Below are 144,179 nucleotides of genomic sequence, written 5' to 3'. Positions count from 1 at the left end.
TCGGTAGTTGGAAAGATTGGTTCAGGACAGTGAAGGATGAGGTTGGGGTCCATTGTTGGTGCCCTGCCAGTCCTGCGCTCTTCTGTGCCACACTGGAGATCCGCAGTTGACATCGGCTCCAACGATGACTCTACAGCCCTGAAGGATATTTTAGGCTGCCTGTACGTATATTATGGCCAGACTTATGTCTTCTCTTGGTAGACTGCAGAGTGAAATAACAAAGATTTCTCCCACTGAACTGATGATGTGGGCACATGACCCCCAAGCTGTGGGATCTTAGTAACAGTATCTCCGGATTGCGAACTTCAGCCACTGCCCGGGCTCGCTGTGCATTTATTTGGTGTATGCTTAGTACTATGTGGTTGTAACCTTTAGGGCGTGTTCCCATAATCAGTTTTTAGTTGGTATGTGCTTCGTGCTTTTAAGTATATAGGGCATTTGGAATCCCTGATAGAATGCGTGTGGTCTATTTTTGCAGCCCTGAGTTGGCACATGCGAGTTCCTTAGTCTTGTTTGGGCATTTAGTGTAGTGATGCCCTCTCTCCAAGCAGTGACCACAGATTGTGCTCCAATTGGGCACATGTGTGAGAAGTGTGGCCGAATTTGCAGCACCTGTAACACTTTGGTACGACCACATGCTCGCGGGATCTGTGACTTCCCCATTCAATGAAGATCCGATTTTGTCCCTCGATCACCTGCCAGGCCTTGGAGGACAGTTCCACAATCCATTTCGTGTTTCCACTGTTTCTCCTTTGGTTGGAATATCTAGTATTTATTAGTTGGTCTTGGTCCGGTACAGTACTTTGCAGATTTCGTCTATATATCTCATCCTTCAGTTCTTTTGGCGGAAAGTCGTGGCTAAGGTCAAAAATGATCACTGTTGGCCCTTTTCTCCTTGGAGGCTCGGCGGTGAGGCCCAGTGTTGCAATTTTGGGATTTCTTATGATTTGTTGAGTTTCTTCGTTGGTCTCCGTCTCTATGACAAATCCGACGCTGTGCGTTTTCCGTATTCCTTTTATTCTGGTTGTCTTTAAGTCTTTCTTCATGTTCGCTTTGTTTTGCTTTCCTCGCTTGTAGATTTTTCTTCTCCTGCAGCGGGTCACAGGACTACCAGATTTGGAGTTTTCAGCAGTGGTGGCTTCCTACTCTGGTTGGTTTTGTCTGCAGTTTGTTCCTTTGTTTGCTTGGTCCTCAACGCGTCAGCGTATGAGGTGGTGCGCTGTTGCATTTGTTGCGCCTCCGCAGCCAGGTGGGAAGGAGCAGCAGTGCGTAGCGCATGCTTCTTGATTAGACCGGGGTTCGAGCCCGTCACCACCAAATACGGAGTATGCGGAAAGGTCAAGGAATGACCACTGCATATCCCGGAGCAATATGGCCTTAGTTGCTAATGCTCCTAAAAACCAAATAACAACAACAAGTTGCATTTGTCTTGTCCCACTCTCTTTGTAGACCTCCAGTTTGTCCTTGTTCGCTTCTGCTTGCACGTGAACTTTGTGTAGGATTGTTTCCAGCTTGTTCCATATGGTCGCTATTTCCCCCCTGAAAGTAGCGGTTATCGTACTCGAGGATTCCTTTAGCTTATTCTCCAATTGGACTCGTAGGGCTAGCAGCTGGTCCGGGAACGGCCCTTCAGAGAGCGAGAATTCCAGGGAGGGGAAGACTCAGCAGCATTTTTGTGGGTGTCGTCCGTGTTTTCATTTACTTGGCTCAGGTTTTCTTGAGGCTCCTTGTTTTCAATGTGCTGTACGATCGTAACTCTCTTTCATGTTTGAGAGTGACCCCTATCTTGTTCCTCTTTTTAGAGAGCGGCGTGGGTCTGATTTCTGCAGTGTCATCACTCATGTTATCGGCTGGGATAATTTCAGGCGTGGAGTACTGCATTTCCTCATCAATGTTTAGTTCAGCAGTGGCCATAGTTTCCGGAGTTCGGATAATAGGAGTGTCCGAATTACCGGGGTTCGGTCGGTAAATTCTGATAGAGGTAGAAGAGATTTTTGGTGCGTCACACAAGTCAATGCGATTTTTGATTACAGCACAATATCCTGGTAAAGGTTTGGGCTATCCACCACAGTACGGTGAGGGCACGGGACACCCAGCTTGAGAAATTGCCACAGAAAGATGTGACTACTTTCTTCTGGTGATTTTACAGCCGCGGAAGACGTTTGTGAAGTCAATTTCTCTATAGGACTCGCAGGAACAAAGATATAATCTGTTCGTGAAAAGTCTATGGCAGGGGGAGAAGAACACAAAAGTCATTGTTTCTCTGCGGTAATTGATCATGAGTCGTTGGAAATTTCGGGATTCGGTCCAAAAGCACACTGTTTGGACACCTCCCCAATCAAGGGCCAGATCTCAGCGTGCCAGCCACGTTATATTGGTCCGGTCTGGCAACAATGGAAACAGATAATTAACGCTGAGATCTAGCTAGTAACCCAGTAGAAAATGAAAAGAATTGTACCGTGGGTTTCCACTGTTGAAGATCAACAATCTTCATGCAACACAATTTTAAACTTAGCCTGAAGATCTGTTTAATTGTCATGTGACACAGTAGTCATGTACCGTTGTTCCTCTGGCCATTTAGCCGCCAGACCTCTGCTGAGGCCCGACGCTGCCCACACTCCGCCCCGTGGACGCAGACTAGGTACCCAGTAGTTAAGGTTTACACTGGCAGGTTCTGCCACCTAATTTCCTAAGATTTCAGTGGCTCTCGATGACAGTATGAGCAACGTGGTTTCGCATTGTGGCGATGCAGCATCCACCCATCTGCATGCAGTTGTGGTCGTGTGCGGCGAAATGTAATCCCGCAAAGTGTGCAGTACAGCTCTATATAGTGAGGTCCCGTAACAGTCTTATAATGTGGCACAACATGCTGGTAAACCATTCCTTGAATGTCCAAGAAGAGATGATGGTAACCTTTCCTGCAGAAGCCACAGCTTTTGCTTTTTTCGGTGTTGGCATGACGTAGACCTCCAAACAGATTTGTTGCTTTACTATCTGGGTTGAAATGGTGAAGCCATGTCTCATCCAACGTTATCACCTTGTGCAGAATCTCATTGTCTTCAGTAACCACCCTTTGCAGCTCCTGACAAACCTACATGCGAACTTGCTGTTGCTCAGGTGTGAGTAGTCTTCGAACCGAGCATGCACAAACACATGTCATGGAGAATACTGTGCGTGCTTCCTACTGATATTCTCAACATCTTTGCCACTTGTGTTATACGACAACTTCTCTCACGATTACAGAAGCTGTGTTTATGGTTTCTGTGGTGACAGCAGTGGTTGGAGTTCCAGGACCGCTGATTTTTGTGATTGACTCGCCTCTATATTTCAGTATTCCAAATAGGGTGACCAACTCTTGATCAACCAATTTCGGGATATCGACCTTAAAACATCGGGACATAAGCAAAAAAATCGGGATTCTTTCATTGGTACATCAGATTACAAAATACCCACCCCGCGTTATCTATACATGCCAACGAACATGTTTCACATATACAGTACTGTATTGCGATGTGGCAGCGCGCGCGCACACACACACACACACACACACACACACACACACACACACCAATTAGAAGCTTGGATTTTGTTCGTGTCCGGGAATCTAAGACAAATAAACATCGAAGATGTAAATGGAGATTTATTTTATTTAAACTTTCTATACACATTCACGTTATGCTAGTTAATGAAGTTTAGTACCATTTATCATTATATTTAATATTATTTATTTTACGCCATGTGATAAATCGGGACAAATGGCTAGGGTTCTTTCGGGATGCCTCTATAGAGAGCCGAAAATCAGTATGTCCAGCAAAAATTGGGACGGTTGGTCACCCTAATTCCAAACCACCTGCGAGCTGCTTTATATGAAAACGTCGATTCAAAATAAGCCTCTAACCTTTCATACGCTTCAGCTGTTTTTTTTCTAGGGACGGAAACAATATTTGAGAGGCATATTGTTCCTCGCGTGTCACGTCCGTTTTTACGTAGGAGAAACTGAACAGGTATAAACTTAAACGCCCGCCAAGGTCACACCTATGCTCGAGTCAACTGCGCAGTTGCTATGTGATGCAGCTTGGTTTGGTCTTAAATTCCGCAGCTCAGCTAGAAATAGCAAGCAGTACTGTTGTTCAAGAAAAATTATGATCATTCTTTATTGAACAGCCCTCGTATATTTTAAGTTATGAATTATAATATTGTATCGTAAAGAATACATTTATGTTGATTAATAAATAAATTTGAATAAATTTAATAGGTTAATAAATTTTGAATAAATTTCTGTAATTTTCCTAAAATGTACACTGAGTGGACAGAAATCATGGGAGACCCACCTAGTAACGGGTAGGCCCACCTATTTCCCGGATAAGGGCAGTCACATGGCGAGGCATTGAGTCCACTAGTTCACGAAAGCGTTCCACGGGTATTTCCATCCATGCATGGTGCACCACTGTCCATAATTCCGTCGCATTCCTGTGTGGAGGATCCAAAGCTCGGACGGACCTTTCCATAGCATCCCAAAGATGTTCCTCCACAGGATTCATGTTCGGTGAACGGGGAGGCCATTCCATAGTGGTAAAATCTGCGGAATGCTCTTCGAGCCATGTTCTAGTCACCACGGCTCTATGGGGAAGCGCATTGTCCTGTTGGAAGAGTCCACTGCCCTGTGGGTGCATGATGACCATGAAGGAATGCAGATGGTTTGCAAGGATGGACACGCAACCTGGACCATTCCGAGATGCGTCTAGACGTACCAGAGGTCCCAACGTGTGCCAGTTGAACACGCCCCAGACCATTGCCGATCGTCCCGAACGGTTCCTTGTTGACATGACAAGTGCATAGCTTCGTGCAGTTTCCACCAGATACTTACATCCCTGTCCGCTTGAAATAACTGGAAACGGGACTCATCGGACTAGGAGACCCGTCTCCAATTATCCAAGGTCCAGTGCTGATGTTCTTTAGCCAGTTGAGGCGGAGAGTTCTGTGTCGTAGTGTTAGCAATGGGACTCTGGTGGGTCGGTGGCTCCCATAACCTATTGCGGCTGATGATCGCTTGATGGTCTTGGTGGAGACGTTTCTGGCACCTCCCTCGTTGAAGAAGGCGATTTGTGCCACTGTCGCTCTCCAGTTAGCTGAAACAATGAGAAACAGACGTCGACGGCCGCGTTCATCCACCCCCTTTCTCCGCCTACAGCGATGTCCACGATGAGATGTTATTCCCGATATCCTCTTGATACTGTCGAAAGAGGTACGGTGCAGAAATTGCACGGTACATCTCAGCAATATTGACTCCTGCGTCGGGCACCCACTATCATCATCATCCCTCTTTCAAAGTCGGTTAACTCACGACGTTTATCCATACTGACATCGAATTACTGTCTACGTCAATGCAATGTACGGTGGGTTTCGTCCACTAGCGAGAGGGATGACAGCGTCGCGTTGCCCAGGAACCAGGTATCCCATGAATTCTGTCCTGTCAGTGTAAGTTCTGAACGCGAATACCGTAAATAAAGATTTGTATATCAATACTGTCTATTTAGGCTCAGATTTCATTCTGCATTACTTAATTCGAAGTTTATAATGTAAGCGGAAATGACAGTGAAAGTTTGCATTGCTACTACTCGTACGTAACCTCATCAAGGGATTGCAAGCTGACTAAGTTTTTTGTTGATTTATTTTTTAAAATCTGATTTGTGCGTCTAAAGATAAAATACCGTAGGATGTCACTGAATATTACTTTTTTGATAATTAATTTTATTTTTAATGTACCGAAATCTATTGTTTACATTATGATATTAATATAAGAGAACACTGATTGAAAATGTCTTTATCTACATTATTTTATCTACTTTATCTACATATCTTTATTTTACATCTTTATCTATAAAAGGCGTGGTCGTTTGCTTACAAAGTAGGAGAACTTGGATAAGAGAAATGATTTCTTCTAAGAAGATAGTGGGTGCGCTCACCTGAGGCATTACGTAGAAGTTAATGCCACCTAAAGGTATGTCCCGCTGTAGATATTTTGCTTCTTTGTTCGTGGAAAGATGGGAAAATATGAAGTAAATAACTTGTAAATAAATTTGTTTTCGAGGTCAACGTCGAGTGAAGGTTAGACAGGGTGGTTATATTAAAAAAAAAAAAGTGGATAAACAATATCTAAATCATTATTGTGTTTCTTCTAAAATCTGCGGACACACATTTCTTATTATTCTGTTAATAATGACAAAATTTATTTTTAAGTGTTTTGTTTATCAGCGCGCTCCAAGTTTGACTACCCCTACTGTAGACGTGGAAAAGAAACTCGTAGCTAACCTGGTCTGACAGGTGGTGCAGACACCTGTTCTTTATTAGTGTGTTTGTGTGCCAGTTTAATGATTTCATCACCAGTGGTAACAGTTAAGGATAACTGCTGGAACCAGGTGTGTACGCTGATGCGTGAAAATAAAACTACTTCACACCATTTGATTGTTTTACTATTGTTTCTTTCTACTTTAAAATTGTATTTTAAATATTACATAAATGGGCCAGAATATTACGTGGTCTTCGTGGCTCGGATATGTAAGGGTTTTTTTTTTTTAAATAATGGAACTGGATATGGGAGGCTTCGAAATCAAATATTACGCGGAAATGTTGTAAGTGTGAGGCTTTCCGCTGGTTTTACCGAGGAAAACTTTATACTTCCCTAGTTAAAACAGCACTGAATCTGGAGGGAGGGGCAGATATGTGAATCGTACTAAAGAAAACGTAATAGTTGGAAATGTCCCATCTGGCGTCCGACAAGGTTTAATGGTGATCCTTATTGTTATTTTTTTTGAATTAATCGAGTTTTAATATGAGAAATTCTGTGAACATTCAATATGTTTGTAATCTGAGGATTATGTTGAAGTTTATTTACTCTCATACTATCAGCAGTTAAAATACGAGCATAATATCTTCTGTTCTATTCGGCACTATGTGGGAAAGGCCTTGTTTTAATGTTTTTCCACACTGCGGCAGAGTAGTTGGTGGCTGGAAAAGGTCACATGTTTTTCCTCTTTAAAATGTGGTTGTTTCATCCCCCACAAATCGGACAAACAATAGAAGAGATCCAGTTTACGGAGTTTTCTGACTCTGGCTGACTGCATGTTTATTCAAAACAGTTCAACCCTTTTGAACAACGTTGCATATAGACTTCAAAAAGACTTTTTTTAAAATTTATTTAATTAATGGTCCAAGCCAACGTTTGAACCTCACCAAACTATAGTGCAGTTTACAGTTTCATACATATATATTATGACACAATTTCGAATATCATACAAAATGCAGAGGGCGATGAGTAACTGAAAATGCCAAGTGAAGTACGATATCTTACAAAATGAACATCCTAGATTGATACTATTTACAATTTGGAATATCAATCCAAAATGCGGAGAGCGATGAGTGCGTTGAGCAAGCGCCCACAAGTTACAGATCGAAGTTACCTCTCATCCTACACTTGCTTTGTTATCTCTCCTTCTATTTTCTTTTCCGTTCTATTTAGTTTTCATCCATCTTGTTGCTCATTTTCTAATAAAACCTTTTTAAAAATTTATGTCGCAAATTCTGTAAACATCCCAAAATCCTCCTTTCTTTTAACCATTTGAATCTCAGAACCTGTACTCATATTGTTATTCATATTTGGACTACGACATTTCAACACAGTCCTTAAGTTCACATATTCTTCGCAATCGTATAAGACATGCTCCCATGTTTCCACCTCCCCACAAACACATCTTATTCTCCGAACTGCTCAACTCATTCAACCTTTCAAAGAAAGATCTATGACTCGTCATGAGAAACAAACTTTACAAGTCTGTCTGAAACCATTTACAACTTATATTCTTTCTTACGTCTGGTAAATTTTTTCTTGTTATTTCTTCTTTATTTGAAGTCTCTCATCGACTTTGCCAAATATCTAGCAACTTGTTCCACACTCTTTTCTCCCGCTTCATATCTTTTTCCAGATTTAATTATATTTCTAGCAGCCTATATGGTTTCCGTCGTCGCAAATAACGGCACAGTGCCCAATAGGCCAGTCACATCTACGACACAGCTAGACGTCATTTATTTATTTATTATTATTATTTTTTGATATTAAAGCGGCCTGTGATAAAATACATAAACCAGCTAATAGAGGTATCCCACAAGGGGGAGTCCTGTCATCAACCCTATTTGTCGCAGTGCTAGAGCCGTTCCTGGCATCCCAAACTGATTCCCAGTCATATGCTGATAACCTGAAATTTTACGTTACATCCTCCAACAAAAAGCAGGTTCTTTCCACTACTCTGCAGGCAAATTAAAAAATCCATCAACTTGAACAATTTCTGGCTTCGATTGGTTTACAGATTAACCAAGCAAAGATAGCCCAAATGTCATTCACCCGGAAGAAGTCACACAATACCAACGTTACCATCAATGGATCACCCATTAAAAAAGTTAAAACGTACGAGGATCTGGGCCTAGTATGGGATGAGGGTCTGACATTCCTGAACACGAAATCAAAAATGTATTCTGCTATGTGTGGGCAATCCGCCTGGAACTAACGGGGATACACAATGCCGAATTGATCAAGAAATACGTCCTTCGATGTCTCTACCCCCGTTCCTCTTTATGCAGCAACTATTTGGTCATCGGCCTCTACAACACGCTTCAACAAGTTCCTCAGCCTGGAATACTGGCTCCTGAAATAGCTCAATAGGCAGACTGGCAACCAGTACACAATTTCTAGGGCCAAACTCTATATCAATCTCGAAGTCACACCATGGAAACAACGAATGAATTGTGGAATCTTCTTGCACTGGCCAGACTAATCACAGGACGACTTGACGCTCCTGATATCGGTGATCTAATAAAAACTCCCCGAATTGCCGGAAGAAGTCAAGTGGACACAAAGCTCCCGCTGAGCATCAGTTTCAGCAACTCCAAAGGCCTGAGACGCATGTTCCCAGAAAACACATGGTTCATTTGATAAACAGTCTAACCATCGACCTCGATAAAATCTGCCAGCAGCACACCTAGAGACGCCAGAAGCTAATAGACACGTACATAAATCTACCGTTATGACTCACAGGGACACCACCAGAAGGAAAACATGGATTGCCTCAACTAAGGAAATACTTGCTTGTACATATACTTCATGTTTTATCCAGCACTTTTGATCAAATATATTGCCTAGTTTGGGATAGTACGGTATTGCACAATTTTCAAGTGTGTAATTAAAGAATTCTGTAAATACTGTACTGTTACTTTCAGGTTAAGCACACATGTGGCTCCATGGAACCCCGGACACATGTCCTTGCCTTAACCTTTGGATGTAATAATCACCCCCCTAGCTTACTGCTGTCCAGGGGGTGGCTCTAGAGCAGAACAATAAACAGATAATAATAAATCTAATGGCAGCTTTCCTGCTATAATCTGAAGCGCTTCATTAGATATCAATGCAATAAGTGATAAAATTAAAAGACTTGTGGGAATTATATCTCGCATAACCAGGAAGCAATGGGATGTTCTTTTTCTATTCTCACTGGACGAATTTTTCATGAAACTCAGTCTTTCTTTACACCTTCCAGATATCATTGACTTCTATAACCGGACTATCTCCATAGATACAGTTAATCATTGATAAGACACCATGCGCCTTCTTGGAATTTCATCACTACTCCTCCTTAGTAGCTACCTGGTGTATAAGCTACACTCGGGTTGTTATTTTCCAGACGTACAAACTAGTATTTCCACAGCATTAAAATGTAACGCCATTTCTTTGACCATCCATGAAGTTTATCGAAATCATCGTGGAGCCCAGCCTTAATTTGAATCATTAACCACACCCTCCCGATCATCTGCAGAGTTTAACATCGTGCCCTTTATTCCCTCGTTAATGATTTCATTCAAGAAAATTAGAAACAGAAGTGGCCCCCGGCACTGAACCTTGGTGTGGGGGGGGGGGTTGGACTCCACTTATAACCCTGGTCCACTCTGATCAATGGATATTTTTAATAACTCTGAGGCTGAATGCTTGCTTGAAGAGGTTTCAGCCAATCCTCATTTCTATATGCACTATATAGCCAAAAGTATCCGAGCACCCCTGGAATTTGGGAAAAAAGAACCATATCTTCATCCTTGTCTCAGCAATACAGTACTGCGTTCGCACTAGAAGTTAGAGATCACCAAATGGATGCAGTGATACAAGTAACAAAACCGTATTTAGCAGTCACTCTGGCCTGAACCCGGATCACCCAAAGCACGTGTACTTATGCACTCTCGAGCTGACCACTCGGCTACGACGGCCTGTTCTATCAATAAAAGATTCTTTGAAACATACAGGATGTTCAGGATGAAGGAAATCGCGATAAATTGAATTAATAATAATAAAATTGAATGGATAATTTTGAAATCTTTTTCTAGTACTTTGTTGTGCAGGACGATGTTTAAAGAGGGGTTCGAGAGGGATTGCTGAGTGAGAGGAGGGGATTCAATCCTTGAATTCTTTCCCCACTACGCACTGGATCAATGTGGATTGTGATACGTATACATTGGAGGTACTCGAAACTTGCTTCTGCATTTAATAGCAAAAATAAATCCTGTAAACTACGGTAATAATGGTACACTATAAAACGGGGCAGAAACCGGTCCTGCCGTCTGTTTCTTACGTGCTACCACGTAATAGCCAGCACCTCTGTGCAGCTCATCAGTAGAATCGGTGAGAAAAGAGAAAATGCATTTGTAGGACGCAATAAATAGGTGGACTCTATCGAAAATAGAATCTGTGAATTATTTGCACTTGTTGCTGTCATTGTAGAAGGCCGTTTCTTATGACAGTTACTCGAGAAAAGAGCCTTCATTTGTACCTCTCTCATTCGCCCGCGAAATCGCTGCAACGTGGTGCGGTCGACAACGTGAAATACTGTAGACGTGTGGGTCTTGCTTCTATATTTAGCGAAGTGGCTGGTAAGCAATGGTTCGACATCCTGACGGAGTAAACTGCGGCACGTGCCTGTTAAAACCCCTCCTGCAAGTATTGTTACGAAGAGCTTTCGACGTTGCACGCCCCAAGTTTATCAAAAGGAAAAAAAAGAAAACGAAAACCAGCCTTTAAACTTCTTTGGAAAATGCTAGCTGTGAAGCAGTTTCGTTTCAGAATTTAAACTTCATAAAAGTTGTTGATCGCCAAAATTGTCTCTCCCATTCTGTTGAAAGATATACGCAAAGTTTAGTAACTTAATGAACGGCCAATTTCAAATAACATATACTCATTTCTTAAAAAATGAGTTGCGTTTCATTTTAAAAGGTTTTAATCAAACAATAATAATCTGCTCATACATTCTATCTTCTTAGAAATGTTTGTCACTCAGTTTTTCCCCCTTACAGCCCACTTTGCTTTCCCTCTTTAAGAAACCAACAGTAACCTTCCATCATTTCAACGACTTTAGTTTCGCTTTTCCATCGGGGATTATTATTATTAAAATCAGTTTATTTCCCAAGAAACCTTGGGTCACCCCGGGACGGCTCTGTGCCAGAAGGGTGTGAATATTTACAGACTAAAGTGCGAGGAACACAATGCACAATAAACAAGAGTACATGCGTGCTCGACCCGAGACTTTTACAGGATTAAATATACAATAATGTACAAAATATACAGTAATATACAAAATACATGATTGCATGAAGACAAAAAGTCTTTGTCATATACAAATAGGCAAGTTAAAAAAAAAACAGTCTGTCCAGGAGCAGGTGAGTATTATAAGTTCATAATCTGGTAGCAGTTCTTCAGGATTTCCTTCCTGTAGGGCTTGTCTTCACAGAACCTATCAGGGTGGATCCTAAATTTATTGAAGATCCAACCTCAGGGAATCAATGCTTGACAACGTAAGACGTAGAGGGGGACAGGAGTCGGGGTGCTCCCCTCTTGCCCTCCTAGGGCCAGAGATTACTGTGGATACCGATGGAGCATCAATTCGCCTCGTTATAAGCCGTGCAAGCGTGAGGACATTTTTTGTCATAATGATATGTCTCCAGGGAGTGGTGCCCACATTTGCTTGTAGGATAGATCTGGAGATAGTTAGGCGGTGGCCTACCACCCTGTTCATCCATCTAAGCAACCAGTACTCTAAACTGAGATACTTCTGAAGGTATGAGGTAGGGGCAGATGACCAAATTTCTGAAGCATAGAGAGGAATCGGCGTAATGCACCTCAGGATGTGCCGAACAAGATGCCCTGGCTGATGCACACCAACGAGCTCTTGACGCACTGCCCAAAGAGCAGCGTACGTCTTCTGCCTCATCCTGGAAAAGTGAGGCTGAAATGTGAGCCCAACGTCCCAGGTGAGGCAAAGATCAGTATAAGAGGTCACCTTTTACACCGGTTCCCCACTAACAAAGATTTGGATATCATTTTTGACTTTCTTCTTGGTTATCGTCAGCTGTGCTGATTTGGAAGCGCTCAGATGCAGCCCTATTGTGGCAAGATAACTTTCCAAGTTCAATATCTACCTAGAAGCTTGTTGGTTGATATCATGAATCTGATGATTATGATCTGAGCTCACGTAGAACTTCAGATCGTCGGCATAAGAGACAAAGTTCGGATTCTGAGCAAGGAAAGGCTCCAAAACTGCTGCAAACAGGATAGCTTCCTTGTGGGATGCCTCTTGAGACGTCAATGGTTACTTGAAAGTCATTGTGTGTCACAGACAGATGTCTAGGGAGTAAAATAGACTTCAAAATTTTGAAGTAAGGTATCCGCCAGGCCGAAGTAGTGTTTCAGAATGGTAAAAAGAGCTGGGAGGTGTATTCTGTCATAAGACAATTTTATGTCGAGGAATATGATATCAATCTGTGATTTGTTGTTAAGGGTGCGCTGAATTCTGAAGAGGGTATCAAGAAGATTGGTAGTTGTCGATCTCCTTTGTAGAACGATATGCAGGTACTCGGGCCTATGTGCAAAGCAATGCTGGGCAATTGTTGGCTGAATTACTTTTTCGAAAATTTTGAGTAAAGAACAACTGATGGATATTGGTCGCAGGTCTTTGGGAGATTTGGGTTTCTTGATCTTTGGAATGGGCTTAACATGGTAGGTTTTCCAAATTGAAGGAACTATTCCAGATTGCAGGATTTGTCTGAAAAGGTGAAGGAGAAGGTCGACTATATATGGGCTGCAAATTTTGATAATAAACAGTGGGAAACCATCCGGACCTACAGTGGCTTTGTTGGGTAGTTTATTGATAACATCAATTAGGGTCTCTCTAGTTATTTCTATTTCAGACAAGTGTGCCCTAGGTAACCAGTCCTCCTGCGAGAGAAAGGAATCAGAGTCGGGAAAATCTGCCTGCTGTAAGCTGAACTGTGCCCATTCCTGGACAAGCTTTTTGTCAATGGCTAGATGGTGATGCGAAAGGATCCTTCTACCATTCTTCAACCTATTGAGAACAGCTTGGTTAAGGACCAGCCTTTTCTTTTTCAAGAAGCATGCTCTTTCTTTCTTAAAGATGGGATGGTCTGAGGGAAGTTGAGTTTTCTGCCATTTCTGGTAGGCCTTCTGCCTCTTGATGAAAGCCATCTTAGTTTCCTTATTGAAACCCCGATTCGACTTGTTACCAATCCTGGTGATTCTGGCTGCACCATATAGTGCAATTAACTTCAGTTGTTCCGACAAGAGCATAACAGCATCCTCCAACGGCTCAGAATAGAGACGCCCCCAGTCAAACCCAATCAAGCATTGGAGAATGATCTCTGTCTTCAGATATTTGGTAGAGAAGGCTATCCTAGGCAATTCAGCAGAGTACTCGTCAGGTAACCCAAGGGAATTGCTCTGTAAGGATAGTTTACATGCAATTGGCGAGTGATCAGATTGGAATTGAAAGTTGCTAGGTAGGAGTTTGATATCTTGTAAGTTGTGGAAGATTAGGTCCAGCTTGACACGCTCTAGTTGGTCGCGTCACTAACCGTGTAAGGTTAAAGGCCCGAAGAGTGGCCTCAAGGGCATTCCCATGCCTGGGCAGTGGCAATAATGATCAGATGAAAGCGTTCCTCTTGCTCATCCCTTGCATTTCCCAATTTTTGAGGGGAAAAAAAATCTGAGATGGGAATGAAGAAAATGAATTTTCAAAGAAATTCGGCGGACCATATCTTTATAGTAAATTTGACGCCAAATATTCATAATTATGTTATTTCTTCCAAGAAATCAAATGCTTTAAACGATCGCCAAACTGCTAGTTCAGTATCCTTTGAGGAGTTTATTTGAGGTCCAAAGAAAATTCCCTCTTTCAGTTTTGCATCTCTTAAATTGGGAAACGCTTCTTTTGGATAGCAGAATCCACTTCCTTCTTTATCCAGAGCCTTAACAAAATTATTCATTAATTCAAGCTTTATACGCAAAGGTGGAAGAAATCCCCCCCCTTTTTTTTGGTTTAATCAGGGGAACATATTAAAAAAATATGTTCAAAGTCTGTAACGCGCGCACACAGCGTATGTAGGATTTTATTATGTGAAACAGGCGTTAGGATATTTGTTGCTGTGCTATATATATATATTGACTGCAAGCAGCTGATATATTAATGAAGGTAAAAATCATATTGGACAGCGTAATCAGTCATTGAAACTGATGTTTTATCTTCCCTGATTCCTCTTTACCATTTCCTTGACATTTTGATGAAACTGTTCGTTCCCCTTGTTCGTCGCTAACAGCTCCGCGATTTTCAGAGAAACAAACCTAATGTTGACGGTAAGAAATGGAGTTCCAAGCTCATATTAGAAATGAACTTGAATTTATTCAGTACACTTGTCAATATATTAATAATTGTGGTTCTTGTTATTTAATAAAATATTTAATAACGTACTTGACAGCCTATATTTCTGTTTCAAGTCTTCATTGTTCATCCTAAGTCATTTTTCATAACTGAATAAACCGACAAAAATCCCTTCTTTATTATTATTTTTTTCTGAAGTGACAGAATATGCCAGTTAGATGGTCGAAACAATTTCCATATTTGTCTAAGGCTTTATAAACTGTTCATCAACACCAGTTTTGTGTGGATGTTTAGGACTTTTTTCGAGCAAACCGAACTTTCACGTTCAGTGTTTTTTTTTTTTTTTTTTTTTTTTTTTTTTGAACGTAGCATCAGGCTGACTCTGCGTGATTTCTGACTCTAAACCATAAGATATTATGGTAAAGGAAGGCTCCTTTTTGACTTGGAGTAAATTATTGACCAACCTCCATTTATTTGCGTCATTTACTGCAGCTCCTATACATACATATTATTTGAAAAATATCGTTGCGATAAACCAGTGAACCATATTTAAAAAAAAAAAAAGAAAATTCATCCCAAAAAGTAGTTCTAGTTCTTAGCCCGAAGTGCAACCTCAGATATCTCAGAATCCTTTGGACGACCAAAAGCCCTCAACAAATGTTAGCTCATTTTGTATCAAAATTGGGATTCACTATTCATCCCATCTTTTCTGTTTACCATCAGGTTCATTAGTGGGGTAAGGTACATCACGTCAGCAAAAAATCTCTTATTTTCGATGTTCCTCTGGCTTAAAATCTCTCTGCCATATTCATACTGTTACCTCTATCGTTCTCCCAACTCCACTAATCACTTGGAACTACTTTAACTTCATCTCTTTGAGGCTTGATTTTCTTCGGTCCAACTATCCTAACAATGAGGTAATTTTCCTTGGCGATTTTAACGTTGACAACTCCAGCTGGCTTCCGTTTTCTAGTCACACGGACCCAACTGGCTGAGATGCCAGACAATCCTAGTCACATAGCCAACACGCTTGATCTTTTTCTCACAAAAACCTTTCTAAGTACACCATCGAGGAGAGTGGTTCTCAAGGAACCTAAAATCACAATTTGGTGATGGTGTTTTCTGTAATGGAGCCTTTCTAACTTTCTCAACCTTGTGTTGTTTGACATTACAAGAATTCAAAATGGAATGATCTGCGCGATTTCTTTCCTCCTTTTCCTTGGTCGGATTACTCTTTCAAAACTTCTGATGTCAACGTTTGCTCAGATTTTATCAGTGAAATTATTTTTGTGAGGAAGAAAACCTTTATTCTACACTCCACCTTAAAATCTCGTCCTTTATCTAAAAACCTTCGTTTTCCAATAAATGTGCTATGGTTGCTCAAGCTAAGAATGCTAAATATCCTAATTGGCTTGTATCTAAATCTCCAGGTACATTTTCTGTCTACACCAAAGCTCGCAACAATTATAAAGCAGTTTTTAATCAGTCCAAACTAAATTTGGAACAGGCCAAGAGTACAAAACTTGCCTCTTATCCAAATGGTAGACAAGCATTCTGGTCTCTTGTCAAAGCTATTTGGCCGCAACTTTTACCCATCTCTATTCCGGCCTCTGGCAAACCAGGTGGTTCTATTGCCACTTAAGATAAAGCTGACCTGCCAGCATCCTACTTTTCATCTAACTCGTGTATTGATCATCTTGGTAAACCATCTCCTAACATTCCCCGTAACATTCCATTCAGTGCCTCCAGTGGTCTTCCGTCAGAAGGATTTGAACAATCTTGATGCTAAGAAAACTGAAAGTCCTGATGGCGGTTCTCCACTTGTTCTCAAAACCTGTGCTCCTGAACTTACTCGTGTTCTTTGTCGCCTTTTTTCACTTTCTTATTCAAAAGGTCTTTTCCCTTCTGGAAATATGCTCATATCCAGCCAGTTCCTAAAAAGGGTAACAAATCCCTCTCATCCAATTATCTCATTGCACTTACTTATACTATTTCTAAAGTAATAGTGAAATCAATTAACTGCCAACTTTTAAACTATCCTGAAACCTTCCATCTGATCAACGATCGCCAGCATGACCCGTTAGTGTCAATCGACTGACTTATGTTATCAATCTACGGACAAATTCAGTGCAAACATTTGGTAAAACTGAAGCAGTTGCTCTTGACATTTCAAAGGCTTTTGATCGTGTTTGGCATAAAGGTCTTCTAAATAAGCTTCCATCTTATGGTTTGCTAACTGTTTTTTGTAATTGGGTTTCCGGTTTTCTCTCGGACCGCTCACTGTGTGTGATGGCTCTCTGTCTTCTAACTTCTCCACTAATGCTGCTGGCCCCCCAAGATTCATTTCTTTCTCCCACTCTTTTCCTCTTGTATGTTAAAGACCTTCTTCCATTGATCTTAAATCCTATCCATAGTTTTGATAGCACGTTGCATTTCACCTTCTAGTTTGAGAAACCTTGCCCTGCTCAAACAGCTTTAACTTCTCGAATATCCAACACTAATTCCTTAAATGCTGATCTTCAGGTAATTCTCCAGTGGGGCAATGATAACTTAGCTGATTTCAATCCTTCTAAAATTCACTCCTGTCTTATATCTCGCAAAAAGGATTCTTCTGCTCCTATACTCATCTTCGATGACACTGTGATTTCTAGGCAAGATCATATATCTCTATTGGGGATTACCCTGACTTCTAATCTCTCTTGGAACAAGCACATTGAAAATATTGCTTCCTCTGCATCTAAAAAAAAAAAAAACTGGGTTTTGTCTTTCGCTCTCGGTGTTACTTTTCTTCCAAACAGCTGTACAAACCTCAAATCCGCCCTACCATGGAATATTGTTCCAATATCTGAGGCGGTGCCTCCAGAACTTCTAGAACCTCAGGTTTCTAGATCTCATTCAGAAGAGGACAGTTAGGTTAATTAATCACTCATCTCTAACAGTGTCTCTCCACATCCCCACACCGGGTGGAAAAGGCCCGGGTTCGAATCCCGTCGATGACGCGAGGAATTTTAATGGGATTTTTTCACTCCGTGGCTGAGTTAGTCGGTCTCGGGCGTAGATAGCAAGGTTTTTACCCCCAGAATCTGGGGGTTTTCGTCCAGCAAACAGACAAATCGACCATAGAACTCACGCAATTAAGAGACATAAATAGTTTTTTTTTAGTGTCTCTCCACTCTGTCTCACAGACGTTTGTTTCTGCTGCATGCCTTTTCTACAGATACTTCCATGGGCACTGTTCTTGTGAATTGGCTTCTATAATTCATGCTCTCTCTTTCAAAGCAGTCTAAACGCGTGCCACAACCAGTTAACATCCTTTTACTGTTCAATTTCAAACTCGCAGATCCAACTTTTCTCCGTCCTCGTTTATTCATTCAACTTCAGTTTTCTGGAACAACCTTCCTTCATACGTACAGTGTACAGAAGTTCAAGTCTGATGTCAACAAATATCTTCTGATTCTTCAACCCATGCACGGTACTAAGTACTGTACATTCTAATACCTCTCGTTTTTGGGGTTTTCATAAAAAAAAAAAAAAAAAAAAGCAGTCTTGTAGCAGGTTGAAGGTCATTGAGATACGTATTTTTTTTTTTACTATTGTAGCCTTTCACGTTATGCAGGCAACAATGATAGTCGTCTTCGCGGTTTCGTGACTCACGTTAAATATCTGAAATTCCCAAACAGTAATATATATATAATATATATATAATATATATATATAATTAATGCAGAAACCATTTTGTCTTTATCTCAAAGTCCCAGGGACCAACCATAGGTTGACACTTGAGGTGAATGGTGGTTGGTATATGCTGTCCGGGACAACAGACGACTTACGATCCCTCGATTAACAACAGACCACAAGCAAGTTACATAGAGAAACATTTCCGAGCACACATCCGGCAGAATGCTCTTACGAATAGGTGTACGGAGTAGGCGACCTGTTCGTGTACACTTGTTGACCGACTACCATCGACACCTCCGCCTGCATTGGACATTGGACGAGTGGAAAAGTGCCTCCTGTTCTGATGAATCAAGGTTTCAGCTCCATCATGCCGATCAACGGGTGCATATTCGACGGCGAGCTCGTGAACAGCTACAACCAGACTGCACTGTTGGACAAAAACAGGCTGGTGGTGGTATCATGGTTTGGGCACTGTTTTCATGGACATCACTTGGTTCCTTTACCCTAGTGAACACACCTTCACAGCGAGATCCTACCTCGACATTGTTTCAAACCAAGTTTTGCTCTACATAGTGACAGTGTATTCAAATGGCACTGGACTTTTCGAACAACGTCCCCTGTCACAAGGACGGCATTGTGCAGGCATGTTTTGAAATTCATGTCCACGCATTTCATGCTCCTTTGGCTGTCAAATTCTCCCGATATAAATCCCATCGAACATTTGTGGAATGCAGCATTCTCCAATCCACACCAGTCCCTCGCTGTGTTGCAGAACTCCTGGACTCCTTTTGTCCAACTGGTCCAGGTTACTTGAGGACCCCTTCCGCGGTCTTTTGGAGTCTATGCCACGCCGGGGATAAGCGGGTATCACGGCGAAAAGCAGCCTATTAGGCTATTTGGTAGGTTGTTATGGCTCATGGCTTCTCTCGCTCAGTGATCATTGAATTATGACCATTCCATCCAGTAAGGGACTATGCCGCATAGCTCGCAATATAAAAGCCAAACAGCTTCGTACGCTAGAGCAGAGGTAATTTGATCTAGTTATGCAAAGTCAAATTGATAAAGTAGCAGTAATGGGACGTTGTAAAGTGATCATGAAGTTTCAAAAGGGCATGATTGTGACAACTCGTTCGTCGTGTTCTTCCATATCGGAAACGGCATGTCTTGTCGGTGGCTAAGGAGTACGAAGAATAGTGTCGAACGGGTCAAACCACATCCCATCGACAGAACTGTAAAGGATTACACAAGGTGAGTGAAGAGTACAGCGCGTTGTACGGGGTCAGTGGCAGGTCACTGTGCAACAGTTGACATTGCAATACAATATGGGGAATGCAAGAACAATATCCCAAATTAAGATGTGTCGCACACTCAAACGTATGGGTTTCCACAAAAGACCCACCGCTGATCATCGTTGATGGAGAATGCTGTGGTGTCAACGATATGCTGGTCAGGCACTGGAGAACTGGAAACGAGTGTTCTGGTCGGATGAGTCCAGATACCTGATGCAACATGCCGACGGACGGTTTTGTATGTGGCGCAAGCAACACGAATCCGTGGACTCATCGTGCTTAATATGGGGCATGTTTTGGTACAAGAATTAGAACCCCTGCTGCGTATGGACCAACGTTTCACTCGCGAGGTCTAGCGGCAGCTCTTAGGAGACCATATGCACCTTGCCATATCGCATTTTTTCCCTGGACAGAAAGGGGATCTTCCAAGACGATAAAGTGCAATGTCATCGGCACGAGTGGTCCGAGGAACACAGAAAAGATATCACCCATCTTAATTGGTCTCCTAATTCGCTTGACCTCAATCCAATTGAACGCCTGTGAGATGTTTTTGAACTGGAAGCGAGGCGTATGGACACAACCGTCACCTGTACCGACACTGTGGAAAGCTTTATAGGCAGCATCGCTGCGATCCCTACGGACGTCTTCACATATTTAGCGGAGTCAATGCCTAGGCGAATGGCGACAGTTATCCATGTGAACAGTGCCCCAACATGGTATTAGATAAATGGTCATAATTCAGTGATCACTCAGTGTACATATACACAGCGGAGATGGGGGAACTCCCTGGTGCCGTTAGACCCAAAACATTGTATATACACGCGCGCGCACACACACGCACACGAGCCAAAACATGTCGGTTTATACTACGATACGATCATATAATTCAAAGGAGTTTGGAGTTAATTATTTTGATAAGAATACAGTCATTGAAGTATTTAGCATTCAAGTGGACTTGAACCACAGACACCCAAACGCGTGTGCTAATGCACGCTCGCACTCACAAGCTCTGCTACGTCAGGCTCCTATCAGTATTCATTTTCAGTTTTCTTTGCGCATGAATATTTCTTCACATTGCGCAGGATGTTCCAAATTGCCTTTTTTTTTTCATCTTAAAATTATTTTCCAAAATTGCGCTGCAGTTTAATTTAAGCAGAGCTCTCAAAGAGACTCGATGTTCACAAAATGGAATGCCTTCGCTGAGAGCAATCATTACGATAAAATGACAAAAAAGTTTCGCATTGTGCCAAACTTATTATTTTTTGTTTTCATTCTCACGTAATCAGTATGCCGTAATGAGAATTCTGACAACTTTGTAATTATAAAAGTTCACGCAGCAATACGTAAGTTTAATAAGAGAAAAAAGTTTATTTATGACGTACCCTATATTTGTGTTTCTTGTATGTTGCACACCAGCGCCATCCCAATAAACGTTTACCAGACGTGTAGCAATAACGGAAATATTACATCCGGTATGTGTGTCAAAAACAGCCTTTAACAGGAAGTGAGTCAGTAACATTACTTGTGTTGGAGTCTAGCTTCATCTATTGACTTTTCTCCCTTCTTCGTCTTTAATTCTGAACTACGGTAAACACAAAGCGTAAAATCTTTGCACGGGTGTACTTCTGTTTTAGTTTTCTTTAAAAAAATAATAAAAAACAAAGAAAACAAATGTGTTAAAAGCACTTTCTCCCATAAATGTCGCGAATGGTATTAACTTCATCGGCATCTCACTTTAGGTTTAATTGCAAAATAATCGTTAATCGTATAGCATTATTGTCAGTCGCATTCAGTGTTTATGATAGGGAGAAGGGCTACAGCTCCTATCTGGGACCACCACTGGTCGCATCCAGCTGAGGTTTTTGTAGGCTCACGGATTCAGTCGGACAATAGTGGCAGTGGTCTCAGCCAGCCCAAATGGAGTGGAATCTACTGCATTTTACAGCAAGAAAATATGTTTTGACCAGTTAATCTTTTGCGAATGGCAGACAATTTCGTGGTCTCAAACTGAATTTGCATTCGTGGAGATCTTGGTGTAAGGCTAAAACGCTTATTTGGAAGATTTTTTCCCGTAATTTAAGAAGGCTCCGGGTCAGGAATCTTGTTTTTATTTCTTCTCCTACTTTCTTTCAATCCTGCCTTTCTTAAAAGGCGGCAATTACTGCCGCCTACCGACTGAATTTGCCTACCGACAAAGTCAGTCTCTTGGTGGTACCTTGGATTTGTGCTGCCCAGGGTACAAGTTTCTTTTTCTGTTGTTGAGTTGTAGAACAAAGGTTTTCGAGGTTGGCCACGTGCATGCGTAGTTGTCGCCCGCCTCCTCGTGGTATAGACGGCACTGTACAGGCTTGCCAGGTGGAAAAGTGGCCGCAAATAACTAAACACACACTCTGCAGAAACATAACATTACACAAATTTCTGGCCTCCTCTGAGTTCTGTATTCATCACAGTGGACTAAGGCGGAGTTGAACTGGTATTCGGGTACCCCTTACATAAGATACTATACATGTAATATAAGAAGGCTGCGTTGAACCCTCTATGAGACTATCGTATTTTTTTTTCTTTCACGGATATACTTCTTGATATTAATGCTCTCTAAGCAATTTGAAAGTGTCATTTCGAATTCCACAATCGTGAATTGCACTCGCAATTGTGGAACTGATTCCTGCACATGGACAGATGCAGGCTACACTGCATATGAGTGGTTGGCCATGTGATAATCAATTGCTGCCTTGTGGTGGGCAGGGCTTTTTAATAATGCAGTTCCTTACAGATTTATAGCTCCAAGGCATAACGTTTTACGTTTTTATTTGAATATCATTCGCTCATTTCTAATAAAGTCTTGGTGTACCCCATCATACACTGGTGTGCAGAATTTAAAGACCAGTCAGGTTTTCACCTGTAGCTTCTCACAGCAGTGGCCTGGATACGGAAAAAGCATACCAAACGAACCTTGTGAGGTTCAGAAATGATGAAGGAAACAACATCGACACAACAACGGAAACAACACGGTACAGAGGGACTTTATTCAAAAATGACAACATAGCACTGGCTGCCATGATACAGATGCATCACTGCCAAAGATGGAACAAAGGGAAGAGGTGGTCATCAGTAGGAGATATGGCCACCCCTAATGTCGATGTAGGCTTTGCATCGCCTGTCCATACTTAAAACAATGTTGTTGATAAGTTCTTGCGGTAACATCGTCCATTCCTCTGTCAGCGCCATCTTCACTGGTGAACATTTTCTGGTGGGTGTGGACGTGCCGCTAGGCGTCTCCCCAGAGCGTTCCCATATGTGTTCGATGGGATTTAGATCGGTAGAGAACGGGCAGGCCAATCCATACGAACAATGTCCTCACTTTCCAAAAGCATATCAACAGCTGCAGTGCGATGGGGTGTGTCGTTATCATCCATAAACATGAACTCGGGGCCAATGGCACCTCGGAACAGACGCACATGGGGAAGGATTACCTCAGTACAGTAGCGTGCACCGGTTACAGTACCGCCTTCCAACATTTGGAGTTATGTACGTCCATCCAAAATAACGCCTCCCCAGACGAGAACACCTCGACCGCCATATCGATCCCATTCAGTGATGTTTGCGGGGTGATACCGTGTGCCAACCACTCGCCAGATTAGCTGACGTCCAGAATCGCTGCTGAGACTGAATCTACTCTCATCAATAAAGAGTACCTTAAGTAAAGATTTTGTGGTTGTAACCTTTAGAAATATTGTTGGTCTTTAGGTTTTGCACACCAATGTAAATAGGTGGTTTGTTTTTTTTTTTCTCCAAATAGCGTCACTTGTGTATTCGTATACTTTGATCGCTTAATTAATTCGAAATCCGTCGCGTATTTCGAAAAATTTTCGTAAAGATGCAATTCATGTAAATGCGAAGACGCGCGTATCACTGTCGCATAACTCGAGGAGTACCTGTAGTACATAACAAGCAAAATGTTAGTAATCATCTTTATTGCACATGCATAGCAGTAGAAATATATTTTGCTCGTCACTCATAAAGACCCGCAAAATAGGGATAAAATGGTACTCAAGAAATACGGATAAATTCGAATCCTGCATAGTAGGCTTATGAACATACAAAAATAGAGGTAAAAATCACGAGAAGAAAGAGGAGAGTAAATAAATAAAAGCGCCCGAAGGGGGAGGGGGGTTCACAACGGATTTCTAGCGCGTCCCCTTAACAACTCGGTCACGACTGCTTTTTTGTGATTATTTTCTACAGCTTATAGAATACGAGCCTTCTAATATTCTGCTGGGTGATCGTACTTGGGATCGATTCTGTGTGAAACGAACTTCTAATTTTCATTTGTTTGCCTGAAAGAAGCGATTTCTGGGATTTAATCGGAAATTTCACTGAGTGCTCTAATGATCTGTAAGACAGTAAGATTTTGGGTCTTGGAAAATAAAATTAAAGGAAGGGAGGGGATAATTCTAATTTAATTTTCTTTAAATTTAACGAGACTAGCCAAAGTAGAAGCATTTAGAGTACTAGATAGGCTCCCCAGGCAGTGCGAGACAGTAATAATTTAAACTCAGAACACTTGTTTTGGGTTGTATGTACAGTAAAATTTTATAAAGATCTCAAGGAAAGTGGGAAATCAAAATGCGCAATTTTAATGAACATTAACGTGACTAACAAACACGCAATTCCACGGCTAATTATTGAGGGGAAAATGGAAGGAAGAAGAAAGCCAGGGAAAAGACGTACATCGTAGCTTGATAACATTAAGAATTGGACAGGACTGAATACCGAGCAGCTGTTCAGAGACATTTGCCGTGGTGATCGCCGACCTCTGTTAGAAGATGGCACACAGAGAAGGGAAGAAGAAAATGGCTAATTTTTTTGCTTACCTTTGCCACAAAAAAACTTTACATTCAACGTCTTTGAATCATCCTTTTTTTTTTTTTGAAAGAATACATTGAATCAATCAGTACATTAGTATTTAATCGGATTTTTTTTACGTGGCGAGGTGGCTTTCCCTCCCTAACTTCATTCTGAATCGTTTAACGTTTAATGTGAATAAATTAAATACTACCGTACATAATAAATGCACTTTATAGAAATTGAGATAATAGAAATAGAAACACGCTTGGTTTCCTATTAAAATAATGCATTTCGCTTACTCCAGCAGGACCAAATTTAAAAATTTTGCAGTTTTAAGCACTAAATTCAGCTTAGTGTTTGTCATTAAAAGGTACAAACCCTCGAATTTTGGCGCAGTCACCCAGTAACTAATGGAATTTACAAGTACACTATAACAGCGTCCGAAATAATAATGGCTATACATCCCCCCCCCTTTTTTTCTGTGACTGTATACGATCCTGTCGCGCATCAGGCGTATCAGTGTTTAATACGTTTCCAGCGCCATAGCCAGTCTCTGATTGTATTCTTATCAGTACTGTATAGGCCTGTCATAGGTGGGGAGTAGTATCTGCGTTTAAGTTAACCTCTAACACTTAAAAACTTAACAGAAGCGCGCGAGGGTCTATAAGTACACCTTCTTTGAGTGATTGGGCTTGAACCCCCCAGTCACTCACTCTCGTGTGATGTTGTTTCTTGTCCTCTTCTCTCTACCCTGTGAACTCCTTTGACCACGTGGTCAAAATGCTTAAATAAACTTTAAAAAATATTTTCGTTTTTATTCAGTGCATTGTGTTCCTCAATTCTCATTTCGTGCGGCTGCTTCATTATTTACTATACACAATATTTACTCTCGTGTCAGAGAAAACAACGTCATTACAATGGGATACCACTTTCGCAGCTTATTTATGCGCAACTTAAAAACACGAGACATTCACCCGAAACAATTTTCCACATAAAGGAAGGGGGGGGGGAAGAAAAAATAAACAACAACAACAAAAAAAAAAAGGAAAATAATTCCTCAACCTTCATAAAATGGCGTCCACGTCCTTCGCTCTGTGTGCGTTTATAAAATGGGGAGGGGGGGGGAGGAATGTAATAAAGGAACAGTTCGAATTTTTAAAGTAACCTGACAAGTAAATTTTTGCTTGGCCCTCTCCATAATGTGTAACAACTACTTTTGTTGAGCTCACGCACGCCGCCTATAGTAGCAAAATTCACTAGACTAGCCTGCAGTCGTCCGTCGCCATAGCAACCTGCATGCAGAATGAAGGGTTATCTCATTGCCGGAGCAGAGAGATGTTATGAATTTCAAGGTCCCTTGTCCGTACAAGTATTATACCGGGCGCGCATTTGAATATATCGCTGCTTCCGCGCAAGCTATAAAGAAAAGTTAATAAGGCTTAAATGTCTATCGTACATACACTCGCCTATGAATAATACGCGGTTGTAAGGTATTATTAAGCGTACGAACAACCAAAATTGATGCCTGCAGAATGCACACTAGTAATAAAGAGATATATGTGGCGGCGTAAGGAGATTTTATGAGTGTCGAAGAGCAGTTACAAGCGGATCTCGGAATATAATGACGAAAATTTGTTTCCCGCGAAGAACTTCAACATTTCGCTACTCTGCGATGGTAAATAAACTAAGTATATATTGTATATATATTTATTTATTTTTGTTTTCGCTGCATTCTTAGTTGAAAAATGTTTGGACGGATTAGAAAATGCAGATACGTGAATACAAACATCTGCGACTGATTGAAAAGTCTGGCAGTTGAAATTCGTGGTAAGAATTTCGGGAAATTAAGGAAAATTTTAATATATACAAATTTAAGGAAGAGTTGGATAAACAGCATTATTTTGTCTCTGATAAAGACTGGTGTGCAAAAAAAATCGGCGTAAGTGCAATAGTTTGCAAGATGATTGATACAAGTCAATGAAATTTGGTATGGACGTTCATTTGTAGACTTTTTTTGTCTCTCGGAAGGCCACTTATGGTCAGAGAAGCATATAAGATAGACTTCAATAATAATAATACCGTATTTTGTGGTATCACAGGGATTAGAACACGTGATACAGCAACACACGTGGCATGTATCTTCTGTTTCGACTTTGACCACTTGGCTACGGTCGATCGTATGTTGTCAGCCTGTCGTTTCGGAAATATGCAAATAAGTTGATACGTATCTGAAAATGAATATCCAACAGAGTTTAATAAGTGATATGATAACCCTAGACAGCCAGGCAACGCCCACAACTTGCTCGCGCTGGTAATGAGTGTTCAATAGTCCAAGTGATGTTAAAGTGAAGGCTCTTATTTTGTATATTGGACAAAAACGTAAAAATAATATTTTTTCTGTCAATCAATTAAGCACCAACAACACAATAAAAGATAAACTAATTATATTCTCGTGTGCTTTAAGTTATTAGTTTAGAATAATCCTATTTAATATGTTGCCGCTCCCACAACACATTTACATAGAATTAAAACGAGCAAAAAATTTGCCTTTGTAGTTTTTTGTTTCTTTGAGCTCTTTTTTTTCCTGATCTTTTTTCTGAGAAGCTCTTTTTTTTTCCTGATTCTTGGCCGAGAGCATCCTATACATCCTCAATGGAATTCAGGTCCGAACACCGCGGTGGTTACTCCATTTGGGAATGTCTTCACTATGAAGAAAGACTGGCGTGTCAGAGAATCCTACCACCTTCTGACGTTTCTGATCTTAATTTAATAAATAACACACGAAAAACTGCACAAAAGAAGGGAAGCATAATTTGACTGTGTGTTTTATTTAACAAATGCTTCGCTAACCTTTTTTCCTTACAAGTACTCTGATTATTCAGGAGAAACCTATTTGAAAAACTATCTGAGGTCCCTTTTTAAATTTATTTGGATGAGAATTCAGGAGCCTGCGCTGTGCGATTTCTAGGAGATATGAATTCATAGATCCATTTTGCCTAGTCCTCATAATTGCATTACGCAACAGAAAAGATTGTTTATACTGTATGTAATTGTTTCTAATGAATATTTTGTGTACTGAACCCAACGGCGTCTTTGGAGTTTTTCCAATGTCAGTATTATGACGACAGCTGAAGGTTTTGTGTTTTTGCGACTTTTATAGCTAATACATAAGCACGTATCAATACTGTGATTGATAGGAGCCCTGTAACATTCGTATAATCGGTTTATTTTGGTTTTTCAGTTTGTTTATAGCTAATAACGAATGTGAAAGTTATGTCCATATTCTTTCTGCAATTTTCCATCTATATCTGTCCGAACCAGGTGAAGCATAACATAGTTGGCAGAAAGTTTTGCAGTGCGTATATGAAGGCTGTCCTGGAATTGCCTATAAGTGACAGAGCCAAGTTGTGGGCACGTCATTTCTGCTGTGGAAGTTTCAGTCCAACATTAGAGGAACATTGTTTGTGATAGTCGTAAGTGGATGCTTTGCTATACCCGGAGCCCTCGTGGGTAGCACAGTTGGTAGAATCGCCGGCCTCCCCACACCGGGTGGAAAAGACCTAGGTTCGAGTCATGACGAGAGAAATTTTTATGGCCCTTTTTCACAACTTGGCTGATTTAGGTTTGTTTCACGTGAGGTAGCATGGTTTTTTCTCCCGGAAACTAGGGTTTTTCGTCCAGCAAAACAAAAAATCTACCACAGAACACACATAATTTACAGACAGTACACGCGGAGCCATATGGCCTTAGTCGCTGAAGACAGCTCTACCTTGAATATAGAGAGAGAGCTCAAAAATCATGACAACTGCTACTTTAGTATTACGGGTATGCACACCGGACAAAAAAATTAATCACTCGTGGTATTTAGGACATTTTTTTGAACACTTGAACAGATTGCTATACTTGTCTTTTACGCTTGTTTGTTTACAGCACTGAAATTAGATTAAAGTTAGCCCGTTTTCTGTGTTTGCAGTTGTACTTGCTGTCAATGAAGAAGCAAGGGTTTCACTACGAAAGACGAGACGTAGAAAAGATGTTGAGCAATAAAAGGGAGTGATAGAATTTGGCAGGTTTAAAGGACATTCTGCTAAAAAAGTAGCTGGATTTGCTAGTGTGTCAGGAAGAAGAGTTTTTCAGGAAAGGTACAAGTTGACATCAACCAGAATTCAGCGGCAGAACTGTGGTCGAAAGTCTGTGACAAGTCATCGTGCTCGGTGACGAATATCGCGTTTAGTAAATGAAAAATGATTAGAAACAAGACTAAAATTGCTGAAAACAGTTAACTAAGAACCTCATCAGCCGATGTCTGAGAAATTACTGCGAAAGGGGTTACATAACATGGATATCTGGAGTAGAGTTCCTCCAAAAAACATTGTTAACAACTGCGCATAAAAAAGCCGGGCCATATGGGCTAGAAGGCATAAAAACTGACTGCTGATAATTAGAAAGCTGTGATGTGGTGTAACGAATCCAAATTTTGCCTATACTCGAATGATGCCAGGCACTGAATTCCAGAAGAAGCAGTGAAGCATTTCATCTAGAATGTGTTCAAGTTAAGTACAAGCTGCTGGTGGGTCAGTTATTCTTTGGGGATGTTTTAACTATTACGAAGGTGGTCCCTTGCTTGAAATACCAACCAGGATGAATTTGGCTGACTATAGAAATATTCTAGATGACCAGGTTGTGCCTTTTGCTGAAAAGTTGAGACACTCGTCATTTCGACTCCTGTATTCCAGGATGACAGCCGTATCCTGAAATACAGGAATAACAAGGAACACGACAGAACGGTAGAGCATTAAAATTGGCCAGCCAAGTCACCAGAATTAAATTTTTTTATGGAACATACGCCAACTATAGACATATTAAACACTTAATCGGCAACTACAAACATTTAATATGTCTGTAATTGCTGATGCGCCTAAACCCTATACCGACCAACCAACCGTAAACCTCTCGCTCACAATATTAGTATTAGCCATATATTGGCTAATGACAATAAGGAAATTACAGGCTTTTGCTGCACCCCAAAAAAAAAGGAAAAAGCAGATAAGAAAATAGAAAAATTGTGCGCTGCCCTCCTCACATATGTATTTATCCATTGATCTTTACCAAATTCTCAGTCTCAATTACTGGAACAAATTGCCTACCTGCGGAGGCAACTTGTTCCAGCAGTAATCAACAACTCGCTGGCTAAAAGAAAACTTTTTACAATCCAGTCTAAAACACTTACCCTGTAATTTTAATTTATGTTCCCTAGTTCTGGAATTCTTTATAACTGGGAAAATTTCACCTTCATTCATTTTAGTAACTCCTCTCAGAGCCTTATAAGCCTCAGTCAGGTTCCCTCTAAGATGCTTTGTTACCAAGCCCATCATAATCGAAGTCTTATTTTCGTACGGGCGCAGTTTTGCCCATCTCACCATACAATTTGTCGTTTTCAAGAAACTTAGTCTTTTTTTAGATGAGGTCTCCATGCTCAGACACAGTATTCCAAATACCAAAGATCTCATCAGCCGATGTCTGAGCGATTACTGGGAAGAGGGTTACATAACGTGGATATCTGGAGTGGGGTTTCCCCGAAAAACATCAATGTTAACAGCTGCGCATAAAAAGCCCAGCAGTTCCGGTTGGTAAATTGACTTTTAAAATTAAGCCCAAAGTGTTCGGTTGTTAAACTTACAGAAAAAAAAAAATACTTTCTAAAAAAGTTAAGACGGTTATTACTAATTACCGTTTCTAGCGTATTCTCATTTAATAAGAATTAAGAACTGGTGTAAATAATTTGGATAAGTTTTTGGCAAAAAATGTTGCTTTTGTTGTCAACTATCGACGTTTCAGGTGTTAACATTTTCCAGTCCGAGCACCGGTTACAGTTGACGTTCTTCCTATGAACATGGTCTTGGTTCGACTCTCGTCTCCGACCGATATTGAAGAAAGTTAAAGTTCCTCTTGAACGTCGACCTCAACGACTGATTTATTTTATTTTATTTTTTAAGTTGTGGTTAAGTTGGTCGTTTCGCGGGTTGCATAGTTTACCTCTAACTTGATGTTTACTCAGTACTTTAATTTGATGTTTAACAACGTCTCATGTGACCTAGCAATGTAAGCACAGTTCTCGGAGCGGTTTGTTTCCACCTGGTTAAATAAAAATGAAAGATAATGTTGTTACCATAACTTCTATATCCGCAGGGGCGAATTAGAAGAAACAATTACAGTTTAAATAATATTTTGATGAGATTAAAAATTGTGTAGGGAAACCTATTAAAGGTCTTGTGTACAACGCCAATAAAATTATCAGATACGTTGAATGCGTAATAGCTTTTACGCATATTAACATGGCGACTGAGTCGAGTGGAGTGTTTGTTCAAAGCTTTCGGGAAAGGAGATAAGTTATCGTGTCGAATAAAACAAGTAATTACTAACGTGCACTTAAAATTTAACGCGTAAAATCTTGGGGGATCAATACGTATAATTGCAAGCTGTACGAGCGAACTAAACTGAGTTTCATGTTTGTACTATTCTGCCATTCCATGAATTTTACGTACATTTAAGAGAAAAACCTCTTCGTGTACCTTTTTTAAGTCGTTTGTGTCAACAGGAGATTCAAAAATGTTAAATTTCAGTTGTATTTTATCAGAAACAAATATTTAAAAAAAAAGCCTCCCGGATATTACATTGGAATCGAACCAGAACTAAAAATCTAAACATATTTCGTTATGCTCGCTGAAATAAAAATGAAAATACGCTTTAAAATCTCATTTCCGCAATTTTCAAACTATTTTTGTCCACGAAATGTTTCAATTTTTTTTTGTAATTTTCTATTTTTAGGAATATCTGCTTGTATAAAATAATGTGTTGAAATTCATATCATATTCGTTAGACCATTAATATATAAAATTTGTTCATATTCGTTAAAGAGCTGTTAACCCTACCTTTTGGTTTTCTGAGTCGACGAACAATTAAAAATTAAAATATATATAAAATAAATTCAGATGAATTAAAGAATATTCCTACAGTTATTTGAATAATTTTACTAACTTCGTAGATAAAAAAAAAAAATATCCATCTTTTTTAGCTCAACATAATGTTCAGAGGGGCTAATCATCAATGGCGAAACCACCATATCATCATGCCCGCTACCGGGGTTGCCAGAGGAGTTGGAGGGCATGACGTCTGGATTAGCACAGTTATTAAAGGTCACATCAGGCTGTTCGGCAGTCTGGCGAAGGGAGCGTGGAAGAATTTATAGTTTCGCCTCTGTTAATCAGGTACATTTTGAATTTTATGCCCAGGTTACTTATTTTATTTTATTATTATTTATTTATTATTATTTTTTTTTGTGTGTGTGTGTGTGTGTTTCTGAGAATCTTAGACATGTTGTAGCGCAATGTGTATTATCTGAAGTTGGTTTAGGATGGTTTTTTTTTTTTTTTTTTTTTTTTTGGCATATTGCCTACTTTGGCCACAGTGCATTAATTCATATAGTGAATAACGCCTGAGCAAGTTTATATTTACAGGCCAATTTCATGTTGTGCGGGCTGAAAACCAGGAATAATTCACGGGATGAAGGACCCTGCTCCTTCCCTACCTATCCGAGATCGGCTGACTACAGCAATGATTGAGCGGATCCTTAAAAAGCCTTCCACTATCCGATGGATTTGAACTCGCACCTCTCCGTGCAAGCGACAAATCGCGAACCTAATATCTTATAATGTAACCGAACCAGTCAAGAATTGGCAGTAGTGGCCAGCATATGTGTTGTGCATAAAATTAGTTTTAAATAGTTTAGCTGTGTATATTTACTGATGCATTTTAGCTAATGAGAAAGCTGTTTCGTTTACAACTTTTCAACATTTTGTTGAAAAGTTACGCGGGAAATATTGAATCATTCATGTAACAAAACTCCTGAATTCCCGGGGTAGTACGGGCAGAGAACTCTGCTAACAAGCACACCGTTCCAGTCTGTCCCACAGATGCACAGTTGAATTGAGTTCCTAGGATTGTGCTGGCCAAAGCAGATACTCTTCAAACTACTGTTTGAACAGTATGTGCTCTGGCGTTGTGAATGGTTGAATTTGCCATGTTGAAAGTACCCCCTTGTTCATAAAGGTAATCATATAACATTTCCGGGTGTACCTGATTCTCTACACTCTAACGTTCATGGGGCTTCCACTGGGATCAGGGGACCAAGGATATATCAGATAACACACTCCACATCATTGTCGGCTCCATCAACTTCTACTATTGGTGATTAATAGAATGGTTCCAGTGTCTCGAGTGGTTTGCTTCATGCGTGCACACAAGTGTGTACGCACGAATCCCATCAATGACGCGAGGAATTTTTATGGATATTTTTTTACACTGACTCAGGCAATAGTTGCATGGTTTTTTCTCCCGGAAACGATGGTTTATTGTCCAACAAAACGGCCGGAGAATACAGGCACACTGTACTGATTCATTCTTAATTTTTTTTGGCGATTAACACACACCTAAAACTGTTGACTTGTGTGTAATCCTCCTGCGCCCATACTTCTCATTCCTGACTCCAATGCAGCCGTGTTTTCCGGGTGGGGTCCAGCATCAGCGGCTTCCGTAAAAGTCTCCTATTCCCGTAGTGCATTCTTTGTAGGTTCTTCGCATGGTGCGGTAACTTATATCGTGTAATGTTCCGCATTAAATGCCGATGTCAGGTTTTGGGCGCAGTCGCCTCTGTGCACGAATGTTTTCCGGGGGGGTTTCCCATTCGCTATAGAAGTGAATGACACTAGTCTTTGAACTTTCGACAAATACCGTTTTTAGTAGTTAAAAAAAAAAAAAAAAGTTAGACAATGTACGGAGTGCATTATGTTTCAGGCACATGCAATTTTTATTAATTTCTTAAATTAATTGAATTTTTTCTTTTTCTCTAATTAATAAGAGAAAGTGATTATCTTGTTGCTAATTGATTACTTATTGATTTACTAAATTGTATGAGTTTTTGCTTCGCTGCACGTAACTCCCAATATTCGTGATATTCACACCATTTTACAATATTTTGTAATCAGGAGCGTCTGAAATGCAACGCGTATTCCAGGCTCTGTGATTTAATGCATGCATTAAACACTTCTAGTATACTGTTAACGCTTTCGTAATGCAATTTTACTTTTTTCCTTCTTGGATTTAATAACAATTGAAATATAACAGATACTTAATGATTGTTGTGATTGGTATAATGAGCAAATAATAATTATTCGTGACTTATGTATTTAGCAAACTGGTAATAACAAAAAAAAAAAAAAAAAAAAAAAAAACAAACACTATCAAAAAGCAGCGAATTTTAAGCGCGAACCGACAATATTTTGTTTCTGCGCAATCGCCATATTGAAATTCACTCTTCCAATGAGCCTACAGTAAAAAACAATATCCAGCGCTCCAGCTACAATGTATGGTATGTGGATAGCCTTTGTTATAGATCCTTAGCTCATGGTACGCGTAACAAATCAAAAATGAAATCAAATTATTATATTAGAGCCACCCATTATTTCTAATATATACCCATATATGTATTTTGTCTGTAAATTGCGTGTGTTCTCTTGTCGATTTGCCTGTTTTCTGGACGAAAAAACCTCAGTTTCTGGGGGGGAAACTTTACTATCTACGCCTGAGACCGACTAACTCAGCCACGGAGTGAAAAAAAGCCCATTAAAGTTCCTAGCGTCATCGACGGGATTCGTACCGGGGTCTTTTCCACCCGGTGGGGGGAGAACGGTGACGATACCGCGCAGACTTGGTACGCGTAATGGTAAGTGAACCCTTAAGAAAACTAGAATTGCTCTGGTGTTGGTATAGTTGGTAAATCGCCGCCCCCCCCACACCGAGTGGAAAAGACCGGAGTTAGAGTACCGTTCATGATGGGAAGGATTTTTATGGGCCTTTTTCACAACGTGGATGAGTTATTCGGGTTCAAGCGAGGGCAGCATGGGCCTCGAAAACTCGGGTGTTTCGTCCAGCAAACAGAAAATCGACCACAGAATACACGCAATTTACGGAGCAATATGGCTTTAGTCGCTGATGCTCTTAAAACCCTACGATAACAACAAAAATTGAATTACGTAATTACAAATACATAAAAACACACAATTTGTTTTATTACAGTAGTGGTATAATAACTTTCCTTGGTCTATATGATATGTATGAAAATAATAATAATAACCGAACTTCTGTTGGTTTGATTCTAAAGAAATTTGGGACGGCTCTTCAAGTCTTTATAAAAGAGCCAAATACTGTATAAAATTTTTATAAGTATTTAAGTGTAGTTGTTGCGGACCCCAGGGTTCCTCCATTAGCATAATCGGTCACGTGTGTTGTAGTGTTTTTGTGCTCTGCTGTCATCGTGATGGCGCCTGGCATCTTACCAAAAGACTCATCCTGATATCAGGATCAGCAAACAACGAAAGCTCCTCAAGACATTCTTTTCTTCGTTGAGGAAAGAGTCCAAATATCATGGACCAAATTTCACCCCATCAAACTATTAATAGGGAAAGATTCATCATTAACAAATATATGTACTGTATACAATCAATATCAAGTCTGAAGTTGGCTTCAACAGTTCACTAAACAATACAAGTCCAAAAGGATAATCCACTGGAGTGGTATTACCAAGGAACAAAAAGTAGAATCTTCAGAGGCAGTAGAAATCCAGTAGTTCTAATATATAAAAATAACATTGTTAACATCTAATACAAGTCACTGTGAGAACTAATAGTTAAAGTCACTTTTCTGTACACCAACTCTGAGGTACAAAGAGCCATAAGAACAACAGTCTATCTTGGGTTAACTGATCGAAGTTCATCTCTCCTTTTGAAGACACGTGTAGCAAATGTATTAAGAGCATTAAATACAACCTGAGATCGAACAAGAAAAGGTTTATTTTCACTAGTGAAGTGTCCTGCAGTAAGTTGAAGTTCTTGTCTATAGTCCAAATAGTGACAATCAAATAAGATATGATCCATGTTCTCTTCAGCCCCACACAGACAAAGTGCAGTACGAGACAGTCCTAGTTTAAACAGTTTACTATTAATGCTGCCATGACCCGACAGCAGGAATGTGCCGTGCGATCCTGGAGAAAACCATAAAATTTCTTTCTTCTTGAACTCTCTAACTAAAGGTAAAAATTCTCTCGTTACACTACCAAGATCTGAGGTATTCCAATCTCTTTGCCACTTTTCAATGTAGATGGAACGCAGTCTTTTCCTTTCAGATAAAATTTTAATACGAAAATCCGTCCACTGGTAGGCAAGTTATTACGTTGGGTTGGACAGTGAAGACAATAGGCGCTTTACGCTAACGCTCCTAATAATAAAAAGTAAAAAATAATAAGCAGACATATACTAAAAAAAATGTTAATGAAATTTTGGATTGCTGGAACAAACCTTCTTGTGATAACCAAATACAGATTTTCAAGAAAATCTGTCCACTACAGTTGAGTTATAACATGCGGACTGACATGCTGGAGACCATAAGTGCATTAATTGCGTACAAAATTTGTTCTTGTAGAATTAGTACGACTGAATTTATAGAGTTAGCAGTCCGAGACTGCAGGGTAAAAAAAAACAAAAAAACGCATAATATACGAAAGTTACCCGCTTACTTCTTTCATTATAATATTTTTAGTTATTTTTAGGCTGTTTTTTTTTTTTTTTATTAATTACAAAAAACAGCCGCAGTCTGACATCAATCCGAATTCACAATATTGAAATTAATTGTAGAACCGGTCTTCTATGCAAACAAGGTCCGTGACCTACTTCATGTGTCTGACGTACATCCTGTATTATAAAATTGTTTCTTATAGTAATTCCTAAACTTTGCAGTGTAGACCAACTTTAAATATATTTAAGTAATGTGATTGTAGTTTAAAAGAAAGAAACAGCAGTTTTTTTTTTTTTTTTTTATAGTAGCAGACAACCAGTATCAGTCTCACTTCTACGTAATTACAGGCACAACTAGATCCCTTATACTATGACAGTCTTGAAAACGATTGAGCTCGCAATTCATTCAGGTTTTGTTGGATGCTGTTGTGTTTTCACTCTCTCCGTTTAAGATACCTTCTCTATAAGATTTAAATGCCCTAGCATTACCTCTGTTTCCTTATGCCAGTTTAAAACAGTGCAGCCCTGTAAACCGGACACTTGCCATCCTGAAACACAGAAATATCGAAATAACGAGTCTCAAATGTTCAGCAAAAAAAGGCACAACCTGGTCATCCAGAATAGTTCTATAGTCAGCCTGATTCATCCTGGTTGCAATTTCAAGTAGGAGACCCAGTTCATAACAGTTAAAATATCCTCGAAGCATCATTGGCCCCAAATACCAGGTTTTACGATACCTTGCACACACACTGGATGAAATGCTTCATTGCTTCTCTTGTGAGACTACATCACAGCTTTCCATTCATCAGGTCCACTTTTTACGCCTTTTAGCCCATATTAGCCAGGGTTTTTATGCGTAGTTGTTAATATTGGTCTTTTTTTTTTTTTTTTCGGGAGGAACCATACTCCAGATATCCATGTTATATCTCTTCGCAGTAATCTCTCAGACATGGGCTGATGAGGTCCTTGGTTAACTGTTTGCAGCAATTCTGCCGCAGATTGATTTTAACTTGCACCATTTTTTAAAAACTTATTGCTCTTATTTCTGAAACACTAGCAAATTCAGCTATTTCTTTAGCAGGATGTCCGTTAATCCTGCAAAGTGTTCTTTTCTTTTGCCACTCACTAACACCTTTCCTACATCCCATCTTTCGTGGTGGGAACCCTTGATTTTTCATTCACAGTTGTATATCTGTGAAGAGAAAACAGGTTAACCTTGTGCTTTAATTTCAGTGCTGTAAGCAAACAGGCGTGGAACATACGCCTCTCAATCTGTTATATGCTGCCCTAAATACCACGAGTAACTAATTTTTTGTCTCCGATGTCTGTTATCTGTTAAAAAAAAAATCATACGATCAGTAATAGATATTACGTAGATGATAACCAATCGGTATAACACACTTATTCCTTATGGGTAACAACCCGAGTATACAGAATTTTCCAAGTTGTATTACACTAGTTTTTCGGCAGTGTGTTTCCCGAGAGAAAGGATCTTTTGACCTTAGCCCTTTGTAACCAAACTGAGAATCTTCGTAGATAGTCTAAAAATATCATACGACCAGGTCTACCAACCCGCGAGGCTCGAGCAGTTGAGGCTGTTATATTTCAAAGGGGTATTTGACACCCTTTCGTGGCAGAGTGTCCGAACCTCCTAACTTCTTGGTCTGTAATTCATAGTTTCATCTCTGTACAGCGGTTACGATTTTCCTTCCACATCGTATGGAAATGCCCTGGATTTCAATCCTGTTAAGATTGAAGCTTCAGTATATTGTGTCTGCCAACGTTTATTCTTCGGTTGGTTTTCTGGACAAATTTTCGGGGGGGGGGAACTCTGCAATCCTCATCAGAAGGCCAGCTAGCTCAGCCACTCTGTGAAAAAGCTCGTAAAAATTCTTGGCATCAGTGACGGGATTCGAACCCGGGACTTTTCCAACCTGTGTGGAAGGACGGTGATTTTTAACTACTGTGGTACCCCCGAGCGGCACAAAACGAAGCTACTGCGAGTCATAAAAATGCGATGTTCAAACTGAAATTACTTTACCATAGGAAAAAAATTTTCCCTTAATTCTTTGCCAATTTCGGATAATCCATATCTTGGGAATGTTCTTGGAAAATCGTGCAAGATTATGGTTTGGCAGTTAGTAGGACAAATTACAAGTTTGCAGCAATACATCAAGTTAAATAAAGGTAGAAGAAATTCCATTGAAGAAATTCTCAAAGACTAAGGAAGTTAGAGATGTAAATAGGAAATGGCACAATATCCCATTGAGGAAAAACATCGCAGTGAATATGGCTGTGCTATGCCTCCTGGGTCTTTCCCCGCGGGTGATGCAGATGGCAGTGACATTTCCCATATGAAGGGAATCTCTTGGCAAATGGTTAGGTAAGAAATGACTGTAGTTCATGAAGTGTAAATGTGCACTGAGGCTTGAAAACACTGGAAAACTCGTATAAACTTCAGTAAGAATAAATATACATAAGAAGAATGAGTTGAGAAAGAGGCACTTAAATATACAATAAATTTTGAAACGTAAGATTTGAAGGGAGTGGAAATATAAGTAAGCCGTGAATGGTATTAAAAATGCGACCTTCAAAGTGAAAATCTGTTTTACCATCAGGAATATTGTCCTAAATTGAAATACACTTATATGGATAAATATAGATATGTATAAATAGATTAGAGTAATTGATTTTAGAAGGAAAAGAAAATAGAAACGCGCCAATATAAATTCCTCCCGCATTGATGGGATTAGTCTACAGGAAAAGAACAAAGATTACTTGGTCTTCATGTAATGTATACGTAGCCATGCTACTCAGTTAACGGCTTTTTAGACGCGTTTGCATATGCATTAAGCGTCTGCTATTTTCACATGTCCGTCCGCATGTAATAGGCTGCCGTCGCCGAGTAGTCAGGCACGCGGGTGCACAAGTACACGTGCCTTGAGTGACCCGCGTTCAAACCCGTGACTGCTGAATCCGGTGCTGTTTCTTGTATTCCCTCTACCTTGTGAATTCCTCTGACCGTGTGGTCGTCCCGGAGTATAAACAGAAAATTTATTATTTATTAATACCTCAACTCCTAGGGGCTGAGGCGCCTCTATAGCCAGGTGGGAAGGAGCAGCAGTGCGTAGCACACGCTTCTTGATTAGACCGGAGTTCGAGCCCGTCACCACCAAATACGGAAGATGCAGAAAGGTCAGGGAATGACCACCGCATATCCCGGAGCAATATGGCCTTAGTTGCTAATGCTCCTAAAAATCAAATAACAAGCAACAACAACCTAGGGGCTGAATTTCATAAAATTTTATATTTGGATCTTTTAAAAAAACCTATAGAACCATTCAAAATTTCATTAAAATCGAACCAATAGAATGCAACCGTTATTATTTTCGCATCTTGTAGCTTAAGCACTGTATATTGTTTGTTTCCGTGCGCTGATTGGAGGAATAAATGACAATGTGGCGGATGCGCAGAAACGAAATGTTCTTGATTCGCATTTGCTAATGTTCCTGAAATGTAACACACTGCAGGCATTAACTAACTGGTTTCCTCCGTCATGATTAGCTGAAGTCCTTGAATCATTAATAAAGTTTGATTTCGTTAATAATATAAAGTAAGGTCATCCTTTCTATGAGAAGGGGACATCAAATATGAAAGTGAAACTTGAGTTTTCCCCAAATATATGTTTGATAAATGCTTCAATAAACATTGAATAACACCTTGATTAGATTTTGACTCTTTAAACACCTAAGTTTGATATTTTTTTTTTTTTTTTTTAATTCAGCGACACATCTTGGAGAATTCTGTGAAGCATCTTGAAGTAATAGCATCGTGTTTGATGTTTTTTCTCAAAGTAAAAAGTTGGGAAAAACTTCTTTAATAGTGTTTGCATTCACCATAAATTGAATACTCTATTTAGTAGTTCTATTTGCTTTTGGAAATTTTCTAATTAAGGAAAGATAACGTTAATTGCATGACCTGCATATCTAATTTAACTCGCTTCAATTGGAAATTCTTTATTATTATTATATATATATTTTTTTTCATTGAATTCTATCAGTATACAGGAGCTCAGCCTAAAGTTTATTGATTTTTCTGATAAATTCCTCCCCGATATATATTCTCGACGTCATTCTATTATTTCTCAGAAAATGCAAATTTTTATTTATGTAAAATTTGCGTTTGTATCGTGTAGGTAATTTGGATCAACTCGAATGTCCAGCCTTTTTGTCGTTAACATCAATGATATCCCTCCACCTCCTTCCCCACTCTAATCCTGAATTTCTTACACAATGACTTCGAAGCGATGTTTATATTATGGAAAATATTTCACTGATAACATTCTCGGACATTTCATTTTCTCTACAACCTCCGTACCATTAATATTACCAGCGCCAAAGGCTTATCTACGTTAAGGTCACCTTATACATATTACATTACACTTGATTTAAAATGCATCTTTAATTGTGGCACTTAGCTCAGGTCGCCGTCTAATATATCTAATAAGATATATTAGACGGCGACCCAAGGTATATATTATACCTTGGGGTCATATTACCTCCCCTACCGTCGGGGAGGTATGTTTCTACTATCTAACAAACTTATGTTTCCCACATTAAAACAATTCAGTATACTGTATACATATTTACAATTAAATTATATCCCTGTCGCTGGGTATAGAGAGCGCAACCACCCTCGGTCTTGTTTGTTTGTTATTAGGAGTATTAGCAACTAAGGCCATATTGCTCCGGGATATGCGGTGGTCATTCCCTGACCTTTCCGCATCCTTCGTATTTGGTGGTGACGGGCTCGAACCGCGGTCTGATCAAGAAGCGTGTGCTACGCACTGCTTCTCCTTCCCACTTGGCTACGGAGGCGCCTCCCTCGGTCTTCTCAACAATTTCTACATGGCGGTGTCATGCTTTCGGCAATGTTCTGGGTCTAGTCATCTATGTGCCGGACACTCTGACGTCTACCACCTATTTAAACATCATCATTATTATTATTTTTTTAATATTTATTTTTAATATATTTTTTTGGCTGGCTCCCAGGTCTGAGCAGCCTGGGAGCGGGATTGCTGGCAACCATCACCCTTGCACTACTGCTGGTGGGTGCGGGATTATAGTGCCGGATTGCACTGACAGATTTATTAGATCCAGGCCTGGCTTTACGTGCCAGGGATGAGCGCCGGGTTGCATTTACCCATGTGGTGGCTGCCCCCTGGTGGAAAAGTGACCTGACTTCACATTACACTACACAACACATACACATTTACACTGTTCGGGTCAGAATACTGAATTTATTTTCCAACAGAGTACACAGGTGGAGATAGACGTATGTCTGGGTGCCATCTAGCGACATGAATATACAATACAATACCTAAACATCATTGCCGACCAGGTACACCCTTTCATGGCAACGGTCTTCCCCTCTGGCGGTGCCGTCTTTCAGCAGGATAATGCACCATGCCACACCGCCCGGATTGTTCGAGACTGGTTCGCGGAACATGAGAAAGACTTCCAAGTATTACCCTGGCCTCCAAATTCCCGAGACATCAATCCCATCGAGCATCTGTGGTTTGTGTTGGAACAGCAACTCCGATCTGCGGCGTCTCAACCACGGACCTTAACAGGAGTTAAAAGGATCTGCTGGTTACGTATTGGTACCAGATACCACAAGACACATTTAGAAATCTTGTAGCGTCCATGCCTCGCCGGGTACGAGCTGTTTTGACTGCACGTGGAAGACCAACTTCATATTAGGTAGGTGGTCATAATGTTTTGGCTCATCGGTGTATCTATTACTTATGGGTGTTAATAACAATATATGCAAATTAATGATATATATATATATATATATATATATATATATATATATATATATATATATGAGATAACATAACGGGAATTTTTAAAGACATTTCCATCATAAATCGTTTTTTTAATTAATAAAACTAAATAAAAATACTTCCATAGATTTAAGTCTCCCATCGATATTTAAAAAAATATATTCGTAATTTACATTTATTCCTGGGGAATATTTTTACCCCAGAAACTCGAATATTGCTTCCCTTAAAAACCAGCAAACCCCACTGTAGGTACACACTCAATTTATATCAATATACTGATGCGTTACTTACTTCCTCGTAAAATCTAAATAGCTGAACAACATTTAATCCATCCTGGGAATGATAATCAATAGGTTTAAAATATCACTTACAAGGTTATAAACTTATTATTAATAACTAAAACCTTAATATCTCTCGATTACTAAACTTGTTAACATTGCACTTTATTGTCCACTGTGATGTGTTGCAACTATTGTGCTCTCGTGGGGGGTGGGGGGGGGGGCACAGTTGGTAAGATCGCCGTCCTCCTCCTCACACTGAGTGGAAAAGGCTGAGTTCGAGTCCCATCGATGACGGGGGAATTTTTATGAGCCTTTTTCATAATGTGGCTGAGTTAGTCAGTGTCAAGCGAGGGTAGCATGGTTTTTTCTCCTAGAAACTAGGGGTTTTCGTCCAGCAAACAGAAACTCTATCTCAGAACACACAATTTACAGACAATATACACGAACAATACGGCCTTAGTCGCTGATGCTCCTACAACAACAACTATTGTGAGGGGAAAGCGTTTTCTCAGTTTTATGACTGCACGATTGCGCATTTAAAAAAAAAAAAAAAAAAAAAAACTATAATTGAGAAGAATGCTGGAGCTCTTTTATTGCACTAGTTGAGAAGATTGTTTTAATTACCCTGTATATAGCATAAGAGCTCCGTTTACATATTTCATTGCATTGATAAAATCAAGTTTAAAGAAATTAAAAAATATATATAGGTTTTATACAAGTTAGCATTGTTATGCAACTGTTCTATCTTAAAAATAGCCTTACTGAATCTCAGTCTTCGACGTTAGTGATTCTTTTATATAATTTAATATCATCAGTATTTTAAACTGGGTTTAATTTATTATTCAAAAATTTACATAAATAACTGAAAATTTTGCAGAAACAGAAAGAAAGAGTATGCATATAAAAATAAAATGCACGAAGGTTGTAATAAATAAAACCAGCGTAACATTTTAAGAGGTGAAGAAGTGCGCGCCGTGGGACTGTAGCGGCCGATATCCGAACTAATGATATTGTCGGTAGAATTTCAGTTAAATGAAGGTCGGTTACATTCGGAGCCTTAGAAAAAGTCAACAAAAAAATACATGTAATAAATTTAGGGGGAGGGGAGACTAAGTAAATAAGAAAAATACGCAGAAATCAACAATGCACTTTCTCGTAGATTAAAGCCCACATTCTGTTCTTTTTTGTTTTTATTCGAAACAAAGTGATCGACAAACCAAAATAAGTGTCTGACATTCCGAGTAGCGTATCCAAAAGAAGCTAAATAGCAGTCAGCTGTCAGAAAGTGTAAAATATGCCCGTGGGTTATGGAAGTGTGCCAACTTTTTTACAACTTTGGGGCAGTATAAAAAACACGAGGCAGGACGATCAATAATACGCGCTCCATTAAAAAATGAACGCGCCGTCAATGGCGGTCGTATTACACGCTACGATCACTGAATCGGGGAAATCTTGTTTCACTTTCCACTGCTCTTCGTACTCCCACGTTTCTCTCAGTGGACGCTCTTTTGGGTATTTATTTAGTTGACAGTTATTCTGCGAACCACGTGATTAAAACTGCACGCTTCATTGGTCAAAATCATATCTCAAGTCTCTTTAACAGTCCTCAACTTGATTCATACACGACGGCAATTTGTTTCTCCGAAGCCAAAGTTTGCATTTTTTTTAAAATACAATTTTGTGACACACACCAAAAATTGTTAAAATTAATTAAACTATTTAAAATTATCTAAACATTGAATGTTATGATAAATTAGTTAACTTATTCACAAATTATTTAATTATCTTAATGAAAAATTCTTTTCGCGTATCCTCTTGATGAAAAACAAACTTATTATCTAATGACAAAGTTATTGCAAAATAATTTTGTTATAACCAGAAAAATCAAAATACGTTGACGTTAAATCGATGTGCTGAATATTATGAAAGCCATCCATCAACCCAGATATCTACAAATCCCTCATTAACAGTACAAGAGTAACTACTGGAATTCCTCATGGCAGAGTGCTCTTAGCCACCTTCTTTACTACTGTTGTTGAACCACATCGCTAAACTACAGTTAAAAAGGTAAGGTTTCATTAGTGGCGTAACTAAGAGTTTAGTCTACTAGCCTACCCAAAGTTGGACTTCTTTGGTTTTCTAACCGATGGTTGATGATATTTGCTAAGGGTTGCCTGTAAATGGTAATCAGCATTATATAATGGCCGCAGCTGTTCTTTTTTTCTTCGTTTACGTGCACGTTCCACCCCACTTTTGGTGTTTTTTGCGCCCACTATCAAATAAACTTTTGCATGTCTTTTCCGCCCATCCTATTGTTTTCGTTGCGTCATATTAAGCCTGATGTAGCCGAGTGATCAGGAGCGCGAGTGTAGTAGCACAAGCCCTTTGAGTGGACCGGATTTCAAGCCCGTGCCTGCTAAATACGATTAACATTTGTATTGATCGATTTATTGTAAACTCCACTGATCTGGTGGTCGTGCCGGAGTATGAACAAGAAATATCTGGAGTGGTTATTCGGATTATAATCCACCTGGAACCCCTAAGCAAACTGAACAATTTTATAAACGATTCAGTCCCTTAACTGCATGGTGTCGAAGAAAGTAAGCTCCGTGAAGCTTGATTTCTTTGGCAATGACCATCTCCCTCCTTCAAGAGAGTCCCTAGAAAGTACATTAAATGCCTTAATGCTTTTTAAACCAATTGAATTTTCATTTTGCGTATTTGTACAAATTTCTCAGCATTTCTTGCATAACTAGCGAAATCAACTTATATTTCAAATTGTTTTATCAACCACATTGATACCTATATATCACGTCACGTCTATATAATTATGATTCATGAATATTTAGAGGTTATAATTAATAGTATAATTTATATAAGTTTTCCTCGGTAAGTTTAAAGTTCATTTTTACAGCATCTTCTACAAAGGTTTTTTTTCAAATATTTTACTCCGATACCACATTGATACAACAAAAAACTAAAACTTTCTAAGGCTCTTTTTGGTGTCCTGAATTTAGTAAAAATCGTGTTCTTCGCCGTAATCATTTAAAAATCTTTGGCTCGAAAGAGGAGGAAATCACAGCAGGAAGCTAACTGTAATACATTATACATAATTTCATGATTTTGAGTACCGCACATGAGGCCAGGTGCCCGCTTCCATCTCTAAGTGCAGTGTGGCTATATTTATGTTTATGACCAATATGAATATTCCAAACATTTGGGAAAATCCATTACGAGAACTGTGCGCCCGTTTTCTAATAACTAGCTATGCGTATTAAGACTAGGAAAAAGGGTTAAACAGGGATGCCAGAAGTGTCTCTCTCTCTCTCTCTCTCTCTCTCTCTCTCTCTCTCTCTCTCTCTCTCTCTCTCTCTCAATCAATCAATCAATCAATCAAAATTATCCAATACGATGCAACTTTTTGCCAATAGAGAACCCAAAGCAGGAAATTAATCAATCAAATTCCTTCCTTAAGCGAATGGAAACTTTTTTTTTTCTTTTTTCCAGGCGAGTTTTGTGCTTCTGCTAACTGGTATCAGTGAAGAATACACACTGTGAATATCGTCACAGCTGCGAAGGAGGGAATGCTTGACGTTTCTTCCTTCCTTCATCTTTTTTGTGTGGGATCGTGACCTATACACAGAATACGCTTAAAATTTTATATTTATTCCATGGTGAAATAGTGAGGTCCTCTCACCTTCGAGAGACATTGTAAACTAGACGAAATGGCGTCTCCGTAGCCAGGTGGGAAGGAGCAGTAGTGCGTAGCACACGCTTCTTGATTAGACCGAGGTTCGAGCCCGTCACCACCAAATATGGAGGATGCGGAAAGGTCAGAGAATGACCACCGCATATCCCGGAGCAATATGGCCTTAGTTGCTAATGTTCCTAAAAAAAAACCAAATAAACTTGACGAACACATAATAATAAATAAATTTTCTGTTTATACTCCGGGACGACCAAACGGTCAGAGGAGTTCACAAGATACACAGAATACAAGAAACAGCACCGTATTCAGTAGTCACGGTGCTGTTGCTTGTATTCTGTCTATCTTGTGAACTCCTCTGACCGTTTGGTCGTCCCGGAGTATAAACAGAAAATTTATTTATTATTATGTGTTCGTCAAGTTTACAGATACCAAATACCTTCAATATTATCAGGTCCGGCCTCTAGGCCGGACTAGGCCTGGAGTCCGAACCTGATAATATCTAGGCCGGATCTGATAATATTAAACCTAGAATGCGTGTAACATGCAATCTCCCACGTTCCTCGTTTTACAGGCTCTCCACCAAGTATTACAATTGATACAAATCGAGAAAATGAGTTTTTCTCGCAAATTCATTTCCCAACATTCTGCAAAGCTTTTCTTAAAATAGTTTACTCCATCACTCGGTATGACATTAATATAACAGAAACTTTCATATCGAATACCGGCTCTTGAGATGGCTAAATAAGATTGATGGGAAACCGTTTAGTATTAGTATTAGTAACGGCCGTATGGTGCAAGAAAGCCTATGGCTTATGCTGCACCAGCCAAAAAAAAAAAAAAAAAAAAATCCGAACAAAACAATGATAAAAACAAAAATTAAATAAATAAATAATAATAATTAATAAAGAAATAAAAATAATAAAATGAAATTAAAAATTAAATAAAAAGGAAATTAATCCTATCATCCTATGCGCTTCCCTTACCCGAAAGTACTATCCAGATGACCTTTGAATTTCCCCAAACTGTCGGCCTCTACCACCCATGAAGGCAACTTATTCCAGTAATTTATAACTCGCTGGCTAAAATAAAACTTCCTGCAGTCCAATCTAAACATTTCCCCGCGTAACTTGAATTTATGTCCCCTAGTTCTAGCATCATTTATAATCTTGAAAATTTTGTCCTCATTCAGTTTACTGATGCCTCTCAGAGCCTTAAACACCTCAATCAAATCTCCTCTAAGGTGCCTAGTTTCCAAACTCTGCAACCCACATATTCGAAGTCTTTCTTCATAAGGACGCCCTTTTGCCGATCTCACCAGGCGAGTTACCCTTCTTTGCACCCTTTCAAGAAGCTCGATGTCTTTCTTTAGGTGCGGTCTCCATACTTGAACACAGTATTCCAAGTGTGGTCTAACATAGGCCTTATATAATGGGATTATCACGTCCCTATCTCTACTTGCAAAAGTTCGATAGATCATCGATAGGACACCATGGGCCTTCCTTGCAACCTGTTTATAATGCTCAGAGAATTTCATGTCTGACCGTATCGTAACACCCAAGTCCCTTTCCTCCAGTACTGGGTTTAGTTGAACTCCACCAAGTGAATAAGTTATTTTGGGATTACTGTTTCCCAGGTGTAATACCTTACACTTTGTTGGATTAAAGCACAGCTGCCATTTTTCTGACCATTCTTGAAGTCTATCTAGGTCTCTCTGAAGAAGCTCAGCTTGACAGTGATCATTAACTACTCTACCAATTTTAACATCATCTGCAAATTTAGACATCACGCCCTCTATCCCTTCATCAATGTCGTTTATGAAAATTAAAAACAACAGTGGTCCTAATACTGATCCTTGGGGAACCCCACTTCTTACATCAACCCAATCTGAGGAATAGCCATTTATCACAACCCTCTGCCTCCTGCCCTGAAGCCATCCTTCTATCCATCTAAGGATTTTCCCAGTGATTCCAACCTGTTCCAGCTTATAAAGCAACCGCTCCTGTGGGACTGAGTCAAAAGCTTTGCTGAAATCTAAATAAACAATGTCGAAATTATTCCCTAAATCCAGCTCGTGAGTGACCCTTTCGAAATAGCGAACCAGATTTGTTAAACATGATTTTCCCTTTACAAAACCATGCTGAGTATCCTTGAGAATTTCAATTCTATCCAAATGATCCTGAATTCCACCCTTGATCAATGCCTCCATGATTTTCCCTACTACTGAAGTCAGACTGACAGGTCGATAATTTCCCACTTCACTTTTAGAGCCACCCTTATGTATGGGAGATACATTTGCACTTTTCCAATCCAAGGGAATCTCCCCAGAGTCTAGTGATGCTCGCATAACCAGCCTCAGTGGTTCAATGCACTCGCTTGCCGCCTCTCTCAAGATTATAGGGTATATTCCATCAACTCCAGGAGCCTTACTAGTCTGTAGGCTTGAAAGTTTTTTCATTAAATAATCTTGCGAAATTTCAATATCATTAATTACATATTTTTTAACTTTGCTCCCACAATTTCCCATTGCCACAAAAGGCTTTTCATTTGTAAATATCGATGCAAAATAACTGTTGAGTTCATCTGCAACGGCAGCTGGTGTATTTATTACTATCCCCTTTCCCTTACGTAAAGGTCCGATCTGGTTTGTCCTGCTCTTCTTGGCATTTATATATGTGAAGAATTCTTTATCCCCCCTCTTTGCTCTGTTTGCTAGTGATTTCTCATAAACTGCCTTTGCCTGTCGAACCTTTTCTGTGGCTCTATTACACACCACCTTGTAGCTGTTATAGGCTTCAGTACTTTTTATTGCTCTGTAACGTTTCCATGCCACCTTTTTCTGCTCAAGTAATGTGGCAACTTCACTATTCATCCAACTTGGAACCCTTCTCGTGGAGTATTTTTTTAATGGTATATACGCATTCAAGGCATCTGTGATTAATGTTTTGAAAGCGTACCACAGTTCAATTGTATTCATTCTCTGCGCGATATCTACCCAGTTAATAGAGGCCATGTAGTACCTTAAGGCATCGTAATTTCCTTTTCTGAAATTAAAACCCATTCCTTTGCCTTTTACTTCTGCTACCTCTCTCGTCATCATCCACCGTAGAACTCCGTGATCACTTCCTGCTACTGGTTCCTCTACTGTCAGCACTGTTATGTCATCTGATTCATGTGTGATGATGAGGTCTAGGATATTCTTTTCTCTAGTACTTTCCCTGACATGTTGATACAAATAACAGTCATCTAGTTGATTTAAAAATTTTGTTCCCCATGTCGAGTTTCCTTCCCATTTACTCCAATCAATTAGAGGCAAATTGAAATCACCCATAATAAGGCATTGACGCTTACTTGCCCATTCCATTTGCATGTAGAGGCTTTTGTCATAGTCTTCACAATCACCTGGTCTGTAGATTACGCCTACTCGCATTGTACCTTTGTTTCCAACTATCTCACACCATACAGACTCTAATTTTTACCATCTCAAGAGTTTACCATCTGTTTACCATCTCAAGAGCGGTATTATATATTAACCTGGAGATATCATACCTTGGATGCAAATTATAATAACGAGAAACTCCAGCTCAGTTATTAATAGACTGGATGCGCCTCAAGTGGAAAGTTTTTGGATAATTCGACCTCGGGTGATGTAACAGAGAATAAATGGTGAACCAAAACTCAAGTGCAACACAATACAGTTGAACAGGCTAAGGAGATTTTTCTCAACAAATACACTGTACTGTTAATTTTTTAATAATGTGAACATCTATCCAGGGAAACTACGTACAGACAAAACATACAGGAAAGAAATCTTTGGTAGTGTATACCGGCAGGCTCAATTATGAACTGTGAAACAAGTAAAAAATTAAATCAAGTCAACTTCCTTTCAGCTGAGCAGAAAGACAATTTTTTAAAACTTTAACTTAATGTTTAAATTGTTGGCTTATAATAAGAATAATAATTTAATAAACGTATAATAGCTTATAATAATCTTATGTCCTATGTTTTATGATTTTTCGGCGTCTCCGTAGCCAGGGGTGGGAAGGAGCAGCAGTGCATAGCACACGCTTCTTGATTAGACCGGGGTTCGAGCCCGTCACCACCAAATATGGAGGATGCGGAAAGGTCAGGGAATGACCACCGCATATCCCGGAGCAATATGGCCTTAGTTGCTAATGCTCCTAAAAACCAAACAACAACATTATGATTTTTCAAATTTTGTTTGTAAATTTTGAAATAATGTAACCACTCCCTCTAGCCAAACGCTGTTAGTGGGTGTCTCGAAAGAGGCCCACTGGGTGGGAAAGACCCGAATTCGAATCTCGTCGATGACACAAGGAATTTTTATGGGTCTTTTTCACAACATGGCTGAGTTAGTCGGTCACAGGCGAGGGTAGCATGGTTTTTCGTCCTGTAAACAGCAAATTGACCGCAGAACATACGAAATTCACAGACAATATACGGCGCAATATGTCTTGAGTTGATGATGCGACTAAAACCCTATCACAACCAACTATTTTGGAAGTCTCGAAAGAGAAATAAATAGTTAATAATAAAATTAATAAATAGGAATAGGCTGTGGAGCAGTTTCTGCCAAGTGAATTCGTGAAATGCGTTAAGGGGTGCCTCAGGTTAGGAGAAAGCAAGTGAATGATGTTGAGTTGGTGCGTCTAGTTCTGAACTTTGACCATTGGTACTTTCAGACTCGTTGATATAAGGTTGGCCTGGGTATTTTGACAAAACTGTGGTTGGGAGGTCGTCGCGAATGGCCTAACTGTTCTCAAGATCTTCCAAAACAAGGTTTTTGCTCATATGTTCGTTTAGTACGTATTCCATATGCTCTTTCACGACCTTATATTATGCTGGTTATGGATCCATAATTTAGTGTTTCGAATTGCTTTAATTATATGAATTGTTTGAGTTTAATATTGAATCTTATAATCAAAGCATTGCTGAGACTGTGGTTCCAATAGATTGAACTTCTGTTTTGGGTTACAGTATGAACAGCGATGTTGATGCAGGGATCTCCATCGTGTGAACTGTTTTTTTCCAGAATTTGGTCTGTCGTGCAGAGAGGGTTGACCTTTGCAAATTGATGATGGAACTTCACTAGCTGGGTTTCGGACAGTGGATTGGCTACGACTAGTTGATCACAGACTTTCGTTTCAAGACTGGGGTGTATCGGCATTCAGTCTATTCTAGAAGGTAGTCAGATCCATCAGACTTTTACATTTTCTCTGAGATTAGTATAAGGTAGCTGTTTGAGTTCACCTTTCTGGTTAGCAAGTGAGGTTTTCAGTGATCCTTAATGCAGCTGAATACGTGTAGTTGATTAAAATGTTCGTAGCTTGTAATATGGGCTTTTCTTTTATTATCCCAATCAGATGTAGTGGTGTGGACTTGTCCATCTTCTTTAGATGTCTTCTCCAACAGGGAGTTTGACGACCATCAAATACAAAATTTCTTTGTCCCTAGAATCAATTGTTTTCTCTGTGTTTAGTGTAGTCCAGTCTCTAAGGTGATCCATCCATCTCATCTAGTCTAGCTGATAGGTGGCTCTAGAAGACGTTTGGAGGATAGGACTGCAGCTATACTAAACAGCCTGGAAAATTGGACAAATATAAATTAGTTAAATTTCAAATTAAAAATTACAATTAAACATTAAACACTACAATCGATCGAAAACGGACCCCATTAGTTACTAATACTAAGCATTCAGGAATAATTATTGATGACAAATCTTAGTGTTTTACCAAACTTAGAAAATGTAGTTAATAAGGTTAAAAATTTTAGTTCAACCATTATGCTTATTACAAAAGCTGAATGGGGTTTGCACAGAAAAGTTTTATTATTATATTACAGTGCAGTGTTTTAACCAATAATTTCTTATGCATGTGTTTATTCGGTTATTCGGGTGCATGGTTTAATAGAGCAATTAATGTTAAGACAAACCAGACGTAATTATCCATACTAGTTATTTTACTATCAATGTGTAGAGCATCTAGAACTGTTTCTGCTAATTAATGCCTTGCAAGTTATTACTGGGGTTCTGCCTCTAGATATATATATATATAATATATACAGTGGTGTTTGTTATAATTTGCCGTAAAGGAAAGTCAGTGACTCTGTTAAGCAAACTACTAATCGAGTAACAATGTTAAACAGGAAAAGAAAGAGATAATGAAAAAGCTTATTGATACATGGCAACAAAGGTGGAATTCCAGTGAAACAGGTGCAGTGACGAGGCTGTTTTTATCTGAAATTACGGTAGGTTTTGGTAATAATAATAAATGGTTCTACTTAAATATCGTAACATCCTACGTTATAACAGGGCATAGTTCGTTAAGAGACTGTAGAAACAAATTGTTTTATTTCGGTCTTGAATCAGATCCTTATTGTAGTTGCAAATGGAAACATGTCTTGTGTGAGTGCGTGATTTATGAGGAATTTCGAGTCCATTGAAAAATATAGTCCCAGATTAATGGAGGGTAATGAAAAGGTCCTGATTGAAACAGTACAAACTTCCTGGCCCTATAAGATTTTGAAGTCAGTGTTCCAGAAACGAAGAGAACTGAATTATTTGTTACAACCAAATTGATTCATGCAATTTGTGAACGCTAGGACTATATAGCTAAGTCCTATTTGTATAATTTTTTTTTCTTTGCTGGTATTCTGGAGAGCGCTGGATTTTTTATTATTATTATTATTTTTTTTTAATTCTTTCACAGTTAGTAGAGACAGGCCTGCCTCCTCGTGGCTGGCGATGGGCACCACTAGCCACAACGAGGCTCTTGCATCAAATTAAAAGCTGAAAGGAGCGACAAAAGAAACATTAAAAAATTGCCAACGTGCCCATCATTAACAGTAGGGCGCAATTTTTTATACTTGCCTCAGGTACTAAAATGGCTAGGCACGGTTGTCCTGGGCACCAGTTGCCCAGGTTTTGGCAAAGAGGCCTGAGACAACACAAAAAATACACAACATTATACACTTCAGGCCTTTTTACAATGACATGTATTCCATAAAATGATAAAAAGTGGAGTTGGACGATAGTCTAGGGACCACCCAAAGACAAATAATAGTACACCATGTACACCTATGATGATCTGTGGATACCAGCATTCTGTTACTATTGAGAAGATGTGTACCGCCTCCTCGTGGCGTGGAAGGGTACTACTGGGAAGCAGCCTTCGTGGTTATTGGTACTTGTGGTAGCAAAGTGGCTAGAAACAACTAAATAACACACATCACGCTGTACATTATACTACACTCAGTATCTGGACATTTTATAGAGTTCTTTGTAACAAAGTGGAGTTGAACTAATGTTTAGGGGCCGCCCTATTATAAGCCACAACACATTTCCACATCCATATCCTTCTCTCTCTTCCTCTGGAGAACCCAATATATTGCCCTCCAGTGCAGTTTGTCGTATTTCATATTTCTTTCTTCGATGTGCCTGCGGTATGCCAATTTTCTCCTCTGCATCGTCTTTATTGGGCGTCTGTCTTTACCATTTACAGAACTCTTTTCATTGCTAGCTCTACTTGCCCTATTTCCATGATTCTCCATAAGCATCCCATCTCAAATGTCTCAATCTTTTCGTCCTTTATTTGTTAATTGGCCAGGTTTCTCCCCTTCATATAACAATACAAGCCATTTATAACGTTCCAAAGCCCTGAAACTTAATTCCAGATTCCGCTTGCCCTTGTTCAGGATTTTCCGATCTGATCGAATTTTTTTGCCTGTCCCATACGTAATCTGATTTCTTTAGTTTGATTATTGTCTGAGTAGAATAACTTGCCTAAGTTTCAAACAGAGAAAAGTCATTCTTGTTGACCTGCATATCTCAGACTGTTTACTATTGTTCCATTTATTTTGATGCCATCTTGCCTCTCATTCTGAGCTTCCTGTATTTTTCTGCATATAAATTCTATAGAATATGGGAATGGGACGCAGCTTTGCCTCATGACTCTGCCTCGATCCGTTTTGCATTTCACGTCCTAACTTTGGTTTTCTGATTCCAGTAGGCTCCCTTTTATGACTCTTGTCCATACACTCCAATATTAATTTTGTTTTACATGAAGCAGATAAAATATAGTTAGAGGCAACTTTTCTGAGAGGCATCGTTCTTTCGGTTTCATCTTTCTTGCCTCCTCCCGAAATTCCAATTCTGTTTGGAAAAAAAACAGAATTGGCTGTTTGGTTGTATATGGCTGAACAGATGACTTCTGTATAATAATATGCTTATGTCCGGAACGCTCTTTGAACTTGAATAATTCAGACTAAACAAGCATGGCCTCATTCCTTTTGCAATAGGTTTTATTTAGCAGTAAAATTGAGAGAAAGAAAGGTAAAAAAATTTTCCAACTGATTTTCAAAATTCCCGTTATTTTTTAACAGTTTCGCTACTCAACTCAAAGATATTCGTCCCGGGTACACTTGAATAATTGTAATTTGGTCTACGCAATAATTGAAACTTTTTATATACGTCCTTTTTTTTTTTTTTTTTTTTTTTATAAGGACGATATAAAAAAAATGATCAAATTGCATTTTTTAAATATTTTATTACCCGAGACCTTCGCTAGCAGCGAAGGGAGCCGAGGGATAAGTTTTTGTAATTACTTTTATATTAATCTTTGCTTCTTCTCTGGAACAGTTTTGACGAAATATTCGCCACGGGTACACTAATATTTTAACATTACAATAATTAATTAACGTACATCTAATGGTATGCGCTACTAGCCTTTGCATCTCCCACAAGAGATGCAGTATTTCAGGGTTGCTCCATTTTTCTTTGTACGCTGTTGTTTAACAATTTTCAGAACAAATTGCGATTCCCAGCATTAATTTTAATAGATAGGAGGACTCGCTATGCCTTAGCGTAGAGGTCTGCACGGGCCTACATTTTTTTATTTTACCCGGCTCGGCCCGACCAGACATGAGCACGAATTTGTTTTTCAAATTCATTTCTCCCCAGAACCAATTTCTATCCCACCCCGATTGAAACTTTTTATATAAATAAAATCGCTAGCATTACTTTGAAGTTAGATAATAATAAAAAAAAAAAACTTTCAGACTCAAAATTCAATATTAATAATTACTAGGGGGCTTCGCCCCCTGCTCGCCCTCCCTCGAGCACGCTTTTCTACATAAAATATAGAGGTATACGGAATACGTCAAATCTTTTCTATGTAAAAGACACATGTCGAAACGCGCTGGTCGATATCTAATCAGGAAATGACATATGTAATTATTTACCTGTGCATTTCTAGTGCGCGGCATTCTCAAGGTCGAATAAATATCACTAGGAGCAAAACTTTTTCTAATGTATAGACAGATATAACAATAATTATCCAAAATAATTATCAATATTAATTATATAAAAAAGAAAATGTAATATATTTTCAGTTTACCATATTTAATATAATCCTAAAATGAATATCGATATCCACCTCTACTTAAATTAAAAAATTAGAACTGACTGTCACTTCTGTTGCTGTATGAATGATGTGTAAGCATTCCCCTTACCTGTATTTCTAAATTACTGGTCAGTACTGGATATAGCAAAGAAGCAGTTAAAAAGTGTTAATGTTCTTAGAATTGAAAGCAGGTCAACCCAAAATCTCGGATGTAGTAGAACTAGGGATTAACAGTATCACACTTTAAATAAATACTGTATACTGTACATATACAACTAAAAAAGAACCCATTGCCTGGGGACATAATGACTCATATACTCTTGATGTAACGTAAACTGCAGTAGCCTTTACCCTTAATGCCCGCTTAAGGGTAAAGGCTACTTTACTGCGCAAAAAATACAGACCGGGTCATTTCCACGAAAGAGTACAAATTTCGGTGAATTTGAGACGTTGGCGAAGTGCACCTTATTGGTCAATTAAAAGTGTCAACAGATAACTAATACACATTTTTTCTAAAACACCTTTAGGAATTTAAATACATAAAAAATATATTTAAATATAAGAAATATCCCGAAAAAGTCCGAAATGTTTGGAAATAATAATTCATTACGATTATTTGTACCCGAACTGAGCCCGAACATCGTTGTGTATCAACAATAGATTGGGACTATGGTATGCGAGTTGCATGGTAGCAACGTACGCTCAACCCAGAGGGGAGAAAATTTATATATTTACCCTTCTGTCATTGGTATTCCAGCGCAGTTTATCTCAGTTGGAAGAGAACGGTCCTGACCCGGCCTGGCTGAACTGTCCCGGTACACCCTAAAAATGGAGAAACACACATTTGCTAATTTGATAGCAAAATCACGCGAACATATGAATGACTACACCGAAGCATCTAAAATAATAATAATTAAAATAATTTTCTATTTTTTTTAAAAACTCGTATAATTATGATCACTTCATTACCTTTAATTTATTTATTTATTTATTCTGTTTCCAGTTATTAGCCTTTCTCACCTTGACGACTTAGTCGGTTGAGGACTATTCAAAAGTGATTTCCGAAATAAAAAAACAATTTTATTATTTTTTTCCTACCAGACTATGCTTATTTTATTATTATTTACTTATATAGCGCATTAGCATCTAACACCATATTGCGTTGTACGTATGTCTGTAAATTATCTGTTTCAGCTTATAGTTATATGAGCTGAAACACCGGTAATAACTCATGAGAAAAAACCTAATCTCTCCTCCTGATATCAGCTAACTATACCGTCGATTGAAAAAGCTTATTTTATATTATTCCACCAATTCGAACTTTGCTAGTTATCATATAAATGCTTATTAACTCATAGCTCCATAATACAGTTGAATCATGCTACAAACAGGTTCCAAACTTGCCAGTTAGCAAGCAATATTAGTGCAGTTTCCTGTTGGATAGAAAAGAAAGGTTATGTTATGTTGTTAAGACAGCATTAAAGCACTCCTTGGCTATAAACAGCAATAATTCTGTGGTCGGTTTGTCAGGCTAGGTGGATTAAAACTTAGAACTTCCGGCAGATAAAAAAAAAAAAAAAAAAAAATACGCAACTACCTCGAAACAAACTGATTTTTCCACCGTTTGTAAAGTTCTGCTTGTAACGATGGTAATCAAACTCTTCCACGGGGTATGAAAGAATAGCTCGTAGCCGCAGTGTTCTATGAACTATTGTTTGCAAGAATTTACAAACAATATCATTACTTGAAATCATCTGAGTAATGGGTCATTGTCAGTTTATACTGAGTGGCCACTTTATTAGCTACATCCACCTAATAGCGAGTAGGGCCAGACCTGTCCAGTGTTGGCGTTTACTGAACCCACTGTAACCCTACTTTCGGCTGCGATACCACATTCGTGATAAGATGCGACAAGTTATATGTTATGGATGGTTATCTGATTGACTGTAGCCTTTCTCTTAGCCTGCGCAAGTCTTGTCAGCTTACGTTGACCTCTCGTGTCAACGAGCTGATTCCGACCACAGGATCGCCGTGGCTGGATGTTATTTAGTTATTGTACCTATCTCGACATATCAGAGACAATCATTTGTGAACCCCCAGCAGAGTTGCAATATCCGAGATAGTTCTCTGGCGCAGACTATCATGCCACGTTCAAAGTCACTTAAGTCTTTCGTTTTGCCCATTGTCACACTGAATTGCACCAAAACACAGCTTTCCTATGTGTCTGCGCAACCCTTTATATCATATGGTATGAACATTTATGCTGTTACTGAAGAGGTAATTTACACTTCAGAAAAGGCTAAGTGTACCTAATAAAGCGACCACTGGGTATATTTCAACTTTGTGTTTTTGGTTTTTACGAAGTTTTATGAACAACTTGTTTCGTTTCGTAGCCTTGAACATTGTTTGAGGCTACGAAATGAATGTTGAAATATTAAATTATGTTCAATAAAGAGTTTAATAGTCCTAGTCACGTTCGTTAGCTCTTTTATAAATTTTGTAAGTTATGACTGTTTTTGTGTCGGTGATTTGGCGTGAATATCGTACAGCGTAAATAATAGTGTAGCGCATGTTGTAATGATGAAATTGTTAGGTTTTAATTCTGGTGAATAAGTAGCTCGAAGGTTGTAATCACATAGTTTGGCCTAGGCCTGACGTAGCCCAGTGGTCAGGAGCGATAGCACGCGTTCCTTGAGTGGACCGGGGTTCAAGCCCGTGACTAAATACGATAAATATTTGTATTGACGATTTATTGTAAACTATACTGACTTGGTTGTCGTGCCGGAGTATAAACAGAAAATTTATTTTATTTACATTTTTTATTTTTTTTAACAAAAATTTTATTTCTAGTAAGACTGATTTCAAACTCTACAAACGTAATACACTCGCCTAAATAGCGTATAGCATAATACACTCTCGCCTAAAAGTTTGGAATCATGTTTCATTTTTCCTATGAAGGTTTTTAATAAAATAGGACCAATTTTTTTTACCAATTTTTATTAAAATATTTTCTATAATGTCAAAAAAAATTTAAGTAATATTTAAAAATGGAGTTTTAAAGGGGCATGATTGTGGGAGCTCGTGCGGCCGATGCTTCGAAAACGGCATGTCTAGTCGATTGTTTAAGGTGTACAAAGAATGGTGTCGAACGGATCAAATCACCTCCCGCCGATAGAATCGTACAGGATTACGCAAGGTGAATGTTCGTGGTGAGCGAATGGTGCAGCACGTTGTACGGGCTCAATGGCAGGTCAGTGTGCAACAGTCGACATCGCAATACATAATAAACAGAAGGAGTTCACAAGATAGAAAGAATACAAAAAACAACCGTATTTAGCAATCACGGGCTTGAACCCCGGTCACTCAAGGCACATGTACTTATGCAAGAACAATATCTCACATAATGGTACGCCGCATATTCAGACGTATGAGGTTCCACAGAGAGACGACTCAAGAGACACCCTCTCCTCACCGCTGATCATCGTCTACGACGAATGCTGTGGTGTCAGCAATGCGCTGGTTGGACACTGGAGAACTGAAAACGATTGTGCTGGTCGGACGATGTCCAGATCTGGTGCAACACGCCGACGAATGCCTTCCTGTGTGACGCAAGCAACACGAGTCCATGGCCTCATCATACATGGTACCCACTATTCAGGGAGGTGGCGGTGGTTGCTTAATATGGGAGACGTTTTGCTGGCATCCACAGGTATAGCTCTACTTCTTGTGGATGCGGGATTTCACATTGCGCAGAGAGGGTGGAAAACTCCCGTAGCTATGATAGTGGTATTCTTTAGGCCCCAAACCGCTGAACTAATCTGCCTTATCATTGCAGTGTATTTTTGAATTTTAGCTGACAGGTATTTTAAGTGGGGATGGAAGGATAAATTGGCGTCTAGATCCAGATACTTGATTTATGTGTAGAGACGGTGGGCAGGAGCAGCAGTGCGCACACGCTTCTTGATGAGACCGGGGTTCGAGCCCGTGACCACCAAATACGGAGGATGTGGAAAGGTCAGGGAATGACCACCGCATATCCCTGGAGCAATATGGCCTTAGTTGCTAATGCTCCTAAAAACCAAATAACTGTGTAGAGACGGATCGGGGTGTTGTTAATTTTTATCACTGGTGGCCTTCGAATTTGGAGCTTTCCTTTTTTTAGAAGGATTGATTTTTTTTTTTTTTTTCACTGGAGATTCTTAGTTTGTGCATGGTAGCCCAGTCTTCATACATACCGGAAGCTCTTAGGAGTTCATGATGCACTCTTCCATATTTCATTTTTTCCCGGACAGAAACGGGATCTTCCAAGACTTAATGCGCAGTGTCATCGGGCCAGCAACGTGCACAGGTGTTTCGAGAAACAGTGACGATATCACCCATCTTAATTGGCTGTCAAATTCGCCTGACCTCAATCCCAATTTGAACACCTCTGGGATGTTTTGACACGGGAATAAGGCATATGGATACGCAATCATCATCAATTCCGACACTGTAGGAAGCTTTGCAGACATCGTGGCTGCAAATCCCTACGGGCATCCTCAGACAACTAGGCAATCAATGTCTACGCGAATAGTGGCTGTTACCAGTGCGAACAGTTGTCCAGCACTGGATTAGGTATCTGTTCATAAATCAGTGATCACTGAGTGTATATATAAATTGTATTCGACCCTATGGTAAATAACCGCCGTTGGTGTTTATATATTTTACTAACATTACCAGATTAATAAGACATTTCAGAATATGTCCTAGAAAAGATACACATCATAAATTTTAATGAAAATTTATAAAATTTTGGGAAAAATATTTTACGTCAGTATTTTGGACAATTTCTGTCGGTTCAAAAGATAAATAGCCCAGCAGGGGTTACTGCATTAATGAGGAACGTATCTGTAAAGTTCAAGCTGTGTACTTCTGTAGTTTGACGAATAGTTCATTCGCCTGTGTTTTTTTTTTTTTTTTTTTTTTTTGGCGCTCTAGGCGACCTTCTAGTTTGCCTGCAAGTTAAGCCAGGTTTAGTCAACATCAAGACGTGCTTTAAATAAAAATAAACTTCACGTCATTCACAGCTTGAGTGAGGACTCCACTGCTGTAGATCACCCCCCCCCTCCCCTTCTTGGATGACCTTATGCTTTCATTTCCGTGTTTATTCATTTTAAGTGTTGTTATGAATGCGACTCGATAGTTGTAAAAATGTTTGAGTGTCCCTTATTCTAAAGGATGTTCTCTCTCTAGTGTTTGTATGTAAAGCTACTGTTCCAGTTATTATTTAGTTTTGATGACTTGTATCCGCTCGCTTTAAGTAGCCGGCCCTTTTATTAAGAAGAGTCAACGAAGACAGAGAGGAAATGAGATCGGCGTTTTTTGATCTTCTTGTTGTGTGGTGCATCTTTTACAGTTGCTATTTAAGTTTTTACACACGCCTGTAAGTTCAAAATTGTAATTATATATATATATTTTTTTTTTTTAATTTCTTTTGCGGGATTTTTCCTATTTTTACTTCTTTCTGAAAAGTGACTTGACTGAATTTCACCACTTTTGTTTTTGAGGATTTCAGAGAAAATTTCTGAATTTTTTGTGAAACCTATCGTCCTACAGTGAGGATGAGGAAGGTTACTTCTCTACAAATTGTGTGTGTGTGTGTGTGTGTGTGTGTGTGTGTGTGTGTGTGTGTGTGTGTGTGTGTGTGTGTTTTATTATTATGCTAAATTGCCTTTTAAATAGTATGGTAATATTTTTAAATGGGGAATGACAGGATGCTACCGTAAAAATATTAACCAGAAGTGGCCAAACGGTATCCTGCGGGCTATATGTATGGACGGCCAAGCTTACGAATACTAAGCCATTCCTGATCTGATTCTATCTTAAGGTGGCGATCAGACGAATATACGCAATTTATAGACTGAGGCGTTTTCGAGATTTTTTTCTCTATTAAAGATAGAGTTTAATGTGGAAGGTCTTGAACACTGGCGAAACTAACATATCGTCAGGTTCTCCTCTCCGGAGTATGGGGGTGGGGCTGCAAAAAACTTACGATGCATGGAGTTGGGGAGGGGGCGTTCGCAAATCTCGCTGGGGCTTCCAGAATCTGTAGTTATGCTGCTAGCCTTCGATTTCTTATATTGGTCTTCGTCGTGGAACAACGTTCAGCGGATCGATTTTTGTGCCTTGTGTTTCCATTGCTGTTTATTTCTACGGTTTTCAGCTTTGATAGTTGCCCTGTATTTTGAAAGCTGGCGTTATGATGTTTTGTGGTTTCAACTACGTAAATAACCAGTGTAGTCTTGGTATTACTATATCCTATAAAGTAATCTCTTCCTATTGAAGAGTGTACTTTACAGGATACAGTAAATGCTCAGTGGTGCCATGGCTGGGTATCATGGCACCACTGAGTATATTCTCCCACTGGAAACTAGATACAACTTTAGTATCCTTAATATTTTCTCAATATGCTCTGCAACAGTTTGGTCAAAAGCAATGGTGGACATGGTCAAAGGTTGTTGCTTTCATCTAACAGCAATGAAATGTTGAGTATACATTACCAATGGATGTCACATTAGTTATCATTGTTACGATTCAAGACAATTATAAAAATATCTGTACATATACGCTGAGGAAAAGAAAGCCCAGGTTACGGAAAGCCTCGTCCTCTGTGAGAGTATCGCGGTGTTCGCTAATTGTCACTAATTTTTGAGAAATCTTAGTTGGAATTCTGTCGGAGGTAGAGGAATTTCTTAAGGCGTTTTCAGTCGAGGACTGCAGTTAACCGATCTCAAGTGGAAGGATTATATATACAGTATAGTATCTTTATTGCAGTCAGCGAAAAGTTTTACATGGATGCCTGATGCAATACCCATAACGGAAACAATACTAGGGGTTTAACATAAAAAGGAACCAAAACAGGGGAAAAAAAAAAAAAAGTTGTAAACACGGGAAATGAGAAAACTGGGTTTCCCCCCCCTCCCACAATGGCAACATGCCGATCAGGGTTTTTGATTTGATTTGAGTTTTATTGGCGCATTAGCAACTAAGGCTATAATGCGCCAAATCCAGGCGATCAGGGAAAAACAATGACAGTCACTCAGCTGAAGATGAGAGCTGCTCCCGGACGATACGTCTTCTGTAAGATTTGTCCTCAATAAATTTCTTGAAGTCAACATACATCTCTATGGGCAGGAATCTGTCGTCTTTCCTGAGCCACCACGCCACAGACTGTAGAGAAGGGAGGGCTCCCTACTTCGGGTCGTTTCAGGTTTTCCGGCCCGTAAACAGACATTTGTTGCGCAGTAATGCCTTAAACAACTGAAAACGTCGTCATGGCCCACATCAGCGATTCCTAACTTGTGAATTCGGATATAGTGCACAAGACGGAATCTGCAAAACTTCATGCATTGATTCTTTTAGTGATTTTAAGCAAAAAAAAAAAATTCATATCAGCATGCGTCCGATTCCTAACTGTTACGGAACTATGACTGTTTGAAATTGAAAAATTATGAAAAATAGCTATGGAGTTTTGAATGCTAAAAAATAATAAAAATGAGTAAGTTTAAACAGACACGTAACTAGTACAATGTTTATTCATACGAGGTACATATTTGCTTATTCTTAGTTATTTTTTATTTTACTATACAGTATTTTGCTATATTTGAAATTTAACTTGCCTTGAAGAGTTTTTGACATTATGGGGAAAAATATTACATTACATTGAACAAATGGGAAAAAGATTGCATTGTATACAGGTAGTTCTCGACTTTACGAGTTAATTCGTTCCTAGTGCGCGCTTGTAAAGCTAAAACTCGTAAAGCGGGAATTAAGTCCCATAGACATAAGGTTAAAAATAGGGGTTACGTTCTCAACAATGCAATTAGTTAGCTAATTAGTTTGTTTAAACAATGATTGATTTATCCAAAGAAATGAAAACGTAGCCTGTAAAATCAAGCAAATTATAATAATAAAGAAATTATTTATTACTTATAAATTTTAAAGAATGTTTATTCTTTATCATCGACTAAATGCACTCTCGTTGATCACTATTATTGGCTGGGCACTCGTTGGTTTGTTGCGCAAAGAGTCAGAAATGCTTCAAGAGATGTTTGTTTCGAAGATAATCTTTTCTTTTCTTTTCAATAGCATGCATAAGCATTTTTTAACGGAACGCACAAATTGCAACTAACACGATTTGCGCGGAGTAACAAGTTTATATATATAATCTTTATTGTATACAAACGTGGTATATACAATAGACCCTTCACAGTAGCAACCAGTGTTTCCATTTTAGCGGTTTTCCCGCTAGATTTAGCGGAATTGCTTCAGGTTTAGCGGATAAAAATATGAAATAGCGGATAGCGGATTTTTTTAGCGGGAGGAGTATAAATGTTTAGCATTTTATGTAATTTGGCAATGTAACATTTAAATTAAGAAATGTTCATTTAAGAAATATTAAATTAATTGTTCAATTGATTATTTAATTAATAATAAAAATAATTCATAATTGAAATAGTAGGGATATCATATTTCATAGTTTTTTTTTTTTTATAAAGCGAAGAATCGGTTTTATATTATTCTGGATTTCCCTCAGGAGAACCCCAACAATTTTACGTAGTTACGCTTGCGGTCAAACGACCTGATCATTGGGTCATAGCTTTAAATTGTTGGATCAAATCTAAAAATGTGGAAAAAATTCTAATGACGCCTTTTTTTGAAACCGCGAAGGAATGGCATCGGATAATTTTTCTTCGTCGTATTTGTTTGGCTTCCAAGAAATGCGATCCGAATTACCGACATCTCTTTCAACGTTTCTAATAACCACAGTGTAATAATATCTTAGTATAGTCAGTCCTCGTATAGCACGATAGTTGTATTCCTAGAAACCCTCGTGCAATATAAACAACAGCCCCTATGGGAAAAATTGGGTTAGGTGCCGACCACCCAAGATTGAACACACATTTGTAACCAAAACATTACCAAACACAATAAATAATCGTAATAAAATACTTACGTAATTTATTACGATTGTTATGTATTTTTTTATTACGTAAAGGTCGTAATAAAATATTGCTAATGCTTTTGCTTCTATCGTAAGCAAACTTGTTTTTTGTTTGATTTTCTATCCAAACAGATGACAGCCATTCCATCTCTTCCAATTCTTTGTGTCTTAATCTAATGGATTTTAATTACACTTTTAGTTGTTCCTGCTATCAAAGTTGTTTTTAATTTCTCCGCATTCTTTGTAATTCTCGGCGTTGCCTCATTTAGGTCTGTAGCACGTGCAATATCACATGGTCTTTCATTTCGCTCAAAGCGTTTCACGATTTCATATTTTTTTCTCTATCGATAGAGGCGGACTGGCCATAAGCCTTACCTTACGGGATGGCGGACAAAAACAAAACGAAATATACCCAAAATTTTCGGAAGGAATGGTTAGCTTTTCCACAATTCAAAGACTGGTTAGTAGAGATTCCAGGACATCCAACTCGAGCAAGATGTAAATATTGCAAGTCTGATTTTACTGCTAAAATTTCGGACATTAAAAGTCATTTAAAAACTTTCAAACCTATTAAGTCAGCAGAACCATTTTCACCTAATAGATCAGGCAACCAATCTAACTTAAATTTTCCCACCAAGAATTTACAAACAGCGGAAGCTGAAGCAAAGTTAAGTTTGTTTGTTTGTACTCACTCGTCAATACTGGCAATAGACCACCTTGGTGAATTATGTAAGAATGCATTCCAAGATCAAACAGCCAAAACTTTAAAAATTCATCGAACAAAATGCAGCGGCATTATAAAATATATCCTACACCCCCACTTTCAGAAAGATTTATTGAAACTATAGTTTGTTACTAGATGAATCAAACGATATTAGTGTAACAAAACTATTAGGTATTGCAATTGTGTATTATGATGAGCAATTCGATAAAAGAGTTTCTACATTCTTAGCTCTTGTAGAATTAGACAAGTGTAACGCTGAAAATATTTCAAATTCAATTAAAATAACGCTGGGAAATTTTAAACTTCCTTTAAATCTTGTGGGCATTGGGACAGATAATGCTAGCGTTATGATTGGAGTTAATAACAGCGTTTATACACATTTGAAGTCCGATGTACCTAACTTGATATTAATTAAATGCGTATGTCATTCTTTGCAATTAGCAGTATCTCATGCAACCCGCGAAACATTCCCTAGAAGTCTAGAATTCATGATAGCTGAAACTTATAATTGGTTTAGTAAATCCACCAGCCGACAAAATCAATTCAAATATTTATACAGTGCCATAAACGATGGTGCAGATCCGAAAAAGATAGTTCATTCGTGCCAAACAAGGTGGTTATCCATTGAAGTTGCTATAACGAGAATTTTAGAACAGTATATTGAATTAAAAGCCCATTTTGAAATAACTCGTTTGACTGACAAATGTTATACTGCAGGACTTCTTTATTCAATGTTTAAAGATGAAAGTAATTTAGCGTATCTTTTATTTTTAAAACCTATCTTATCTGAAGTACAAAGAGTAAACAAATCTTTTGAATCAAATACTGCCGTTCCTACATTATTACTACATGATTTAAACACGCTATTGTCGATGATTGCCAATAAAATGTTTTTACCAAATACACATTGAAAGGATAGAAGAGGACATTAATAATTATTTAGACTCTAAGCCATACCAATTTGAAAGAAAAATAAATGAATTAATAATGAATAAACTTGTCAGAACAACAGATGAAATGGCAATAAGAGAGAGATGCCGTAATTTCTTGATTGGTTTGTATCAACAATTAAAACAACGCCTTCTAGACAACATAAAAGAATTAGAAAAAATATCATTAATCTCAGTTAACAATATATTAAAGCAAAATTTTCTGTTAAATTTATTACAAAAACTTAAAATTGTCTGAAGTAGAAATTGAAAAAATTGAGCAACAGTATATAAACATTACTCTCGTTAAATGAGAAAACTTCAACAATACAATGAAGTTTTGGTTAGAAGTTTCGAAATATCGATATGCAAGCGGTGAAAATCCGTTTAAAGAAATTAGCGAATTTGCAGCAACTTAAATCTAGTAAAAAACAAAACACGCAACAGAATGAGTGTTGGCACGGTTAATGCAATCTTATCAGTACGATACGGGCTCAAAAGAGTTGAAAAGTGTTGTAAAAATTATGTTTTACCTGAAGAAGGTAAAAGATGAGGCGGTATTGAATTTCGAAATTAATTTAGATTTTTAGATATTGATTTTATATTAAAAACAGAAAAATAAATAACTATTTATATGTACTATTTGTTTGTTTGTTTTTATTCACTACAAAGTACAAACAAATGAAAATTTAAAAAATTTGGCGGGTCAAGTGCTAAAAATAGCGGATTTTGAGTATGCGGCTAGCGGGAAATATTATTAAGAGTTGGCAACACTGGTAGTAACGCCAGGGGTTTTACATTGGCTGGTGGACAATAGCCTTGGGGAGACGGGGCCCACATCGAAGTTCGGGCTCATCCCCCAGAGCCAACAATAAAATAGAATCAGTGTCAGATTATTTACAGGATACTGTATATGCTTTTGACAGTATTTACAATGAAATAATAAAGATATTCATATTTACATTATGTTATATTGATATTCATAAAGATATTCTTCACTTTATACAACACATTCATAAAGACATCGTGCTTTGAACATTATTTACAACATATTGGGCATTATTATGCTGCCCTTATCAATGTGCACTTTGCCTGGCCAAGGTCAGGCTCTTAAGGATCTGTCTTCGGTACCTCCGATCCTTCACAAACCTACAGAGGTCGCCATCAATTGAAAGGATTATGGGGAGAATCTTCCTGGATAGAAAGCGGTCACTGAGCGCTAGTCTGTTATAGTGAGCTGTGAGCGTGGGAGCTGACCTCAGTCCGGGTAGAGGGATCTTCCAGCCACACAGTTTCCAGATGTTGGCTCCGGGACGATTCCGGTTGCCATCTTGACAGTGAGAACAAGGTATTTTTCAAATACAAGATCTGGAAGTCGGGCAAAATTAAGTGATATCGCCATCGCAGTTGTCCTTTGCTGGGGTGGACGACGATGTTTTTGCGTGATCCAACGAAGGAGCCAGTATTCGGCGGAGTACACGTCCAGCGCATTTGACAGAATTTTGCTGTGAGCTTGTCAATGTAGGGGTTGAAGCTCAGTTTACAGTCGAAGACAGACTCCCAAGTCTGTATGCATCTTGACCATTGGGAAGGGAATGCCGTCTAGAGAAGCTTAGATTTCAGTGGGTTGGCGCTTCAGAGAAAAGACTATTTGGGCTGCTTTGGCAGAGTTAATGAGGAGGCCAAATTGATGGAGATAGGATCCTAAGTCGTGTAACTTTTCACAGATCTTTTTATTGATGTTTAAGAGATGTTCGTCGGGGTTAATCTTAATATCATCGGCATAGCAGAGTATGTCTTCTCTCTGTTGCACAAACGGAATAATAACTGCAGTAAATAATGCTCCGGAGAGGACTCCGCCTTGGGGAACTCTCGCAGTGATCTTTCTCCAGATTGTTTGTTGATCCGCTTTAAGAAGAATGGTTCTGTCAGAGAGCAGGGCTGTGATAAACCACAACATGTCACCTTTTATGTAGAAGTAGTTTTCTAGGAGGCAAACAAGTGAGGGGATACTGATGGAGGCGAAGGCAGCTTCCAGGTCGAAGTAGGTGACAGAAAGCTCTGCTTTAGCTTCTAGTGCATTGAGAATGGTGTTGGTTATGGATGTTAAATTGGTGACTGTGGATCTTCCTGGAATGGCATAGTGAATCTGTGGGGGTTTGTGAGGCATGATTTGATTGGTGATGGAGGAAAGTAATGTCTTCTTCGTGATCTTCAAGAGGCTGGAAGAATGAGAGATTGGCCTGAACTGTTTAATGAGGGTTGCAGATTGGCATTTAGGGTATGGTCTCACAGCATAGCTGTTCCAGAGAGGGGGAAAGTAGTGCTGTGTTAAGACACGGTTAAAAATTGATAGTAGAGGATCGATGATAAACGAGCTAATTCATTTAATCATGAATTGTGGCACAAGATCGGGGCCTGCAGTTGCAGTGGGTGGAAATCCATTTATAGCAGTTATAAGCTGCTTCCTGGTGATGCGAACGGTGGCGAGCATATCAGTAGGGACGTTGTTGATGGGTAAGTTGCCTAGGTGCATCGGGGCCACAGTGTTTGAGAACCGTGCAATGTGGTCCATCCACAGTTCAAGGTCCAGTGTTTTAGGAATTCCTGTGTGCTGAGAGTCATAAAACGATTTGCCTTTTCGTAAGGTTGAATTTAAAAGCTTTTTAATTGCAAATATTTTCTTGTATAGCAATACGATCTTGTATAGCGCCTGATTCTTTCCATCTCTTATGCAGATTTTGTTTTTGTTGAAAGCTGTTGTTCAGTGCTGGTGTTCACCAAGCTCTCGAACGGGAAGTGATGCAGACAGTCTTTGTAGCACCATAACTTGCAATGGTTTGAATCCATCTGGTCATGAGGTCCACAGCTAGAGCTCGAGATCACAATTATCGAGAGCCTCCCAAGGTATCGAGGATGCAGTTTCGAGACATCGTGGTGGATCAATGAATTTGGGTGCCGTGATGTATTTTTTCTTTTTTGGGCCTTGGATATCAAAGTTAGGTGCGGCTAAGTGCATGAGTATGGCAATGGGTTCGTGATCGGATTAAAATAGGTTTTGAGGGCTGTCTTCGAGGTCGCATGGTACTGAAGAGAATATCAGATCCAAGAGATTAGATCCTCTCGTGGGATGGCAGTTAAGTAGGCCGATACCCAATGAATCCATACTGCTAATGAGTTTCCTACTTAGATGTGTGAGAGTAGGTGGAAGATTGAAATCTCCACAAATAATGTGCTTAGCAGAGGCATCGAGGTGATTTACCAGCCAATGGATACGAAACTTAAAAAAAGAATGAAGAGAAGATTCTGAAAATTTATTTGTTTTTTATACGATTGAAGATTTCAGTAAAGGGAAACACATTTCGCCCTAATAACGCAAAAAAAAACAAAAAAAAAAACACAGAATTCCAGTTATCGGTATTTTCGCAAATGCAATGACAGTTGACTACCCGATTATAATTGCTTGCAGTAACAGAAAAACGCAATAAACCGGAAAGTGCAAATTGTTTTTATTGTTTTATGGTCGTGACCTCCAGAAATGTGCTTTAGAAAAATGTCACAAAGGTGTTCAAAATTGGTTCTTATAACATATGATAACGATAATAGTGTAGTGCATTTTATTGATTTGAATTGGTAACTAATATAATTTGCACATAAACGACTTTTTAGACAGCTATAACGAAAATTTCAGCTTCCGAGGGTTCACATTACAATATTTTCACAATACGATGGTGTCTCTGGAACGGATTAATATCGTAAAGCTGGATACACTGTATTGTATAGCTACGCGCGTTGTTTGAAATGCGGTATTTATGAATGTTTAACATGCATTCATTTTTTGCAATTAATGTTCGTATTTTCGATTTTGTTGATACTTGATACTTTGGAAAAAAAAAAAAAAAAAACTCGTAAAGCGAGAACTGCCTGTATTTACATACCACCAGGAAAATTGTACCCCACGAAGAATTGCCATTGCCGATTCATCGCAACCGTTAATTCAGATACTGCATGCAGTTCATGAAATGTGATGCTCCGTCATACTAGTAGTATATTTGTAATCATATTTGCAGAAAAATTTTCTCTAGAGGGCCAGCAGTTTATTTTTAAAAAATCTGGCCCGTATATCACCTGTCAGACATTACCGGAAGATGTCCAGTTCAAACAGCTGGTCACCAATGGCTCCACACGTTTAAAACAAACGAAGCTGGAAGTTAGTTGTCACTGTTCGGTATGGATTCTCACGAACTCATAATTGAGAGTCTCTGTTTCACTCTTTTTATAATAAAATGTGTGTGTCATCAGCGAACAAAATGTAGTGATGCAAATGGATGTGCAGCTTATCAAAATTCCAGACAGGAACCCATGTCTGCAGGTCCAAGATGTTGAATTTGATGGATGTTGTACGAGTATACTCCTTCGTTGTTTGATGTTTATTCCGCCCACCTCAATGTGGAACATGAGTCGGGTAGAAATTCTTCGAGTAACTAACTTGGGGTTCCATCGTGTCTTTTAAAAATTTTCTCCATACCGCCGTCCATACCCGTACTGCGTACAGGTCTGGAGGCCTCATTTTAGGAAGGATGTAGATTTACTTGAGCATGTACAGAGAAGGGCAACAAGTCTAAGTTCTGCAAATTGCAGTGGCTGGAGACTAGGCACCTGCACGGTGATCTGATTGAGGTATATAAGGCCTTGAATGGATTGAGCACGCTGAATTCTGATGGGATCCTTCCACTTGTTCAGATGACGAACCTAAGGGGGCATAAATTCAAATTAAGAAAAGACAGATGTAGGATAGACGTGCGGAAATTTGCCTTTAGCCAGCGGGTGGTTAATTGCTGGAATAAACTTCCATCTGTCGTTGAGGAAGTTGATAGGTTGAATAAATTTAAGGAGGAACTGGACAGGCATTTGGAGAGAATGGTGTGATTTTTTTTTTTTTTTTTTTTTTTGTTGGCTGATGCTGCATAAGCTCATACATTTGCTTTCTTGCATCACATGCCACTACTACTGTCGTACCAAACGTTCCTCTGTCAACGACACACTCAGAAATGAGCCATATTCTAGCAAAACTTGGTGAACGTTAATAAAAACTCGACGATTCGTGATTCTTTCGTTGTGAAATCATTGCTAGATAGCATTTTACCAAGGTTGCATGTTTTTTGGATTATGCTCCTTTTTCAGCTACATTTACTTCGGATTAACAAAGTTTTTAGGAAGAAAAGTATCTCTGCAGAACTGTTCACTTCTGTTGGGTGCCCTCTTCAAATTTAATGCGAATTATGTGAGTGGTTTTTATTTTACAGCCAGTTAAACTTTACTGACTCTTCATGTCTAACTTTTTATAATAGTCATAGTATTAAGCAGTATATACTGATACGCTTACTTCAGATTAATTACATTGATGAGTTGTAACTTGTAATACCGACGTAAAGGGGATTTTTACCACCTAAATCTCTAGGAAAAAAGGCGCCTCCGTAGCCAGGTGGGCAGGAGCAGCAGTGCGTAGCACACGCTTCTTGATTAGACCGGGGTTCGAGCCCGTGATCCACCAAATACAGAGGATGCGGAAAGGTCAGGGAATGACCACCGCATATCCCCGGAGCAATTCCTTAGTTGCTAATGCTCCTAAAAAAAAAAAAACCCATAACAACTCTTTAGGCAAATGAAAACTAACTTGACTGTCTTTTGAATGGCTGCTTTTAACTCTTGTCAAGTATTTTTGGTTTTAAAAGTTGTCGATTTTGTGATGTTATTCATGTGGAAGCGTTTTGGGCTTAATTGTGCACGCTTTTATTGTATAAATACATTGTAAAACTTCATTTTGGTTTCATAGCCTTCTTCTTCTAGATTATTATTACGTGTATTGATTGTTTTTGCGTAATATTCGTTACTTATTTTTGTTATAAGTTTGTTTCGTTTTTGAAGTTACGCAGCTAAATTACTGCCTTGCAGTCTGTGGGAGAGTTTTGAGCTATCCCTGGATATCTATTCCTGGTTTACCAATCAGTCTTTTTTGGAGGGGTTCATATTAGAATGTTAATAAATTACTACGGCTCTGCTTCCTTACTTACGCCTTTATTTATTTGTTTTATTTTCTTGATTTAAAGTATTTCATCCCAGGTCTCATCCCCTGGCCCCACTTGCAATCCTACTGATTTACTCGAGGCTGTTAAGACAGAAAATCCAAAATCGAAGCAGGTTAACATAAGGAATATTAAAAAGTTACGTGACAAGGGACGGCTACGCCTAGTGAGCCTGATGAAATCAAGGTTATATTAAGCTTAAAGAACTTGGTTTTTATTTTGTGGCTCCAAAGGAAAGTGGTTCTACTATCATTATTTATAACATTGATAGGAATCTGAGCAAATTTATCAGAGAAATCTTAAAGAATTTGGTATTTCAAGGGAAGATTTCCCGTTATAAATTACTGGTATTAAACTGTATAAATTAAATCACTTTTCAGCCAGGTCTAGTTCCAAAACTTCAGTTAATTTGATTGGCTATGTTTCAGGCAGGATCAGATCCATTTTTAAATCTGCTCATAAGATTTTTTTTTTTTTTTTTTTTTTTTATCGTGGACTTCTCGTTTCGAAAAGACTTGTTTCGTACAGAAATGCTTTAAGTATCTGGGGTTTGGACCGAACAAACACAATTGTAAATCTGATCTTCCATCTTATGAACATTGTGCTGGCAAATGTCATTTATTGGCTGATTGTCTCAACAAAGAAGATTCTCCTAAATGCATAAACTGCAAGATTAAAAAGAACCATTCGCATATTGTGCGTTTTGTTGATCTGCTATTCAAGAGTTTAAATTACCTGTGACTAACATTCACCCTTCTTAGCATTCATTTTTAAAGATATTGTAAATTGATGGATGTCGTTCAATTGCTAATCAACTACAAAAAAAAAAAAAAAAAAAAAAAAAAATGGATGGTGGCAGATTGTATGTTTTTTGTATACAAAAGCCTTGTGCTAATGGTGTTGCGAAAGGATTTCCATTAGTTTATACAGAGGATGGACAAAATGATGGAAACGGCTGTAATAAGAGTTAGAGATATGCACTAATATGGTGTTGGGCCCTTTTATTTTAAAACAGCTTGTATTTTAAGTGAAATAGATGCAAATAAATCTTGAGCTGTCGTTAGAGGAATATTGGACCATTCTTCTTGGAGGGACGTTTCATTCTCCTTGGTGATGAAGGTTGAGGAAATCTGCTTCCCACTCTTCTCTCTAAATATGCTTACAGTGGTTCAGTAACATTTGTCTGGGGATTGTGCAGGCCATGGCTAAGCCTTGGTTTCATGCTCTTCAAACTAAGACTGGACACGCGCGGTTGTGTGTATTGGAGCATTATCATCTTGAAACATGGTATCGTTGGTGGGATGAACCTGGTCATCAGAATATCAAGGTAGTGATTTGCCCGTTCAGGGTGGTGATATGACCGAAAGAATAACAAGATATTGCTGCTCAAACCATTGTTCATCCTCCTCTATGTTTGATGGTTTACAGAAGACAGTCAGGATGATGCGCTTCCTTTGACATCCACCAAACGTAAACTCACCCTGATGTTGGAAAAAGTGTGAATGATAATCGTCTGAAAATTTGATATGTTTCCAATCATCAAGTGTCCAATTTTTGATAATAATGCTAGAAAGCATCCTCTTTCTAGCATTACCATCAGTAACGAACGAGTGCCTTACCAGTAGCAACTCTGCCATAAATTTCAAATTTATGAAGTTTTCGTCAAACTATTTTGCATGAAATTGGATTGCTGAGACTCTCATTAAGATTTGTAGTTATTTTAGAAGCAGTAGTTCTGTTTTCGGGATACAATCCTTTTCAGTGTTCGGCGGTTGCTTTCAATCAGCTACAATTATTCTGCCGTAATTTGTCCAATCGGAATTTCATTTTCCATATTTGTTGAATGCAGATATCACTTTCGATAAAGTTGTTCTGGATACATTAAACAAATTAATAGTTGTAGTCACCTGATAAACGTGCATCAACAATTTAACCTCTGGAATTCACAGGTCGGTCATTTTCTTCATGTAACCTTTTATATCATCTTTTCTTCAGAGTACTATATGCAAGGGAAAAAAAATCATCACTGTTTCTAAAGTGATGATTTTTATTAAAAAAACTACTACTTTGATATTTGTTGTTTCCATTTTTTCCATCCCGGGTAGAATTATACAAGGTAAAATTTGTAGTTTTTATCTGCTATATTGTCTGCAATTGGAATTTAGTGATAACTAGAATTGACTGGCGTTGTTTCTTGTATTAAAGATGTGTAGATATTATTATGATGAAGGTGGAGAAAATCTGTTTCAGTTAGTGATTTTCGTTCTGTGTATTTATTTCAATGTATTGTCAGTTTAGTGATGAAAGTGACCCATGCATTACTTAGCTGGAGCAAACTGGATTTTCTTGATCATGAAAACGTTATTGTCGGCAATGATGCAAATGCGCGTTCAACCTTTTGGGATAATTATCTCTTCAGCCACTGCCTCTATGAAACTGAGACGTTGACGAGGTAAATCGATCACTTGGTGGACGTCGGAAGTCCGCACTTCGCCATCGAATTCTGACTACTCGTCGTGCCTTGTGCAACGCTCTTGGTCTGCTCGCAGACAAACACCTGAAATTGAAACACAAAGGATGAATTATGTACCTCTCCGTAAGCAGTGTATCGTCCTTATTCGTTTTCAAAAGATGCATTCCTGGCAAAATCTGGTTACTTCTTCTGTGAGTAATTTCAACCCATGGGGATCAGTGCACTGAATTCTGATGGATAACATCAAAATATTGATTTTTTTTCTTGGCAGGACTACTGAATGGATTCTACAGAGAACTGTTCCTGCTGATTTTCAAGCTGTTTTACAGACTCTTCGAATATGTAGCACATGAATGCCTCATACCACGAGGCCCCGCTCTTGTTGGATAGGATAGCTATTACTATTAATAAGATAAATGAAGCACATGAATGCCTCATACCACGAGGCCCCGCTCTTGTTGGATAGGATAGCTATTACTATTAATAAGATAAAGCTTGGCAAGTCTCCTAGCCTTTCTAGGTTTCGGCCAAAAATGCTGAAACACGTTTTCAGGTAATTCCTAGGGTTTTGTTCATAATGTACAATAAATATTTATCAGATTCTGTTTTCTCTAAGTTATAGAAGCTATTTCTAATTAAATTAATTCTCAAACATCCTGATGATGCTGCTTCTGATCCTAAATATTTTAGACTAGTAGCTCTTCTGTCAGTCATCTGGAAAGTCGTCTGCCTTGCCTTTCATCTTGCTGGCAGTGTGTCTTTAGGCATAGTTTGGGTATAACTGATACTATTACTAAAGTGCTAAATATTGCTGAAAGTTCTCCATCCAAAATACTTGTTAGGTATCTTCACAAATTTCAAAGGTGCCCTTGATGACCTGCAATAGGCAAGTGTGCTTCGGCAACTTACGATCTCTAAATATTATATTCACATTTTCCAAACTGAGACTGTGTGTCTGAATGTCACGTAGTTATTTGCACTCGCTCCCATATGATAACTGAACAGATCAAACAAGGCTGTCCGCTAGGTCTGGTCTGTTAATATGGTGTTGTATGGGTGGCTGGCCCAGGATATTGGCACTGTTAGTCAAGTTGCATATGTCGACGACCTCGTGTTCTTGATTTTTTTTTCGTGCCGGCTTTAGTCATCAGCCAACACTGTTTTAATCCAACTTAATTGACTGGTGTTCTGTGCACCAGAAAGAAAAAACAACTGGCGCTTTTTAGAGGTCGACTTGCACAGAGTAGACTCCCATTAAGGCTCTTAGTATTCATTTATTGCTGCGTATTCAGGCTTGAGGTTTGATAATAAACTTACCTTTGTTACCACGATGTTGAAAAAAAGACGTGAGTTACGATTAAATTGGAAAGTGTCTGCAATTCTACCCAGACACGATGGGAGGGAGTACATGATGAGAGCCTTGTCACTCAATTTGGCCCAGGAGAGATTGTGCAAGGCTCATGGGATAGAATTTTTCCCAGCGTGGTTTGTGCTTGTTAACAGGAGAGACTGCTTCTACAGGGATGGGATACACTTAAATAGAAGGGGTGCAAGAATATTTGCTGATGTTATCGAGGCAGTGTTCGGTGGGTCGAAAAATGCTAGATGGTGTGGGGGGGGGGGATTCACAGACTAAAAGATTAACAGTAGCCACAGGCAGAGGTGCAAATGATTCTTGCACTGATTCTATTAGATTGGAGGGCTGGGTGCTGGAGTTTTCATGGACTAGCGGGAGTCATCACGGAACAAATAAATACATGAGCTGTGTTAGAGTAATTAAGCATAAGAATAGCTTCATGTATACTTGTATGTACACCAGTGCTAGAAGTATGGTAATTAAATTGGATGAATTTGAAGTGCTGGTCAAGACATAAAAGGCGGATATTGTTGGGATATCAGACGTGCTATCATGCAGTGCAGAATTGGAATTTTTTATTATTATTATTAAATCCGTTTATTAAAAATAGCAAGTGTTTGCTTTCACCCCTTATACACAACCGACCGGCTAGAAGGGTGTACAAAATGCAAGAATTGCAATTATATACAATATGAGAAGGGTGTACAAAATTTGGGGAATATAATGTGTACAGAAAGATAGACATGATAGGAAGGGCGGAGGGGTTATGCTGTTAGTTAAGAAACATAAAATCTAACGAAGTGCATCCAGTTGACATATATGGTCAGTGCAATGTTGAGTCAGTTTGATGTGATGTAAGCACTGGGAAAGCAAAAACGAGAGTAGTTATAGGCCTAATGACTCTGAGTTCAACGAACAACTGTACACAGAAACAGAGTGGGTTTCTGTGTACATCAGAGATCCCCATTATTAGTCAGATTGTCTAATAATGGGAGATTTCAACTTCTCAGGTATTGATTTGTGGGTTCGTCACTCCTCACACTAGTAAGACTTTTGTGGATTTATTGGATAAGTTTTCTACAGAAACACGTTAGAGAGGCAACCAGAGAGAGTAATACTCTTGATCTGGTTATCAGCAGTGAATATTCGTGCATTAAGAATTTGCGGATAAGGGAACCACTGGGTAGCAGTGATCACAGTGTACTGATATGAGATTTACTTAAAGATATCAGGGATAAAGGGAAGGGTTTTTGCTTCCGTAAAGGTGACTACAGTGTCTCACAGTTTTTAAATTGTATAAAGTGGACCAACTGATAATGTTACCGGCAGCAAATTTTAAAAGGGAAGAATTCAGGGAAGTAATCGTTGAAGCTACTAGGCTTTTCATACCTATTAAGAAATACCGTTCAAGGTTTATGCCTAAATCAATGTCAAATGAACTGAGGCTCGTGGCTGAGAAGAAAAATGCGTGGGATGCACATAAATTATCAGGCAACACAGAGGCCTATGATAGTTATAAACTAGCCTGTAATCAAGTCACAATGGAAGTTAGGCAAGCGAAGGCAGATTACGAGACATCTTTGGCAAAGGATGCTAAGAAAAACAGCAAGGCCTTCTTTGGTTATATAAACTAGAGGAAGAGGACGAATCCAATTGATATCGATGGTTCGACTGTTGACGATCCTGATCAGATAGCTGATAATCTGAATGAGTATTTTGCATCTATATTCACACATGAGGAGTTATTAAGGGAGGGAAATGCCAGAAGTTTATCAAACTGTAACAGGGTGTTTAGTGATTTTGTAATAACTGAGAGCAAAGTGGATGAGAAATTGTTGAAGTTAAACATAAGAAAGGCACCTGGGGTGGATGGGATCTATCCAGTTATATTAAAGGATGCGGCAAAGGAAGTAAGCAAACCCTTAGCCATAATTATGAGAGCATCCTTGGATTCAGGGGAAGGCCCCACGGACTGGAGATGTGAAAATGTATCCCCAATTCACAAAGGGTGATCTAAGGGTGACACGAGTAATTACAGACCAGCTAGTTTAACTTCTGTTCCGGGGAAAATAATGGAGTCACTGGTTATAGACGCATTGCAGGATCATCTAGACAAGACTGCAGTAATAATTCAGATGGGTTTGTTAAGGGAAAGTCTTGTCTGACAAATTTGATTGGATACTATGATGAGGTTACAAAGGAATTGGATGCAAAAAAATAATTTTGATATTATATACTTGGATTTCAGGAAAGATTTTGACAGTGTTGTGCATGGAAGACTACTTTACAAAATGGAGCAGTATGGTATTAAGAGTACGTTGCTACAATAGATAAAAGGGTGGTTGAGTAGAAGAAGACAGAGTGGTAATCAATGGGCGCTGCTCTTCGTGGACTAACGTTATTAGTGGAGATCCTCGGGTTTCGGTGTTGGGCCCGCTGTTATTTTGTATATTTGTCAATGATATTGATGAAGCTATATCAGGCTTAATGTCGAAGTTTGCAGATGATACAAAGGTTGGCAGGGTTATTAATGACAGTAATGGCAGTGTATTGCACACTGCCATTACTGCAACAGTATCTAGAAAATTTGGGCACTTGGGCTGAGAAGTGGCAACTGGAGTTTAACATTGACAAATGGAAGTACTGTTGTTGTTGTTTTTTGGTTTTTAGGAGCATTAGCAACTAAGGCCATATTGCTCCGGGTATATGCGGTGGTCATTCCCTGACCTTTCCGCATCCTCTGTATTTAGTGGTCACGGGCTCGAACCCCGGTCTAATCAAGAAGCGTGTGCTACGCACTGCTGCTCCTACTCACCTGGCTACGGAGGCGCCGGAAGTACTGCATATGGGTAGAGGTAACCCCAGAGAAACGTATCAACTGTGTGGTACTACACTCTTCTTCGATGCGGCCCCTCGTTTGTGATCATGAACTCTAGCTTATTGAGAGCAAACAAAATTACAAATGATTTAGTGCACGTTGCAATGCTGTTTTCAAGAGACGATTAAATATTTTGTAACGCATTCGCTCCAAAGTGGCTTATTCTCGGCCCTAGTTTTCCTGATTAACTTTTCTTGTCTTTTGGTTTTGATTCTCCTTATAAGATCTATGTCTCATGTGGCCTAGACTTTGAACTGGGATATGACTACTCACAAGATTTAACTTCCAGATGACTTGACTTTGCTCTTGTTTCTAACTTGGATTGAAGTAGACTTCTTCATGGTCTTGGCTTTCTTTGCCTCCTATTTCTTGGGTGCGATTTTGCCCATACATGTATTGGTGCCCTCAGCATATCTCTTGGTGTGGGATTTTGCTGATGTTTGTGTTGCTTCAGCTCCCCTGCAGGGAATTTTCCTTGTGAACTTTCTCAAAAATGACAACTGAGGGCCTTTTTTTTTTTTCTCTTCCTTCCTCTTGTTGTTTTACCTGGACAAGGTAACATCGATGTGAATGGCTTGCCTGGTGGCAGGGAGAGGAACAGGACCCAGATTTCTTTGATTGCGGCTTCTTGTTTGCAAAATTGCCAATTTCAATTTTCATGACCTTTTGTTCCTCAGCATTCCCTGAGAAATTGCTCATCCACGCCTTAGGCTCTTAACTTAACAAAAAAAGTTTATATAATTTTAAAAAAGATCTCTTAGCCTCAGACATTCACTCAATTAAATTGAATCTCAATGTCTGAGTTAATACCCCGAGCCACTTGGAATCAGGTTATTACTATCTAAAACCTCATCTAGCTACTAGGTTTGGTCCTCCCAAAACGATTTATAATGAATAAAATTTTTATATACAATATATTCACAGAATATTCACTATATATACTATTTACAACTCAAGAGTATAAAAACACATGCAATCATGTATAGAAATTAAAAATTAAAATACTGTATATAGAAATTAAAAACCTCTACATTTAAAAACTTCATTTATGAAAACCATAAAGTTATTATATATTCTTCTAACACAAAGCAAATCATTTAATTTAAAACCTCTTATTGCGTTCTGCAAAACTGTTCTAAAATTCTGATATAAAAAACAATCGAACACAATATGCTCAGTGGTCTGCTCAAGCTCACATCTGCAAAATGGATTACTCTCAACTCCATATGAAGCTAACGTGTCCCGTTATTAAGTTAGTTGCGTACAAGCCAAACTGCATTCATTGCCTGTTTTCTTCCGCTTTATTTTTCGAGATGAACTTATGACTAACTCTCCCTGGTATAGAACTGTCCCATCGTTCCTGCCAAATTTTATAGATTTCTCTTTTAAATTTTATTCTTTCTTTTTTAATGAAGGACTTATCATATATCTGTCCTGGGGTATTTTCATAAGCTCTACAGAATTATTAATCTTAGTTGCATATTCTAATGCTTCTGTGTCCCGAGATCAATGGGAAGCCTCCTAGCTATTACCTGTGGAGCGTCATTCGACAGTTCTGTTGGCTCGAGTCACTCCCAATAACGCAAACCGCTATGCCGAAGCGAGCAGCAGCATACAGCTCTGTATCCCCATGCTCCATTTGTATAGGTCATTATAGAGACAAAGAGACATTTACATAGCATGCCAAGAAACCTTCTCTTCAGTCCCCAATCTTTTCTCACAATTCCAGCAATCTTTGCATACAGAGCCTTAACTTTCGCTTTCAAATATTTCACATGCGCTACAAAGGATAACTTATCGTTGAAAAGCACTTCCAGGTACCTAACCCTAGAGGCGCAAAATATAGCCAAATCTCTATATCTCAAAGCGGGATAACGATTTACGCTCAAGGTTCCTTTCAGCATCAATAGCCTCTGGCTTGCTAGAAGAAATATTTAACATATGCAAATTTGCCCATTCTTGTATCTATCTTAATGCACTAGTAGCTCCTATTTCTTTTCTAGAATCTGCTGACACTACAGCCAACAAGCCATCAACATTTGCAACCATGAAACTATTGTCCTTGGATCTTTCAATAAATCATCTAGTACGAAGTTCTAACAGTATGGCCCAAATGTGAACCCTAAAACATCATTTTCTACTTGTTGGTATACACTTCATATTGGCCTCCGTAGTCGAGTGGTCAGGTTAGAGAGTACAGTAGCATACGCTCTTTCAGTAGACTGGGGTTCAAGCCCCTGACTGCTAAATACGGCCAACTGCCAACCCGCACCGGACCAGCTTGGCAGATTACGGTCCATTTCCCTCAACATGAATTGTTGCGGCTTCCATCCTGCAGTGGACTGTAATTGCTGCAGTTCACTTTTTTTTAACTTCGTTTTGATTTAACTTCGAAGTATTAGTACTAAGTGGTGTATATACACCACTATATATATATATATATATATATATATATATATATATATATATATGGTACATGTGTGTGTGTGTGTATACTGGTACATGTTTGTATATATGTACTGGTACGTGTGTGTGTGTGTATATATATGTACTGGTACGTGTGTGTGTGTGTGTGTGTGTGTGTATATGTACTGGTACGTGTGTGTGTGTGTGTGTATATATGTACTGGTACGTGTGTGTGTGTGTGTATATATGTACTGGTACGTGTGTGTGTGTGTGTATATATATGTACTGGTACGTGTGTGTGTGTGTGTATATATATGTACTGGTACGTGTGTGTGTGTGTGTATATATATGTACTGGTACGTGTGTGTGTGTGTATATATATGTACTGGTACGTGTGTGTGTGTGTGTATATATATGTACTGGTACGTGTGTGTGTGTGTATATATATGTACTGGTACGTGTGTGTGTGTGTGTGTGTGTGTGTGTGTGTGTGTGTGTGTGTGTGTGTGTGTGTGTATATATATGTACTGGTACGTGTGTGTGTGTATATATGTACTGGTACGTGTGTGTGTGTATATATGTACTGGTACGTGTGTGTGTGTATATATGTACTGGTACGTGTGTGTGTGTGTATATATGTACTGGTACGTGTGTGTGTGTGTATATATGTACTGGTACGTGTGTGTGTGTGTACCAGCGCATATCGATAGTACGAAGTTTAGAGACACTTCGTACTATCGATACGCGATATATTATGTTATATACACTGTATCATCATCCTTCCTTCCCTAAAGTACTCTCTCATTATTATTTTATAAACAACTTCAGGATACTTTATGCTTCTCAACCTGTAAAGCATGCTCTCCCACCAAATATAATCAGATGCGCCTCTAAATATTTAGGACATACCTCTCAACAGTCATGCATTTTCCTTGGAGAACCTCATTTATAGCGCCAGCAGTCGATATGCCTTTACAAAAACCATACTAGTTTCCTGAACCTTAAGTCTTTAATATTATGTTATGTTTTAATATTCGATGCATCACCAATCTTTTAAAGGCCTTTCGTAATACAGGCAATAATACAATCAGTCTTTGCGACATAGGATCAGGTCATTGGCAACGCTATCATGACTTTTAATTAATACTTTTAGCAAAGCTGCCATCCAACATTTTGGAAAGGTAACTTCCTGGTTGCAACCTGGCCAGTCGAACAACGTAAAGCTATTTATGTACAGGCTTGTACACTGGTGTGCAAAACTTAAGGACCAGTCAGGTTTTCACCTGTAGCTTCTCATAGGAGTGGCATGGATATGGGAAAAGCATACCAAAGGAACCTCGTGAGGTACAGAAATGAAGGAAACAACAACGGAAACAAAACGGTACGGAGGGACTTTATTGAAAAATAGCAATATAGTACTGGCTGCCATGATACAGATGCATCACTGCCAAAGATGAAACAAAGGGAAGAGGTGGTCCTCAGTAGGAGATATGGTCACCCCTAATGTCGATGCAGGCTTTGCACCGCCTGTCCATACTTAGAAAAATGTTGTTTAAGTTCTTGCGGTAACATTGTCCATGCCTCTGTCAGCGCTATCTTCAGCTGGTGAACATTTTCTGGTGGGTGTGGACGTGCCGCTAAGCATCTTCCCAGAGCGTCTCATATGTGTTCGATAGGATTTAGATCGACGGAACGGGCAGACCAATCCATACGAACAATGCTCACTTTCCTAAAGCATATCAACAGCTGCAGTGCGATGGAGTGTGGCATTATCATCCATAAACACGAATTTGGGTCAATGGCACCGCAGAACAGATACACATGGGGAAGGATTAGCTCAGTACAGTAGAGTGCACTGGTTACAGTACCGCCTTCCAGTATCTGGAGTTGTGTACGTCCATCCAAGATATCCTCCCCAGACGAGAACACCGCGACCGGGCTAGCCAGGTGGGTAAAGTGCCTGCCTGGCAACCCAAAGGTAAAGTGTAAAGTGTGTTTAGGGTCAAACGGCACCAGGGGTTTCCCCCATCTCCGCGTTGCTTTCATTGTGGGTGAACCAGTTCGCTGGGAAATGCCAGAGATTTAAAAGTGTATGGATATTGTATATGTGTAGTGTCATGTACCGTTGTTCATAGCTACAGTGGTACACCCGGTCAGCCTCCCCGTGGCATGGTGTGGTAACGTCGGGTCCCACTAGGGGCTCGGCGGCTAACAGACCGGAGGAACAAAGGGCACAACACAATATACAACACATGACCCCCCACACACTTCAAATCTCTGACCCCGACGATACAATGTACACCCGCGGAGATGGGAGAAATCCCAGGAGCCGTTAGACACTAACATACCTTATACCTTATACCGTTGTTCATCTGGTCGTTTAGCCGCTGGACCCCTACTGAGGTCCAACGTTGCCCCACTTTCGCCGCGTGGAGGCAGACCAGGAAACACCAGTAGACTAAGATTTACTCTGGCAGGTCCTGCCGCTTAATTTCCTGAGATTTCGGCGGCTAGGACAAAAAAAAAAAAAAAAAAAGAGAGAAAAAAATAAAAAAATAAAAAATAAAAGATAATAATATATATGTATATTTGGTAAATTCGAAGAGGAATAACGCTAAATTTTGAAAGGCCGAATGTATGGGCGAAAAACGTAATTTGGAGATGATTAAATCAATTCCGAAGTGTAGGGCATTCGCTTGCGTATGTGTGGGTTGAGTGGGTGGGGAGAATGAAGCCTGGGGGGAGAAAAGACAGAAGTATGGAGTCGAGAGAGGAGGCAACCCCAAGTCACAGTGGGTCATGCCCATGCCCCATCAGAAGGGAAAGTGGGAATGGCAAGGAGGGGAGGAGACAGTAAGACCATCTCCCCCCCCCCCACCGGGGATAGGGATATTAAAGATGAAGGAGGCTAGGGCGCCCTCTTCAAGTCGCCAAATGGCGTTTGGCAGCTGTGCTGCGTTAAGTCTCTTTTCTTCAATGTCGAGTCGATTTCAGTCCAGTCGCTCATGGGGTAAGCCCCGTCCTTGTGTTTTTCACTTTCTTGTCTCAGGGTTTTTCTCTGTAGTAACTCCATTGGATGGTATTTTGTGGTCTTGTATAGTTTAACTTGTGGTGGTCTTTCGTCAGACACGATTTATGGTAATTAGCAGTTTTCTCCTCTCGAAGAGGTCCTGCGCATATTGAGAAAGTGCTCTGTATTCCTCTTCTGTGTCAATGAAGTGGGATTCCAGTCCTTTCGGAAGGTAGTGTATCTTTGTGATCAGGATGCCTCTGAGATCTTCATATTCTGGGCAGTCGTAGACCAAGTGATTCCAGTTCTCGACCTCCCCACACGTGCAGTTGGGGTCCTCAACAAGGCCGAACCCGAGCAGCTTCTCCTTAAAGGGGCCATGACCAGTAAGGAGCGAAGTCAAGTGCTTCCCCGGAAAGTACCAGGCCGGTTGCTTGGGTATATTTTGCTGAGGTCGGGGAGGAATTTTCTTGTAATTTCTCCTTTGTCGCGGGTTCGAATCCCGCCTCGGGCTTGGATCAGAGTAAAATGCAAAAACTTTGGGAGGTGCATTATGGCCACAGAAGCCGATGCGCCAACAACTAACAAAAAAAAAAAAAAAAAAAACCCATCTCGACCGCCATATCGATCCCTTTTATTGATGTTTGCGGGGTGATACCGTGTGCCAACCTCTCGCCAGATTAGCTGACGTCCAGAATCGCTGCTGACACTGAATCTACTCTCATCAGTAAAGGGTACCGTACCCCAGTGCGCTGCTGTCAAGTCCTTGTGTTCGATGCACCACTGTAAAAGGGTGTCTCCGAAGGGACACAGCGTACTGACCGTCGGGCAAACAGCACACCTTTGTGGAGTCGCCTGGCCACAGTAAACCGATGTCCTGCGCTCCTGTGCAGCTGGTTTGCAGTGGATCCCGCTGTCTGGTGTCGGTCCCTCTTGGCCTGTAGGAGTATATAGCGGTCATCACTGGGCGTTGTTTTTCGTGAATGACCACCACTGGTTCTTCGAACAGCTATACCTGTCGTTCTTGAAGGCCGACCACGCACGTGAGACGATGCTATGGGCGATACCGAACTCTGCAGCCACACTCCTCGCACTTCGACCTTCCTCGAGCTTCTCAGTTATTCGACCTAGGGTAAAATCATCCAGATGTTGTCTACTGGCCATTTCGTTGTCTGCAACACTGTATGAAACCTATCGAACGTCTGTAACAATCGTGCTCACCATTCGGTAATTATCACATAACTGCTGAACTGCTGCTTTTATCTGTTTATGTGAGCTCTCTCATCACGATTCAAATTTTTGCATGTGCACCAGCTTTCTACTGAATGGCCACATTTATGCAAATCGTCACAGGCTGTTTCGTTTGATTTTGTGGTTGTAACCTTTAGGAATAGTGTTGGTCCTTAAGTTTTGCATACCAGTGTATAAACGCCCATACTTGCTATGCTCATTCTAATGCCCATAGTTCCTTAACTGCTGAGGATCGGACCCATTTTTCACTCAGAATGGCCTCCTGAAACATCGCGTGGTTATGCCAAAGTTGACCAAAATAAACAATAATTACAGCACAAACATATTCGAAGATTTTTAATCAGAACTATACAAAATTAGAACTTGGAGTACCGATGTGTTTATATGAAATAAACTTAGTACATTATTTGAACCTAAGAACTAGTTATGTTATTTTTTGGTTTTTTAGGAGCATTAGCAACTAAGGTTAAGGAATGACCACCGCTCCGGGGATATGCGGTGGTCATTCCTTAACCTTTCCGCATCCTCCATATTTGGTGGTGACGGGCTCGAACCCCGGTCTAATCAAGAAGCGTGTGCTACGCACTGCTGCTCCTTCCCACCTGGCTACGGAGACGCCTTAAGAACTAGTGTTAACTGCATTGAATACTGATTCATCTCTACTGTGTCTTTAAACCTGTGTATTAGAGACAACCTACTAGTGACCTATAATTACGGTACGTCTGCAACCAAGCAGGATTAATAATTAAATTGTCAGCTGCTGACAGATAAAAGATAAACAGGCAGCAAGAAAAAAAAAATTTTTTTTATTCTTTCTTGCTGCCTGCTTATCAAAATTTTTGTAATAATCCAAGCATAAAATTACAATACAAAAACCAATCTGGATGTTTATAGGTGCCTATTCTGATTTGATCCGATTCTTGCTTGTCAGATTTTAGTTTGATTTTAAGCAAGAAGTATTGAGGGACGAGCTGTTGGAACTGGTGAAGATGCCACTTGATTTGCAAATGGATACAGATTCGTAAATAGCCTGAGGTGTTAAACAAGTTATTAAATGTACACAGTGCTTTCATTTCAGGCGCGTTTGACTTTTGTTTCTTAAGTTAAATTTTGTTTTGGGAAAAGAACAAATTAATAGAAGTGAAAAGTAATTAATTAACTAATAATATATAAAAGTAATTATTTTCAGTTCACTGTACATCCTCACAACGTAATCACTTTTTTACCTACCGTAATTTATAATAAAACTTTGAATGCAACAAGTGAGCGCACAGCATCAAAGATCTAGTGCTTGAGCTACGATATGGATTACCCACATATATGAAAAAAGAAATAATTGTAAATTTTTTATTTCACCAGTTTTAATTAATTCGGGATGGCTCGATAAATCTTAACTTTAAAGGATAGATATAAAATTTTATGAAAATGTGTTCACTGGGAATCAAGTGGTTCTATGCATACAGACTAACGACCATGGAGAAAACAATAGGCACTTTACGCTTATGAAAACGTGCTTAAAGATACCATAATATATTCCCATTCAACAAAGAGGAGAAAGTTTGAAATTATGACATAACACAGTCACGTTATCGTTGCGTTGCAATTATAGGGCACACCGCTATTTGAGATCACGGATAATGTTATCACTTTTACGAAGTCTCGATCAGATGTACAGTACCGTTTAAAAGTTTGGAATCACAGCGTATGACAACAGTTTTCGTTAATTTTTTTTTTTTTTTTTTTTTTGAAATTAGCTATAACAATGTAAGGTTCAATATAAAAACACAACACACTACAGAGTAGTTTAAGATTTTGTATTAAGCATTGAAATACTTAAAGCAAAAAATATTGAATGATTAATATTAACAACTCTGCTGATTTTTCATCAAAATATCCTCCACGAGATTTTATCACTGCCGTACACAGATGTGGCATTTTGGAAATTAATTTTCATAATAGTTTCTTGACTAACATTATTCCAAAAGATCTGCAAAGTTCCCATAAATTTTTTGAAGATGGGCTGACTTCACGAACTTGACAGTCCAGGTGATCCCATAAAATGCTTGCTCTGTTGAGATTAAGTCCGGTGATTGGAATAGTCGCACCATAATTTACAATACCCATCCTGTTGTTTACTTGCTTAGAAAGTCATGGTTATCCTGATCGTGGTTTGCCCTTTAAACTGCCAATCTCCTTGAATCGTAGTTTGTACTCCTTTAAATCAAACGCCTAGTTTTTTTGCCAGTACTTCTCATTGAATAGGCTCAGTAAAAACTTGCTTCTTGTCCAAATGGCAGCCGAGCATTCTGGTCTTTTGCCAAAGCTATTGGCCGCAACTTTTGCCCATCTCTGTTCCCACCCCATCAGGGGTGGGAACAGAGATTGCCACTTCAGCCAAAGATAAAGCTAACCTGCTAGCATCCTATTTTTCTTCTAACTCTTGTATTGATGATTTTCGTAAACCACCTCCCACCATTCCTAGTATGCTCCATTCAAGCCTCCTGTGGTCTTCCGTGAAAAGGATGTCAGAAAAATTTGACAAATCTTGATGCTAAGAAAGCTCCAGGCCCCTGATGGTATTTCTCCACTTTTTCTTAAAACTTGTGCTCCTGAACTTACTCCTGTTTGTGTCGCCTTTTTTCACTTTCTTATTGCAAAGGTATTCCTTCTGCTTGGAAATTTGCTCATATCAAGCCAGTTCCTAAAAAGGGCGATAAATCCTTCCCATTCAATTATCGTCCCATTGCATTTACTTTTAATCTTTCCAAAGTAATGGAGAAATTAATTAACCACCAACTCTTAAACTATGAGAAAACTTCCATCTGGTCAATGACGGTCAGTATGAATTCCGTAAGTATCGATCCACTGGTGATATTCTAGCTTATGTTACTCATCTACATACAAATTCAATGGAAAAATTTGGTGAAACTCAAGCTGTTGCTCTTGATATTTCAAAGGCTTTTGATCGTATTTGGCATAAGTCTTCTAAATAAGCTCCCATCTTGTGGTTTGCCAACTGTTTTTTTGTAACTGAGTACAGTATCCAGTTTTCTCTCTCATCGCTCATTGCGGGTGATGGTAGATGGCGCTGTCTTCCAACTTCTCCACTAATGCTGGTATTCCCCAAGGTTCAGTTTTTTCTCCCACTCTTTTCCTTTTGTATATTAATGACTTTTTTTTACATTGACAGGAAATTCTATCCATAGTTTTGCTGATGATTGTACATTGCATTCCACCTTCCAGTTTGAGAAACCTTGCCCTGCACAAACAGCTTCAACTCGAATATCCACTACCAACTCCTTAAATGCTGATCTCGAGGTAATTCTTCAGTGGGGCAAAGATAACTTAGTTTGATTTCAATGTTTCTAAAACTCAGTCTTGTCTTCTATCTCGCAAAAAAGATTCTTTTGCTCCCATGCTTACCTTCGATGATTCTTAGATTTATAGACAAGATCACATCTCTATTAGGGATTACCTTGACTTCTAATCCCTCTTTGCATAAGAACATTACAATTATTGTTTCCTCTGCATCTGAAAAACTGGGTTTTCTCTTCCGCTCTCGGTACTTTTCTTGCAAACAGCTATTCACTGTATAAATCGCAAATTCGCCCTACCATGGAATATTTTCACACATCTGGGCGATGGCCCCAAAACCTCTCTCAGGCTTCTAGATTCCATTTCAGAAGAGGGCAGTTAGGCTAATTAATGACCCATCTCTAACAAAGTCTCTCCACTCTCTGTCTAAGAGACAGAGTGGAGAGACTTTTTCTGTTTCTGCTGCATGCCTTTTATATAGATACTTCCATGGGCATTGTTCTGAATTGGCGTCTATAATTCCTGCTCTCTCTTCCAAAATAGTCTGAACACGTGCCGCAACCAATCAACAAACTTTTACTGTCCAACTTCAAACTCACAACCAACTTCAAACTCACAACCAACTTCAAACTCACAAAACCAACGTTTGTTCTTTCTTATTTATTCATTCACTTCCGTTCTCTGTAACAACCTTCCTCATACGTATTTCCTTAAAATTACAATCTCCATAAGTTCAAGTCTAATTAGAACAAATATCTTCTTTCATCCTCTCAACCTTCAACCCATGCACAATACTAAGTATTACAGGGGTTCTACACATCTCGTGTTTGGGGTTTTCATAAAAAAAAAAAAAGAAGAATAACTTTTTTTATACAGAGTTATAATAATAACACTTTATTATAACTCTGTATAAAGAAAGTTATTCCTTTTTTTTTTTTTTCAACACTCAGGTAGTTCTTTCTTGCGATGTTTATCACTAAACACAAAACTTACCAAAAGCAGAACACGGGTGTTCGATTTTATAAGTTAAAACTCGTACTCCTCAATTTATGTTGCTGCAAAACGCTCTAGAATAATCGTAGTAATCTTTTACAGTATTGAAAATACAATAGTCGTACTTTCTAGAATCATCTACAGCTTTCAGGAATCGTTTGCAATATTTTACCACATCCAGGAGTCTTCTATACCTTTCTGAAATATTCACGAATATTCTAGAAATTTCTTAAATACAGTATTATTTAAGGTTTTTGGTTTTTATACATAATAAAAAAATGTTAAACAGGTTGGTCCTATTCTAATAAAAACTTTAAAAATTAAGAAAAATGAAACTTGATTCCAATTTTTTAGGCGGGAGTGTATAGGAATACTATACATAGAAAATACCACGTTTATTATATAATCAGCACTTCGGTTTATGTTACGCTTTTTCGCCTTATCGTATTTTACGCACGTGCATGTTTGTCTAACAGCCCGATTTGTTTTTGAACTCCGGCATGTTGCATGTCAAGTTACTGCTGTTGCTTCGTATGGTTATCAGTGTCGTTACTCAGTGAAAAAAGAAAGTACTGTATCTTTACTCCAATGATCTGACAGTTTTACAGTAGAACATTAATCCTTTTTTTCTCTCCTAATTCTTGATTTCAGTATTTTCTTTATTTGTTTTTAATGGTTTGTATGGATTTTCAAAAGTATCTATGATAGAAGCTGCTTGAAGCTGAGTCCCGAAATGATCACAATAAGCAGCGTACACTGTGTATATCTGAGGGGTATAATGGCACTGCGGGGAAAGTAATAATTTCTTGTAGAGAATGATAAACAGTATATCGAACATTTTATTCAGTATCAGAAGTTTGGTGGTCTGAGAGACAACGGAATTAACATAAGAAGGATGAAGTCGAGGTGTTGGATAACTTCCAATAAGGTTTGTATTCCTTATGAATGAACTACTTATAAAGTAAGCATTGGAAGTTGATGGTTTGATTTGGACATGTTCTTACTCAAAGAGAAAATCGAGGTAGGGCTGAAGTTCATATCAGAGAATGAATCAACGACTTTTTAGATATTCAAGTCATTCGCAAATACTCGAAATTAGCATACTGGAACGTGGGTTAAAATCACTGATATAGGACTAACAGAAGAGGATCTAAAGAAGAGCTTGTGGGACTCTTTGTGATAGAGGGAAAGGAAAGGAACAAAAGTATACTTCAGTAAGAATTTTTAAAACAACGATTCCTAAGCAGCTTAGGAAATACTGAAATCAAGCAAGTTTTTATAAATGAACTAACAGGCGAATAGAAACATGACACCACGTGTAAGCAAGTTCTTGCTAGATGTAAAAATTTATTTTCTGAAATTTTTAATTTTAATTCAGGATTTTGAATTGGTCCATTTTGAAGCCCATGTTTCGTCTATGTGATACACTACATTTGTTGTTTGGTCTCATGGTCACATTGATCATATTTATTTATTTTTTTATTTATTTATTAGCCATATGGTGCAAGGAAGCCTGAGGCTTTTGCTGCACCGGCCAAAAAAAAAAAATAAATAAAAAATAAATAAATAAATAAAAACGATCATGGCAGTGATAACACCGGGGTGGGACAACTCCCAGCGGTCCGTTTTAAAATGTTTAGAAAATGTGAGAGATAAATTGTGTGACAAATAAAATCCTTTTTAAATACTGTATATACATTAGGTATGTAAATTTGTATTAATACAATGTATTAATATATGTTTACATACCTAATGTTAGTTGTAAAAAGTTGCAATATTTGAAAGCGAAATTTCTGTCTCCTCCATACTGCGATTCTAGCCATCTCTATGAGTCATAGGACCAAATGACAAAGCATGGGTTGGAAGTACCACGTCGCTACCGCTGCACTTAGAATCAACAGTTTGTTGGAATACGGAGTGAGTTGGGCTTCTTTGATTTCCTAGAGACACGGCTTTCAACATAGCTCTGTTTTTTTACTAGAACAGTTTGTGCCCATATCTGTAATTCTGAATAACCATTCTCTTCACCAGATCTTATTCCCATTGGCTTTCACGTGCTTGCAGTACAGAGACCTTAGAGAATGGAAGTCTTATAGTGACCAGGACGTGATGCCCGCTGTGAATCATTGTTAACTAAATGATTTATTTTCAAAGTGAATACAAGCTTTGGAACAACTGGACTAAATGCATTTTCTCCCCCCACCTTTTGGAACCCTCATTCGTGCATACAAGATCTTAGGGATACCTATGATGAACCGAAACGGCGTTTCGTCGAATTGCATATTTTTGTACTGGAAATAAAAGTCCTTTGAGCAACTTTGTTAGAGCAGGCGATAAGGTTCTAAAGCAATGGTTTCAGTAGTTTGAAATCGTTCTGCCACTTGTAATGTGATATCATGCTATTCCGGTCTTTGGTCAGCTTCCCATTCGTCGACTACTTTTAATTTCAGTGATTTCATAGATTCTTAAATATCCTGAGGTATTAATTACCTTGATTTTGAGAGCATGTTCAATTTCAGAAGCACAGTTTGGATGAGTTTTACAATAAAGTCATTTGTATGATGATCATACAAATATTTTTGGTAATATTTTGGTAAAATGTTTTTCATTTGTCATACAAATGAAAAAATATTACCAACTGGAACACTAACATTCGAAGACAAAAAATACATATTATTTTAATTTTGTAAAAAGTTTGTGACACATATAAGCATTACACACTAGTTTTCAATGATTTAGTGAACTAGTGTGTTTAAATTTTTAAAAGTAAACGTGTCAGTCTGAGTCCTGATCCAATTCACGCCAATTCCGTGTAAATGTTTGAAAGGAGCTTTTTATAGATATTTAAAAGTCGGTACGCATTTATTTAAAAAGTGAAAAAAATGAGTCCCTCCTTTATTTTTAGACACCGGTAGATATAATGCAATTATTTTTATTTACTTATTTTTGTATAGAGCCCATTATCATTGGTTTTCAGTGGTGTCCAACCGCAGGGCGCATAGGTTCGTTACTTCACACTGTGCTGCCCAAGGGCACGCAAGCAGGCTTGAGTATTATGTATCCCTCCAAGTTTCAAACTGACGTATCACAAATTATACAGGATGAGTTTTATTCAGCCGAACATCAATATTGTTTAGAAAGAGAAATGAACACTTAAACTGTATTTAGAAGTGTTGGGAAATTCTTGCCACAACATGTTCAGTGTGTTCAATCATTTCATGTTCAATCACTTTCTTCAGTGGATTCTTTTGAAACACTCATCTTTGAGATAACCACACGGTTTAATAAAAATCACACCTGGTTAAATCAGGTGACACTGGAGACCACTCCATTCATTTGCTATTCACCTCGGTAGCGATTAGAAACCACCCTGTTTCCAAAAATTCATCCAAGAACTCCAGGACGACAACTGCAGTATTCAATGTTGCCAACCAAATCGCCAAGCCTTTCTCTACAACATGATGATGTTGGTACGAAAAATTTGCGAAACTGCAAAAAAAAGACAAAAAAAAAAAAAAACACCCTGTAGTTTGAAAATATTCGTTTTTAGTAATATTAGATTTTTCTATATTGCTTACATTTTTTATGTATCTTCCTCTGTATTTAACAATATTAGTATAACCATATAAGAATGTTATTAGTATAATGTAATAATTGTTAATTTTCGTGTATAATTATTAAATGTTAAAAAAAAAATAAACTAAATATGAAAGTTGATAAGGAGAAAAGTAATTCTATTCGAAAATTGCGTAATTAGTGGTAAGGCATGCTTTCCGCAAGAACCTATGCGGTTCGAGACCTTTGGCATTTTATCTGTTTTGTTCCATAGCTAAAAAAGGTTTACCCAATCCTGATTTACCTGATTTTAAAATATTTTATTCCTTTTTTTCAGTTACCTCGGAGATGTATACACTTTTATAACATTATTTTAATAACCAATGTTCCCACGAGAGGGCAGTAACAGTAGAGTATTCTAATACCTTGACATAGCAACAGGGCAGTTGCTTTGCCAATACTGTAGTTTGATCACGCACAAGTTTGTTTACGTTGACACCTGCACAGACACAAAATCGAAGTAGAGAATAAATAATACTGGGTAAAATTCCGTTTGATTACAAAAATGGTGGTAGCAAACTGTACGAGCGTAGGTGGTGGTAAGAATTTTTTTACTACTCACCAGTATGAGTTCAAATATAATGTTTTAATCAGTCAGTACATTTTGGTTAACGTGTACGAGTTCATTGCTGGAAAGAATTTCGAGAAATTTCTGACTTTTATCGAATTGTTTCAGCAGGTTATTTGCCTGCGATTTGAAATAATTTAATAAACTTGCATCTCTGATATAGTAATTACACTTGTGAGAGGAAACTCTAGGTTTTATTCGTTTCGCATTTTTGTTTCCATCTCTGTGCTTTCTGATCTAAAAATATTCGTTAAGGAAAAGCATATACTGTACTTGAATATATTAAAGCAAAACATTTATAGTGTCACTGACATCAAAGGAATATAAAGCCTTCGTGAAAGCAAATTACTTAGGGAAGGCTTGCTATTTAATATAAGAACTTCGATCAGTAATAATTTATGCAATGGCCACTATACACTAGAAGCGAATCAATCAGAACTCAGACTACTAATAATTAACTTTAGATGCTAACACAGCGATGGAGTAAAAGAATTCCAAAACAGCTACGATGTACGTAGTAAATTATGTGATATTTTATATCAGTGTTAAAGTTATAATAATAAATTAATTAACCGATAAGGTTAGGAACAATAAAATGAAGTATTTTTTAAGGAAGAATTAACAAAATAGCCAGAAATGATTTCAATACTGTAATTGTCTTAATTTGGCTGAATGAAATGGGGTTTTATTTGTAAGCTGTAAATTCAGATGTTCAGTTTTGGCTTATTCTTTGTTTTAGACAGGGTTTCTTTTTAGGTGCAGGCGGTCGCCAGAGCCCAGTCGAAAACAAAGATTGCCCTCCCCCCCCCCCTTTCTTCTTTTTTATTCCCCCAATTTGGAAACATTGAATAGACTTCAATGATCGTGTAGGGGATACGACACTTTTCACTCTTTCAGAAAGATCTCGGTTGAAATCTTGTCGGAATTTTTAGATTATTTTTCAATCCAAACTACTGATATCGTTAAATCAGGCGGGGTGGAGGTTAGGGTTTATCCCTGATTGCTTTAGCTCGTACAATATGAAAATCGGCCCGTTACTGCACATAACTGAAGACACATACGAACTGACTTGCTATGGCCAAAGTAGTCGATATGAAAAAAATTCCCAATTCAGCCATCAAGCTAACGACTAGAAGCACATCTGATCAATAGCGCCATCTATAAAACAGGCTGCACTTGTTGACTGAATAGGATTAACTAAGCGCTCTCAGAATGTGTAATTGCATATTTGTAAGACTTGTACAGTGTAGTAAGGCACACGCGTTTGAGTGAACAGTGATTTAAGCGCACGTGACTTCTAAATACGTTTAGTAATTATATCCATTGCCAAAATAATTAATTGTAAACTGCTCTGACGTGGTCGTCGTGCCGAAGTATAAACGACCAAGAAAAACCTTAGGGAGTAACAGCAGACTACGATATCTCGTAGTATACTGTTGCTCCCTATCTTATGAAGTTTACTCTCGGGCAGCGAGTTGTGGAAAGATGCAGTAAGTTACCTGAAAGTGTGGTTGAGGCGGAGAGTTTGGAAAACTTCAAGAAGGAATTGGATAGGCACGTTTTGATGATAGGGAATAAGTTTTATATTGAGAATAAGTTTTCTTCTTTACATCATTAATGCCATTTTAATAATAAATTGTGTGTTAGTCCTTGTATTTGATTCGGATATTTTTGCTAGGATTTAATTGATAAGGCTTTATGACAATGACTACGAGAAAGATTTGGAGAGAGAGAGAGAGAGAGAGAGAGAGAGAGAGAGAGAGAGAGAGAGAGAGAGAGATGTATTCTTTATTTCTTCACATACATATACACACGTGCGCAAATCACACGGTGTGTGTCCCAAAGCAGGAGCAGAATCCCGAATGGACTTTCAGCCAGAGTTTTGACCCATAGCGAATCAAACAAGAAGAGCTCACAAGTAAGACCCAGAGGCAATCACCCCAAAAGTGAATCTAATATACGTTCTCCTCTTCCTGATTTCAGTAAATTATGCATGAGTACGAAATAAGAAAATGTTTGGGCCCATAACAGGTCATGAGCGGTTAGCCTGCTGTTGCTCAGAGATTTAATTCCCAATGTACTGAAGAAATGGAAGCGGAGAGGTGCCACCAATCCCAAGAAAGGCAAGGACCGGGTTATCCCAAAGTGCTGACCAGTACGTGCCTACGCACATTGAGACGGCTGGTTACCTTAACTCACTATGACACCGAAAAGAATCTGTCTGTAGTTGTGAACGGCAACAGTAAAATATGTCTTGCCACGTGATGTCGATGCTATTAATTTTCACGGAAGAGCTGCCGCCCACAAGTATTTTGATAATAGAAACAAATGCACATCCGTCGATTAGCATGGCATACTGAAACTGCACTTTGAATCAACAAAAATCGGTTTTGTGCAGCAGTTTCGATAAATATGTCCATCAGATTGGACATACTGTACTCGTATTTCGGTATGAAGGATGCCTGGAGATCGCGTGCCACCTGCGTATGTTTCCCTAATTGTGAAATTGTGAGGGTATTTCGGTCTGGGGATTTTCATCTCGTGGCGTGGCGTGGTCTAGGTCTGGATAATTCTCTGGCCTACACTGCCAATTTTATAGAAGCCGCCCTTGCACTTTCCAACACGACAGCACTCTGTCAAAAAGCAAGGATTGTGAACGGGTATTTGAAGAGACTATCGGAACATTGCAATCGTCGGCAACAGAGCACCGACCTCTGCCCAACTGAACATCTCTGGGGTGAACTAGAATGCAAAGACAAGACGGCTGTTTGGATTTTCATTATAATTCTGCATTTATTTTATTTCATTTATTTACTTATTTTTGCCCTAATTCTGCACTGGCGAAACGGCTGGCCACGTATTTTGACGAACGATCAAACAAAATTGCCACTGCAGCTGCAGCAAAATCATTCAAGAGGTCCAGGAACGCACAAGAGAGATTGCCAATGGTTACTTTAACTGAGCATTTCATCGGAGTTGTTTTTATGGGTTAGTTGTGGTAAACAAACCAGCATTCACAAAAGTCAATTCTCAGCGCCAGTTACAGTGGTATTGTTCTTCCAGAAACTACATTAGAGGATTGGAAATGTGTGCTCTCTAGGGATGAATTCGTCCTCTGTAGCAGTTTAGTCATCATGATACACCGTCGTTTAGAGAGGTAAGAGTTCGATACCTGTCGACGACTGGAGGAAAATCTGAAACCCTCTTCAATCGACATAGTGTTTGGGGAGGGGGTTTCCACCGGTGGTTCCCCACAACTGAGCCATAAGTACTCTTGTGAAGTATAGATTACTCTGCACAAACCAGAAAAAAGTATTGTGTGGTATATGTGAGTAGTATTATGTTGGGATCTGTTGTGTTCTAGCTTTTGGCCGCAGGGCCAAGGATGGGACGACACCGCTAGGAAGTAAGCCAGGCTGCCCATTATTCTCCGGCTGGTCTTCGCCAGGGTCACCTGAACTTCGTGGACGAATACCAAGTTAAAAAAAAGAAAGAGAGAGGAGAAAGAGTGGGAGGGATGTAGATGAAGGCATCCCCCTAATTATCGATGGGACATTGGCTCTACTAGGCGAAAGGAGGGAAGGCTATCCCAGGGAGAGGGAAGAAAAGCCACCCAGCGAGGGTACTGGGTGTGGTCGCCTGTTTTGGCATTGCAGAAATCTTAAAATGCTGGATCCTACCGAATCCGAGAACTGGGTCAGCAGCATCCTACCCAGGGTATACCCGAGTAAGTGTGGTCAGGTGAAATCCTAACCAGTCATGTGGCTGGGTTATCAGTCCATGTAGGTGGAAGTCGAAGGTCACTCCTGGGAATTAAGACGCTGTAAGTCAGAGATAATAGTAGAGTCGCTATTGGTAAAGTCAAGTCCAGGTTTAGATGGCAAAAGTTTTAGGTGAGGATGCTCAGGTTGGGAGAAAGGTGCAGAGGGAGACATTAGTTACGGGCAGGAGAAGTGTAGTTTTATATGGTGGCCATTATTGTTCTTCTGCGGGTGACAGGCATCTGAGCGAAGTTGGTAAAAGCTTAGTAGTGTACTGCTGGTCTGTTATGAAAAGGTACTCTCTGTATTGTGGAAAGTCTTGTATATCAGTGATTAGTTGGCTAAGAAGGTCCTCGTAGCTAGGACAGATGTAGACTAGATGATGCCAGTCTTCTATCTGGCCGCAGTGGCTGTAGGGATCTTCAGTAATGCCCACAGATGTTAGTTTTTGATTGATGGGACCAGGAGAGAACAATATTGGAGGTTTCGGATAGACAATCGCTATTTCTGGTATAAACTTCTTTGTGATAGGTACCTTGGTGGAGTCGGTTCATCGTGCTTGCCATATTTGGTTCAGTTTGCTAGAGAGAATCTGCTTTTCTTGCTTGATATTATTTGAAACGTTGATGCTGTTGTCGTAGATGGTTGTGGGGATAGAGCGGGAGAGACCTCTTATCGGCAACGTAGTTAGCTGATCTCACGCGGAGGGAGCAGTTTTCCTCTTGAATTAGCAATATTTTTTTTTAGATGGCACAATATACAAATTGCTCGGCGAACACAGACTTCTACAGAAAAATAAATATTACGTCTTTGTAGTAATGAGGCCGTTATAAACTTTCAACCTATTGAAAGAATCTGATTCTCGTGAGAGCTAGAAGAACAATGCTAGAAAATACAGTGGTGGAAGTTGTTGTAGGGTTTCAGGTGCATCAGTGACCCAGACCGTATTGCGCTGTTCTATATTATGTCTGTAGAAATGTGTGTTTGTGGACTGATTTGTTGCATGTTGAGGGGTTGAATTACTCTGGAAAACCTTACTCTCTCCACCTGAGATTAGATAACTAAAGTCTCTTTTGAAGAGGACTTTAGAAATTCCTCCAGTATACGTCAGGAATCGAACCCAGACCTCTCCAAATGATTTTGCAGTTCCTAATTCATTTCACAAATATACGTGGTCTCAATTCTAATCTCAACGATGTCCATTTCCACTTGCATGTTTGCCAAACCCCATGTACTTTTTCTGACAGAATCTCAGTTATCGGTTGATTCAACTACTGCTAATTCTCAGATGCCCAAATTATTCGCTGTATGATTCCTTTCGCCTCAAAGGTGGTACTTGTGCATATGTCCGTTCTGATATTCCTTGTCAGAGACTTGGCAATTCGGAATCTCCTCTCTTTGATCTTTTCTGGCTAAAAATCTCTCTACCTCATTGTGTCAAATTCATCTGTTTTCTCTACCGTTCTCCCAACTCCACCAATCACTTGGAGCTCTTTGACTTACTCTCTTTGCAACTTTTTGCACAGATTGTTCATTTATCTATAAGAATACCGGACAATCCTAATCATACAGCCAATACGCTTGATCTTTTTCTCACAAACAACCCTTCTAAGTACACGGTCGAAGTGAGAGGTCCTATAGGCACTTCAGATCACAACTTGGTGAATGTCTCTTCTCCAATGGAACCTTTATCTCATGGCTATTCCCAACCTCCTGTTGTTTGGCATTACAAGAATGCAAAATGAGATGACCTGCGAGAATTCTTTTCTTCTTTTCCTTGATCGGATTACTGTTTCAAAACTTCTGATGTCAACGTTTGCTCAGATCGTGTCAGTGAAATTATTCTTGCAGGAATGGAATCCCTTATCCCACACTTCTCTTTAAAATCTCGTCCTTTAAGTAAACCTTGGTTTTTCAATAAATGTGCTAAGGCTGTTCAAAAGAAGAACGTTGCATATCGTAATTGGCTTGTTTCTAATTCTCCAGTTTCATTTTCTGCTTACACCAAAGCTCGCAACAATTGTAAAGCAGTTATTAATCAGTCCAAACTAGAGTTTGAATGGGCTAAGAGTAGAAAACTTGCTTCATGCCCTAATGGTAGCCGAGCATTCTTGTCTCTTGCCAAAGCTATTGGCCGCAACTTTTGCCCATCTCTGCTCCCACCTCTGTCCAAACCAGATGGTTCTGTTGTCACTTCAGCCAAGGATAAAGCTGACCTTCTAGCATCTCATTTTTCTTCCAACTCATGTATTAATGATCTTGGTAAAACACCTCCCACCATTCCCAACACGCTCCATTCAATGCCTCCTGTGGTCTTCCGTCAAAAGGATGTCAGAAGGATTTTGATGAATCTTGATGCTAAGAAAGCTCCAGTTCCTGATGGTATTTCTCCACTTGTTCTCAAAACCTGTGCTTCTGAACTTACTCCTATTCTTTGCCGCCTTTTTTCACTTTCTTATTCCAAAGGTGTTTTTCCTTCTGCTTGGAAATTTGCTCATATCCAGCCAGTTCCTAAAAAGGGTGACAAATCTCTCCCATCCAATTATCGTCCCATTGCAATCACTTCTACTCTTTCTAAAGTAATGGAGAAATCAATTAACCGCCAACTCTTAAACTACCTAGAAACCTTCCGTCTGATCAACGATCGCCCGTATGGATTCCGTCAGTGTCGATCCACTGATGATATTCTGGCTTACGTTAGCCATTTATGGACTAATTCAATGGAAAGGTTCGGTGAAACACAAGTAGTTGCGCTTGACATCTAAAAGGCTTTCGATCGTGTTTGGCATAAAGGTCTTCTAAACAAGCTTCCATCTTATGGTTTGCCAACTGTTTTTAGTAATTGGTTATCCAGTTTTATCTCTGATCGCTCACTGAGGGTATCGGTAGATGGCGCTCTGTCTTCTAACTTCTCCACTAATGCCGGTGGACCCCCCAAGGTTCAGTTCTTTCCCCCACTCTTTTCGTCTTGTGTATTAACGACCTTCTTCCATTGACTGGAAATCCTATCCATAGTTTTGCCGATGATAGCACATTGCATTCCACTTTCCATTTTGAGAAACCTTGTCCTGCTCAATCAGCTTCAACTTCTCGAAAATCTGTTATCAATTCCTTAAATGCCGATCTTCAGGTAATTCTCCAGTGGGGCAAAGACAACTTAGTTGATTTCAACCCTTCTAAAACTCAGTCTTTTCTTATATCTCGCAAAAAGGATTCTTCTGCTGCTATGCTTATCTTTAGTGACACTCCGATTTCTAGGCAAAATGATATATCTCTTTTGGGGATTACCCTGACTTCTAATCTCTCTTGGCACAAGCACATTACAAATATTGCTTTCTCTGCAACTAAAAAACTTGGTTTTCTCTTTCGCTCTCGGCGTTACTTTTCTTCCAAACAGCTGTTCACTCTGTACAAATCGTAAATCCGTCTGGGATGGTGCCCCCAAAACCTCTCTGAGGTTTCTTGATTCCATTCAGAAGAGGGCAGTTAGGTTAATTAATGATTCATCTCTAACAGAGCCTCTCCACTCGTGTCTCATAGACGTACTGTTTCTGCTGTATGCCTCTTCTACAGATACTTCCATGGGCACTGTTCTTCTGAATTGGCTTCTATAATCCGCTCTCTCTTTCAAAACAGTCCGAACACATGCCGCCACCAGCCAACAAATCCATTTACTGTCCAACTTCAAACTCACAGAACCAACTTTTCATCTTCCTCGTTTATTCATTCAACTGCCGTTTTCTGGAACAACCTTCTTTCATACGTATTTCCTGAAAATTACAGTCTACAGAAGTTCAAGTCCAATGTCAACAAATATCTTCTTTCGTCTTATCAATCTCCAACCCAAGCACGGTACTAAGTACTATAGGTTCTGATACCTGTCGTGTTTGGGATTTACATAAAAAAAAAAAAAGATTTACAAGTGGCGGAACCCCTATACTGTCACGGAGGGCAGTGGTGAAAGCGTAATGGTATGGGTATGCTTTCTGTGGCATAGCAATGTTGGCTGAGTTTTGTAGGAGCGTACAGCGAGTGTACTATCAAACGGTGTTTATCTCAGACAACATTCTCATTTCCTGCGCTGAGGGAATTTTACGTTGAAGGGCCATACACATCTCATCAGGATACTGATCCCTGATGTAAAACGCAATGTATAATTGACCTGGTTTGAAGAGAACGCTGGTTTAAAGAGAACTTGTTGCTATTGGGATGGTCAGCTCAGAGCATCGATCTTAACCCCATCGAGGAGTTATGCGAGGAATTTTTATGGGCTTTTCTCACAGCGTGAAAAAAGAAAACAGGCAACTCTACCACAGAACATGCACAAAATACAAATACAGTGAAACTTCCCTTTAACGGACAGCCATGGGGAACGAAAATGTGTCCGTTAGAGAGAAGTGTCCGCTAACAAGAAGTCTGAGCGAGAAAAAAAAAAAAGAAAGAAAGAAAAATCGTTAAACGTTTAATGTAAAATTAAATTAAAATATGTACAGATTTTGAACAATATTTTTGTAAATAATATACAATTACATACACAAGAGATAAAGAGAAATCGTTAAACGTTTAATGTAAAATTAAATTAAATTATATACAGATTTTGCACAATATTTTTGTAAATAATATACATACAATTGTGCTATGCATATTATGACTTTATCTTGAGAAAAATACATACAGTACATCACTTATTTTCTTCTCCACCTTCTTCCGGCTGATAATTTTGTTTTCAACATTTGTTTGGAGTGAAGAAACCGTCGAAAGTTCTTCAGTATCTTCTTCAGCGGCGAAAAACATTTTTAAACGATTGATTTGTATGAGCACTTCTATTTTCATCGGTGGTTCGTCGTTAATATGTTCTTCGACAGAATGACCTCCTTCCATTTCTTCATCCTCATGAGAAACTTCTTGAAAAATATCGATGATAATGTCGTTGATATCTATAGCACCATCTTCTGTAGTGAGGTTCGAGTCTATACCTTTGTAGCCAGGGTCACTTTGTAGCTGAAGTATCGTACATTATCAATAGATGTTGAAGTTCTTGTTCTTCTTGGTGCTCCACATTGCTGTTCACAACTTTAATTTTTGCGTTTGAGAAGCCAGACTTTACAAAACAGTTCACGACAGTTTGTTTTCTAATTGCGTTTACTGAAGAGGAAATCCACTGAATCGCATCTAGGATAGGATGCTGATTTTCGCACATGTTACATCGTTCATGTTTGCAATGAGATGTCTTAAAACACGTTTTCTGTAGTGAAGTTTAAAAATTTTTATTATCCCTTGATCCAAGGGCTGACACTGCAGATGTTTGTTGGCAGAAAAACGATTTGAATATTGGACAATTCAATGTGCGGATGAGATGCAGCATTATCCATGAAAAGAATAATTTTCTGTTTTGACGAATCATGTTTTGGTTAAAGTGACTTATCCATTCGCTCATGATATCTCGTGTCATCCACGCTTTTTTATTAGACTTCCAATCAACATTCAAGATTCAACTTTATGCCCTTGAAACAACGAGGATTTTGTGGTTTTCCTATAACAAGAGGTGGTTCAAAATCTCCCAGCATATTTGTACACAATAGTACAGTCAAGCGTTCCTTAGAAATTTTTCCGCCCTGGCACTTTTCGTTTTTTAGACTCGTTTTTCAGGAAGGGCTTTAAAAAACAAACCTGTTTCGTCACAGTTGTAAATGTCCTTAGCTTCAAAATCACGACATAAATCTTCCAATTTGACGGTCCACTCTGTTACAACCGGTCAGAGTGGACAGTATCAACAGATCCACCTTCACCACTTACGGTTTTCCAAGAAATTTTATGCTTGTTCAATACAAGTTTTGAACTTGTCTAGCCATCCCACAGAAGCTTTGAACTCATTTACTCCCATAGATTTCGCAACCTCCAAAGCCTTTTCCCTAATAATAGGCCATTAATGGGAATTTTTTTAGCACGTGCGCGACAAAACCACTTGTACGTAGCATTGTCAATTTGAAGTCCAACAGTTTTCGGGAATGATTTTTGAACCTGATCATTTCCGTGTTGCCAAAATTGTTTGAGCAGTTCATTTTTTTTCCTTTAGGATGTCGCTTACCTGCGTCTTCCCGATTTTGAATTTTGCAGCGAGGTTGCGAACACTATTTTTTTTTTGCCGATCATACGCTTTCTTGGCGTATGATCGGCAAAAACCTTAGTTGTTTTTGCGCCAATAAACCCAAAATCACTCACTCACTCACTCACCCGATCATACGCATTAATGAGTTCGACTATCTTTTAAAGTTAAGTGTTTACGAGAAGACATTGTGCACTTAACACGACACTGAACAAAACTGAAACTGAAAAGACGAAAGACCGACCATATTCCCCACCCCTGCACACACCGAATTCATCAGAAGTTGCCTTAAAATTCTTGAAAACAGGGTTTAGAACCGAGACGTAAACCTTGATAAAATTCAGAGAATCGGAAATAGAAAATAAACATACGATTGAGGCAATACGTGGAAGAAAAGTTCCTAGAAAAAGGGCCGTGAGCTCGCCCGTTGTCCATTATGGGGAGATCAAATTAAGTGCTAATCTAAACGAAACAGTGCAGATTGCCTGTCCGCGTCCGTTACAGAGAATGTCCGCTAGACAGAAGCTGAAAACACGTTAAAACCAATGGAGGTGAGTTGGGGATTTTGAAAATGTCCGTTGTAGAGAGATGTCCGTTAACGGGAGGTATCCGTTAGGAGAAGTTTCACTGTACAGCATATAACGCCTCACAGCCCTTGCTTAATAAAAGAAAAAAAAAAAAAAAAAAAAACTTAACCGCATTGCATACGAGCTTCAGAGGCGTGTAAGATATCAATCGTGGATACAGACTTTACATGACGCATTAAAACATTTCCCGCATGACAAAAGACAAAATATTTCCAATGAAAGTTGCCAAAAATTGATGCAAAAGTTGTTGCTTAGGCCAGAGCTTCTCAAACTTTGCGATATCCAACCCCTTAAGACGGTAACTGTAATGATTCATTTGGGTTAGAGTTGGGAAAGAAATAAATATAGCACTTATCTTTAATAATTAAATTTTAATATATAAATAAAATAAAACAACGAGAGAACCTTCCAGATTTATAACAAAAATATTGAGGCAAAACTGTTCAAAATTTGCATTACCCCACCCAGTTACTTGCATTCCCGCACTGTATTTTTTAGTCAGTTTTACGAATGTCTCTTGGTTTCTCCTTACTTCTGGTAATAATGCATATCCTTTTGAATCCTTGTCTTAAAATAATTCAGAAGGAGAATATTATCTCTTATGAAATAAAATCTAGAGTTATAAGCGAATTTCCCGCTCTAGTAACAATTGAAGCAAATTTTATTCACTTTTTACCAATTCGTGATACTACGGGTGTGGTGGTTGCCTGTTAAACGGGCCAACTCATTGTGAAATCCCCACACCGCTCGCAATGTGCAGTCTGTGCCATTGGTGTCAAGAAAGACAGTTCACTTATAAAAGTGATGAATGGTTTAGTTATACTTTGGTTTTTAATATTCAAATTATGTATTTAAGAAATTAACAATTTACTATTTAACTAATTTGTTATTCATTGTAAATGTTAATATCATCTGAAAATATCAGACTTTTTTACAGCAAGGGCAAATATATTTTGCCTGCTTATAAACTTTTTCTGGAATGAACTAACGTTAACAGAGAAGTATGATTTTAGTAGACATCCCTAAAAAGATACGTGCATGTGCTAATATTGATCCATTCTCCACACAGCCAGAACCCAGATGCACTACAGTTCGTTTATTTTATTAAAAAGATGAGAGCAGGGATTGGGTCAATATTAGCACAACAATATGCTTGTTAATATGAATTTATTGGCATTCGTGGTTATCACAATGGTTATAATTGTTCAAATAACGGGAAGAAATATTTATGGGCTTTTGTAAAACCGTGGTCGAGTTAGTTGATCTAGTGCGAGGGTTGCATGAGGGTTCGTGCAACTCTTTAGAATATAGAACAAGGAAAACTGTTTGAAACATAAAAAAAAAAAAAGAATGGATTATCTCCTTTCAAAAGCTCGAGAGAGAGAAATTGCTTTGGATTCCCTGGCTGTTAACCATTTCAAGTCTTTTCAGTGTCTAAATGCAAACATGAAATCGTCACCCCCCCCCTCACTGTATGAAATTGTCCCACTATTACTATTATTTTTTCATCCCTGGGAGCTGACCACTGATTCATACATAATAGAAGCGTGAGTTTGATTCCAGGAACTTTTATAGTCCCTCCTGCCACACTGTGGTCAAATTAATCAGTATTGGGCGAAGATAAAATGGCCCGAAATGAGTGCAATGTTATTTTTGTGCAGTATGTGTTGTTTAGTTGTTTTTGGACACTTTTCTAACAGGATGGCGATTACTTGGAAAGCTTGTCTAGTACCGTATACGCACTAGGAGGCGGGTCACAACTAAGCATGAACCGTGGAGGATCTCTTACTGAATTCTCAAAACGAGTTTAGAATCATAAAAAAAAAAAAAACAAATGCCCACAAATCCCGTATCCATTGTTGAAGGACAAGAGTAGTGGATGCCAATATAATTTCCTATTGTCAGCCGATTGCGAATCGGATTGAAGCCATTCATGAAAGAAAAACTGGCTCCCTTGTAATTTGTTCCAAATGCAGGCAAAGAGAAATTGCAAATTTCTTCGTTGCAGAAAATCTGAATGGAATATTTGGAAAGCTCCTGAGAATACAGAAATCTTTGGCAAAAGATGCTAAGAAAAACAGCAAGGATTTCTTTACTTATATAAACTCTAAAAGGAAGGGGATGAATCTGATTGGTCCACTTGATATCGATAGTTCCACTGTTGATGATCCTGCTCAGATAGCAAACAAATTGAATGAGTATTTTGCATCTACATTCACACATGAGGAGTTATTAAGGTTTGAAAATGCCAGAAGGTTATCAAATTGTAGCAGGGTGCTTAATGATTTTGTAATAATTGAGAACCAAGTGGAGGAGAAATTGTTGAAGTTAAACATAAGGTACCTGGGATGGATGGGATCTATCCAGTTATATTAAAGGAGGCGGCAAAGCAACTAAGCAAACAATTAGCCATAATTATGAGAGCATCCTTGGACTCAGGGGAGGTCCCCACGGACTGGAGATGTGCAAATGTATCACCAATTCACAAAGGGGGATCGAAGGGTGACACGAGTAATTACAGACCAGTTAGTTTAACTTCTGTTCCGGATAAAATAATGGAGTCACTGGTTAAAGATGCATTGCAGGATCATCTAGACAAGACTGCAGCAATAATTCAGACACAGCATGGGTTTGTTAAAGAGAAAGTCTTGTCTGACAAATTTGATAGGATATTATGATGTGGTTACAAAGGAACTGGAATCAAAAAATAAATTTGATATCATATATTTGGATTTCAGGAAAGCTTTTGACACTGTTGCGCATGGAAGACTATTGTACAAATGGGAACAGAATGGTAGTAAGGGTAAGTTGCTACAATGGATAAAAGGATGGTTGAGTGGGAGAAGACAGAGGGTGGTAATTAATGGGTGCTGCTCTTCGTGGACTAATGTTATTAGTGGAGTCCCATAGGGTTCGGTGTTGGGTCTTCTGTTGTTTTGTATATTTATGAATGATATTGATGAAGGTATATCAAGCTTAATGTCCAAGTTTGCAGACGATACAACGGTTGGCAGGGTTGTTAAGGACACTACTGACGCTATGCTGCTGCACCTGGATCTAGAAAGGTTGAGTAGATGGGCTGAGAGGTGGCAAATGAAGTTTAACATTGACAAATGTAAAGAACTACATATGGGAAACAGCAACCCCAGAGCAACGTATAAACTCTGTGGTACTACACTGACAGTGGTAGAGAATGAAAAGGACCTGGGGGTAATTGCACAGGCAGATATGTTCTCTGAGCAGTGCAGACGGGCTGCAAGAGTAGCTCATGGTGTCTTGTCAATGATGTACAGGATTTTTTTCTAGAAGGGATAAGGAGGTGATTATTCCCTTGTATAAGGCAATGGTCAGGCCACACCTTGAGTACTGTATACAGGTCTGGAGGCCCCATTTCAAGAAGGATGTAGAGCTGCTGGAACGAGTACAGAGAAGGGCAACAAGATTAGTGACTGGAACAAAGGGTTGCTCTTACGAAGAAAGGCTTAAGTTTTGCAAATTACACAGTAGTGTCTGGAGACGAGGCGCTGGCGAGGTGATCTGATAGAGGTGTATAAAGGCTTGAATGGTTTCAGCATGCTCAATGCTGATGGGATTCTTCCTCTTGCTCAGAATAATCACCTGAGAGGGCATAAATTCAGATTGAGGAAAGACAGATGTAGGATAGTTGTGCGGAAATTTGCCTTTAGCCAGCGGGTAGTTGGTTGGTGGAACAGACTTCCATCCCTTGTTGTGGAAGTTGATAGCCTAAATAAATTTAAGACTCAGCTGGACAGGTATTTCGAACGAACGGGAGGGGTCAAGTGGAAGTTTTTTTTTTTTTTTTTGCTGATGCTGCATAAGCTTGCTTCATTGCATCATATGCCTCTACTAATGCTAAATGCTAATGCTCCGAAGCGGAAAGGCCCATCAATAGTCCTGTTTGACGTCGATGAAAACCTAACCCCTCAGGAATTAAAGGACAGATGCTTCGCAGGAATCTCAGTATGTGCCTAACAGAGGGGACCAGAAAGAGCACGTAGCGCCAAAACATAGTTCCAGGGCAAAAGTACCAGGAAATGTTAACTGGACGTTCAGTTGTCATCAAGGGCGTAGTAGATCATTTGCCCACAAAACAGGATTTACATTTCCTGGGGCAGCCATAGATACCGGGAGCACATCTCTGTCCCCAAGTGTTACCGGTTGTGGTGCAAATCTTTATTTGGGGTGGTCTGCGGGTGGCCACCGAGTACAGAATTTGTTTTTGTTGGTGAAATCTGGGGTAGGTGCAGTCTAGCCCAATCCTGGAGGATTTTCACGGCGCGATTTGCCAGTGTTTCTAGTTGTGCTCTAGAATTAGCGTCTATTGTCAGGACGAGGTCGTCCGCAAAAGCCTACGCGCAGACCCCTTCCAGGGCTTTATGTAGGAATTGATCCATCAGGAGGTTCCACAATGTTGATCCTAGGAATGATCCCTGTGGGCAGCCTCTGAAGATTTTCCTTCTTATTTCTTTGTATGGAGTGTTGACCTTTATTTCTCTATTAGTGAGGTAGGCTCTGGAGCACATTGAACGGGTTGCTAGGCACCCCTGCCTAACCCTGTAATTCTGATCATAGAGAAGAGTAGTGAAGCTGGGTCCTCTTCTGGGTAGGCCTGTTGTAGGTTCCTTTGATACAGTTCTTCTCTGATTGTGGTCGAGTTGATATCCTGCGCTGTGCCAAAGATCACTATTGATAGGGTTCGGCTGTTATCCCAGTGTTGGTATTCTAGTGTTATTGATAATTCGAGTAGCATCTTCCTCGGTCTTGATGATGACAGCAACGTTCCTGGTTTTTCTGATAGATTTGATTTTTGTAGTTCTCAGATCGTTGGTCAGGTTAGTTATGACAGATTCCTTAATCTGTTCATTGGTCTGGGGAGCATCAGGTGTTGCGGGCTTCAAGAGGATCAGGTGTGGTCTTGGCAGGAGTGTTCTCCTGGTAGTTGCTGTTTAGGGTTTTGGTATTTGGTTTTGCTTGGTTGTGTTCCTCAGTGCATCTACAAAGGTAAAGGTAGGAGCACGTGGTTGCATTTGATTTGCTCTGCCTTCAAGGTACGCCTCGAGCTTAGCATTGGCTTTTTCATATTCGATGTTGGTCTGTTGTAGAACAGTTTTTGTCCACAGGGACACTATTTAGCCTGTAAGTGCCGTTGTAACCCTGTTATTCTGGTCCTTCGTTAGGTCTTCTAGTTCAGTTCTGAGTATCAGAATTTTATCGGGTTCCGTGCCCTCTGGTAGTGTTGGGTGCAAGGGTGTTGGCTCTAGCTTTTTGGGATCTTCAGTGATGTCAATAACGGTAGCATCCAGTGGGTCTCTGTGGTCCGTTTGACTGTGTTTCCCGCTCATTTTTGGGGACTTTTTTATTTTTTTTATTTTTCTTCTTACAGGGTCGGTACTGGCTTAGTCTCCTTATTCTGCGTTTTCCCAATGGTAAGGTCATCACGGGTCTTCATCTGGTTGTCCACAGGTGATTTCTGTCTGTTATCTTTCATTTTTAGATGTGATTCGGATTACCGGGAGTTTCCGGATAATCGAGGTTTGGTTGGTGTTCCCTTTAAAAGGTAGGGAGATGACACTATTTGGTCGTTGCTACAAATTCGTGAGATAATTACGTGCAGAGCAGTCCGGCTGCAAAGGTTGGGCTATTCCCACAAGTCACAATGGGAAGGGGGAAAACGTCCAAGTGTAAAATTGAGCGTAGAGAAACGGGGTTACTTTCCCCATTGGTTTTTAGGGGCACTGAGCACAGTGGTGATATCAGATTTCTTCTGGGAGCAATATTTACTGAACGCAACTTCTTCCATTGAATGTCTATGGGGGGGGGGAAGAGTACTAAGCACATGGAATCCCATTATGGGAAATACAAAAAGTCAAGTTTGTGGTTTCCTTCCAAAACAACTAGAATGTAGAGGACACCACAAATATTTTCAAAAATAAGTATTTAGAGCAGCTATTAGTAAAAAAATATATGTGGAGAACAACGGATACGGATGAAATACGTGGCAAATATCTAGGCAAATAAACATCCAAAGTCTAAAATAAACATATGTGAGGTCTCCAGTTAGTTTCTGAGGAGAATACCATTCCCAGTCAAGTTTTCCATTTTATAAGAGTGGCGGTGTGAAATATGACTTCACTGCCTTTATAACGTTATCACTATGGCGACCACGTGGGTTTCCACAGTGCAAATAACGATATATTTACTCGCTTGTAATATGAAAATTATTACAAAAATTGTGAAAATTTACCTGGGGGTAAAGAAAGCAATGCTGCATCCACTGGTATGGTTGACGTAGTCTGAGGTCTCGGTAATTCAAAGTATTATCTAACTTTTACAAGAGCAGTTAAAACAGCAACAGCACAGATAGGGAACAGTAGCGCCCCTGATGTTTAGGTACAAAGTACATTTTTTTCATTCATTCATTTATTAATTACACACAATATACAGGCTCAAGATTATGGAAATCAAAATATATACATGATTTATATACAAATTATTAGATGCTTTGTACATATCATTAAACACAATTACCTGGGTCTGATTTTACTGTAGCGCAATTCGCGCATGAAATCCCGCACCCACTGGAGGTAGTGCAATACCAGTGAGTGCCAGCTCCCCGGGTTGCCCATACCAGGGAGCCAGCAGGGAAAAAAAAAAAAAAAAAAAACACTAATAATCTTTTCCACATGCACTGGAACCTCCAAACCGAATAAAGGTACTGTCCAGCAAATGTCGAACTATACGCCATGGATAATAGAACCATTAGAGCGCCAGACCGGACGCAATGAATCAGGTCAAGCACCCCAGAATTCAGAAGGAAGTATTCATTATCACTGCACAAAATACAACTAACCAGAGCACCAGACCCAACACCATGAATCATGGTTCAGTACTCCAGCTGCTAGCCAGAGGTAGAAACCAGTAGTTGAACGCAACGTTCTCCAAAATCACAGAACCAACACAAGGAATCGGGTCCAACAAGAAACTCCATGAAGACAATCCAGTCACCAGGTTTGCCTCTCAAAGAAAGGCTCTAAGAACAGTTCTTCTTGCAAAAACAGCAGCTGAAAACTCCTGAAATGAATTAAAACAGTCACGATGTGCAATAAGTATATGTACTATATCAAACGATAAGCCAGGAATATGTGCCATCAAAGTCTGCCTTTGGTCTTCATACTCCCGACATAAAAAAAAAAATTACATGCATCCAAGTCTCCTGTTCGCCACATGTACAGAAAGGATCTGTCTCCAATCCTCTCTCATATAATTTGGCCCTAAGTGAGCCATGTTCTGTTAACAAAAAAGAAGTATACACAGAAGGCACAAACCAAGATGCCACGGTTTTCGACAATGCATAGTTCACCTGGGGAATATATTTCCTTGTCACAGCTCCAACATCACCACTTTCCCATCTGGTCTGCCCTAAATCCATAATTTATTCCATATTCGTTGTTTTTCTTCTTTAATATTATTCCCCAAATCGATTGTGATATCCAAAAAAAGTTAACAACATACCCTTTTTCAATTTGTACAAAAAACCTCTGTAGACAATAAATAAATCCAATGGCATGGTACCAGCAATTACCTGTAGGGCGTTTGTAGACGCTGTTCTAGGTACTTTCAGTAAAGTTAATAACATAGAGCGCTGAAGCGATAAAAGTTTCGATCGAATCCTAGTTTTAATTACCACAGAAAACCAAGCAACAACCGCATATGCCATTATCTGGAAAAAAATAGTCTTATAATACAATGACAACACCCTCTTATTCAATCCCCACTCCTCATGAGAAATCCTAGCAGTGGAGGCTGTAAAGTGTCCTACTTTTAAATTCAGGTGTGAAACATGTGGCAAAAAAAGGAAAGTAGACGTCAGAGTTCCCGGCACATGGTTGACTGGACCCAGGGTATCCCAGCAGAACATTGCCCAAAGCATGACACCACCGCCACCGGCTTGTTTTCGTCTCACGGTGCATCCAAGCGCCATCGCTTCCCTAGGTAAACGACGCACACGTACCCGGCCGTCCACATGGCGCAACAGGAAACGTAATTCATCGGACCAGACGACCTTCTTCTAATTACTCAAGGTCTAGTTTCGATGCTCGCATGCTCATTATAGACGATGTTGCTCGTAATGTGTCACAACATACAGTACATAGAACCAGCATTCCAATTACCGGCTAGTTGCACCACAGTCGCCCTTCTGTTGCAGTGTACCATCCGGGAGAGTCTTCGCTCACCTCGAGCATCGATGAGCAGTGGTCGTTTAACACCTCGCCGGCGGTTCGTGGGTATTCCCTCCTCGGACCACTTTAAGTAGGTACTAACCACGGCTAACCGTGAGCATCTCACCAGCCTTGCCGTTTCGGATATGCTCTGACCCAGCCATCTGGCCATTACAATTTGCCCTTTGTCAAACTCGCTTAAATCTGCTGCCTTTCTCATCTGAAGAACAAGAGTAACACTGAACGAAGCTTAGTATCAGGTGTGTTTCATACCCTGTCCCGACCCGCGCACGCGCCGTAGTTCATTTACAGTTACTCGATTTGCATAATGACTCGCTGGTCATAATGTTTTGGCTCATCGGTGTATATACATATATTTTAAATTTATATTGATTCAAATTTAAGCTTAGTATAATCGCTAGTGGCTGTCGCATCTGCTACGCTTTGGCTCTTCCATTACTAGTTTCATATTCTTGCTTTGAAGGAAGTTAACGCATAAATATAATAATTACTACTTTGTTCCATCTGATATGTGATCGAGGATATTGCTTAAGAGACCATGCTTTGTTATATTTATTTATTTATTGATATGTAATCTGTTGAGAAATAGCTGGTGATTGTATCGTTATACGAAGCCTTTTCGAAAAGTAGCCGGACTGCTAAGATACAGTGACAAAAAGCATACTTACGGGATGGGTGACTTAATCCCTTTATAAATAGTCCTTCTGAGGCGACGCGCTTTTCCCAACGATTTTCCCACTCTCGGAAGCACTTGCGGAGAGCCGATTTCGAAATCACCGAAAGCTGGACCATCGTAATTACTCTTTGGAGTTCCGCTTTTCTGGTCTTTTTCGTTGTGAAAATGTAATATGATCCGACGGAGATGCAAGTTTCTTCAGCGATTTCGTGACCAGTTAAATGTTTAGTCATTTCTCCAAAGTTCGCACTTCAGACATGATTTCATTTGTTGAAATTGAGGGCCGTCCAGATCGTCGATCACTTTCGGCAGATTCCCTATCCGCTTTGAAACGACGGTGCCAGCCGAAGTTGTGTATAGCCCAGTTCAGAATACCCATATGCTGTTTCAAGAAGCAGGGCCGTGCAAAGATACTTGGAGAGCCGGATGCAAAAAGGATTTAAGGGACCTCGTTTATTTATGTTGAGACTTTCATGGCTTCCAAGATTGGGATACCGCTGCTGCGCATCCCTGTCAAGAAGAGAATGTTTTGGCTGAGATTTTATCCGACTTTAAAGCAAAATTCAAAATGCCTACGTTGTTCAGTGCTCTGAGACATTTTGAAATATGAACAGATGCGAAAATGCGTCTTCGTTATTTGCTTACAATAAAAAACTGCTGTACGCGAATGAACAGCTTACTACGTAGAGGTAAGGACGAGGCACGTGAAAACACGTTCTGCTTTGTGCTCTCACCCTGAACAAGGAGCATAATCCGCGTACTTTTCGAACAGACCTATTGTTATTATCCAGTTACATTTCTCCTACTGTTCATACAAGGATAGACACCTTTAACATACCCCTTTAAAGACATACCCCTGTTATCAGGGGTATGTCTTTAAAGGGGTATGTTAAAGGTAACAGGGGTTTAACATACCCCTGTTATCAGGAGATTTTTACACTCCTAAATGGCCTCTCTCGCGCGCGCACGCACGCACGCACACACACACACACACACACACACACACACACACACACACGCACGCACTTTTCACATATTCTACGGTAGACGTACATTTCGAATTGCCCTCGTGGGTAGCACAGTTGGTAGGATCGCAGTCCTCCCAAAACCGGGTGGAAAAGACTTGAGTTAGAGTCCCGTCGATGACGTCAGGAATTTTATGGGCCTTTTTCAGAACGTGGCTGAGTTAATCGGTCTCAGGCGAGAGTGGCATAGTTTTTTCTCTCGGATACTCGTGTTTGTCGTTCAGAAATGCAGAAAATCGACCTCAGGACACATGCAATTTATAGACATATTATATGTGACCTTAGTTGCTAATGCCCCTGGAAACCCTACTACTACATGGTGAATTTGAATATCATCATCGTTTGTAGGACGGTAAAGTTTATTCGCTAGGCTCACTCCTATAATAAAATTGGGCAACTATCAACTTCGGTTCCAATTATTAGGCGCGTTCGCATATACACTGGTGTGCAAAACTTAAGGACCAATACTATTTCTAAAGGTTACAACCACAAAATCTTTACTTAAGGTATTCTACTGATGAGAGTAGATTCAGGTTCAGCAGCGATTCTGGACATCAGCTAATCTGGCGAGAAGTTGGCTCACGGAATCACCCCGCAAACATCACTGAAAGGGATCGATATGGTAGTCGAGGTGTTCTCGTCTGGGGAATCGTTATCTTGGATGGACGTACACAACTCCAGATACTAGAAGGCAGTACTGTAACCGGTGCACGCTACTGTATTGAGGTAATCCTTCCCCATGTGCGTCTGTCCCGAGGTGCCATTGGTCCCGATGATAACGCCACACCCCATCGCACTGCAGCTGTTGATGTGCTTTTGGAAAGTGAGGACATTGTTCGTATGGATTGACCTGCCCGTTCCAACCGTAAATCCCATCTAACACATATGGGAGACGTCTAGCGGCACGTCCACACCCACCAGAAAATCTTCACCATCTGAAGATGGCGCTGATAGAGGGATGGACGATGTTACCGCAAGAACTTATCAACAACATTGTTCTAAGTATAGACAGGTGGTTCAAAGCCTGCACGACATTGGGGGTGGCCATATCTCTTACTGATGACCACCTCTTCCCTTTGTTCCATCTTTGGCAGTGATGCATATGTATCATAGCAGCCAGTGATATGTTTCCATTTTTGAATAAAGTTCCTCTGTACCGTTTTGTTCCCGTTGTGTGTAGGTGTTGTTTCCTTCATCATTTCTGTAGTTCACGAGGTTCCTTTTGTATGCTTTTCCCATATCCAGGCCACTCCTATGAGAAGCTACAGGTGAAAACCTGATTAGTCCTTAAATTTTGCACAGCAGTGTACATACGCACCTGTTGTCTTCACAATACTGGTCCATCGGTAAGTAATGATTCCCTGGGGGAATTTTCATGCAATTTTATATTTGGGTTTTTGAACATGGTGTCGCTTTTGACGTGTGTGTGTGTGTATATATATATATATATATATATATATATATATATATATATATAATTATATATATACGTCAGAGAGAGAGAGAGAGAGAGAGAGAGAGAGAGAGACAGACCTAAAAAAAAAGTATATGGTAGGAGAAGAGTAATAAATATTATACAGTTGTAATTAAACTGAGCAGTTAAGTTTAGAGAACTCGTTAGTATTGAGTTTTATTACGTATTCTATAAAGTTATAATCCGATAATTAATTGATAAAGAGATAACTATATTTATTTTTCACAAATATTAATCACAGAATATGAAACAAATATAAAAGGTTGTTGTTAGTTTTGGGAGCACTGGCGAATAAGGCTTCGTTGCTCCGTGTATATTGTCTGTAAATTGCGTGTGTTCTGTGAACGATTTTGTGAACGAAAAACCTGAGTTTCCGCGAGAAAAAGACCCATAAAAATTTCTCCCGGCATTGATGGATTTCGAACTTACCACCCTGTCTTTTTTTCACCCGGTGTGGGGAGGACGGCGATCCTACCAACTGTGCTACCCACGAGGGCAAATATAGAAGACACTGCGTAAATTAACTCTTTTGTAATTAACTGCACAATATTTGTCAATCGAATTTTTTTTCATGCGTAATATTTCTTTTATCTCTTTTAAATCCCTTTTTGAATTTTGTCTAGCATAAACAACTTCCGTTTTAAAGCGTATCTTCTATCTGGTAATGTATTTATTTTTACAGGCACTGGAGCCCAGACTTAATTCACTCAGAAAGGGGAAGGGGGGGGGGGATATCAAAGCATATGCCAAAGTCAGCCAATAGAAAATAAAGAGAGTGGCGCATAGTTTTCATTCTGCTATTTTTTTTATTTCAATTACTTTTCATCCTAGAAGGAAACTTTAAGTAACCGGTTTCATTTTTAAATCGACTATTGAATCCCTTCCGTGCGAAGTAAGTAGCTTTGTATTTAAATCGAATTTTATGAGCACAGAATGTAAAGTACCCGCTGTGCTCATAAAACATTGAGTTAGGGTTTGTCCCACCTGTCAGCTCTCATGACTTTCACTTTTAATAAAGGATCCTGGTTCCAGAATTCAATAAATGTTGTTTGATTCCGAATACCTATCTATCACTCTTAGCCGAACCTAATCACTACATGATCATCACGAACATGCAAAATAGTAGTTCAGCTCAAAGTTCGTTTCCAAACCATGCCTAGCGCCACTCCCACTTGTCTACAATAATCTCTCTTCATGCCAACTATTACGTATCCTTTTCCGCGGCCAGGCTTAAATGTACTGTTTGGCTAATGAGGTTTCGTTGAGTTTCAGCGAAATATTTCACTCTCTCTACCTCGCTCGCTTGCTCTCCAACACACCCGGATTTGTTTCCCCTACATTCATAATTAAGGACGCTTTCATAATTGAGCAGCAGAGGGCTGTTCCAGCCAGACTTTGTACAGCGATATTTGCACGAAAGATGCATCTTATGTGTTGCGTATTGATTCTTTCAAACAGATTAGCCCGTTAAAAGTTGTACGCTGTATTCCGTTATGTATATTGGTTGTACGGCGGGGAAGCATCTGTCTGACGGAAAGCGCTTTCGCTAAAGTAAAATAAAAGTTTACACGAGTTAATTTGTGCAATGAACCTAAATCATGGACTGGCATAATTTGGTGTAGTTTGCAGAAATTACGATTCGCCAGTTTAGAGAAATGAATGAGTTGTTCGAGCCAAAGGTAGCAAAGTTGAAAGTAAAGGATTACAGAAATGAATGGAAGGTTGCAGCTGCTGGTAATAAAACAGCCTGTGCTCTAATAAACAGTATTCTTTATTTAAGTTTGACTGAAAAATTTCACTGACAATTGATTGGCAAATACGATTCGTAACTTGATGAACCATATTTTTCCTTTTTAGTGTACATTCACTCTAAGACGTGGATATTGCAATACCCAGAAGAAAGTGGCCGATTATGCTGAAAATTGGAGTGTATACAAGTAGATGTGGGAAAATGAAATGATACAAGTTACGGAGAAAAAGAATTTATTCTGTCGGAAAAGATTACATCAGACCTCTTCAATATCTAGTAAAATCCCCATTGTTGACAGTGACATCCGCCATTCACCTTGCGACTGATCGGCCAAGGCGGCAGTAGTTTTTGTTCATTGCTTATTGATCAGCACATAATGGCTGTGCATTTTTCGAACGTTCTCTGTAGGGTACCATGTGTATTAAGCGTCCACGCATCTATGTATTCAACGTAAACGCAATTAAGACATGAGGGTTAGTCGAAAAACCTGAATTCTTGAAGAAAAACCCTCACATGAAACCGACTAACTTAGCCACGTTGTGAAAAAGCCCATAAAAATTCCTTGCGTCATTGATGGGATTCGAACCCAGGCATTTTAAATCCGATGTGGGGAGGACGGTGATTATAACAACTCTGCTACTACGAGGGAATGGGAGACGAATCTGTCGGCCACGGTATGGCGTTCGCATGATGACGCAGATCCCAAAACTACGTGAAAAAGCATTTTTTTTTTGCTGAAAGACACGTGCTACAGGGGGTAGTCCGCAGGATGTTGTCAACAAACTCCCTGGCTGTCACGCTTCCTCTAACAGTTGCCAAAGGGGACCGGCTATCATAACTTATGGTACCCCATATCATGACATTCACCACTCTTGCATCGACAAGAGTTATGTGAGTGTTCTACCCTTCCACGTGCGTGACTGCTTTCCCGTAACTACTATCCGACAGCAGTAATCAGTGTAATCTGCACCGAGTTGGTCACTTGTTAAGACCAATTATTCGATCCCTTTTGAAAGCATCCAGCTAGATACGGATGGCGGTAATGGTAATTACTTTCACAAACACTTGATCATTTGCATGTAGTGTAATACTGATGTTACACGCAAATTTTTTTTGTCCGAATCCACTCAATCCTTCTGGGTGGTACAATTTCCATGACTTGGAGTGTAAAACTGAAATATCAGATGAATTCAGTTTAAGGTAGTAACAATAGGTCAGTGGTGTTAGTGACTCCTTTTAATTTATCCCCTGTCTTGACTTCTTGAAATTGACTATAATTGTTTTTTTTTTTACTCTGTAGTAAAATTACAATTTCTCATTTATGAGATGATCTTTAATCTCGAAATTTTGAATGAAATACTTCCAAGAAATTAGCCTTACTGCCAGTAGTAATCCTGCTGAGAATACTTTCGTTCAGTTTACCTAGTTGGCAGCTCATATTTTCCCCACTCCTGCTTCGAAACAGTTATCAGCTTCTCAGATAAAGATGGATACATTGGTCGTACCGTAATCCGGAGTTCCAGCTCATCTCAAAAATGTTCCAAAGAAAGTCCATAATGTTCTGACTATTATCGTGTTGGAAGTATTCGATATGATAGTCAGGATTTCAGTAGGGCGTTAAATGATCATGGTCCCACACCAAGATACCTTAGTTTCCAGAGTTCACTGTAGTAACAAAGCGCTAAGTTCCCAGCGACATATAAATAACTCTCCTCCTTTCATTGCGTTGGCTATGGTTGACTTTGCGAGGTTCAGTGACAAACTGATGATATAGCATCCGAAGATCAACAATCCTCTTTGAAATACTGTAGGTGCCTTGCCATGACGCATTCGTTTGCAATATACGCCTTTACATAGCTTCGTTCGCACTGTTCATTGCATTTGGAGCGATGGCTGTACAAATCTTTTTTTGGTGGGACTGTCCGTCACCTAAACTGTGATGTATCATTTTAGGTATTTTGAGATTTCACTTCCTTCTCTTTGGCATTCATTTTATCTTAATCCAAGGTTTTCCATTTATTTACACACACAATTTTATGTACATTCTCATGATATATGCAATTTATACAAAGATCATATACAATTTTATACACATTATCATATACTGTATATATACAGTATATCCATTCTATATAATAGTAATCAAGGTACTGTGTGCGTGTGTGTCGGGATGGCTACTAGGCGTTAGTCCATCTCCATCTTTGTACTCTGTCATGGTGCAGAAACTTTGCACAATAGGCCTGAAAAAAGTGTAAATTGTGTGTAAATATTAATGTGTTGTTTTGTTTGTCGGGCCACTTTGTCACCAGGGTGCAGCCAATACATGGGCAACTGCTGCGTGGTGCCCATCCATAGCAGCGGGCCTGGGTCAACTATCATCCTGTACCGGTGTAATTACCACCGAAAATCTAGCACCCGCCAGAGGTAGTTCAATACTGGAGGGTGCCCTTAATCCAAGACATAAAGTGTATTCGTGTCTAGCGGCACCGGAGGTTTCCCCCAACTCCGCGTTGCTTTCATTGTAGGTGTAACAGTTCACTGTAAAGGCCAGAGATTTAAAAGTGTATGGATTTTGTAAGTTTAGTGTTGTGTATCGTTGTTCTTCTGGCCATTTAGCCGCTAGACCCCTGCTGGGGCCCAACGTTGTCCACACTCTGCCTCGTGGAGGCAGACCAGGTACCCAGTAGTTGATATTTTACTCTGGCAGGCCCTGCCACCTAGTTTCCTGAGATTTCAGTAGCTAGGGCCTTAAAAAAAAAAAAAATAAATAAAATAAAATAATCGCTGAAAAAGGTTTAAGCCGAAAGAGTTTTGCGTGCGCGGTTTCAATTTGGACATATTTTAATTTTTTAACATTGTGTGGGACGTTCGCTGGTGTATAGACAGAGTAGGGGAGGGAGACTAAAGACTGGGGGGAAAAGCCAGAAGTATGGGGACAATAGAGTAGGTGTCCCCAAAAGCAGTGGGGCAGGCCCATGCCCCACCAGAGGTAGAGAAGCGGGGAGTGGCAGGGGGAAACTGGAAACCGTCTCCCCCCTGCCTGCGGATTGGGAATTAAAGGTGAATAGGACTAGGGTGTCCTATTCATACCGCCATATGGCGTAATGCAAGTAGTTCCTGCATTTATGTCCAGTCCGGGCTTTTTGTCACTTGGTTTGTTTGCATGTACTCATCTTCGTCGGTTAGTTCCTATGGCTGTGTCTGACCAGGTTCCTTGTCACTTTGCTATTTTCTTGATCTTTGTAGGGTCCTGTTGGGTCCTTTGATCCATTTATGGCCTCACTTTGGTCGGGGTTGTCTTCCACGCTCATTTTGCTTTCCTCTAACTCTTTGCAGTCTTGTGGGGTGGTCGATTTTCTTCGAGCATGTAATTTATTTTCATTCATTGTGGATGGCAATTTCCGTTCTTCTTCGGTCGAAGACTTCTCGTGCAAATTGGTTGAAAGCCGCGTAGTCGTCTTCTGTGTCCAAGAGATGGTGCTCTTTGTTTTTTGGTATGTACTGTATTTTAGTTATTAGCAGGCTTCTGTGTTCCTCATAGCACTCACAGTCGTGCATTATATGATGCCATGTTTCAGGCTCACCACAGGTGCAAGTTAGCTCCTCCGTTATACCCAGCATGTTCAATTTTGCCTTGAATGGGCCATGGCCCGTTAGTAAGTACGTTGCATTTAACCCCGGGTTAAACCACGGGGGGGCTTTTGGATACGTCTTGGCAACCAGTGGTATGAATCTCTTCGTCACTTCGCCTTTATTTGATGCTGTCCATCTGTCCTGCCACAGCTGTAGCAGGTGAGCCACGATTCTATGCTTTTCTGCTTTGCGGTTGTTGTTTGGTTCTAGGGTGAGTCCATAGATGTTAGTGGGTGTTCCCTTAGACAGGTGGTACATGAGCCCGCAGCGAGTCACCTCCAGGTCCAGTGGGAGGACTCCTGTCAAGACCTGGAGGGCGTGCGTGCTCACTGTTCTGCATGCACGGGAGATGATGAGCATAATGCTACGCTGGATTGTGTCCAGGTGTCTTTTATTTACTACTGTTCCTGCTTTTTTGTACCATATCGGGGATCCGTAGGTAATAGCTGGGATGAAAATTGCTTTGTAATACAGGGACAGGGTTTTTCTGTTTAATCCCCAGTCTCTGCGTGCGACTCTTGCTATTAATGCTGCGTAATTCCTTAGTTTTTCTTTCAGGTGGATGATGTGAGGGGTGAAGGATAAATTACTGTCGATTGTAATTCCTAAGTATCGTATTTGTTTTGCAAGTTTGATGGTTGCTCCTGCTATCTTTATTTGCGGTGGTCTGTGGATGTCAAGCACTCCTTTCAGTAGAACAGAGTTCGTCTTCGTGGGTGAGATCTTCAACATGTGTAGCTTTGCCCAATCCTGTAACACCTGTATTGCCTGGTTTGCATGAGTCTCCAGGCCCGATCTGGAGTCCGCCTCCACCATCAGGACCAAATCGTCAGCAAAGGCCTGGCAGCTCACTTCGCCCAAGTCCTGAGCCAGGAAGTCGTCAAAGACAAAGTTCCACATGAGTGGCCCCAAGACCGAGCCCTGGGGGCAGCCCCTGCGGACCAATCGAGCCACTTTTCGAAAAGGTGTTACCACCTCAATTCTTCTGTCAGTTAGGTAATCCTTTATACACTTGTAGAGGTTTGTTGGGAGCGCTGCCTCCCGGAGCCGGCCGAGGACGCTCGGCCACCACAGGGTGTCGAACGCCCCTGCGAAGTCCACTGCAATGACTAGGAAGTACTTCCTGTCGCATTGGGTTGCTTTGAATATAAGGTTTTGGACTGCTTCTATGGTTGATAATCCTGGTTTGAATCCATATTGTTTTGGTGATTCTAGGTTTGCAGCTTTGTAGTGGTTCATAATTCTTTTGTGCAACAGCCTTTCGTATAGTTTACTCAGGGTAGTCAGTAAAGCTATCGGTCGGTAGGAATCCGGTTGTTCCGGTGGCTTGTTAGGTTCTTCAGGATGAGTTTCAGATTTGCGGTTTTCCAGGAGGTCGGAAATTTCCCCGCTTGCAGGCAGCAGTTTAGAAGTTTCAGCAGGAGGCCAGGTATGTGTTCCACAGCCTTTTTGATCAGCTCCGGCTCCAGGAGGTCCGGTCCCGGGCATTTCTTATTTCGCATCTGTGCCGCAGCATTTTGTAGCTCCTCCATGGTGAAGGGCGGCTCCATTTGTTGCGATGCGTATGCCTCGTTCGCTTGTGAGATTTCTTCTTGCTTGTCACTGAGGTTGTCTGGGGGTTCTAGAATGATTGTATTTAGAATATTATTAATTGAATCATCCCATGTTTTAGTGAGGGATCCTTGAGGCGTTTTTGTTGCCGTCGTTATTTCCCCCCTGGGGAGCTTATTTGTGGTTATTTTGTATATAACCCCCCAGGGGTCCTCATTTCCGGTCGCAGAGACTAGTCGCTCCCAGGAAGCTTTCTTATTTTTCTTTATTTTTTCAGTGTAGGCATTGCGTAGCTGTTGGTATTGATGTCTTAGATATGCTACCTCTGCGGGTGGCCAGGTTCTCCGCGCCCTCTGGTATTCTTTTCTCTTTATTTGAACTTTCTTTCGTAGTCTTTGTAACTCCGGGGTCCACCACGGCATGGCTCCTACGGAGGGTGTCTTCCTTTTCATCGCCATTTCCGCTGCAGTGGTTATAATGTGGGTGACTTTCTCCTGCATCCTGTCTACGTTTTCCATCCTGTCACTCTCCCATCCGGTCACTTCCTCTTGTGCTTTGCGGATCAATTGTTCTCGAAAGAGCTCCCAGTTTGCCTTTTTGATGGCGAACCTGCTCGCCATGTATTTGCCATTTGTTGGTCTTGGCATCGTTCTCTTGATATTGAAGGTGATTGTGCGGTGATCCGATGTGGTCCAGGCGTTTTGCACAGTCCAATCGGTCACATGAGCTGCTATGTTTCTTGTGGTTAGCGTGATGTCTATGGTTGATTCCCATAAGGTGTTGCAGTATGTCGGTAGATTGAAGGGTTGATTCTTTACAGTGAAGATAGAATTTGCTAGGAACTCCTCAAGCCTCTGTCCATTCCTGGTACCTCGTCGGTCTGGTGTAGTGCTGTGCCAGACAGGGGAGCGGCAGTTTACATCGGCGCTGATTACGACTCTTTGTCCTGCTAGGGTTTCTTGCACTGTTTGTAGGTAAGTGATAGCGAAATCTATTTCTATTCCGGGTCTGCAGTACAGCGAGATCATATACAGGCTGCCAACAGAGCTAATAATATGGGCACATGCTGCCCATGGCGTGCAGAGTTGTGGTATTTTTGTTGTGGTTATCTCCGGGTTCCGTACTATCACCGCCGCCCTCGGAGTGTCTTCGTTGCATTGTACAATTTTATATCGGAGCGGATAGCCCCTGACTTGCCCTGTGTGAGTGTAGGGCTCCTGTATCAGGATAACATCTGCGTTTGCCTCATCAGCGCTTTGCCGTACTTGGTCGGCCACTGCTCTGGCCCGCTGCGCGTTTATTTGGTGCACCACAAGGATTCCGTTATTAAATTTCTTATGGTGTATCCCCATAATTGATTCGTGACTGGTATGAACTCTTAGCTTTCTGGTAAGTTGGGCAGTTTGTGTCGCGTGTGGAATGGGCATGATCTAACCTCAGGGATTTGCAGTTGGTGCAGATGGGATCTTTTTCTTTCTTTGGGCAGCTGCTGTAATTGTGGCCCATTTCAGAGCAGTGGCCACATGTTGCTTCTTTTTGGGCGCAGGTGTGTGTTGTGTGGCCGTACTTGCAGCATCGGAAGCACCTTGGTACATCCACACGTTCTCTAAATCTATGACTGCTCCACTCTATGTATATGGTGTTTTGCATTCGTAGGATCTGCCATGCTTCGGGGGCCAGCTCTACCACCCAGTTGCAGTTTCCACTATTTCTAGATTTTGTTCTGTACTTGGGTATGATTAGCTGTTTTTCATTCTTGTCAGGTAATTGGTTTAAGAGGTTTTTTCTGTATATCTCTTCCCTTACACTTTCAGATGTCATATCCTGGTCAATATCAAAAATGATTACAGATGGCCCTTTTCTTTTGGGGGCCTCCGCGGTAAGGCCTAGGGTGAAGATCTTGGGGTTTGTTATTATCTGCTGTGCTTCTTCTCTGGTTGCTGTTTCGATAACTATTCCGGGGTTCCTGGTTTTTCGGATAGCTTTGATTCTAGTAGCGCCGAAGTCCTCTTTCAAGTTCTCTGTGACTTTCTTCTTTATTTCCTCACTGGTGGATTTTTCATTCCCTACTGGTCGTACAACCACTATGTTGGGTGGGGACAGAAGGGTTTTTCTTTTGACCCATTGACTTTTGGTCTGTACATTTGTAGGTTTCCTCAGCGTTTCTGCGTAAGTGGGTGCCCGCTGTGGCATTTGTTTTGCCCCACATTCCATGTAGGCCTCCAATTTGGCCTTATTTGTTATTGCTTCTACGTGGACCTTCTGTAGAACCGTTTCCAGCTTGGTCCAGATGGTCACAATTTCTGCTCTGAGGGCAGTGGTTATTCTGCTAGAGGATTCCTTCAACTTGTTTTCGAGCTGCACCCGGAGGACCAGCATCTGGTCCAGAACAGAACCTTCGGGCAGCGTAGGGTCCATGGGGGGAGATTCCGCATTTTTTGGTGCGTCATTGGCATCCCGTTTGTCCTCTGTAATGTCATTCTGTGTGGCAGCTACTTCATTTGTCTCCTTTTGCTCGGATTGCGAGCATGTTTTCCTTTCTGATTTCGGAGCAGTCATTTTCCAATTTTTTCCTTTGGTCGGGGGAGCTCCTGGGCGGGGGTTCTCCGCCTCTTCTTGGTTTTCTATCAATATCGAATCATTATTTTGATCTTGTTCCCCAGCGACGGTAGTTCTGTCCGATTTTCTCTCCATTTTGTTGGTATTTCGGATTTAAGGGGTTTTCCGGATTATCGGGTTTTGGGCGTGCTAGTTGAAAGTAGGGCTCCAAGAGCTGTCGTTGGACACTAACCACAAGTCCGTAGGTTTATTACGTGTCTTACAACTGTTAATCGTAAATTTAAGTTCTTCCGTTGGTCACGTGGTGGGAGAGGGAACAGCCAAGTGCTAAAGTGCAACCAGAGCGATGGGATTAGTTCCCTGTGGTGTTTTCGGGGAACGCCGAAGACGATGGTGACATCACGATTTCAATGTCTCGCACGAGTAAGAAGTTCACGCGTCATCATGGAAAGTTTATGGGAGGGGGGGGAAGCACAAAAGTCATGATTTCTCTATAATATTGCTTCAAACACAGTCCAGAAATATTGGAACGTTCTTTCTGTACAAGTTAACACAGGACACAATCACTATGAGGGCAACCTCCCCAGTCAACGGCCAGATACCAGCGTGCCAGCCACGTTATATTGGTCGGCTCTCTATTTCAGTGTCGTCAGCCACATGGTGACCAGTGCAGTCTGGCAACAAAGGAAACAGATAAATTACGCTGGGATCTAACTTAATACCCGGTAGAATGCAAAAAGTTTCTTACCAAGGGACTCCTGTACTGTATATCTTCTTGAGAGAACACACTGTACAACATAATCTGTAGTTTAAACACATTTTTTACACAAAAATCACGGAGCGATATATCGTACGTCCGAACACAACGGCGGCCATATTGGCAGTATCTTAATCCAAGACATTAAAAACATGACAGAGAACATACGCACCTCCCCCCCCCCTCCTAAAATACTGTGTAATACAATGATTTCGTCTAGCTAGATCTCGCCATCCCAGTGAAACACAAGATTAAGCAATCTATAAGACATAAGTTATTAACGTTACGTAGGAACTGGTACCGGTAAATATGATTTAAATAGAGTACACTCAACCCTACAGTACAGAATTTTTAGTGCATTTAGAAAGAATAGATCGAGATTCACCAAAGCAACTGACGCTATGAGGGTCAGTATACTCTATCTGTAACAAAATATATTCTTTGATCGGCTTGCTGAACGAAGAAAACTAGAAGTTGATATGCAACTCTCACCTGAGACCGACTAACTCAAAAAAAAAAAAAAAAAAAAAAAAAACACTATTACATTAGGGTCACCCAGACAGTTATTTCATATATCCATATATTCGTATGTATTTTGTCTGTAAATTATGAGTATGTTCTCACAACGTGACTGAGTTAGTCGGGTTTCGTTGTGGGGAGGGGGGGGGGGAAGCTTATTATGGGCTGCTCCTACAAGACACCTTCACGGAAGAGCAAATTATTAGCCGACATTTTCCACATCCCTCCTTTGCAAAATCACCTACCTAGCTTCAGCAGAGTTTTGGTTGTGGGGATATCTGAAAACAGTGTTTACAGATATTTCCCTTCAATTCTTTCAGATTTGATGGACGCAATCTGTCGGGAGGTGGTGAACGTTCAATCCGAAATTTTGAAGGCAAGGCGGCATTGTGGAGGACACAATAATGTTGTGTCCTCCACACAACACAATAATGTTGGACACGTGGAGATTGGATCGTCAATAAAGACTGGCGAAAATTATACCTGTTATTTTTTTAAATTAAGCACTTTTCTTAGCCCCTGATGTTCAAATTTCGAACTACTTTTTATTGTTTAAAAATTTTCACACATGATTACAGTGCAAAAAAAAACCTCGTTTTTCGATACGACCATAGTTTGCCCAAGTTATTAAAAGCTGTGTGTGTTAAGTGCCAAAGCAAATGCAAATAAGGCTATGAGGTGACAGTATACTCTGTAAAGTACGTGTATTCTCTGGTCCGTTTCCTGGACGAAAAACCCGAGTTTCTGGGAGGGAAAAAAAAAAAAAAAAAAAACCTGGAGTCTGAGATTCATTAACTCATCAACATCATACAAAAAAAAAGAAGAAAAAAAAGTAAGTTTCTTGCGTCATTGACGAGATTTGATCCACCTTTTTCAACCAGTGTGGAGAGGATTGTTATTTGGTTTTTAGGAGCATTAGCAACTAAGGCCATATTGCTCCGGGAATATGCGGTGGTCATTCCCTGACCTTTCCGCATCATCCGTATTTGGTGGTCACGGGCTCGAACCCCGGTCTAATCAAGAAGCGTGTGCTACGCACTGCTGCTCCTACCCACCTGGCTACAGAGGCGCCTCTGGAGAGGCGAGCAATTATATCCACTGTGATACCCGCGATGTTTAAAAGTGGGAAAGGACTTTATAACCATTTGTACAAAAGAAATTGTATGTTTAAGTGTCACGGCCGCCATAACTGCTCCGTTGTAGTGATGGGCATCCACCTCGTACACGGCTACCTCATGGCGATAAATGTTCATTGCTTGTTTCCCTCCCATTTTCAAAAACTGCATCACCGCAGTCTGGACACATCTGGATTCTTCATGCTCACAGGACATGATGCTCTTTAAAAATAAGCTGAACCTCAGGCGGCCTCCTCAAGTTAAAGTCTCTGGGGTACAACTTCCCATTGTCACACAGACCACTGTGCTAGGGTGGTTCTGGATCATAAATTAAGCGTTCACCCCCACCTCATCCGTCTCAGCTCCGAGGTGAAAACATTTTCGGGCTCAATCAACAGGAACGAATGGGACCTGTCCAAGCGGTCGCTTCAGCTGTACTATAAAGCCGTCTTCCTTCCGATCGTGTCGTATACTGCAGGTGCTTGGTTCCACCGAGCTAGATTGGTAAACATGATAAGCAAATTAGGCTCTATACAACGGACAATGCTTCTGGCTACCCATAGGGTATGCAGGACAGTATCCACTGCTGCTATCCAGGTCTTAGCTGGGACCCTTCCGCTGGACTTGTATGTAACCGTCCGTGGCCTGACCTTTAGAATCAACAAGAAAATTCCGACCAAGATCTTGGACACTGAGCTAAACTTGGACACTGAGCTAAACTTGGACACTGAGCTAAACTTGGACACTGACCCTAAGGCAGAGAAAAAACTCTGTTATAATGAGTAAAAAACATCTGGTAGACAAGATGGGACACTTCTACCAAGGGAGTAGTTACAAGGAGATTCCTGCCAGATGTGACTTTCCCCTCCTCTAAGTCGGCGGAAAAGTGGCTCTCTCTAACTCTTGAGACATCATTTCTAGTCACTGGGCAATGCTCATTGAACGAGAAGCTCTTCCAACTAGGCCTAATACCCATAGACGTTTGTTACTGCGGGGTTGGTTGGTTGGTTTTGATTTTATTGGCGCATTAGCTACTAGTTACTGCGGGGCCAAGGAAAATTGGTTCCCCTTCTCTTCGAGTGCGCTCTCTACGAGGACCTGAGGCAAGACCTAGCAAATACCATCCCTCTTACTGAAAATCAACTGGACATTCTGTTACAGACGCCACAGAACCTGGCTGCCTTCCAGAACTTCTCGACGCCAGTATTCACGCGCAGGAAAGCCTCCTACAGAATAACGCAGACTACGACTGGGGATCCCCAGACAGCAGCTTAAAAATTTTAGATTAGTAAAATAAAATTTTTAATTATATCTATTTGTTTTTATTTTATTAATTATTTATTTATTTTTTAATTTTATTTTATTTATTTATTTATTTATTTTCTCATTTTCTCTTCGCGCTCTGCACTAGCGTACTTTTTCCCCTCTCTCCACTAGTGTAGCTTCTCTCTCTCTTTTTTTAATTACACCACGGTATTTTTTTTTCTCTCTTCCTCTGAATGTTTCCCCAGAGGAATCTGCCCCACCTTTTGACAACGTCAGGTGAGTCAGAGTCTCTTTTGAGACCGTACGTGTTTTACTGGGACTGGCCCACCTTCCCGTGGTGTGGACGAGTACCCAGAATCATCTGTTCAGGTGATTGATGCTTCTGGGTAGCCAAGAGGCCAGAACAGGACAACAGAACACACACACAAACCTACGTCACACACATATCTGGCCTATTTGTAGTGATACTGTTCTTCACAGAGATACGAGGCGGAGTTGAACAGACGTTCTAGGAGCCGCTCTTTACAAAAACACATGTACACATGTCACCGGACACAAATTACTGCCACCATTCCTGTAAAGCGTTGAGTACTCGACGCATATGCTGACCGTTCACTAGAGGGCGTGGTTATCAATTTTTCCAATTCGATTTTTCATTCCGTACACAAATGCTCGAGCATTTGTCTCTTTTTAGTGTTTTGAGTAGCTACAGATCAAATTAGACTACCGAAAATGAAAGGAAAATTGCCATGAATTAAATGATTGTTAACAGTGATTGGTGACCAACCGTCACAAATTTTTCCGAATAGTCCGATTTCTTGAAGAACCACCAAAAGTGTTCCGAATTCCACTATTTCGGCAACGAGTAACTGAGAAAAAAGTCCTGAATTCAGGTTTGGAATATATGTACCGAAACTAACACTGGACGTTACAGCGTTAATTCTAACGTAAACTGCTCCTGGATGAATTTATTGGATCCATAAGTGTTACATAAAATATGACAACTCAATGAAAATATCCATCATCTTTAACTGTATGTGGACTGGCAGGTGGCTTTTATGAGAATTAGACAGCTGTGCAAAATAGTTTTCGAAAGATGTCGCAGACTGCAGATATTCATCGTGCTATCACAAAGACCGACGACAGTCGAACTGTTGTTGGATTGAATGCCGCAATTATTACGTCTGAAAAGCACAGATGATGACCTTCGACAGAGATTTATTGGCAAGAAAGCTAGAGACATTCCGAAAGGAGGAAAAGAAACGGTCGTTATTCTTCAATGGATGGAGATCACAAATCGACTTACTAGTTAAAAAATAAATTATAAATAATTTATAAATACTGTATTGCGTGATTGTTAGAAGAGTAGTTTTTTAAAACAATGAAAATAAAACCATGGTCAATTTAATGAAGGAATTTATTCCACTGACAGTAGCAATTTTCCAGCAAATGTTTAGGACAAAATTATAAGTGAATAGCAGCAAGAATGGAGAAAAGACAATCTGTAAAAAACAAAAAAAAAAAAAAAAATCCAGATTGATTGGATTTTGAATAAGAATACATCTGTAGCCTTTTTTTAGCTCTCAGATAGCTCCACAGGCATTGTTAGTATGAATATTGTGCACTAATCATGATTCATGACAGCGATCATCATCATTGGGAGAAATAACCCTAAAAGTCTTCTCACGACAAGGCCAAAGTGAGCACCTGTTGTAAACATTGATCGTTATTGACAGAATTCGTAGACTTAATGAGCTGCTTCTCTAATAGTTATAATGAAGCTTCGATTAAGCTGTTTTCCAACGACCATGCATTTATCCTGTAAATAGTTTTTTTTTTTTTAACCTTCGGACTGTTGCTAAATACCATTTAACATTAGAATTACTGAGTGAGTCGAATTACAAGTTATTGCATACGTACGGATTGAATCTTCAGCTTAAGTAAAATAAGCATTGGTAATCTGTTTCGCGAAAGGCTATTTAGGGGTGAAGCAATAAACTGATTTAGTCATAATAAATACAGATTGGCAGTTACTTACAGTTGAAACAAAACTATGTAAAACAGCTAATTAACTTTTGTAAAGTAGAATACAAACAAAAGTTTAGACTTAACGATTACAAGCAAAAATATGTATTAGACAAAACCAAGAAATGTAAAATACAGGACTCATAAACAAAAACTTTAGTTTAATTCACTTCCTTAAGAGATGTAATTTAATCATGTACCCAATGGCAACGCTTTAATATCCAAATTAGACTAAAGGTACTTCATAAATACTAGCGAAGAGTTACAGAAACGTTATTTGACACTGACACCCAAAATACGGTTAATAAATATATGAGGAGAAATACGATTTGATGTGGGATGTACTTATATGCTCTGGAGAATCATTGCGCCATGCAATAAGACTCACTGCACACTACCAAAGGAAATGCGCAAATCTACACGATTCTACAAAAAAAATGTACAGTCCATTGTTAACTCCAGAGTTGGTTCACTGGTTGCCATAATGAAAATTTAATGTCTGGTTGGGTAGTTGTAGAGTTTAGGCGCATCAGCAACTTAGGCCATAATGCGACGTATATCATATGTCTATAAATTGCTTGTTCTGTGGTCGATTTTCTGTATTTCTGGTCGAAAAACCAGAGCTTCTAGGAGAAAAACCATGATACCCTCCCCTGAGACCGACTAACTCTGCCACGTTGTGAGAAAGGCCCATAATTTTTCGCGTCATTGACAGGATTCGAACTAAAGTCTTCTTCACCTGGTGTGGCGAGTTCGGTTATTACACCACGAGGGCACCGTCATCCGAGAACAACAAATTCGGCCATGGTCAATATATGTCACACACTGTCTTAGCGTATTCCTGTTGAATCTTAGGATACGCTAAAACAGATAAACGAGGACAACGCACTGAGAATCCTAGAATCTAAAGAAAATCAGTACAAACCCTATTTGTTAACGAAAATTCCTCTGGTGAGCCGTATCAGACTGCAAAAAGAAACGCTGCAACCTTTATGTTTAGAAACCCCTGTAATCGAGTTTTTACTGATCACTACCTAAAACGAATACATTTATAAATTAAATATCTGATACTACAGTATTAATAATTTCGCTTTTCTTCTCTTATTTTAACTCTTTGTAACCCGATTGGAAATACAGTAAAAACTCCATTTAACGGACTGTATTGGGGGGGGGGGGAAGACTTGTCCATTAAATCCGATTAGCCCTTAAACTCCAATTAAATACATATAGTCGCCGAAGAAGCTAGAATTTTACTTGATGCTACTGTTACGAAAAAGTAGCATGAAGTAAAAAAACATTAAATATTGTAATATGTACTCTATTGCAATTGTTCTGTGGAGTAGAAGAGCTTGAAATTTTGCTTTTTCGTATATTGGAAGTGGAAACTCTAAAGCCTATTTAGAGTCAGAAGATCTTTCGAGTACCTCAATGGAGGTTTACATTAGAAAGGTCTGACGCTCGGAAGACTGATGGAAAATAATAGTAGAGAAAATTCTGGCTCCTAGGCACTCTGCTTTATTGTGAATACATTTATTGTGAAATATTAGCTGATGGTAAATTTATCATTGGACTGAAGCAGCTACATCAGAATGGACAGAATTCGGGTACCGACGAATTCTGTCCATTGTTTCCGAAGTCCGTTAAAGCGGGGGTTTATTCTACTTGAAATTTTAGTTGAAATACTGAGGAGTAAAAACTCCCTGGGTATTTCAGCTAAAAAAAGGTTTAAAGTTTAAAAAAGTAAAACTTTTAAAGCCATTTTGGGGGTTTGAGAGAGCTAATAATAATTTAACTGCGCAGCTGCTTGAGGAAACCCCTTTGTTATAAGATAAATTTAGCTTCTTACTTTTTATTTTCCGCGCTCAAAATATTCCTGTGAGCAAAATGTCTTGAAATGCATAGGGGTAACCGCAGTTTTTTGCCTTTTTAATTTCAAGAACGAAGAATTAGTATGAAAAAATGACTTCGATTCCATCCCAGAACATACACAAGGAGAGAATGGCAGTGAATCCCTTGTGCTCTGGAGCAGAATACGAGTAAATATAAGACGTCAGTTTCAAGGCTTATGGAATGGTGTTCACTTTAATTAGCCCCTGAACAGCTTGATGAATCGCCGTGCTTTAGTGGTATCAAAAATAAGCCTATCACGAACGGTTAAAAATTTTTCTAGCGTATAAAGAAGTCGTTTGTCAAAGTGAATCTAAGCTATAAAATTGTCGTAGGAAGTGGAGGGTAGCGTTACTGTGAGAAGTAAGCTCTTTACCGTGTAACATTATTAAAATAGGAGCGAAGTTATACAACGAGAAAAACTGAAAAATTTTGAAACAAAAAAAAAAAAAAAAAAGTAAAGTAAAACATGTAAGCTTATAGAAACAATATATCATTTTACCTCGTTTTATGCAAATAATTTATAGTCATCTAAATTTCACAAAACTGAAAACTATAAATGTTAAATTTATGGGCGGCCCATCACATACAGGGACTACTAATAATGTGTATTGTCTCTAATTTATTTCAAAGCCACCATATACCGTTAAATACACTGCTCGATAAAATTAACAGAACACGTAAAAAGGATGGTGCAACTCGACCAGCTTGCGATGAAGCAGGACAAAATTAGTTATGGTAGTGTACCATAGAATAACATTGAAATGTGGAGACAGCGAGAAAATTCAGACAGGTATAAGGAAGCACATATAGTGGTTGTATAAAAATTACCAAAAAGGTCACATTACAGAAGTGGATACAAGATGCTCGAAAATATGGTCACATGATATCAGTACGGCGTATGATGCCCTCAGGCCTTGACAGCGGCGAACCATGCTCGATATAAGGGTGTCTATAAGATTCTGTGACAAAAAATCCCATTGTTCCACCAGCGCAGACTGGCTCACCAAGTGATCAAGGAGTTGGCTGTCGGCGTTCAATGCAACGTCCAAGGGCGTCTCTCACGTTCGATCGGATTTAAGTCTGCTGATCGTGCTGGCTACAGTAGTCGTTGAATAACATCAGTTTCAAGATATTCATTCCTCCACCATTGTTGTCGTGCATGAGAAGAAACTATGGGTCCACCGCACCTCTAAAAGTTCGCACGTAGGGTTCGAGAAACTGTTCACGGTACCCCTATCAAAAACATGAAGCGCGTGGCCGTTGATCACTATTCCTCCCCACACGAGAAATAGTGATCAACGGCCACGTTGATTACTATTCCTCCCCACACGAGAACTCCACCGTAAGTGTTCCTTTCTTTGATGTTGGTGGATAGTAACGCATTCATCGTTGTCTCCAGATGAAATAACGTCTATATTCTGTTTGTAGGCTAAAACAAGACTCATCAGAGAACAGAACTGTACTGCATTTGTCAGGTTTCCAAGTCACATGTTCATGGCACCAGTTTCCACGAGCTCTGCGGTGGTTTGGGGTTAATGGGATACAAACTACTGGCTTCCTTGCGTAGAGTTGACTTGAATTGAGCCTTCTTAACACAGTCCGCTTGGAAATGTTTGAACCTGTGGCCACAACAACCTCAAGAGACAGCTGATGACAGGCTATCGTAGGGTTTCGTCTTGCTGTTAGAGCCGGATAGCGGTCTGTTCTGGTTGACGTAGCCCTCGGGGGAATTTGGCCAGCTCTTCTTTTAATGGTTCCCGTCTTAATGTGACAATGACTGACACATTAAGCCAACGTGACACCACCGCCTGCGACTGCCCGACTTAAAATCGTCCAACCGCCCGCCATCTCTAAGAATCATCAAAACGACGATGACTTGCCATCCTGAGTACTGGAGATGTGGCTATTCCATTGATCAAGCCAAAAAACGGGAATGACGTGATGTGGTCGCAATCCCTATTTTTATAGGCATGAATAATTTATATAATTGCGGCCCTGTAAGGTGGTATATCGATTTTGTATTGGATACTCGGAATTTTTATACCAGGATGCCTATTATATCAAATATTTGCCTTCGACGACGCTGTTCATAATAAAATATTCATGGAAAACGTTTTGTTCTATTAATTTTGTCGAGCAGTGTAGCTAATACAACTCAGTGCGAAACTTTTCTCTTGCCAAGACAATTAGAACTCTTCCAAGTATAGTACTACAACAATGATCAAAATAAAATGAAAATAGGAAGTTATTTATCTAGTTATAATTGAGAAAAAAATTTTTTGATAGATTGAGCTCTATCGCGTTGTCACCATGCAGTTGTGAGTTGTTTGAAAGAAAGGTTAACGGGAAATGTAGTGACCATGAATCTCGGAAGTCATGTCTCCTAAAAATCCAAAGACTTTCAATTTTCGGTTTATTTTACAGATAAGTTTATATCCCACCTCTTTCAGACGTAACACCTGCTGACCTAAGCAAAATCTCTTCGGATACCGTCTAGATATGTTATGAAATAAATGGGCGCATTGATATCCTGAGGCCAGTAACAAAATTTTATACCCAAAAATACTTGATAAAACGTATTTCATATCCGCCAAAATATGAAAGAGAAGTACATGCACAGTTGAATATTTCAGAACGACCAAACAGCCGTATCGGTAGAAAAAAATGCTACGAGAAAATACCTAAAAATAAGGGGAAAAAAATATATATATTACTTTAAATGAAAAGTTATTAAAATGAATAGAAATAAACCAAATCATATTTGAATTTAAAAGTGGCATTCATCTCACTTGTGAAATATGATCCATAAAATCTTCCTAAATATACGGATTATAACCATTGGAATGAAAACTTGTCCATCATGAACACTGAAGGAGGCTGGAGAGACGCGAGACGATCGCTCTCTCGGAAAAGACTTTCACATGCGGTAAGGAGAAGCGTTCCATGCGTAATTTTGATCCCGTGGGGCTTAATATTACGGTTCTCTAAAGCTCTAATTTCCTCTAAAATTGGGCGACTACTGAACCATTGTGAGGAAGATTTGGGATTCGTACAGGGTTAATTAGTTAATTCACAAGAAAAGGAACGTCAGGAATGAAACAGAAAATCCAAATATTTGGTTGCTGAAGAAGCTATAGATGCGACAGATTTGTGCCATGAAAAGCTAATTGGTGAACTTACTCCAAATAGAGAAAAATATGAGTTTGACTTTGGGATCTCGGGATTATCAAATGTAAGCACAAGTTAAACAAGAAGTTCTAAGCGGAACTTCTTTCGTAATGCTAAATAAACTCGACCCTTTCAAAGTTGATGCAGGTGGCGTAAATAAAATTATCCTTTCCCCAGTATCCTGACCCCTTACATAACTTATTTAAATACTGAAAATTGGTTTTATTATACTTAAACACGTGAGGAAAACGTGGTAACCTATTCTGCGAGATGTTTTGACCTTTTTTTACAAGGTGGCTGAGTTAGTGTAAAGTGTGTTTAGGGTCAAACGGCACCAGGGGTTTCTCCCATCTCGGCGTAGTTTACATTGTAGGTGAACCAGTTTACTGGAAAAGCCCGAGATTTAAAAATGGATGGACTTTGTATTTGTGTGATGCCTTGTACCGTTGTTCATCTGGTCATTTAGCCACCAGACCTCTACTGAGGCCCGACGTTGCCCCACTTTCGCCCCGTGGAGGCAGACCAGGTATCCACTAGAATATAGTTCACTCTGGCAGGTCCTGCCACCTAATTTCCTGAGATTTCAGTGGCTAGGACCTAATAAAATAAATAAATAAATAAATAAATAAAAATGTGATCACGTTGAGGAGGAAGCGCTAGGAGGTCAAAAGAAATGGTGGGCGAAATTGATTTTCAGTTGTGGAATTTAGATTGTGTGGGGCGTTCACTAGCATGCAGGTAGAGTGGGGAGGGAGACAGATAGAAGTATGGAGCCGATAGGGAAGACAACTCCAGTTTACAGCGGGGCATGCCCATGCCCCACCAGAAGGAAAAGAAGGGGTGGCGAGAAGGGGAGGTGACAGCAGAGCTGTCCCCTCATCCCCCGCCAGGGAAGGGTAGAAAGTAGGCCAGGCAAGGGAGCTGGCCTATTCGCCAACAGGGCATACATGTGGGGTGGCTTCAGTCGGGCGTCAGGGCTGCCCCATTTGGTATTCCCAGGAGTGGAGTGAAGATATCTCTGTCCAGGTTTTTAGTCCAGGTCTGTCTGACATTTGTGCAGATCATGCTTGGTCTTTTATTAAGTAGTTACTCGTGGGATCCAGGTCCGTCCACTGGTGGATATTCAGTAGGATAGGCTTCAGTCACAGTCAGGGTGGACTCCCAAAGGTCCGATTGTAGTCAATGCGTTTGGTTAACAGTTCTCAAATGGAATCAGTGTCCTCCATCGGTCAGTATTTGGGAGAGTGCAGTTCAGGCACAGTCCAGTTTTATCTTGGTTCATCATTTGTTGTGATTGTTGTTGTTGTATTTATCCTAGTTGTCCTAGGTTTTCCGGCAAAGGAAGAGTCTGGCGTCTTACAAAGAGGCACTGAGCAAAGTTGGTTAGGGCATTGTAGGTTCCCTCGTCCTCCAGTAAGTAGTGCTCCTGATTTTTGGGGTTGAACTGGACTCGTGTGATGAGGTGTCCACGCAGATCTTCGTACAGTTCACATTCGTGTAGCAGGTGGTCCCAGATCTCGAGGGAACCACATGCGCAGGCTGGGTTATCTGTCAGTCCAAAGAGGTTTAGCTTGTGGCGGATAGCTCCATGTCCTGTGAGAAGGTAGGTGACGTGGAGACCAGGGCAGAGCCATGTCGGATATTTTGGGTACACCTTTTGCAAGTTCGGAAAGAACCTTCGCGTGATGTCTCCTTTGTCAGAAATCGTCCAGCGTTGTTGCCATATCGATGTCAAGTACGTTTGCAGCCTGTATTTCTCAACTTTACAGTTATTAGCCGGGTCCATAGTGTGGTTCTGGAAGGTTATGACTTTGCCACGTCTGAGTTGCTGAAGCATGCCATTGCGAGTCACCTCAAGATCAAGAGGGAGAGCGCCCGTGATCACTTGTAGTGCATGAGTAGAGACTGTCTTGCATGCTCGGGTGAGGGTCAATAGGATGGGTCTATGTATGATATCCAGTCGTCTGCGGTTTACCGCTGTTGAGGCTTTGTGGAACCAGACACCGGAGGCGTATGCAATTGCCGGGATAATGGCTGCTTTATAAAGGATCGCAAGTGTGCGCCTTTTCAGGACCCAGTCGCAACGTGTGACTCTGGCAAGCAGGGCAGCGTATTTTTTCATCTTAGCCTGTATATATTTTAGGTGTGGGGTGAAAGACAGATTAAGGTTCAAGGTAGAGACCAGATGCTCCCAGGACAGCTTTTTCCGCTGCCTGATCGTCGCAGTATAGGTGTTCCTGGCCTCCCTGTACTGTTGCCTGAGTGGTTCCATCTCAGGGGCGGGCCAGGTCCGTCTGGCTCTTTGGAAGGCGCGTCTCTTCTGGTTCATTTCTGTTCTTAAAATATCAAGTTCTTGCGACCACCACGGAACGGCTCCCGGCCGAGGGGTCCTTTTCCTGATTGCTTGATTAGCCGCATTCACAATGGCATTGGTGACAGCGAGTTGGTGTTGGTCCGGAGCTAGTTGGATGGCAAGTTTTGTGCATTTCTAGTGATGGCTTCTTTGAATTTTCCCCAGTCTGCTTTGTTGACAGCATATCTATTCTGTTTGTAACAGTTTGTCTGAGTACGGTGGAGTGAGCTATGCACAGTAAAGGTGATAGCCCTGTAGTCGGAGGAGGTTCAATCCTCCTGCACTTTCCAGTCATTGAGGTGACTGGCTAGGGATCTAGTTGCCATGGTGGCATCCAGTGTGGCCTCCCAGAGAGTCGAACTGAATGTTGGTAGATTATTAGAGCGATTTATGACAACAAAGCTGCTATTGGCCAGGAACTCGTCCATGTGTTGCCCATTTCTGGAGCCTCTACACTCTGGGGTCTCACTGTGCCATAAAGGTGAGCAGCAGTTTAAGTCGGCGGATACAAGGATCTTGGCTCCTGCTAGTTCGGTTTGCACTTTATGCAGATATTGAATGTACGGGAGGATATCTGCTTCTGGACGACAGTACAGGGAAATGATGTAGAGTTCCCTTAGAGAAGTTATGATGTGTGCACAGGATGCCCACTCGTGACACGGGTGTGAGATCTTGGTGACAGTTATGTTGAGGTTTTGTACAACAACTGCAGCCCATGGGGTTGCTCCATCCATTTGGACAGTTTTATAGCTGGGTGGGTATCCTCGGACAGCGCCTGCACAGGTATAAGGTTCTTGCAGCAGGAGAATGTCTAGATTTTCTTCTTCGGCCCTTTATCTGTCCCGCTACAGCGATGGCTCGTTGTGCATTAAGTTGAAGGAATTTAATGCAGCTGTTGTTGTAACTTTTAGGAAGAGTCCCCATAATATATTCTTGATTGTTGGGTGCTTCTTGCTTTAATATATACCTGGGCATTTGTTATCTCTGACTGAATGTGTGTGGGGGAGTTTTTGCCACTTGCAGTTTGCGCAGGCTGGGTCGCTTTGTTTATTTGGACAGTTTGCATAATTGTGCCCCTTCTCAGAACAGTGTCCGCAAGTTGGCTCCTGCTGGACGCACGTGTGGGTGGTGTGGCCGAATCGGCAACACCGGAAGCACTTTGGGACTGCGATGTGTTCCCTGAAGCGGTGGGAGCTCCAGTTTATATATATCCTCTCTTGTTTTGTTATCACCCTCCATGCCTCGGGGGCCAGTCCGACCACCCAGTTTATTGAGCTACCATTCCCGCTCTTGGTTTGGTGTTTAGGTACCAGTAGACTTGCGTGGTCTTTGTCTGATAGATGTTGTTGGAGGTTTCTTGTGTATATCTCCTCGCAGATGGAAGTGGGAGTCAGATCCGAGTCTGTGCTGCATATAACAATTGAGGGCCTTTTTCTCTAGGCAGCTCAGCAGAGAGTCCGAGCGTCGGTATCTTGGCGTTATTTATGATCAAGTTGGCATCGTCTTTTGTTTCCGTCTCGATTATTACCCCAGTGTTACGCGTTTTCCTGATGGCTCTAATCTTGGCTGTTTTGAATTCTTGCGTCAGAGAATCAATGACTTTCTTCTTGACCTCTTCGCTAGTTTTAAGAGTATCAGTAGTGGTTGGTTCAAGAACCACAAGATGTGGTGTAGGGAGCAGCGTCTTCCTGGGTGCGGAATTGGTGGTGTTTGTGATAGCCATTGTTGTCGCAGTTTGATTCCTCAGCGCATCATAATATGTCGGGGCGCGCTGTGGCATTTGACTTGCCCCGCATTCCATATAGGCCTGTAGCCATGTGGTAGCTCTCTCTCTGTCAAGGTGTTCATCATGTAAGATTGTCTCCATCTTGTGGAAGATTGTGACAATCTCAGATCTGAGTGCTGCTGACACTCTATTTGAGTTTTCCTTGAAAATGTTCTCAAGTGCGGTTTTCAGAAAGAGCGTCTTTTCGTATATGGTACCCTCCGGTATGGCAGAGTCAAGGGGTGAGTCCTGCTGTATGTCTTCTTTTTGGTCTTTTTCTGATGCGGCTATTTCTGGCTGTTCTTTAGTTTCTGTATGGGAACGTGTTTCCCGCCCCACTCTAGGGATCAGTTGATTTCGATTTTTCCGCTTGGTTAGTTGCGATCCAGAACGGGAGTCCTCCTCTTCGTCCTGGGGTTCCACAATAACAGGGTCGTCACTCTGGCTCGGGGATTTATTGTGTTTTCCTGTTCTTCCTTCCATTTCACGAAATTCGGATAACCGTACAGTTCGGATTATCAAGTGTATGGTAGGATAGTAAGATAGGCCACTGAAAATGATGGCAAATGATACCCACCACAGGTCCGTGGCATATAGCCAAAAGATTAGCAATCAATGGTATATTTGGGCTGTTATATCATAATCTACCAATTTTCCAATAAGTCCTACTGAATTCGCCAGGGGGCGTAGCAGATTTGCATATTCAAATTAATGTTCAGGACCATAACTACTAAATTTGCATAATTTAACACACAGCACAGCTAGTTCACTATGTAAATAGTTCAGCAAGCAATGAAATTAATAAATGTTAATCACTGCTAGAGTATAGGAAATTGTTCCCGAAAAATGCATTGGAAACAAGGCCGCTGCGTTTGAGGCGCCTCCGCAGCCAGGTGGGAAGGAGCAGCAGTGCGTAGCACACGCTTCTTGATTAGACCGGGGTTCGAGCCCGTCACCACCAAATACGGAGGATGCGGAAAGGTCAGGGAATGACCACCGCATATCCCCGGAGCAATATGGCCTTAGTTGCTAATGCTCCTAAAAACCAAATAACAAACAGCTGCGTTTGACAGAATAAACTGTTGTGTTCCGTTAATTAATCGCCTTCAGATCGGAAGGTCACCACAACCCCAAGTAAGGCTATTAGCAGGGAGGTACGATGGCACTCTTAACGCCTGCAAAAATAGGAATGTTTGACCTTGTGTTTTCCCGTCGTTGACTGTAAAGCTTTTGTAGCTGAGAACTTTGACCTTGTGTCAGACTGCAGCGGACAGAGTGTCTTAACACATATACATATCATATAGGAAAATTTCAAAATAAAAGGTTACCTGATAACAATCTGCATAATATAAGTTGAAGGACGAGAAGAACATCCAATAAAGCATCTATTAGTATAAGTTTAGATTTGATAAACGGGAAGAAACTATTTAAATTTTTAAAAAGTTGAAGAGCATACAAATCACTTGTCAACACACTACACGCGCACGCGCGAAGCCCCGGTGGCTGAGTTAGTTGGTCTCAGGCGAAGTAGCATGGTTTTTTTCTTCCGGAAACAAGTGAGAACTAAAAGGGACAGAAATGACTGTAATTTCAATCGCCACCAACTTGCTTTTATCAATGCAAATATCGGCCAGGATACTCAAAGATCCAGGCCTCAATATTATAGTCGAAATTTAAAACAAATCCTAAAAAACAAAATTACATGGATACGCATGCCGATCCTATAATTCCTCCTTTCTTTAGGAAAGGAAACTAAAATAAGAGTGTTTTATTGGCATTAAAATTAACTAGGAAATCTTTCCGACTACTGAGGGCATATAAAGTTCTTAGTAAATATTCGAGTTTTAGCTATTTGTTGAAGTACAAGGTTTGTCAAAAGCGAATTATCAGTATTGCTGTGGCATACTATAAACTGGAAAACTCAGAATTCTCAGTCAATGTTCTACAGAAGAGGAGAGGGAGAAACTGAGTTAAAGAATAGACTCTTGAATTGGTTCAGAATTGCTAGAGAAATTCACGATAAAAAGCCATCCTCCATTAGGCGTAGTAGACGATACGACGTGAAACAGGTTAACTATCCGTGTGTACATATGTAAATGTACAGTGGAACGTAAACTCCATAATTTGTAAGAGAGGCGTTGTGCCATACTAAGCTCTTTTCACGTAGTGAGGCGGCTGCATTTCCTTGTTTGCATGCAGGCGCTTAAAAGTTTGGCTACGAGCCTATATTGTAACGACGTATTATCTGATCCCAAATGGAAGATCATACATTAATCTTTTTCGAATTAAGGAAAAGAAGAGTCACTATCTAATAAATTCAGTGGCGATGGTTAGATTGGTAGATTGACAACTCAACAAATAAAAAATACGGGTCTTGAATTTATAAAAGTATAAAATAAAATTATAAAATTTTAATTTTAGTTTGATTATGTTTCTATATATCGAATACAAATCCCTAAATTAGTGTCCCTGCTAGAAAATGTGTTTGTGTGTTTTCTTTTCAGAATAAAGCTCCCGTGTAACTGCTGCGAATATTCTCCAGCAAATAGCATGATTTCCTGAAGGCGAACTGTGAAAGAAAACTCTTAAATGGAAGCGAAGCGATGCCATCTAAGGACTTTTAGTGGACGGAGAATGTAAATATTAATTTACAAATTTTTTTATGTTATTCTTAAAGTCTGCAGTTAATTAATTAGTCTTGAAATATACATTTAAAAAACTTATAACTTTAAACTGAAATTAGTGAAAAGAATAATCCGTAAAAAACATTCGGTTCCAGGTGATTACGAAAATCACATAGAATTCGCCACCTGTCCTAAGGCACCTCAGGATAGGTGGTGACGTGCATTGCTGCTGTTTACCCATTCTGCGAGATGTTTTTGTGATGATTTTTCACCTCATTAAAGGTGGTATTGTGATTTCTTCTCACTTTCAAACAGTTAATTTTGGATGTTGTTTATTTTGGATGTTGTTTCTACTGTAGGGTTTAGGAGCATCAGCGACTAAGGCTATATTGTTCCTTGCATACTGTCTGTAAATTGTTCTGTAAATGTGTGTTCTGTAGTCGTTTTTCTGTTTTCTGCACGAAAAACCTCAATTTCCGGGAGGAAAAACCATGATACCCTCGCCTGAGACGACTTAACTCAGTCACATTGTGAAAAAGGCCCAAGAAAATTCTTCTCATCATCAACAGGACTCGAACTCGTGTCTTTTCAACCTGGTGTGGGGAGGATGGTTATTCTACCAACGGTACTACCGCGAGAGCGATTTTGGATGACTCACTCTTTCTGCAGCGTGCAACCTAATATCACCTCCCCTCCTAATGGAATCAGGATCCGATCACGTTTAACCATACATAAGTAAGGAATCATGTGAACCTCCCCTTTCCTGACCCATTCTGGTCCATCTATCTGGTTCTCGTGAGTAGCACAGTTAGTATAATCATCGTCCTCCCCTGTTTGAATCCTGTTAATGGCGTGAGGAATTTTTATGGGTCTTTTCACAAGGTGGCTGAGTTAGTCGGTCTCAGGCGAGTGTAGCATTGTTTTTTCTCCCGGAATCTCAGGTTTCTCGTCCAGCAAACAGCAAATTGACCACAGTGTACATGCACTTTACAGAGCAATACGTCCCATGTTGCTAATGCGCGTAAAACCCTACAAAAACCCAACCATCCATCTGTCTTTTATGCCTTTTATATCACTGATGTGATATAAAACCAACAACATGTATTGGGACACATCACCCATGGAAAGTAATGAAAAGTAATGATTATTTGTAGAGGTCACCTGACAGATAGATGGCGGTACCGGTGACCTCTAGGAATAATCATTACTTTTCATTACTTTCCATGGGTGATGTGTCCCAATACATGTTGGAGGACAGTGTAGTCATTAGG

At 39.9% G+C, this 144,179-nt stretch overlaps 1 long non-coding RNA gene across 1 annotated transcript; it reads left to right on the top strand.

Annotated features, from left to right (window-relative positions):
* Positions 1-25,989: 25,989 nt before the first annotated feature.
* On the top strand, positions 25,990-142,899 carry LOC150088654 (uncharacterized). Its single transcript, XR_016546796.1, has 3 exons — positions 25,990-26,249; positions 31,650-31,842; positions 142,789-142,899. It is a non-coding gene; the product is annotated as an uncharacterized LOC150088654 (long non-coding RNA).
* Positions 142,900-144,179: the final 1,280 nt, after the last annotated feature.

The sequence above is a fragment of the Mastigoproctus giganteus genome, chromosome 3 (genome assembly GCF_048544385.1).
Source record: "Mastigoproctus giganteus isolate SK-2022 chromosome 3, ASM4854438v1, whole genome shotgun sequence".
NCBI lineage: Eukaryota > Metazoa > Arthropoda > Arachnida > Uropygi > Thelyphonidae > Mastigoproctus > Mastigoproctus giganteus.
This window is presented reverse-complemented; position numbering and strand designations above follow the sequence as displayed.